Source organism: Leiobunum rupestre, chromosome 8 (genome assembly GCF_980474605.1).
Source record: "Leiobunum rupestre chromosome 8, qqLeiRupe1.1.hap1, whole genome shotgun sequence".
In the NCBI taxonomy this organism is placed as follows: domain Eukaryota; kingdom Metazoa; phylum Arthropoda; class Arachnida; order Opiliones; family Sclerosomatidae; genus Leiobunum; species Leiobunum rupestre.
In genome coordinates this window covers 9,459,696-9,603,874 of record NC_143391.1, presented here as the reverse complement: position 1 = coordinate 9,603,874, position 144,179 = coordinate 9,459,696, and the positions used below count along the sequence as shown (strand labels likewise).

General features: G+C 37.6%; 1 protein-coding gene across 1 annotated transcript; it reads right to left on the bottom strand.

Moving 5' to 3' along the window:
• Positions 1-62,008: 62,008 nt before the first annotated feature.
• LOC149932339 (uncharacterized) lies at positions 62,009-111,407 on the bottom strand. The gene is made up of 7 exons (XM_090155536.1): positions 111,086-111,407; positions 73,114-73,408; positions 69,002-69,216; positions 68,089-68,224; positions 64,210-64,343; positions 63,894-64,125; positions 62,009-62,624 (listed from the first exon to the last, which is right to left on the bottom strand). Exons 2-7 carry the CDS (start codon positions 73,235-73,237, stop codon positions 62,449-62,451), a joined length of 1,017 nt encoding a protein of 338 aa, XP_090011662.1. The 5' UTR covers positions 73,238-73,408; positions 111,086-111,407; the 3' UTR covers positions 62,009-62,448.
• Positions 111,408-144,179: the final 32,772 nt, after the last annotated feature.

The window sequence follows — 144,179 nt, the reverse complement described above, 5'->3', positions numbered from 1 at the left end:
ATTTCCTCTACAATAAACATCCTTAAAAGGAGTAGGATGGGAAATGATAAGATTTTTCAAGAAAATAAATTAGTGCTGCGAAGGAGTTTAAATTACTTTGCGAAATTCGATTACGTTCCTGAGAGAACATGACTTTGATTTTAGATCTAAGAAAGCAAAATAAATAATTAAATAAAAAGTAAAAAATAAAATAATAAAAAATATGAGATTGAGTTTCAAATTTGAAAAAGATAAATTATATCTTAAATTTTAAAAAAGATCGTGACTGCACGTGTAAAGCCGGAAACTTACTCATGATTAATTTAAATTGAGTTGCTATAATTTGATTACAGAAAACCGGCTTGTAAGAAGAGGAGCCCCAAAGGAGGCAAGTAGGTAGAACGATACCGTTGTAATACTAGAAGTTGGTTTTAATAAAATACCTTCGGGGAAACTATATACATTTCCTTTGTAACATCCTTTGGACGAACTGTCTGAAATAAACAAAAAACATACAAAAAAAGTGCGCCCATTTTTTAAACTATTAGTTTAATAGTCTTAAACTATTAAATTATTCGCCAACTTTTAAAAAATGAGATGTTAAGATCCGCTAAGGAAATCTACTGTGATAACGCAAAAATTATAAGCCCAGCGCCGTTGCGGTATTCTTGGGATGGCACGAAACCTGTGCCAATTTTGGGGAATTTCATTTATTGACTAGGCACCATCCGATTTATGAACTATCTTTTATGTTAAGAGCTCGTAATTTTAAAGGATTGGGACTTTTAAAGGCCTGGTTATTTAAATGAATCATACAATAAATCTGCATTAACAATATTCTACCTGTTTTCAAAATGTGATTTAACAATACTTAACGATTGAAACATTTTGAAATAAAATTCTGGTGTCCTTGGCGAAACTACTATATTATATTTTTATTTCTTCTAAAATTTCAGTTTATTAAAATTATTGAAAAAAAAAATGGAGAAGAGAGACTCAAAAATTATTTTCAAAATAACTTATGTCCTGGAATTTGAAATCAAGTTGAAAAAGTCAGAGATTTGAAGCTGGGCAACAATACCGCCAGCTAACTTGATCTAACGAAATGCGAATATCGTGTGCTATATCGTACGTTTTACCAATCATAATTTTAAAAAAGTCAGATAATTTAAAATTATGTTGAAAATATAAAAAAAATATGATCTGTTAAGATTTGCAAATTTTATTCATGAAAAATGAGCACAAAGTCAATGTTCAACTCGATGAGGTAATAATTCCACAGCTGCAAATTTGTTTAGGGTTTAGCTTATTTTATCCTTTTTCATTATGGACTATTCTTCTTATTCGGTGGGGTGGCTGAGTGGTTAGCACTTTCGCCTCGCAGCAAGAGGAGCCGGGTTCGATCCCAACTAGTGGCACTGGGTGAAAATCCGGAACCACTCCTTCCGCGTAGAGTTTGTAAGTTCTCTCCCCACTGGTTAAAGGGGTTTTCCACCGAGATCTTCGGTTTCCCCTTCCCATAAAAACTTGCTGAGGTTAACAGTAAAGGCGGGTTTATAAGCGAGCGAAAAGCCGAAGCTTTTTGTAGAAACTGAAACGTTTGATATTCTCGCGTGTTTTTCTGGGGTCTCGGCTCTCGCTTGAAATCACGTGGTCGTATTTAACCAATAATAATGCAAGCCTTTTTATGACCTTCGTGGATTTCTTGCATTTTTTAATTTAATTAATTAATTTTTTTTAAAATTAGCAATTTTCGTTTTTGAAGCAATAATAAAAAAATTTAATTCAGCACAGCAATATTTCGACTTTTTTTCGTAGCTGCCATTTATTCTAAACAAACCACGTGATCACGTAAAGTTCAGGAACGGGCTCAGTACCACAAGCGCTTTTGTAAACAGTAGCTTACTGCACAGAGGCAGATTCCGAAAGCTTTTTCCGATAGCGTCGATCAGCTTTCAGCTTCATGCACAAGATTCTTTTGATTTTCTCGCTCCTTTATAAACCCGCCTTAATAGTTAGTGTAGGGAGCTGTTGGCTCGCGTGGCATGAAGGGCTTGCCACCACCCTCCTACGTATTGTAACCCGGCCACCTGTTACTTGATCACGCACAAGCAACATTGCTTATGTGGTCGAAGTTGGTGCCTTGGGTATTAGCTCTATATTTAAAAAAAAAAAATATATAACTCTTTGCAATGCAGTCCATAGGTGGTTCCTCTTAACTTTATAACCTACCTATCCTACCACTGAAATAAGAGTTGGGTATGCAGGGTGTCTACTAAAAAACAATCCAGAGCTAATAACTGAAAAGCTATTTGTTCTATGAATTTGATATCGTCAGATCGCATAGCACGCGCAGGGGGTCATTAGATGATGCAAAACACAATGACCTTGAACTATGTTCTGAAGGTCATTCAAAGTCTAACTTGAAAACCGTTGGGCTAAGAGGCTCGATTTCAATTAGAAATATGTGCGCCATCGCATTTTAATTATGTCCAAGTGGCTCTGTACCGACGTAAATTGGTCCATAGGAAGCTAAGAAAATACTTTCTATTGTTTCAACACTAATTTTCTTACCGAACCTTTTTCGACACTGACACGTTCGCCAAGCTCCAAATCGGACTCGCAACTTAACTGACTAGTTTATTATCGTCCTTGGTAGCAGTATATTTGACCTTGGGCATAATTAGACACTACGGGTGCTCTGTGTGGAATTAAACCTTTATTTCGCAATATCTCTAAAATAAGTTAGATGATAATTTTGGCTAATTTATGTTACTTATGGTACTAGTAATTACGGGAAGGAACCTGTATTTGCAGAGAGTGTTTGGTTCACCCGAGTTTTTTTTATAACACCAGGAGGCACTTCATAGACGAAATGTTAGCCGTGTCCTCCTGAAACATTTCATATAAGTCTATGGTGAAGTATCGCCCCAAAATTAGTATAAATATTTCTTTGATAAAGTCTCTTAAAAACAATTAAATAAAAAAATAAAAACATTTCCAGATCCTTTAGTAATAACTGATGATGATACAGTTCTTGTATTACCGGCGGTACCACGCCGTAAATTTAAACCGAAAAAAACCTTTGATTTTTATTTAGAGCGTAAAGTCTTTCCTAAGTTCGTAAATCTGTTTTTGAAAGTATCTTTCGACGGTCGGCCTTTTTTTGGGAGTAAAGTAGCGAACTTTTGGCGCCTCAAAGGAAGGAGTGTCGAGAAATGGAAATACAGAAAAGCTCGCGCGTCTATTGTTGAAGTAAACAACAATGGAATTCGGAACGTTCCGAGGAAGCTTTGTAGCCGGTCCCCGCGTGCAGTCTTCCTAAACGCTTTTCTAAAGAGTTCATTTTTATACGCGTCGCTCGCGAGTCGGCTAAAAGGGGCACTTTTCCTATTCCTGTATGTTTCGGCTATAACTCGGCACCATATTTCTCCATTCTCTCAATTCGGAGTTTCTCTCTTTGGTCGGAGCGCCACGGGTGAGGCTCGAGGCTTTGGCTCCCGCGAAAAGGGAGAAAAAGAGGACACAATGGGAAGGGAATATTATGACAGAGACCCTCGCTCTCCTTCTCTTGATAGATCTGCCGTATGTGACCCCAGAGTCACTCCAGCCGCCCAGCGCGCCCGACAAACCTCCGAACCAGCGCCGCCTCTCTTCCGCCTACTACGCCGGCTATTTTTATTTCTTTGTACCTTTCTCTCTTTTAGTGCCTTCCGAAGAAGAAAGGTAACTATTAATGACCGCATTGAAAGACAAAAACGTATATTTTTATTCCCTTTCTGCCTCACTCTCTCGCTTTGCTTTTTGTCCCTTTGCTCCGGCTGCCCCGTCGTACTCATTCATTCGCCACCCTCGCTATATATTTTACGTCCGTATGGCCATTTGTCCCGCGGAAGAAAGTTTACTTATTCGTAATTTTCTAGTTTGCTTCTCTCTTTGCGGATATCGATTGATTCCCAACGACGGAGGTCAGTTCAACATTTCGTTGGTTTTGAGTTATTCTCACGCTTGAGTTTTATTCCTCGGGTGGACATTTTTATTGTAATTGTCACGAATATTCGTGGCTTCGATGTAGAAACTGAATTATAGCTCATAATAACAATAATCATAATCGTTAAATTTATGACAACCTCATTTTTCTCCTTTATGTATTTGTCCAAAAAACGTCGAGTAATTCGGAAATCTATTTTGTTCTTTAAAGGGATGGTAAAATTCCATATTTATGGTGGATCACCTAATTTTGCATTTCTGCCACCAAGTTTAATAAAAATTAGAGGTAACCCGCGTTAGTTAGTTTGAGGTCGGGGACGGTTAATCATTATCCATGTTTAAATTGAATTTTTTTCGGGGGAAAAATGTAAACAAAGATATTTACTGGTTAATATTTCGGAATATGATTAAAAAACATGTATTATTCGTAAAATTTGAGCTTTTTATCGAAATAAAACGTCGTTTTTCCGATTAATTTTACAAATTTATCAAAAAATTAATCGGATAATACAGAAATATAAATTACTTGATCAAAACGTTTTACGAATAATTTTGAGAGCTTTATCTATTGAATAAAAGTTGACCATCCCCGACCTCTATTAGTTACTTTAAAAATAAAAAGTAGAGACGATTTTTCAATGTAAAACTAAGATTTGGTTCATTTCAATTCCCCTCATGCTAAAAGAGTAGGTTGCATACCCCTAAAAGAATTTATTCAGCCCAGTATCCTGAGTGTTCCATGGCGAATTAAGTCACGCCCCCCCCCTCCAACCCCTCGAGGCGGGGGAAAAGTCGGCCATGATGCCGGCGAATCCTTTGTAAATTATAATTTTTAATAATTTAATGATTTCATTTTTATATTATTCATAATTTATATGTATAAGTTGATCCCTGTAAATTGTCCTGCTCGGAATATTTTATTGGTGCGCGTGGAAAATGGAATTGGTACGGTTAACGAAGAAAATGAAATTTAATCAGATCCATCCGCCTGTGTTTGCGTAATATACCGGTTCGGCGCTTATGAAACTTGGAAGTTAGAGAACGAATTTTGCCCCCGGCTAATTCAACCAGGCTGGTCCCTTTTAATTTCGCCTTTTCGTATAATCAACTCCTTAATTGGAGAAAGGGAAAACTCAAGGCATACGCTATATACGAAACGTGTAAATTTAGCTACAACTTAGAAAATTTAGAGATAGGTAGAGTGTTAAATTTTCTATTCGCACACCGTAAAATAAATGAATAAGCTCAAATTCGCTATTGGCAAATGTAGATGAGGTAACATCGGAAAACCAGACGATTCGTTTATTCCGGAGGGGTTTCTTAGTTTACGCGGGTTCAGTTAGACGACCTCATTAGTAAAAACCGATTCTTTGTTGCTAAATTGTCTTTACTTAAAAAATTAACCCTCATAAATCTAGACACAGTTTCTTGGAAAATGTTTTATCCTTGTACATTCGTACTATGGAACAATGTTTCATCCTAGTACAATCGTATTTTCCACAGTGTTTCATCCTTGAACAACTGTACTAGGGAACAATGTTTCATCCTAGTACAATCGTTCTTTTCAACAGTGTTTCATCTTGCTAAAACCCGTATCTAGGGAATAATATTTTATCCTCGTACAACCGTACTACGGAACAATATTTTATCCTGGTAAAACCATACTACGGAACAATAATATACGAGTATAAAATGTTGTTCGGTATTACGGTTGTACGTGGATGAAATATTGTTCTGTAGTACGGTTGTACCAGGATAAAATATTGTTCCGTAAAACAGTTGAACGAGTAAAAAATATTGTATCGTAGTACGGTTGTACGTGGATAAAATATTGTTCTGTAGTACGGTTGTACCAGGATAAAATATTGTTCCGTAAAACAGTTGAACGAGTAAAAAATATTGTATCGTAGTACGGTTGTACGTGGATAAAATATTGTTCTGTAGTACGGTTGTACCAGGATAAAATATTGTTCCGTAAAACAGTTGAACGAGTAAAAAATATTGTATCGTAGTACGGTTGTACGTGGATAAAATATTGTTCTGTAGTACCGTTGTACCAGGATAAAATATTGTTCCGTAAAACAGTTGAACGAGTAAAAAATATTGTATCGTAGTACGGTTGTACGTGGATAAATTATTGTTCTGTAGTACGGTTGTACCAGGATAAAATATTGTTCCGTAAAACAGTTGAACGAGTAACAAATATTGTATCGTAGTACGGTTGTACGTGGATAAAATATTGTTCTGTAGTACGGTTGTACCAGGATAAAATATTGTTCCGTAAAACAGTTGAACGATGCGACAGCTTTTTATTGGTATTACTTATAAAAGGGGATAAGATATTTAATGCGTTGTCTAGGGAATATTTAATTAATTAGCCTTATAGCTTAGGTTAATGAAACTGTCGACATTAAGAAATATAGAAGGTTTATTTACACAAACATATTAAAACATACTAAAACTTAAAACTAATCTAACACCAACTGTAAGCTAACTTACATCTAATCTTAAAACTAAAACAATAATCTTTAGCTGGTTCCCCATCTTAATTAAAAGTTTATACGGTACCGTATCGTTTATCGTTCGGTGGTTTGACGATGAACTCTTAGAGATCATCTCCCGATCCGTGGCGTAGAGGTCCAGTCATAATGGCGGCTCGTTGGCGTAGAGGTTCAATTTCAGTCCGTTCCGAGGCTAGTCTTTTTCGGGATACCACGTATCACTCAATCACTCATTTTTTTTCTTTCTCGCGCATAAATTTAAACACGAGGTCGCGAGATCATAACTCGACCTTTCAGTCCTCCATCCAAAACTCTACTGCATGAGTCCTGACCCCTTTTTGGTCCTTCCTTTTTGACCTCCTGCTGGGCGCTCGGGGATGACCGCGCGTTCGCCAAATATCTTGGTTTTTCCGAGGATTCTAGGGAGAGCGGAAATTTACTCTCCAGGTGCGGATGCGATGCGTTGACGTTCACTTGTCATAACCAATGTTCGGTTTATATATAAATACGTTTAAAGGGAACCAGCTTTTAGGGGATAACCAGCCATTTAAAGAATAAAAACCGTTACAACGAGTAAAAAATATTGTATCGTAGTACGGTTGTACGTGGATAAATTATTGTTCTGTAGTACGGTTGTACCAGGATAAAATATTGTTCCGTAAAACAGTTGAACGAGTAAAAAATATTGTATCGTAGTACGGTTGTACGTGGATAAATTATTGTTCTGTAGTACGGTTGTACCAGGATAAAATATTGTTCCGTAGTATGGTTGTACGAGTATAGAATATTGTTCCGTAAAACAGTTGAACGAGTAACAAATATTGTATCGTAGTACGGTTGTACGTGGATAAATTATTGTTCTGTAGTACGGTTGTACCAGGATAAAATATTGTTCCGTAAAACAGTTGAACGAGTAAAAAATATTGTATCGTAGTACGGTTGTACGTGGATAAATTATTGTTCTGTAGTACGGTTGTACCAGGATAAAATATTGTTCCGTAGTATGGTTGTACGAGTATAGAATATTGTTCCGTAAAACAGTTGAACGAGTAACAAATATTGTATCGTAGTACGGTTGTACGTGGATAAAATATTGTTCTGTAGTACGGTTGTACCAGGATAAAATATTGTTCCGTAAAACAGTTGAACGAGTAAAAAATATTGTATCGTAGTACGGTTGTACGTGGATAAAATATTGTTCCGTAGTACGGTTGTACGAGTATAGAATATTGTTCCGTAAAACAGTTGAACGAGTAAAAAATATTGTCTCGAAACGGTTGTACGAGTAAAATTCTTAACCCTAAACTGGCCCACAAAAGGTTCAAAATCAAACCAACCCGATAATAAAACTGCCAATCCGAAATCAACCCGATAATAAAACTGTCAATCCGAAACCAACCCGATAATAACACTCTTAACCCGAACCCGACCCAAAAAAAGGTCAAAATCAAACGAACCCGATAATAAAAATCTTAACCTGAAACCAACCAAAAATTAAAACTCTTAACCCTAAACCAACCCGATAATAAAATTCATTACCCGAATCCGATCAGAAAAGGGTCTAACCCGAACCAACCCGATATTAAAACTCTTAACCCTAACCTGACCCAAAAAGGGTCCAAATCAAACAAACCCGATAATAAAACTCTTAACCCAACCCCGACCCGAAAAGGGTCAAAATCAAACCAACCCGATAAGAATACTTTTAGCCCGAAACCATTCCGATAGTAAAACTCTTTACCTGAAACAAAACTCGATAAGAAAACTCTAAACCCTAACCTGGCCCAAACAGGGTCAAAATCAAACCAACACGATAATAATTTAAGTCTTCACTCGAAACCAACCCGATAATAAAACTCTTAACCCTAAACCAACCCGTTAGTAAATTTCTGAACCTTAACCCGATCCGATAGTAAAATTTTTCACCAGAATCCAATCCGAAAAGGGTCTAATTCGAATCAACCCGAAAAGGGTCTAACTCGAACCAACCCGATAATAAAATTCTTAACCCTAACCTGACCCCAAAAGATTAAAAATCAAACCAATCCGATAATAAAACTCTTAACCCGGCCTAAACCAACCCGATATTAAAATTCTGAACCCAAAACCCCACCCGAAATGGGTCTAACTCGAATCCGATCCGATAGTAAAATTCTTCACTCGAATCCGATCCGAGAACGATCTAATTCAAACCAACCCGATAATAAAATTCTTAACCAAAACATGACCCAAAAAGAGTCAAAATCAAACCAACCCGGTAATAAAACTCTTACACCTAATCTGACCCAAAATGGGTCCAAATCAAACCAACCCGATAATATAACTCTTAGCCCGAAACCAACCCGATTATAAAACTCTTAACCCGAAACCAACCCGATAATAAATCTCTTAACCCGAGCCCGACCCAGAAAGGTTCAAAATCAAACCAACCCGACAATAAAACTAGGATTTCAGGTATAAATTGTAAGAATTTCATATGGACTGACCCAAATTCAAATTTATTAGAATAAATAATTTTCATTTAAATATTTTAACTTTAAGTTACGTATGCTCGCTATGACGTAATGGGAAGATAATTATAATAATCAGCTAAGCTAATACCAATGGTAAATCATTAGCCCGAAATTGACCCGATAACACTACGTATTGAAAATCGGTAACCCGAACTAAACCCGATAACACTACCTATTGAAAATCGTTAACCGGAACTCAACTCAATAACACTACGGATTGAAAATCGATAACCCGAACTCGATCCAATAACACAACGGATTGAAAACCATTAACCCGAACTAAACCCGATAACACTACGAATTGAAAATCGTTAATCTGAACTAAACAAGATAACACTACAAATTGAAAATTGGTAAGCCGAACTCAACCCGATAACACTACGGGTTGAAAATCATTAATCTGAAATAAACAAGATAACACTACAAATTGAAAATTGGTAACCCGAACTCGACCCGATGACACTACGAATTTAAAATCTTTAACCGGAACTCGACTCAATAACACTACGGATTGAAAATCGATAACCCGAACTGGATCCAATAACACAACGGATTGAAAACCATTAACCCGAACTAAACCGAACTAAACCCGATAACACTACGAATTGAAAATCGTTAATCTGAACTAAACAAGAATAGATAACACTACAAATTGAAAATTGGTAACCCGAACTCAACCCGATAACACTACGGGTTGAAAATCATTAATCTGAAACAAACAAGATAACACTACAAATTGAAAATTGGTAACCCGAACTCGACCCGATGACACTACGAATTGAAAATCGTTAACCCGAACTCAACCCGATCAAGTGGGAAGCCTACGCCAAATCCCAATGAAGTTTGTTTTAAAACCCAATTAAGAATGGACATAGTTAATTGAGTCGTACATACGGTTTACATGTATATCGGATACCGAGAATCGGGGCTTTAATTGTTTTGTTTTGGCCGTTGTTTTGGTTATATGCGGAGCGAATGCGTTCGAGAGGTGGGCGAACAGCTCTCGAGTCGCGACGTGTGTTGGCAACATCCCCGAAGAGGCTCTTACTACCGTTAATGGTTCGCCGAAAGATTAATTAACGAAAGGCGATGTTTAAGATTAAAAGGGAAAAAAAAAGCCCAAGCGGAAACCACGGCATCTCGGCCCACTTGTTTGTAGTAGGTGGCGCTGAAGGAGGCCTTCTTCATTTAGCAAGTGTCACTCATTAATGGAAGTGCGCCAGCCTTCCTTTCTCACTCCGAGCGCTGTTTATAGGCCGCGACATCCTTCGAGTGTCATTCAGTCTCTCCCGCGCTGCCAGTAGCGCCGCCGGAGTCAACGGACCTAAGGCTTAAACAAAGATGGATTTTTTACATCCTTCCATCTTCTTCCCGCTGTCATCGATGTCTCTTTTCCGGTCCGCTTCTGTCGGTATAAGTAATAATGGCGAAAGGTAGAGTGGCCGCTACGGCCCGCTTCCGTCTCGAATAATGAATTGAACGTATGAGCCAAGCGTATTGATAAGAGCGATTGACTACGACTATTTTATAAAGTAACTAGAGTCAACGTTACCAGTTAGAACGTATTCACACTGCCTATAGCTTTGAATTGTTTTAAGATAGAAATGTCCCGCGCGTGCTGATCCTAAGGACTCTTCGGGTTCTCTGTCAATGTATTACGTAAGTAAACTCCCCTGAAAAGGATGAAAAAAAAATCCGTATGATTGACATTTTGGGAACCACCCTTTTTCAAGCTTAAGAGTATCTCCAAGTTTAGGTCCATTATCTAATTAAGGAGGGAAACTTTACTTCTTTAAATAACTCGATTTTACGGGTAATCCGTCAGGGTTCCGCAAAACTTTTCCATTAAATAAGTTCGTTTCAACTTATTCGCTACAACGTCTAAGCTCTAATAAATTTAAAGACGTTATATTTCCAAATAACGAGCCTTTGGCTTCATTAATTTCATATAATAAACTATAATACCCGTTATACTGGTATTCTCATCATAGCGTCGATCTCCCGTTATACTGGTATCGAATGACGTATTCTCATCATAGCGCGCGTGGTTACTTACAAGGAGACATCCCGAAGTGTAACACACCGATTTTGTTCAAAGACCTTCATGTATCATGAAAAATCCTAAAGGGAATTTATTCAATGGGCAACCGTTTTGCCATGGCAACGAAAAATGTTTTTGACAACATAAAATATTAAATTTTCCCATTGAAAATAACATGGGATTTTGACCTCGAATTGATCAAAAGTTGATCAGTTTTGATGTTTTTTTTTTGTCAATTTATATCTATTTTTTCTATTTTGGTAATTTTCGAAATTTTGAAATTTGTAAAACATTTTCACAGGGGGGTCCTAGGAATCATTCAGAATCCCATGTTATTTTCAATGGGAAATTTAAATTTGTTGTTGTCAAAAACATTTTTCGTTGCCATGGCAAAACGGTTGCCCATTGAATAAATTCCCTTTAGGATTTTTCAAGTTACACGAAGGTCTACCAATCCCCCGAGTTTGAACAAAATCGGTGGGTTACACTTCGGGATGTCTCCTTGTTATGTAAGCACCAAGCTTCTCAACACCAGCCTATGATACGCGTTTGGACGAAGTAACGCCTACGAGAATTCCTAATCTATAGCCGCCTTTCTACAACATTTGTATATCGTCATCGACGTAAAATATTCGTTCTGAGAAGCTAACTTTCCTTATCAACGAAAACGAACCTTTTTCGCAATTCCGGAGAGAAAGCGGTCGCGTTTTCTCCAAAAAAGGTGAGGGGGAGGTGGCGGGTGGCTGGGGAGGTGGCGGGATAGTAGAAGAATGCGCGAGATTTGAGTTAGCCAGATAACGAATAGAGGATCGAGAAGCGGATAGAGAGAGGGAAAGAAAAGAAGCCTAAGCTCTCTTCGCGATTACTGATTGTCAGAAAAAGATCTCTTTAGGTGAAGATGGGGGAGGAGGGAGCGTGACGCGCCACTATCGCTCGTCCCGCTGCGGAATAAGAGTCGTATTTTCCCCGGTTTGGCGAGAAGGATGGCCGGCCTCTCCGGCGGAATCGACCCCGCACGCTGACAGCGTTTAAATGGCGTAAGGGCGAAGGAAGAAGAGTCCAAACACCTGATAAAGTTTGCGCGCTTCCTGATAAGAGCGCGGAATGAAAAGACGACTGCTCCGTCTCTCTTTTTTTTTACTTTTCCCGCTCACTCGAGAGAAAGGGAAACTGCGGATCTCCTCTTTCCCCACCATCACTGACGTACTGTAGCCGAGTAAGGAAGAAACCTCCGCCTCCTACCGTCGAGAGTGTGAGCGGCGGGCCATTTCCAATCTCCCCGGTGGCTAGTTCGCATAATGCTTCCTTTCACTCGTCCACCGAATCGCGGTTTCTTCTCCACTCATTTTCATAACTGGCCAATCCATCTTCTCTATAGCTCCCTCCTTTCGCTAACCGCGTGGTCACACACCCCGCCAGTCATTCCCTATACGCGTTATTTCGCTAGAGAGAGCCCATTTATGGACAGCGATTTACGACTGTTATTTCTATATTTTTCTTCTCCGCTCGTATATACGAATCGGGCTAAGTGGATTTTCCTTAGCGACTACGTAACGAATGCGGTGGTCCTTGTATGGCTACTTATTTCGCTATAGTATATAACACCTCGACTATTTCTGCTCTATTCCATTACGCGCCTCTTATTTTTGACCTTCATACTACTTCTACTTACTTGGAAAAAATAATAGGCTAAAATCAGCTAGTTAAAATGAAAAAGAATGTCGGCGTTGATGTAGGTTTCCGAGGCAATCTATTATTAGACGGGCGAGATTATTCGGCTCTCGTGCGAACTGGGCCCTTTTATTTTTAGGGTTGCTGGAAGTGTTTTTCGTCGGATGACATTTTCTTGTTTGGCGTCTTAAAGGCTCTTTTCGGCCACAATAGGCTGTCGGAATCCATTCGCTGGCTTTAATTTCCGTCAACTGGCCTTTTTTTCCAATTTCCCAGGTTGCCCGTCGAGTCAACTCGCGCTGCCATCGCCGCAACCGCCGCGTCTTGTATTAGACATTCAGGGCTCACCGCTTTTGTACCCATTCAGGCGCCGATTCTCGCCGTGACACATACGAGCCAGTCTATACCCGCAGTCGGTCTGCCCGGGGTTTCCGACGCACCTTCTCAATCTTAGGCGCTGAATGGATATAGAAATTCCAGGGGATTTAGCGCGCCGTGTACTAGGTTGAGCGCGTGTCTGTGTCGTATTCCCGCGCGATGGTGGCTAGGGGGGTGGCCGGGAGCTGGGTGGCGCGTGATCCGGGGGAAAAAGAAAGGCAGCCAGCTCCGTCGTCATATATACTCCACCGTACCTATACCCTCTTCCGTAACTCTCCAGCGATGGTAGCGGTACGTTGTCCGGACTGGTTGGAGAAAGGAGGACCCCGGGGGAGATAACCCACGGTACACGCTATAGAGCCGGAGGATCCCGAAAGGATAACACGAACTTTTTCTGGGATTGCATTTCAGATAAAAGCGAGCGAAAATGCTGAAGGCTCATTCTCCATTCAGATACAAAAGCCTGCCCAAGCAGCTGGGGGGGAGCAGCTTCTTCTTTGGAAATTCCATCTTGGTTCGTTTATGAAAGTTGACCTTCTGTCCGTCTGATTTTATACTAAATTCTACCCGTTTATCTAATGAACTATATTTTCTTCCAAAAAGCATTTCGAAAAATCAGCGGGAGCTCGCGAAGATAAATGTTTTAAGGAAATAACGTAAACAGGATACACTCCTAAAAAAGCGTTTTTAAGGGTATATTAAGGGTCTAAAATGTATTAAAAAATACATCCTCAAGGGTTTTTTGCTTGTCCCAAATTTAACACCTGAAAAGGTGTACAAACGGTGTTATATTACACCGTAAATAGAGTGATTTAACACCCGGTATAGCGGTAGCTTGTATCTCCCTTAAGGCAGTAGTTTAGTACCCTAAAGGAAGTAGTTTAGAACCGTAAAGGGAGTAGTTTAACACTTTTAAGGGATAATTGTAGAACCCTCAAGGCAGTAGTTTAGTACCCTAAAGTGAATAGTTTAACACTTTAATGGGAGTATCGTAGAACCCTTAAGGGAGTTGTATAACACACTGAAGGGAGTCGTTTAGTAACTTAAAAGCAGTAGTCTTGTACCCTGAAGGGAGTAGCTAAGAACCATGAAGGAAGTAGTTTTATACCACAAACGGTGTAATAAAGGAAGCAAAACGGAGGACAAAAGCACCCCAAACAGTGGAAATAAACACCCTAAAAGGAAAAATCCTTTATAAATCTGTTAAGGTGTTCAATATGAGACAAGAAAAAACCCTTAAAGGTTTGAAAATAAATCGTTTTTTAAAGAGTGTATAGGGAGAAAAAAAACTTCTCTATCTATCGTTAGATATATATTATACCATGGTATTAAGTATAACCAGAAGCCTATAATAAGAGAAGCCTCTAACTCGCCCAAAATCGTGAAACGTCTAGTTTTCGAAATAGAGGTATTCGGAGGGATACAAATTTGTTAAGGCGATATGTGGCCAGAAAATATAGTCCTCTCGATATGTTCATACCGAGGGACTTCGGATGTACACTCTGTTAAATAAGTCTTCGGCCGTTGGGATTTTGGCACTTATTTGAGATTATCTCAAAAACTACGAATGATAGCAAGTTGAAACCCATTTTTTTAAAAATATTTTACTAATGTCTTTCATACCTATGTCTTGATTCACGTGTAGGATTTCCATATCCGCCGGAAACGCCAAATATCGTTTTTGACAACTTTTTTTATAATGATGTTACGCCCCTGAAACCTGCATTTTTGGATTCGAAAGGGTCGATTCATATTTAGAAAGTGCCGTTGTTATCCGGCTACGTCGAACGGCTGCTAAGATATGGCCTATCGAAAATTCGGGTCTCATTCGGAAAATTCTAAAATGCTCGAGGCGACCGAGAAATAATATCTTATTTTTGAGGAAAAAACAACTTTCGTCGTTTCATTGCGGGTAACACAATAAGCACATATATATTGATTTAACGAGTTGTTGGAACGCTGTGGTTATATGCCGGATTAATAATATTGATTAATTAGGCATTTTAGAATTTTGGAGTTTCAGGTGGATATGGAAATGCTACACCTGAATCAAGACATAGGTATGAAAGATATAAGTAAAATATTAAAAATAAAATTGGTTTCAACTTGCTATCATTCATAGTTTTTGAGATAATCGCAAATAAGTGCCAAAATCCCAACAGAGTGTACAAATCAGCAGTGAAATAACTAGAAATCCCGTAAATTTAGTAGCTTTAATAACTTTAATCAATTAAATATTGAAATAACTTGAAATCTGAAATCACATGTACAAAATTTCTAACATTGGAATTATTGGATAGCCCCTCGATTCATACACGAGCAGTAGCGGAGAAAACATTTGAAAAATGCAGACAATTCTTTACATTTTAGCTCGTAGAGTTCCCATGGGATTTTGCTGGGGATTTTAAATTTTGAGAGACTCGCCTCGTTTTTATTGAACTTGGTATTTTCTACATTATAAAGGTAATAAATATTAAAACTATTATTTGCTATACTAACTAATGAACAATAATCGCGATATCTCCGTATAATTTTCTCAATACGCTTTGATAAACCTTAAGCCTTGCCCGCCTTTCGCGTTTAAAGTTTTAAACCAAGGATAATCTATACCTTCGTTTCAGGCTTGCCAACCGAAGTTTTGGAGAGCAAACTACTTTTTCGCTACAAAGACTAAATATATCGCTCACTAATTCGCTAGTCCTAGGCCGCGTCAATTTCTTCTTTGCTCCGTGTCGAAAACAACACGTTTCGGAAGTTTTACGTTGGCGGTATAGGGAGTTAGAGGCTCCTCTTAATATAGGCTTCTGATATAACGAACCACTTTAATATACCCATACAATAAGCTTTTAAAGGTTATAAAGACATGATTTACTTATTCATCTCGATACTACTTCCGGGTATTACGTAAATTTAAATTGACTTAACTCTATTATGTATTCGAGGCTACCGGCGAATTAAGACGTGTTTATCTGGATTCCCCCGCGCATTCTCTTCGGAGTAGGTCGTTCCAGATTTATACGCGCCTCTATTGAAACGGAGTTCTTAAGTCTTCGCGGGTGCCGGCGAGCGGAAAATGCTGTATAGAAGAGGCGAGCCAGAAATAGTTTTTTTAATGCGCGTGCCGAAGGACGCTATAATAATGAAAAGTAGCATGGGACGAAGTAGTTAACCGGTGACGAAGGCGAGCCCGGCTCCCCGTTATTTTCTTAAGTGCGATTAAAGCCTCGCGCAATTAGGGAAGGTCAACAGGGTGTGAATAGCTTCTTGCCTGGCTTTATCCTTTCACGGGACTTCCCCCTTCCACCTCGCCCTTCCTACCTTTCTTTAATACCATCTTCTGGAGGATTTTTTGCCGTCCCGAGATTTCAAAGAGAAGCCTTCTAATGAATACCAAGAATTTTAATTAACGCTTTTTTATATTTTAATTAACTCCTCTAATACCTTTTACTTCGGGGATCATCCCCGGCTACAAAAGCTAAGCTAACGAATCGTTTATTGATGGAAAAATTAAAAAGGGGGAAACGTTCTCGGTTAATTCCGGTGATATTCCCTCGCACGGGCACTAAAAGCGTTCATTTTCTAGTCATCCCTACGTGCCCGCGTATTTAAAATGCAACTGACTGGGAGACGACCCGAGGTGGTTCTCACCGATTTTGTTCAAAGTGGGGGGATTGTTAGACCTAGATGTAACGTGATAAAAGCTTAAGGGAAAAGTTACGCTGGGCTTCCGTTTAGCCATGGCAACCAAAAATGGTTCTGACAACTTAAAATTAAAAAAAATTAACGTAAAATAACATTGTAAAATTACAAATTAACACTGTACAAAACTTAAAAAATTAAAAATTTAAATTAAAAAGAAAATTTTGGGGTGATCTCGAGCTAATTTGAATAAATACGTCGTCATTTTAAGTATAATCTATAACTATAAGTCTTAAAGTTTGTCCTTTTATTTATTTATTTATTTGTACGTCATGTTCCTAAAAACTCAATGTTCAGGGCCTGATTTCCAACTAAACGCGCCTAATTCCAAATACCTGACATGGATATTAATCTACTTCGATTTTATTTCTAATATACTCGACTTTGGACTTTCACCTCTCTGCTCCCCTTATCTATTTTCTGGCTAGTCTCTGCTTTCAATTTTTTTGAGCCCCTTATATTTTGATAGAAATATGACGCCATTTTGCAAAATGGCAGATATCAATATCTCATAATGTGATAACTGCCGAAATTATTCGACGATTAATTACAAATTTTCTACTTTACATTATCTATTAAAAATTATAAGTCCTATTAATTTGAATAAAAATTCGAGGCCATTTTGAAAAATGGCGAATTTCAAATGTCTCAGGGTCATATATAGGCCAGTCCAATTAGAGTTTTATAGGTAAAAGCTGGATTTTGGCATATAGATAGAACTTACCATAAAAAAATATACTGAAAGTCCCAAGCTGAAGTAGGCTTGCGTTCCAAGATGGCCGACACGCGATTTACTATATTACTTATAACTTCGGTTCTAATTGTCACAAGGATTCGTACTATATATCAATTAAAAACTACAACCAAGCACTATATTTCATTTCATATAATGTTATTAGCTATCTGTAGCCATTTTTTAAATTCCACGCTTTTTAAATTGACCCACCCACTTTTCGTTTGACAATTTTCAATATTATTCAAAACCCACATACAAATTAAAACATTTGTGTCCATTGACAAATATAATTAAAACATATCTTTCATTCGAGATATTGTGGAAGACAATCCAACTAACAAGAGGAAAGGTATTTGAAATTTAATTTCAAAAACAAGCTGGTCAAGACCAAAATAAATAAAGCTGGTTGATTAATTAATTAACGAGTTAATTCTCCTAGAGATAACAATGACGGAAATAAATGCAAAAATTGATACTCTTATGTTAAGTTTTTAGCATTCCAGTTCGCGTCGTCGCCATTTTCCAATATGGACGCCAATTTACTAAATTTTTGTAATAAATATATTTTGGCAACGAAAGTCGCTTACAATACAATTTCAGCTGCAAAAGAATTTTCTTTTTTTCTGATTTCTACCAGATAAAAAATATCGAAGGATTCTTGCGGCGCCATTTTCCAAAATGCCGGATATTTTTGGAAAATTGATTAAAATGCATTGGTCAATAATGAAAGTTTATTGACATAAAATACTAATTCTATAACATTTGTATGACTTTGAATGTTTTAAATTTTCATAACCAAAATTAGTGCACTATCTAAATTTTTGCATTATCCTCGTCGTCATAAGAAATGAACCCGCATTGTTGCAACTGTTCCAACGACAGTATGCGCACATTGCTGTGCACACAAGTCTACCTTTTTTGCATATGCAATTCGTTTGGCTCGATTTTTGCAACCACAAGTAGGAGGATTAATTCGTTAATTAATTAATCAACCGGCTTTATTTATTTTGGTCTTGACCAGCTTGTTTTTGAAATTTTTCGAAAAATTATATTTCAAATATCTTTCCTCCTGTTAGTTGGATTATCTTCAACAATATCTCGAATGAAAGATATGTTTTAGTTATATTTGTCAATGGACACGAATATTTTATTTCTTATGTGAGTTTTGTATAATATTCAAAATTGTCTAAAGAAAAGTGGGTGGGTCAATTTAAAAAGCGTGGAATTTACAAAATCGCTAAAGATAGGTACTATAATTTATTCTACATCATTTTAAATGTTTATAAATTATATTAATCTTAAATTTAATTAAATATTTATAAATTATATTAATATTAAATTTAATTAAATATTTATAAATTATATTAATCTTAAATTTAATTAAATATTTATAAATTATATTAATCTTAAATTTAATTAAATATTTATAAATTATATTAATCTTAAATTTAATTGAATATTTATAAATTATATTAATCTTAAATTTAATTAAATATTTATAAATTATATTAATCTTATATTTAATTAAATATTTATAAATTATATTAATCTTATATTTAATTAAATATTTATAAATTATATTAATCTCATATTTAATTAAATATTTATAAATTATATTAATCTTATATTTAATTAAATTTTTATAAATTATATTAATCTTATATTTAATTAAATATTTATAAATTATATTAATCTTATATTTAATTAAATATTTATAAATTATATTAATCTTATATTTAATTAAATATTTATAAATTATATTAATCTTATATTTAATTAAATATTTATAAATTATATTAATCTTATATTTAATTAAATATTTATAAATTATATTAATCTTATATTTAATTAAATATTTATAAATTATATTAATCTTATATTTAATTAAATATTTATAAATTATATTAATCTTATATTTAATTAAATATTTATAAATTATATTAATCTTATATTTAATTACATATTTATAAATTATATTAATCTTATATTTAATTAAATATTTATAAATTATATTAATCTTATATTTAATTAAATATTTATAAATTATATTAATCTTATATTTAATTAAATATTTATAAATTATATTAATCTTATATTTAATTAAATATTTATAAATTATATTAATCTTATATTTAATTAATATATTAGTATTAATTGATAAACTTGTACTGTTAAGAGGGTTAAACTCAATTGTACATTGTTTTAGTACGTCTAACTCACTGTTGTAACTACTTAGTTTATAATATTCTGAATAAATTAATTTCGGTTGTTTCGTCTCAATTATTTTTATTATAATTAAATTTTTATACCGGGTGGGATCGAACCAGGATTACGTTTTCAGTAAATAACTCTGAATTGCGGAGATATATCATTAAGGGTCATATCGATAAATTAATACAACTAGGGACAATTCTTCCGAGGAGAGGTATATTTTGGCCTTCCAACTTGTTTCATGTTACAACTATGTCTAACAATCCCCCAACTTTGAACAAAATCGGTGAGAGCCACCTCGGGTCGTCTCCTCATGAGTTCATTATATTTAATGAAATTCCTTTTTATTCTATATACATTTGTTTTTAATTCTATATAAATTAATTTGTAATTCTATATAATTTAATTTTTATTCTATATAAATTACTTATTATTCTATATAAATTACTTATTATTCTATATAAATTAGTTTTATTCTATATAAATTAGTTTTTAATTCTTTATAAATTAGTTTTTAATTCTATATAAATTAGATTTTAATTCTATATAAATTGCGTTTTATTCCATACAAATTACTTTTTATTTCCTATAAATTACTTTTTATAATTCCATATAAATTACTTTTTATTCTATATTAATTAATCTTTATTGTATATTAAATACTTTCAATTGTAAATAATAATTAAATACTTTCAATTGTAAATAATAATTAAATACTTTCAATTGTAAATAATAATTAAATACTTTCAATTGTAAATAATAATTAAATACTTTCAATTGTAAATAATAATTAAATACTTTCAATTGTAAATAATAATTAAATACTTTCAATTGTAAATAATAATTAAATACTTTCAATTGTAAATAATAATTAAATACTTTCAATTGTAAATAATAATTAAATACTTTCAATTGTAAATAATAATTAAATACTTTCAATTGTAAATAATAATTAAATACTTTCAATTGTAAATAATAATTAAATACTTTCAATTGTAAATAATAATTAAATACTTTCAATTGTAAATAATAATTAAATACTTTCAATTGTAAATAATAATTAAATACTTTCAATTGTAAATAATAATTAAATACTTTCAATTGTAAATAATAATTAAATACTTTCAATTGTAAATAATAATTAAATACTTTCAATTGTAAATAATAATTAAATACTTTCAATTGTAAATAATAATTAAATACTTTCAATTGTAAATAATAATTAAATACTTTCAATTGTAAATAATAATTAAATACTTTCAATTGTAAATAATAATTAAATACTTTCAATTGTAAATAATAATTAAATACTTTCAATTGTAAATAATAATTAAATACTTTCAATTGTAAATAATAATTAAATACTTTCAATTGTAAATAATAATTAAATACTTTCAATTGTAAATAATAATTAAATACTTTCAATTGTAAATAATAATTAAATACTTTCAATTGTAAATAATAATTAAATACTTTCAATTGTAAATAATAATTAAATACTTTCAATTGTAAATAATAATTAAATACTTTCAATTGTATATAATAACTAGCTTTAATACCCGGCTTTTAATATCGTAGACAATACGTAACACGCGTAGCAAAAAAATCTCGTAGCAAAAACAAAACACGCGTAGCAAAAAGTGATCGTAGACAATACGTAATACGGGTAGCAAAAAAAACTCGTAGCAAAAACGTAACACGCGTATAAAAAAGTTATCGTAGCAAAAACGTAACACGCGTAGCAAAACTTATCGTAGCAAAAACGTAACACGCATAGCAAAAAGTTCTCGTAGCAAAAACGTAACACGCGTACCAAAAAGTCATCGTAGCAAAAACATAACTCACGTAGCAAAAAAACCTCGTAGCAAAAACGTAACACGCGTAGCAAAAAAACTCGTAGCAAAAACGTAACACGCGTATAAAAAAGTTATCGTAGAAAAAAGTAACACGCGTACCAAAAAGTCATCGAAGCAAAAACGTAACTCGCGTAGCAAAAAAACCTCGTAACAAAAACGTAACACGCGTAGCAAAAAACACGTAGCAAAAACGTAACACGCGTAGTGAAAAGTCCTCGTAGCAAAAAGTCATCGTAGCAAAAACGTAACTCGCGTAGCAAAAAAACCTCGTAACAAAAACGTAACACGCGTAGCAAAAACGTAACACGCGTAGTGAAAAGTCCTCGTAGCAAAAAGTCATCGTAGCAAAAACGTAACTCGCGTAGCAAAAAAACCTCGTAACAAAAACGTAACACGCGTAGCAAAAACACGTAGCAAAAACGTAACACGCGTAGTGAAAAGTCCTCGTAGCAAAAAGTCATCGTAGCAAAAACGTAACTCGCGTAGCAAAAAAACCTCGTAACAAAAACGTAACATGCGTAGCAAAAAACTCGTAGCAAAAACGTAACACGCGTATAAAAACGTTCTCGTAGCAAAAACGTAACACGTGTAGCAAAAGTTATCGTAGAAAAAACGTAACACGCATAGCAAAAAGTTCTCGTAGCAAAAAGTAACACGCGTACCAAAAAGTCATCGTAGCAAAAACGTAACTCGAATACCGAAAAATAATACGGTACGCGAAAACTAAAACTTTCCAAACGTGGTTCCCCCCCCCCCCCCCTTACTTGGGAATAATTAGCGACTGCGGGAGGGCGGAAACGGAGGGGACAACCGGTACGGGTTCAAGAGAGAGCGAACGATCGGTCCACGGAAGCCACAAACACACAAACATTGAGGATTACATATAACATAGTTAGCCTTGTTTCACTAGGGATGGGTAACCTGGTGGGTAACTTCACTCTGAACACCAGTGTGCAACGGTTATAGCACTTCTACAGGCGTTTATAGGTAAATTTTAGATAAATTTCCGCTATATCCTCCATTAGAAAATTTAGTAAGAATATATTTCGATAATGAAAATAAAAATAACTATAAAATTATTTAAATATGGAAATTAATGTACATTAGAAATTAAATTGATGAATATTTGAAGTGCAATGAGTCGGAAATAAAATAAGGACACTGAGAATAAGTTGGTCACTGAAACCATACCCTTTAAATTTACGATCGTTTATTTTTATACCGCGTCACGGGGTATAAACGATTCTGTCACAACTCGACGGTACAAATTTCAGTGAACCCGAGACGAAAGTTTGGTCAAACACGGTAGTTCTCTTTAAAATAACAACATAAGAAAGAGTGGCCGTGTTTCCAAACGCCTTCGGTATAAATATATAGTCGGCTCTTTATATTTGTTCCGTGTCTCGGCAAATTGGTCCAACGAGCCGGCAATCAGTAACGACGGGCCGATTTTAAAGTTTATATTAGACTCACCCTTCTCACCCTCTCTATTCACAGAGGGCGCGGCGTTATCGCCTTACGCGTATTCCCCCAAGAGCCCCCGACCAGGGTGAGAAAGAGAGAACGTCGTTTGTTTCCTTCGTCGCCCGCTCGCGCCGACTTCTGGTTATCATTAAACAATGTTTTCGCTTAATTACGCAGCGCCGACTTCCCGCGAGAGGTCTCCACCGTCCACGTTAGCCGTCCTGGGAGACTCGCGGAAAGAGAGAGAGAGAAGTGGAGATTTATACGTTATTTTTCTAGTCGGCTCCTCCAACTTTGAACGGTCGGTTAAGACCATCTGGTTGCTTTCGCGCTGCAGTCGTGATTTAACTTTGTTAAGATTTAATTGCCTAAATTTCATTCGCGAGTGGAGTTGGGGGGGGGGGGCGGGGGTCGATGCCAGCGTGTGAAGATGCGAGGCCGGCAAAAGAGAAACTTGGATATATCTGTCCCGTTGGCGTCCGTGGAGGGAGTCCTGGTCTGCTCCTTTGAAGCCTAATTATTCGCCAACTATGTCGAGCCTCTCTAACCTAATTACGTAAGAGGTCACCGAAATAGAATTGAGGGAAACATCAAACGTGTTTTTTTTTCTGTACCATATCCACTGGGGGTTTTCAATTGTTTCGGCGGCTTCAGCGCGCCTTGTACCAAACATTTATTCTCTGAAGAGACATTTGGTCGTTATTTCCCGATAGTCTCTCCCACTGAGTTTGCGGTTCATCTTTCAGAAATTTTGTTTCGGGTGAATTGATGACCTACTTTATCCGTATCGTTTCTTAGAAAGCAATAATATAGACGCTATTTACAAATCTGAATATTCCGTGTCGCGAGTCGCGGAGATGTATGTCTTTTTTAAGGTTCTCTTACTTCGAAAGGCGTGTTTATACGGATGGTCACAATCCCATTACATTCGCGACCCGGTTTCGATTTCGCCTTTATCCTTCAAGATAATGGAACTAACTCTCTAGATAGATTTGGACTGGAAAGTGTTTTGTTTCTGGTACAGAGAGGCCCGGGGAATAAGGAGGCTATAGAAGAGAGAAAGTAGTCTTGATGAAACAAAAAGTAGTTTGTATTGAAATCCCTGTCGAGTCCCTCTCGCGTGTCTCTCAAATCAGCTGGCGTGGGCCGCGGCTGACTTCGCTTCGCCCGTTGGAATTTCTTCTCGAAGAGTAAAACGAATCCTTTCTCCCCATTTTCAATGTACGCGGATTTTCCCGCTCGATTCGGTTTTTTTAGTCTTTAGCCTCGAGACGGAAACTATTGATTCTCAATGGCGTTTACGAAGCCCTCGTAACTGTACTTGTCTTTTAAACGCGACATTTACGGTTATTGTTTATTTTTTATTTTGACGATAAACGGTCTTCGATATTGTTATTGTTTTAAGCGGATTGATCCTTATTGGCAATATAATTGTTCAAAATGTTTGCGGGCTGCGAAACGTAACGGTTAAAGTCACGAGCATCTTGTTAATTTGTTCGTCGTTGGAGGGTGTCTTCGAGGCCATTCTCCCGGCTTGAAAGACACCTGCTTGGCGTCCAATATCTTTAAGGAAGTGGGGAAAAGCGCCGCCAGAGGCACCTCAATCTCGGTCGCGTCCTAATCCATCACTCACTCTAAGCTAAGTCGTAAGCCAACTGGCGAAGACACCCCAACCAAACAGCCAGCCAGCAGCAGTCATCCCTTGATAACGCGCCATTGCGGCCTCGGTATAGTCAACTTGGAAAAGCCTCTTTATTTTGTATACTCACACTCTTAACTGGTACCATCGATATATCGTCTACTATCATTGCTAAAAATGAAAATATAAAAATGACAAAAAGCAGTCTCCCATTTTAACTGAGTATACATCGTAAATTTCGACCTTGAATTAAAAATCTTTAACGTTTCTCTTTGAATATTGTAGCTCTTTTTTTGATCATTTTATAGCTTATTAATCGAAGGAACCCTAATTAGCCCGCTAGTTTAATTATTTAAATAACCTTGGAAAGAGCCATTGAAATTTCTTTAGTTTTCAATCAATATTGACGGCAAACGACCGTCAATTCCAAAACACTACGTCCGTATCGCAGAGTGGGTCAAAACAAGTGATGTAAATTTACCGGTAAAAATAAGAACGGTAAATTTACCATTAACTTTTTTATTTAATCAAAATAATGGTTTGATGTCACAATAATTATTAAAATAGTATTTTAATTTTACCATAGCCTTAGGTGACATTAAACTTAGAGAAACCTCCTAGATAACCCCTTAGAAATATATTTAAATGTATGGAACGTAAAATCACAGTGCCGGGAATTCGGAGTCTTTAACAGGAAAATGATTTGGTTTTTTTGGTCCAATGTAAAATGTAATTGTTTCTTCTTTGGGTGTTTTTGGCTTTATGAAAGTAATTGGTAAATTTACCGGTTCACCGCCAAAAAGGGTGGCTATTTTCGCCGTAAACAATCCACTCTGAAATTAGGCTGTTAAAACTGTACATTACATTATCAACATAAAAGTTGAATACTTCTATTTCAGGGCAAAAATGTAAAACTTCAATACGACTCTAAAATTTGATTTATTTAAAAATAATATTATTTCCATTAATGGTATTTAACAATAAACCCTTTATAAAAATATATTTCCATCAATGGTGTTTACAAAAAAACCCTTTTTTAAAATATATTTCCATGAATGGTTTTTAAAAATAAATTCTTTTTAAAAATATATTTTCAACAACGGGTTTACAAAAAACCCCCTTTTAAAAATATATTTCCAACAACGTGTTTACAAAAAACCCCTTTTTAAAAATATATTTCCATGAATGGTGTTTATAAAAAAAACCTTTTTAAAAATATATTTCAATGAATGGTATTTAAAAATAAACCCCTTTTAAAAATATATTTTCATCAATGGTGTTTACAAAAAACCCCTTTTAAAAATATATTTCCATGAATGGTGTTTAAAAAGAAACCCCTTTTTAAAAATAAATTTCCATCAATAGTATTTAGAAATAATTTTAAGTTTCAGGTATGCACTATAAAACTTTGAATTATTGAAGAAGTCGCTTTACAAGTTTCGGCACTGGGTGAGCACGCCACCCGTTCACAAACGCGACTTTTTAAATAATTAATAAAAGTTTTGTACACTTGAAACGTTGAAATTATTTTTAAATGCCATTAACGTATACGATAGTTGGAATTCTAAGAATATAAATATATATATGTATATGTATATCCGGTGTTTTTGCTTCCCAAAAAAAGCACGGGGACCCTCCTCCTTCCGTGTACGTAGCGGAGTTAATTACGCGAAAATATCCACAGATCGATGGCGAGACTAGAGCCTTAATTCCTAATTAAATAATTGGGCCACCGAAGAGCGGCGAGGATGAGGATAGCCTCCCCGTGTTTACCAGTCCGTAATGAAATTTACTCTTCGCACTTCGTGAGGACGACGGGAAACCTTTCCTCGAGCGTGAATGGGGTAAACTAGCGTAGTTTCGACTAAGAGCGGTTGTACCGCCGCTATAGGCAAGCGCCAACTACTGTTAATTCAACAGTTGAAGTAGATGCGCTCGCGGAAAGCGTTTAATTTTCGTTCCCTCGAATTAGACGTACTCGATTAAGCGGAAAGTATTTCGTAGGAAGTCCTTTTCCATGTGGAAAAACTAAATATTTTTCTAGGAAACTTTCCAACGCCTTTTTTCGGATTTTTTTTCACTATATATATATTTTTGCTCCATCTATTTCCTATACATTCTGACCCGAAAACTACTCCTATTCAATTTTCAGCCCTTGTAGCATTGAGGAGTCGCTCTCTTTTTTCTATATATGGGGCGTTCCGATAAATCATTGATGTAACATAGTGCGGAGATTCTTTCCTAGCTGCTAGCAGCTGCTCCTCACACGTATACTGCAGATATTTCCTTCTCTTTTCGCGTGGAGCGGCGGGGAGCGCCGGGACTCAGCGGAGCGTCGAACGCGCGCTCCGGATAATACCGACTCCGGCATACGTGCGTGGATCTCCGAAATGTATAGCTCCGTATACAGCCATCCAGAAAATTTATATCCTTTTTCGAGAAAAGCGGGGGATATAGAGAGATATCTGGAAGGACCAAGATTTCGTTGCTTAAGAGTTGAGAACTGGCTGCCCGGAAAACACGTTCATACCTTGGTCACTTTCAAATTTGTCAGCGTATTATTCATTTGTCATTTTATTCGTTTGTTACAACGGTACCTCGCGAGGTCTAGAAGGCACTAATTCATTTCGCTATAAAAATAGAATTATTTACGTAACTACGACTTTTCCATTTTCTATATTCCGTATTTAAGAACCTAAATTGCTTAGCGATTTTTCGATTGATTTGGCAATAAGGTAAACTCGATTTTAGAATAATAAATGATTTCGATCGTCAACTTCGATCGCGACCAACGCGTATTTGGCGCGTAACTTATATACGTATACGATTTGAGAAGGACCTGTCTCTGCAAATTGTTGTTAGAGAAGATTTCCTTCATCTTTTCAATACCTCAAAACGCGTCCTTATCCTTATTTACAGATATTCTCGCTCCGTCCCTCCGAATCCCCATCTTCGAAACAAGATTTTTCCCCCATCTCTGGCCGCCGCATCCGTTGGAAATGGATTCTCTCATTGAATGGCCGATCTCCGTCCGCAGCCAGCAGCCTTTCTCGTTTATCGGAAGCTTAACGTTATAAATATATTTATTTACTCGGTAAACTAACGTAACGTTGTTTTTCTTTTCTATTTCGTTTCGATCTTTCAGGGATTCGTTGTCCTTCGAATAATATTTCCTTTTCCCGTTATTTACCGAAAGCGCATTAGGATCATTAGACGAAAAATACGTATACCCCTTTCGAAGCACGCTCCGTCGATCCTTCTTGTACTCGCTGTAGAAGGCTCTTCTTGTTGACTGTTTATCGTAAACGACCAACCAATTGGCTTAGGTTTCATCGCGCTTAATGGGCGAGGAAGACCCGTAGAAGTTTTGTAGTTCGGAATTAAATGGGCCGAGCTCGTTCCAGCTCACCTCGATCGAATTCCGGATGTGACCCATTTTGGCGGATAGCCTTCGTTCCCCGAACTGTTCCTTCTAATATTACACGCTGCGTTATATATATACATCCGTTGGCCTAATAAACTTATTCTCTCGTACTTGTTGATAAAGGCTGCCGCGATACTGAAGATTTTTATTTTAATACTAACTTAAACATTTCGCTTATAATTGGAGATTGTTTTTATGTTCGGATAATTATCCACTATTCGTCACCACTATAAGTGGGGTGGCGGAGTGGTTATAGCGCTTTCGCCTCGCAGAAAGATGAGCCGGGTTCGGTCTCAGCTTGTGGCACTGGTTGAACAATCGAAACTACTCCTTCCGCGTTGAGTTTGCAAGTTCTCTCCCCACTGGTTTAAGGGGTTTTCCCCCGAGTTCTTTGGTTTTCCCATTCCATAAAAAATTGTAGAGGTTAACGGTAATAGTGAGTGTATACGCATTGTAGCCCGGCCACCTGTTTAAAGGCATTATAAGTCGCTAGATGACTTGGGTCTAAGGTGGTGCCTTGGGTATTAGCCTATCTGATTATTATTATTATAAGTAACTCTGTGATAATTAGTTTGACTAGCCGATATCCACGATGCATCACTCGTACGCTCTAAGTTATGGCTAAACTACATTGATAATTAACTTAAATAATGAAAATAAACTAAAGTTTAAAGTAATTTTTTTTCTATCTTTATATTACGTTTCCATAACTCTGCTATAAGACGTTTCAAATTTAAACGACAAAATATTCGGCAAAACAATTTTAGTCTTTATAAGGGTTATTTTACTCAAAATAAAATTTTTCGTAACCGGAGACTGTAGTTTTTTTTCCAACAGTGACGTTGGTGGGACTTCATCTATTCGAGAATTTCCTGTTTGTCCCGAAGCCAAGAAGCAAATTGGACACCGGCGCTTATGAAAATGCGAAAACATGGCCACTTTTTTATTAACGTCCCCACAAGGGGGAAGGGAAAGTTAATTGATAAATTCTTGGAGAGGACTCGCTCAACGTGGCTCTTTGTTTGAACCGTAATAAGCTAATTTCGAAAGGCAACCGGCCAACATTCTACGTTATTCTCCTTTTTACGGCGCGCGCTTTAATAAGAGATTGTTTCGTACGTGACGCCAGTGGCTGCATTCTTCCGGACTGGGGCCTCGGGCGCGTCAGCCTTACGGGTGTTTTTTCGGGTCTTTTCATAACGGCTCTAAAAATGTGTGTACGCCGGGATAAATTTACTGTTGGTGGAAGGCCCCATCGGCCGTCATATTTTCACATTCCAGGGATTCCTGTATTTGGAAAGCCACCGCCGCCGCCGCCGCCGCCAACTCACATTTTTATCCCTTTGCTTTTATACCAACTCTTCGGATGATAAAAATATAATATTAGGTCACGTATACAGTCTTTCCGAGAGATGCCTCCGAGAGATAGATAAGGCTGTCACAAGGCGCCCCTTATAGTCTATACAACGTGGCCTCTGCGTTTACTATTTCTCAAGATTTTAAATCGTATTAGAGCGTTCCATAAAATCGGTGTGGTGTGCTTTCCCCCTTTTGATTTCGGAGGAGGTGAAGGCTTGCCCGCTTTTTCGTGTGAGAGAAAAATATTTATCTGGCAAATCTGTAAGAAATTGAGACAGGGTTGCCACACGTCAGGGAAAACAGGGAAATCAGTGAAAAGTCAGGGAATTCAATTTTATTTGGGCACTTTTTGAAGGTAATTTAACTCTAGATGTATGACAAATTCCACGATTATCATTTATTTCCTTGAAAGTGTGGCTAATTTTTTCAACATTGCAATAACCTTTTTACTGAAATATAAGTCCATCTAAATTTATTAACTTCTGATAAAAGTAAAATATAAAAGAAAAATTTTGGCCTTAATAAGTCAGGGAAAATCTCTTAAAATGGTCAGGGAAAACAGGGAATAGTCAGGGAATTTGAATCTGAAAATTTTGTGGCAACCCTGTGAGAGTAGTCGACTTTTAGGAGTAGCGTAGCTGCTAGCCTAGGCTTAAATAATTTTCGGCTTTCCACGCCGTTTTTCTTATTTTAAATGATTTTTGTAATAAATGTATGATGGCAAATACGCAAAATATAGTCCCAAATCCAAGGGTTTAAGAAGAAACTTAGATCATGAAAATATTCTTAACCCCAAACATACTTCAACACCTAGGGTCCCTCCTACAACTCCTAAAAAATTCATATAAAGACAGGACATAAGCCAAATTCTCTTAAACCAAAGAATAACAAACGTTGTTAGTCCTGATGAACTAGCTCTATAGTCTGTATGAAACGTTTGGCTGGTTTTGGGCCGATTTTATAGAACGCTCTATTCGCCTGCACTGTAGGACATAGGGTCGCGTTACGTGAATTTACTCAAGTTACCCTCCTGTTTATATTAGTTGTTATGAAATATCTTTGTATTGAAGTAAAATAATAATTTTCGGCTACTTGAGTATAAAAGTAAGTGAATATAAGATATTCAACTTTACTTACTTTTATTGCGTAAATAAAGTTGACGTTCTTATATTAACTTAAGTGAAATAATATTCGTTATTCAAATTTTGGAATTGTCCCTTTGATCTTGTGTATTTATTTATTTGTGAATATATGTGTGTATATATTAAACTTACGCTTAGAACGAGTTTTGTTTTAATAGTATAATAATATTATATAAATCCACGCTATAATTTTATTCTATAGACGCATTAAATTCCCTTTGTTTTCCCCTACTAGCTCTAAGGTGCTTCAGATTTAAATTAGATTAGCTAGCGTAGTCTCGCGGCAAATGTTTGTAATACTACATATATACAACTAGCAACGGATGTTGCTGAGGTTTTATGTCAAGATTAGGCCTACTTTTTGTTGGAAATAACCGATTACCTTATTAAACTTTCCGAAGAATATGTTTTTTTTAGTGTTGTTAATTTTCCGGAAAAATAAAATGCGGAAAATTTTCCAGAAAAGTTTATCGAAAAAAAAAATTTGAAACATAAATTACCTTTTAAGGGTTTTTAATGTTTTTAACTTTTTATCGATATAAAATGTCTAATATCGGTAAACATACTACAAAACATTAATAGTGTTACATTGTTAATCATTTTAAACTAGTCTAGAGGTTTAGTTTTACTTTCAGATTCAAAAAATGAGGCGAAAATACCGCTTTATTTCAATTTGAAAACAATATATTAGACTAATCATGGAATTAAAACTTTTTTGTATTTTTTTCGGGAAAATTACGGAAAATTTTCCGACTTACAACACTATTTTTTTAAGGATAGCCATTTTTAATACACTTATTAATGCTATTAGCTGTTCCGGAAAACTATAGTTACTCATATATTAACTTTAAAAATAGCAAATGAAATCGGCACTGAGCTTGACAAATCAAATGTAGGATCGTCAAGGCCCCCCTGGTAGCGTTTAGACTTTCCAACTGTAAACGTATATAATTTCTTGGTTTTTCCATTGATAAGTTTGGCTTCCATAATTTAATCTATAATCAAGTTTGAGTTTTCATGGTTATCGTATCAAACATTTTCGAAGAATATTAAATTTCTTTCAATGTACCGTTCTTACGGTTAGTGGATGGCGTTATTCGAGCTATTCCGACCTTTTTATTTAGATTCAAAGTTAATTTATATCCATTGGCGCTTTTTATGTCCCGACGGTCTAATCCATAAAAGTGTGTTTTATGTTCGCCAATGTGAGCTACGTAGGTGAAAGTGAGCCAACCCACGAAATTTTATATATTTTTTTCTTCCCTCTCTTATCCCCTCAAGTAATTTGGAAAGGCAATAAATGACTTAATTTAGGGCCGACAAAAAAAAGCTAGTAAAATATGTTGGATGGTGGTGCGGGGTAAGGAGGCCATCGTCGAGTTAGATCATCTGCCGTGCCACCCGCTTCCCACCTATCGCTTCAATTCCTTCGAGGTACATCTCTCTTCCACGAGCGCGTAAACCTACAACCCTAATTCATTTCCTATGTAATGCTAGCCCCTTTTTCGAAATAAAAAAATAAAGAGGGCTGGGAGGAATTAAAATTGAGAAAACAAGATTGTCAAGCCCATACGCTCAAAGCTTCAGTAGAGACAGTAGCGGCGCTAAGGTTTTTTCACAGGTGGGCTAAATTTTGTGGCCCCTAAGAATTTTGTGGCCTTTAGTGGGAACTTTGGATTGCCATATTTCGCCAAAGAGGTGGAATCGAAAAAACCGAAAATTATCCAGGAAGCGAGAAGAGCAAGGTCGTTTTATTGTTGCGGCTCTCGCTGCGTTTACTGAACCTCCTACTGATCTTGTATCCATTTTCCCTAAATTAAACTTTCTCTCAATTTCTGCTCCCTTCCGCCCGAATCTATCTGTTTATGGTCTACTATCTTCTTGAGTAAACGAATTGATTTTGAAACGTTTCCTGGCAGTAAAACAAATTTCTAGGGATAAAGAAAATTCATAAATTCAAATCTGTGACCTCTTAACTGTAAATATGTGGCCACTCTCAGAAATGCAGGGGGGGGGGGCTAAATTCCACTACAGCCCATCATTAGTGCCACTACTGAGTAGATATGTTAACCAGAACGCTCTAGAAATTTTAACAACAACGTCGGTAGTTATCCGCCTTCAGTTCGCCAGCTAACGCAATCACGAACGTTTGCAATAGAATTTTTTCAAATTGCACAACTTTCGCAAGAATTTAAAACGTCGTTTGAACAATACTAAAACAATAATTGTTTTTACGTGTGCCCGGGTGTACAGCAAATTTAAATCTGTCTATAGCCTTAATTGTACAAGGCCTCAGCGTATTTCAATTTAAACAAGTATTTACGATTTTTAAAAAGTACGCTGCTATTAGATAAATAAGAAGTTGTCATAACTCGGCCTCAATTTGTTGAGTTGGAAAATGATAATTATCACTTAGTATTAAAACACTATAAATATATGACCACATGCCACGTAAGCTCCACAGAAATATGGCGTCGTCTTGAAATTGCTAAACATTCGACTCCGAAGTACAAACGGGAAAAGTAAAACATTTAAAATCTTCACGTGATTTCCGACGTTGTTGTTCAAACTTCTAGAGTGCTCTACTTAACCCCTGTAAAAAATTTGAAATGCTAAAAATAGAAAATATAAATAGAAAAATAATGAAACAGTTCGAAATTGAGATTTTTTTTTAAAATTGATCAGATTCCCATATTATATTCAATGAGAAAATTTCATTTTTTGGGTTGTCAAAAACATTTTTGGTTGCCATGGCAAAACGGTTGCCTATGGAAACATTTCCCTTAAGGGTTTTTCAGGTTACATGAAGGTCTACCAAACCCCCGCTGCGTTACACCTCGGGTCGTCTCCGTGTCAGTAGCGCTTACCTTAGATAACATATCTCCTCGAAACTGGTATTCGAAACAAATTAGTTCTTACTCGGACCATTATTCAATTCCTTTGACATGTTTTCGTTTAGCCATAATTATTATTAAGGAAAATTTACAACGTTACGAAAAATACTCCTTGACGCTAAAAGTTTTGTTGTCCTAATTAGTAAGGACGTGTTGTTACCGCCTCTATATCTACTTCATCCAATATGTTTATATCGATTTAGTGTACGGTGAAATAAGGACAGTCTTGTATTCATTGTATTCCGTATCTGACTGTCACCGACGCCAGCGTCGAAACGATCGTTACAATTTTTTAAAAAAGCTAAATTTTATCGTACAAAAATGGATTTTACCCTTATTACTTATATTCAAGGTTTTCCCCCTTGTGTTTTGAATTCTGGAGACGTGTGTCAGGAACACAATGCGTTATGATTTCTCCAATGCCACCGTATATCAACTTTGTCTTCTCCCTAAGCCTGGTTGGTCGGTGGGAGAGTTAACATAAACCCCCTAGCTTTATCTACGCCACTGACCTCATTAACTTAGCTTCTTTATTATTACAATATTTGCGTGTGAGAATGCGAATGTAATTATCTTGGCTCGGTAATATAATGCATACCACAGTTATGATAGTTCATTACAGAGCCTAAATACGTTAGCTTCATTGGTAGTGGCTATGGGGACGCTGGTGACGGAAAAGTGACCGTTTCCCAACTACCAAATGGTCGTTTAAATTTCTATTTCACCAACTCAACTAAAATTGGCCAACTCTGATGTACGCTTAGAATACGTTTCCCCTGGTTCCTCCTCTGTGGCTTCGCCCTTGGCGTGAAGATCGTATCAGTATGGGACTCGTTAAACCCTAGAACACTCGTGTCCTTGGTTAGTTCATATACATTGTATACACTCCGACCAGATCGTTTTCATAATATCGCCCAGATTCTAATTTAGATTAGTCGCCTATTAAAAGCTTTTTGTTGTTTCGGGCCTCGCGGAAATCGTACCGTATTGTCGCGTGAATAAACTACCGAAATCACTTTTTTTTTGCTTTTTCCTAATGCCCGCTGCTCGCTCTAAGGAATATAATTCATTTCGTGCAGTAAAGGGGAACGGTCAAGCTTTAACCAGTTAGATAGCCCTATAGCCCATTAAAAACTAAAATTTATGGCGAAAACCGCATCAAAAAATATTGAGTGGTTAATTTTTAATAAAATAAAGAAATTTCGGGAAATTGAAAAGCGCGCGTCCGCCGCGACACCTGGTGAGAAGTCGGCGAGAGAGAAAAACAACGTAATGCGCGCGCTGCTGAAGACACAAAAAATTTGTTTTGCACGCGCGGCGCGTTCTAGTTATAAGAGACTTAAGCCTAAATTGCGTGATTTTAAAAGTTAGGATAGTTCGCAAATCGCTCATACGGGGTTAGGGGCGCTGGTGGCAGCCCCTAAGATGGCGGCGAAAATTCAAACCCAAACACCTGGCGTTATTTTTCGTTTCAACTTTTTGGGCCAAAAGTTTTTTTTTCAAGACAAAAAAAGGTACGTGTTAGTATATTGAACGTCTTGTTAATCTTTTGATATGGAAATAAGGCCATATTTGGAAAAGCTTGGCCGTTCCCCTTTAACATTTTATCTTCTGCCCCCTATAAACTTTGTATGATATAATTTTTCATTTAGAGATAAAAGGTATACTTAGATCTTTATTTTAAAATTCTTTTGTTTTTATACTTCCAGGACGAGATAAAAATTGTGCTCTGGTTTTTTCGGTGATTCCCCTATTCGAATAATTCAACTGTGGTTAATCTCGGGAAATTTTGAAGAAAAGCAAAGGTGTTAGCGGGTGGCCTGTAAGAATGCTAAATCTGTTTTTGTTAACTCAATTATTATGAACGTCACGGTGGGGGGTAAGGGGTAGAGAATGGCGTATTAACAAATTCCTAATAACAATAACAATAACCATAATGGAGTGAGGGGGGCGGGGGTGGTCGAAAGAAGAGCCCGTTGATTAGTTTCTTTTCAAAGTTTTTAGACCGTAAAAGTCTACCGTGGCCAAATCAATAAAACTAATTTAGTAAAACGTCTCCGCTGAAAGAAGGCGTATTCGACGCACGTACCGTGTTGCTTTGCTCAACACACACTCACAATGAGAACGGAGAAGCGCCCGACTTCACGCCACGGCCGCCACTCCACACGACAAGTACGTCACTGGGACGACATAATATGATTCTCCCAGAAGATACTATACCTAACCACCTTTTTTTAATTTTATTACCTGCTGATTTCGTCATCTTTTCTATGGAAATCGCCAATTTATGGCTAGGCCTAGTTTTTTGTGCTGTTTTGATTAATTTAGTCTAGATAAGGTTAAGTGATGATTGATTAAGGTTAGGTAAAGTTAGGTTAAAGCTAAGGTTAGTTTAGGTTAAATCTAAGGTTGGGTGAGGTTAATTTTAAGGTTAGGTGATGTTAGGTTAAGGCTTAGGTTAAATTAGGTCACTATATGAATACTAAGGTCCTTTGGTTTAAAATTTTATTTCGTTTCTACAGGAGTTTTGACCAATGGAAATTGGGAATGGTTGCAGAGGTTAGTCACACGTACAATCCCTACCTAACTCACCGAGTTCTAGCTAAGCCGCGTCTTGCAGGATAAAATATTGAAATCCCACATACGTCAGGGTACGACAGTGTGTATTGTAAAAGGACCTTAAGTACGGAGCTGTTGGTCCTAAACGCTCGTCTCAGTATGAGCGCCGCTTGACTGTGACAGTCGGAGCGACCGGAGGAGGTTGTTCTCTTTCGGTTGGCTGACTATTTACGGCGCTTAATAATGAAATAAAAATATAGTTGCGGTTGATTGTCAGTTTATTTACTGTCACTCTCTACGGAAGAAAGCTGATGAATCGCGGGCCGGCCCATTTCTGAGTCCTAATGGCTCCCGCGGTGTCCGTTCCCCGTCGAGCTGGCCGAATACGGACGCGTCCATAAATACATAAAAGGAATTGGCCTCGTTATGTTTGCCAAGTAAATTCCCTTTTAACGCAAACAAACGGGCTTTTATCGATTTATCGTACGCCAGAAGGCTGTGTCGCTTTTTACGGCACTGCGAAATATTTTAGAAGTCGTTTACCGAGGTTACGCGAAAATGGCAGGGAAAAGACGCGCGCTTAAATGCCAGTTAGTGTCGAAAAATGAGCGTTATTGTTTATATATACGACTATTAAGAACGATTTTTGTAGATTCGTCACACGTCGATTGGCGTACGTTGTTAATGTCGAAGGTGACACGACTTGTCGCGTTACCTGGAACTGGATTCCCCCCACTTTTTATACCCTAATTTGTTACCGTATAAGTACTACTGGTATTATACCATGGCGTTGAGTATAACGGAATTACGGGTTCTAGGCTAATTTAATTTACAGTTAATTCCAGACAGTGCTCTTCTAATGGTAATAATCCATTCGTGTATACTTGCCATTTTATTTTTTAAATTTGATCTCGCTGTAAGGTTAATATTTAATATTTATTGCTGAATAATACAAAGGACGTAGATGATTATTCTTTCGTGGAAATACGTAGTGGTTTTGAATCGAAACTACCTACGATTCCCTTTGGGTCGTACGGCGATGGAAATCCGCGACTTAAGCTCTCAACTTGACATTTTCGCTTTCGCAATATTCGCTATTAGACGGCCATGGCAATTTCTGGACTTTATTCTTTTTCGCCAATATAGGCATACTTTGGATTCGCGATTTTCGAATTCTATTCCCTCCACTCTCCGGCTCCCTCTGGCGGGACGACTTTTCGAATTTATACGTTTCCATTAACATTCAAATCTCGCAGGAACTACGGACAAAACGGGACTGCGTATTGGCCGGGCCTATTTTCGTTTGTATCCGTGCCCCGTCGAGGAGGCTTTCTCGGCGCGACCGTCTGTCCGAAACTAACCCCTTCCTCGCGATTTCCATCGAAATGGGCTAAAGCAGTTGCGCCATAAATAAAGGAAAAAATCCTTTTGGCGTTTCGCGTCTCACCCTTCGCCGCCGCCGCCGCCTCAGTTAGAGGATCTCGCTTATAAATCTTCGCGCCTTGTATATATACGAAAAAATATATTTTAAATTTATATATTTTGTTTATAACATTATACTTTATTCCTACTATGCCTATAGTTTTTCCAAATCGAAAACCTTTCTCATATTGGAGAAATTTTATTACGTAATTTAGAAGTGAGGAAATGTTTGAGAGGGGGAGCGGGATGTTGTAAATTTTACAAAAATCATTAATTTTAGTTTTGTTTTAAATGAAAATACTTGGAATTCTTTAGCACTTAGTTTACTGTTTTTTTAATTTTTAAATTAAAATAGCATACACTTTTTAGGATCATTACGTATGGCGATTTTTCTGCTTGTTTAATCTAGCAAGTAAATTTTAGGGTATTTCTCTTTAAGTCGATTTTATATTTTGTTTAAGTTAGCAAATACGTTTTAGGATACTTACGACGATTTTGAAATTTGTTTAAATTGGCAAATAAATTTAACGAAATTTACGGGCGATTTTACTTTTACGAGGCGACAGCGAAGTAAATTTTCCTAAGTGAACAACAAGTTTGACATATCCCACTCCTTAAGAGACAGTTTAATTATATTGTCGGTCCACGCCTCGGGACTTAATCTTAGGGCTTTTAGGAAAATTTATCTTCCTTAATGAAAGCAAAAGCGTTACAATCAAAATCGAGGTACGTTATACCTCGTTTCGCTGTTGCAATGACTAAGAAAATATCATCTCGGCGCGGGCCGTTCATTCGGGCCCGGTAGATCCCGATAATCGGGCTCTGGCGTGACCTCTGACCAATTCTGGAGGGCGGCTTCGGATCAGACATTGTCTAACATCGTCGTACGGCTGGGCGGAGAAGGCTACCATCCGGGCTTAGGAAGGACAGCGACAGCGACAGCTAGGCGAGTAATTCGTAATTTGAACCGCAAACCCCGAACGCGCCGGCGATCAATTAAATGGACGAAGGCTCCCGATTCTCCGCTCGTATATATCCGTACGTACACTGTCCATACGCGCCAAGTACTTTCCCTATTCCAATGGCGTCACTCTAATATAAGCGAGACCTAGCTGGCAGCCATTGTAAACATTTATTCGGGTTGGCTGTCAAAATACGATTGGAAGGAATATAGAATTGGGCCGCTTTGGCTTCCAGCGAGAGAGGGCGCTTCAACCGATATCCATTCTCATCCGTTCGATCCCGGCCAAAGGGTTGCGCCCGCTTTGTCGAAATTGGTTTTCTGTCAGGAGGCGCGCTCGCCCAATCGATATGGAAATGTTATTTTCATATTTAAAGTCGCTCTTTCCCGCTGTACCCTTTCTTTCGCCAAAACCTCCGTCTGACTATTCTTTTCGGATATTGAGTGCGAGTGTCAACCGGAGAGCGAGAGAGAAGTTTTTTGGCCGGTACCCTTCGATGAAAAAAAAATAGTCGAAACGTTTTTGTCCCGAAAAGAAATTCTATAGTCATAGACAGTTACCCACATATACCGTTAGTCTCTCTTGTCGGAAAGTTCCTTTTCTCGACTCTCCGCTGTACTACGTCATATTTCCGAGCGGTTATAGAAGTTCCAAAGGTCAGCTCGCTACGGTTTTAGCAACGTGTTTGAACGGCAAGATTTCCTAATAGTTCAATCCGAGGCGGTGAAAGGGTACAGTGGATCCGTCCTTCCGAGTTTGACCTATCCGCGCTGAGGGTGGACATCGATTGCCAGTCCCGCTGGGTGCGCGTGATGGTCCTACTAATTCTGGGACTCGAATGATATATTTATTTTTTCTCTCGGAGGGCCGTCTTCCGACCACGCCAGGATACTAAAAAAACTATATTTTCTCTTCTGATTTCCTCCGCAAAGATCGTAAACTTCGGTGCGCCAACGGAAAATCCTTTAAATCCAGCTTCAACTCAGCTGCTACGAGCCTCCCTACACACCACCATCTAGATAGCCTCTAAATAATTCAGTACATAATGTTTTCGATCACTATCCTTTTTACACACTGTCTATGAAGCTTTTAATTCTGGTGATATAGTACGGGATTAAAAGGAAGAATATTTCAAGTGTGTTTTTCAAAATTTCAATGAAGTTTTTCGAAAATACATTTCAAAATAACTTTTATTCGCGGAAGGGGGGGCTAAATAGGGTTCATCTTGAAGACGCCCCAAACATTAAATCTTCAAGTTAGTTTGTGATGCGTGGGGTAGTTTACTTTGATGAAAAATAGTCGAAATTTATAAGGGGCCCATAGTTGATTAAAGTATTAGTCTGTATCTTAAATGTTCAAACAAGAGTTTTAGAAAAGAAAATATATTGATGATTTAGGCCGTGCCCATAGGCCATAAAAGGGTTTACTTCCTCGCTTCTCTCCGACGCGCAGTCCTGATCAAACTGCCTATTAAATTTCGCCGAAAGTTGACACTTGACAATTAGTTTTTAGTTTTTAGTCAATTTTTCGAAATTGTTAGTGAAGCTCGCGTGTGCCGCGGGGAACCCTCAATAATAAATATTAGTTGTCGTTTCCGAGGACTATTCGCGAGAATTAATAGCCAAAAATGTAAGTCATTAAATTGGGCGGCATGCATCGTTTAGAAGCTACCGAGCGGAAGAGATCGGAACTATGTGTTCCGAAGGATGAGAATCCGGGCCTCCGAGAAGGACCATCGCCTATTACGGCAAATTACTTTCTCTTAATTAATGACCATTTTTACCGGCTTTCTCCTTGCTTAAAAATTTAAATTGCCAGCCCTCTTTAGAATAAACAGGTATCCTAGAGCGAGGATAAAGCTCACTCCGGCCAGTTTCAACCCTCTCTTTTTTATCTTTTAAAATTGTCGCTTGCAGGATTGACGCTTTCTTCATGAATATTTCATGAGCTTAGAGATTTTTTCTTGGATTTTAGGTGGTATACGGTAATGGCCAAGATTGTTAGTTTTACGGATGATTCTTTCGGATATATAAAAACCTATTATTAGCCAGACGGCCGCGTTACTCTTTTACCGTTGAAGCTGTACATTGTAACATACTTTTTCATTTATAAATTTCTTCACTTATCATTGTTCTTATTGAACCTTTTCGAGATATCTCTATAAGTAAATTAGTAAATTTCCGTGAAAATATACTTTGTTTATCTAGACAATGGGATTAGAATTGTTTGATTCCGTAATTTATTTGCATTTATTAGTCGACATAAACTGCCCCGAAGAAACATTGTCGTTCGCGCTAATGTACGCGATCGTTACAAATCCGATTATAGCCCTAATTCCTCTACATAATGGAATTGGCTCAGCCTATCAGTTAAGAAAAAAATAGTCTAATTCGGCATTGGTTCTCAATAATTCAAGGGATTATTATATAAGCTATAGGAGAGCGCATTACGCGTTAAAGGTGTTTATGGAACATTTCATCAATTTAGGGGCGGCGATCGAGTGATATAGCAGCGAGATATATTGGGCCGCTAATGTTTTGATCTCGCCGCGCCAAGGAGGTATATATAACCAAGTTGTTAATCCCTCGATTTCCCCCTTTTGCCTAATCTAGCGTGTTTCTCTTGTAGGCTCGCGGGTTTGTTTTGTCTCGCATCTCGAAGGCTAGTTCGTTCTACCCGTTTTCCGCTCCCTATAAATCCTCAAGCTTTCTCCGGATCCCGTTAATAATCTTCTTGTAATAATTCCACCGTATCGAAATCGATCGGCGATGGCTGGCGAAAACTGGCCATCTCTACGTTGGTCTCTTTCCTCCGCCAGCGCGTGTAGTGTATAATGTCATTCTCGGGCGAGCGACGGAGAGAGGAGCGTGAGTTGGAATACGTTTGATGACCTTTCGGGGGCGGTGAGCCTCGTATAATATTCCTTGTCATCTTCCTCTCTTCCCCCATCCGCGATCGCGTTAGTCCTATCGCTGTTTTCTCTCGCAACCCACCTTCGAACTCCTCGCCGTCTTTGGAAACTCTTAATCGCTAGTTACCGACGTTTCGTTTGGGCTTTCCACCTGGCTGATCGTAATTGCACCCGCTTAATACGATCTAGCGACGAACGGTACGCGTTGTTGAGCTATTTCCTCAACCTCGCTTGCCTACTTTTTCCGACGTACTTACGAGTTATAGTCGACGTACGCGGGGTTTCGTATATCGGCTATAAGGGCAATGGTTAAAGCGCCTATCCGTATAAACGCGATAGTTCATCGAGTTAGGTGAAATCTGCTTAAGGATTGATACGGGTTTTTAGGCTAGTTGTAAAATTTATTGATGGATTAATTATAGCACCTTAGACCGGATCAAGTTTACGTAAACCCGTTAGCAGGCTACACAGAAAAAAAAGGTGTTTAGATACTAAACACTTTCTTAAACACCAAAATGCAACAGAATATTTATCATGTTTAAAAACGATCATGTTCAGGCGATAGTGGTGTTCAGCTTTGCAACATCATGCGTTTAGAAATTAAACGTGTTATTTCCTTATCAGATTTATCGTTAAAACGTGTTTAGATAGAATACGTTCAGAGATTAAACATATTGAATGATTTTCGCGCTTACAATGAAAACCCGTCTTAAGATTTTTAAGATTAGTTTCTAAACGTGTTCAAAGGTTCGGGTGTTGTGGTTTAAGACATGTGTTAATTTGCCGTATACGCCACTCTTTGAGTAGCCCTATATTTGAGTGTTTTAATTACGATCTACAATAACATTAATATTAATTGGCTACGAAATAATGAAACCTACTGCCTATACTGTCGATTTCATTTCTTTAACTGCCTGATTATATTTTAGCGCTATTAATTTAAATTATATTTGTGTTAATACGACCTTAAATCACATCAAAAGTAGTGTTATTTTATTAATTTTTAGTAGTTCATTTTCAATTATTGATTAGTGTTATTTAATTAGTCTTAATAACCAATAACTTAAAATTATGAGATTATATAGGAACCCGGTCCATATTGTCGTTAACTCTATTAATATATCGGTGATTAAAGAATAATTTTTTTAGAAAAATAGAAAACAAAATTAAACGAAATATATAGACAACGCGAAATATACATTAAACTCGTAACGCAATATACACTTAGTAAACATCAGTGTTTAGCATTATGTTTAAAAACCACGAAGTTAAATTTCTAAACATGACCTCTTACCAGCTGTTCCGGTTTGGAACACTACCGGAAAGATCTTGGAAGATTGTTTTATTTAAACAGATGTGTTTAAGGAAAGAACACCAACTCTTAACCATGTTTAGCTTTCAAACATGTTTAGATGTTAAAAACCTAAACACCTTTTTTTCTGTGTATACGAATGAGTGGGGTGGCGGAGTGGTTAGCACTTTCACCTCGCAGCAAGAGGAGCCGGGTTCGATCCCAGCGTGTGGCACTGGGTGAAAACTCGGAACAACTCCTTCCGCGTTGAGTTTGCAAGTTCTCTCCCCACTGGTTTAAGGGGTTTCCCCCGAGCTCTTTGGTTTCCCCTCCCATAAAAACTTGTTGAGGGTAACGGTAATAGTTAGTGTAGGGAGCTGTTGGCTCGCGTGGCATGAAGGGCTTGCCACCACCCTTCTACGCGTTGTAACCCGGCCACCTGGATTAATGGCTTTAAAAGTCGCTTGATGACTTAGGCCTAATCTGGTGCCTCGGGTATTAGCCTAGCTGATTATATATAAGTCCATAGGATTGTGGAAAGTAGAGCTATTAGGTCAATAGGTTCTATCAGGTGGATGGAAACGGATCAAAGACACGTACGCCCGAACGCTACTGCTGAAAATGAGATGAAACGATTACCGACCAAAAGAGCCAAAGTTATGATTTTGCAAACTAGCGAAGTTTGTGACGTTTTGAACTAGCGTGGCGTTGCTAACGAGGTTGCCTTTGATTGATGGATGGTCGCCAAGGACTCATTTAAATCTATTACCGTCTTAGATAATAAGCGAACCCCCCGCCCCCATCGCTAGTTTTAAATTAAAGGAGTCGAATACGAGAAATTCAATCGGGACAAATAGCCAGGGAATATGGGCAATCTCTCCAGGGAGGGGAAGGGTACCTATGACCAATCACGGCGACGTCGAGAATCAAAGCGAGCGCCGGACGTCTTTCATCGGTAATCTATCTCCTTCAAATAATGGGGTATGTCGTTTAATAAACACGCTGTAACGTACACTCTAGCGGGCCAATGTAATTAGCCGATGAATAGCGGTAGGACTAGGACGGAGCTAGGAAGCCGCTAGTAGAGCAAATCCCACCCGGACGGGAATAAAAACCACCCTCTGACAAATCGAATCCCGAGCTTGGATATTTGCCCGTCTAAGGTATATATATAGGTATATATATATATAGAATGGCGGGCTACCTTCGCGTAGCGGCTACAATAGGTTCGCATATATACATTCGCTCGATATATTTAAGTATTCAAAGTGAAATTGATTAGTCGAGGCACCCTGTTATCCTAAGCTAATATCGTTAGCGATTCAATTGGGACTGGAACCGCTCCGCATCTCGACGATCGGTCTCCGTCTCTTTAAAACGGATATCTCGGCCTAGGCCGGGCCCGAGTGACCTGGCAGTTCGGGTTACGGGCTTAAAAGCGCCGCTTCTCCTCGTTGTCCGTTAATCTTCGGCTATAGCTTCCGTTTCTACGTAGATACGGGAATGGCGAGGTCGTCGAATTCACCGAATAGAGAGCCCCCGTATAAGCCTTTTAGGTCTTAAGTCCTGCCTATCGCGATCGGAACAGCCTTAACTTATTGCCTAATTCATTTCCTCGCCCGAATCTTCGCTATAAAGCCGCCCTTTTTCGTTCTCATCCTCCTCCCAAAGAGGATTTTATTTCTTCTCAACCATCTTCATCTTCTTTATTTTTTATTACTTTTATCTCCGTTTATTCTTACTTTAAACTGGAAAAACCGCCTTTCGAACTCGGGTCGCGATTGTCTGCGGAAGTTTCTTCATCGTGGTTTCTTTTTTCCGAGACAGCCGTACGGTATGGCGTTGCTAAAGTATAAAAAGACTCGGTTTGAGATCCTTTATGTAAATTGAGTGGATGGAGAAGTGGGGGCAGGGAGACTTCAAAGACTCATCGTCGATAAATAAAGAGACAATTTGGTAGAAAGAAAAGGATCTAAAAACTAAGAAAGGTTAATCTGGGGCGAAGAGAGAGACCCATTATTTTTATTTCTTCGCCCATCTTTATGCTTTCGCGCCCACACCCCCTTTTATTTGCGGAGAGGGTCGGGCCGGATGGTGGTCTTCCTACTCATGTCAGTAATTACCAGTGATGAAACAAGAGCGAGGAATGGATTGGAGGAATAAGGGCCAGATTAGCGGGACCCACTTATCGTACCCCAGAACTGATCGCCCCGATTTTTTTTACTTTGTGTTTTATCCCACTGTCCGATAGGGCACGTGATCGTAGAAGAAAAAAAAGATTGTCCGCTGCCTGACGCCATCTACGCGCGGCGTTGGACTAATAAACGGAGTTGGACTAATAAACGGAGTTGAACAGGGATTTTTTAATACGCTGTCATAAAATTAGCTACTGTCAGTGTACCCTTTCACCATCGGTGGTACATTTGAGACTTTTCTCCCACGTTTTTAAATAGATCCTTTTAGGTTACTCTTAAGGGTCCTTCTCAATCTATACCGCGATTTTAAACTTTATATTCGCGGTGCTCTTAGTGACACTGCGTTTTGGGGATCAAAAAATGGCTAGCTTGTGCCGTTATGCTATTGAAGAGGGTGTCATGGCATAAAGCAATTTTTTTATTTATTTCACCTCTTTTTATGTAGAATTATATTTTATTTTTCGAAGTTGGGTCTAGAAAGGTTGTGAATACGTATATCAAAAGAAAAAATTTCAGCCAGAGAATCCTATAGTAGAGCGGTTTCGCTCTATCGGGGTTGATCAGCGCAGTGTAGGAACTCTGGCTTTACTCGGAAATCTGCCAATGTCATTTAAAATAATATACATACAGGGTGCCCTATATGTGAGCAGTCCATTGCAATTTATAATGAAATTCTTCACCAATTATTGCATGGCGGTCCCTAAACAGCAGACATCTTTTACGTTCGGGCGTCCGTTGAAATCCCACGTTAAGATAATTATATCAAAAGTAAAAATTTCAGACCAGTATCGCGAAAAAGAATTTCACTATAAATTGCAATGGACTGCTCAAATATAGGGCACCCTTTAGGTATAATTGTGAATACGTTCTAGTAATTATTTCATCTTTGATAAATAATTTTAAGTCGTGTTGGAGCGTTAAGTAAGGATTAGCCATTAGGGTATACGAGTAAACCGCGTAGTTTGAAATTGTCAAATATGAAATTCGAAAATAGTTTTTAATGTTTATTTTGGTTTTAATCGTACACAATTTCAAATCAGTTTGGACACGGAGAAACATGGGCATGCATGGTTTGCTCGTTAACCCCTTCGCAAATTTGACATATAGTTTGACCCCCATTTTAACCCCGTGAATAAAATTTTCGGTACGCCACTGCGTAAAAACTTGTCGAGGTTAACGGTAATAGCTAGTGTATGGAGCTGTTGGCTCGCGTTGCATGAAGGGCTTGCCACCACCCTCCTACGCAATGTAACCTGGATTAATGGCTTTAAAAGTCGCTTTATGACTTAGGCCTATGGTGGGTATAAGCCTAGCTGATCAGGTAATTTCTTTCGGCGTCACCTTTTGTACGTCACCGATGTGTTCTACTAGTAAGGCACGTAATTGGAAATTGTTGAATAATTTATTTTAAAATTTCTCATTGAATTGTTATAGTCGTACATTTATAATTAATCCTATTTTAAGCGCCGGACTATAATTTGCCTTTTGACGAGTTTCTTGTATTGGGTTGCGAGTGGAGTTATTTGTAAGAAAGCGGCGTCTTAAAGGCTTTTCATTCCTGCTAACTAGGCTTCTTCCTTCCTTCTTCCATTCGCGGCGAGGTATGTCGAGAAAAGGCAGAAACCGCTGGCCAGGGTCGGTCGCGTGGCATGTGGCTGCAGGCCTGTTAACGCGATAATTAGTATTCGGTGGGCGCGAGTGCCTGGAATCGAGATAAAACGGACTTCCTGGGAAAGTTTTAAGACATCCGACCAAGAAAACCAGCGCTACACGATCGTTCCGAATCAGAAAATCGTTAGAAGGACGAGAAAACTAGCTAGTGGAGGCGTTTACGCGAGAATATAGCCATTCCTAGTGACACCCGCACGTCAAGGTCACAAATTACCATTTTTTCTTTGAAAATTGTGAAATGGGTAAATTTTAAATTATTATTATAAGTGCACATTAACGATTTAATTCTTAACGACTTCTTAGTTGTAATTAGGCGTAATTTATTTAAAATTGATCCAACAAAAGGAATTAATTGAGGTTAATTAGAATAAATAGAAATGTTTAGTCATCTTACATATTCCAGTGGAGATACTGTTTTTCCCATAAAAACGGCTGCTTAAGACATCAAGTGGTCGTTTATCAGCAAATTTTCAATTTATAGATTTAAGTGTAAAATGCAAAGAATGTTGCTCAAACTATAATTATTCGATAAAATAGATTTTTGTTATTCATTTTCGGAGAAGGTCGAGTAAATATTATTGTCAAATCTGGCTCACCTACAGCTACGAATAAATGAAATCCCAAAAGGGATCCTATTTTTGACGGTAAGAAAACTTTAATCATATTTATCCGATACAATGTTCATTGGCGTCGTACCGCCCGGGGCCATCTTCCCAAAAGCGCCGCCAACTTCCAATTTGAGAGCTTTTACGCTAATGGGTATGAGGAAACTTCCTACGGGGAAATGACCTTATTATCGAATCCATTTCCAGCGCGTATTCACGACGACCGAAAACTTTTAAAATTTGCCGTATAACTATCCTAGACCCCGACGCCGCAAAATGTTGAGCGGCGGCGGCGATTCTGTGATTTTCCATCGGTGGTGCGATTGGCGTGCGCCAACTTTTTTGTCGGCGGAGGCGTAGAAAATAAATTGAACGGGTGCTTAAGCGTGGCGCGGCATATATATGAAATTTCGTAGAAACTGAACTCATTTATTTGCATTACCAAGGGTGGTGGCGCACTGGGATATGTTAGCTCTGATCAAATGGTCCTATCTCCACCTCCGACTTCAGGCACGTTTGGGCTGGAAACTGAGTCTCGGCTCAGGCTAACGGAGAGGGTCCGTGGAAACTGGCCGCCTCGGAGGATAGGGTAGCCTGATCTCCGGTGCCAGCTGTGCCGCTGGACCACTGTGGACCACTGTGTGCCCGTCGTTCCCCTTTAGGAGCTCTTTTTGAAGGGTATGACTCTTTACCTACGTAGGTAGGGTGTCGGCTGGAGTTGCTATAGCATCCACTCTTAATGCAACTGCTGTGTGCGAAGTGGGGATTGGTCGTCCCATTGCTGCACCTTCTGCTGGGTTGAGTGGCTTGCGTCGAAGGTGCGACTATCAGTAGTAGGGTACTAGTACCCATGCTGGATTTGTCAAATGTCCGGGCTTATGGACGCTGGTGTAGGGCGCTATGATGATAGACCTCCGGTGGTATGGTCTTTGTTACTAGGTACACCGGGCTATAAATTCTGACAAACTGCATTACCAAAGAAATAATTGAAATGTGATAAAGAAAGAACTACATTTTTGTTAAAGCTGCAAAAATACTGATATCCACGGAAAATCTGGTAGCCCTGTTAAAAAAATATTACAAACCGTTAGCGGCGCACCGGCACCTAAATCGGCGGCGTCGGGTTCTGAACTATCCATCCTATATAGCGTATTTTTAAAAAATGTAAAGGCAACGTTTTCGTCTATGCGGAAACTTTCCTTCGACGAGAAATACCTCCGATGTTTGTTCTCCTTGAAATACGCTCTCGGTGAAAACAAGAGAACTTTTAAAATTGATAGAGGCGGAGAAAGGTAGAGCCGAGTTTGGATTATCCGAAAGAAGCTCCAATGAAATATTCTATCCTCCGTTAGAAAGGGAGGAAACGTAAAATGATGTATAATTTCTACCCTTTCATCCTCTTTTCCGCGTGTGTACCATCTTGAATGGGTTGACTGGAGTCCTTTTATAGCAGCGGGGTCTTCTTCCTCGAGGCTATTAAAAGACTCGCTTCAGGGTTATTTAAATGATATAGGCGAAACTAGCCGCTTAATTTACTCTATTAAAGAAGACCCAGGGCTTCCATACCGAATATTCCATCTCTCCTTCTCGCCCCGCTCGCGACTTCGCAACGCGTACGCTTCTTTCATTCGTCGGCTGTTCGCTAGTCGAAGGACGGGATTCGCGACGAACGTCAATCTCTCGATCTTTCGGAAACTTGCCTTGGCGTTTTCTCTTTCTATCTGAACGCGTGGCCGCGGCGTAATCCATAAACGCCTTTTATAAGGATAGTTCTGGCGGTTGTCGCGAGAGGGAGTGCGGCTAGTGATTTACCTTTTAAACTGGACCTCCGAGATAATGCCCCTAGCCTCGTCGACTTCGTCTTAAAAATAATGGAATTTTCAAAGCCCGCCTGCCCGAAAACTTAACGACTAGGCCGTGATAAGAGCCGCCTTCCGTTGTCTTCCGACACTTTCAGCGGCCTCTACAGACTACGCTTTTCTTCGCTGATTTTTTCTTCGTCACTTTTAAAGCTTTAAGGATTCGCCTGAAACTTAAGTTAAAAATATATTTATTTTTTCAGTGGGTTGGAGGGAGCTGTCTTCCGCGAAGGAATGAAATTAAAGCTTTAAGATTATACGAATAGCTTTTATAGTGAATTTCCTCTGTCCTTATTAAAATTGGTATATTTATTCGGAGCTTGAAAGTGGTTTAAATCAAGGTTAGGTTAAGAGTTGGGGTTTGATATATATTTTCGAAAATATTTGGAGTGCCTACTTTCGAAATGTGAGATTTAATAAATTTCTAAAGGATTAGGCTTGCATTATTTCAACCGTTGAAGAGTTTGGTTTAAAATATAAAGCTTTTTCTAAAAACGATGGCCCTGTAAGTAAACTGTTTATTTCGTCCAAAAAACATCTTGTAATATCTTAGCTCCTATCTTTCAAATATTAAGCTAAATTAATTTAATTAAAATAAAGTTAAATATTGTTAATCTTTTTGTCATATAACTTGATCCAAGAACGGGTCAAAGCAACTGAGAACAAACAAACTTGGATTTGGTGTGTGGTGCTGTGGTTTTCTACTTCGTTCTTACGCTCCGCCCACTAAACATTTCGTTGTGCCATCTGTTGTCTTTTTCCAATGTTGTGTTTAAATTTAATATATTATATCAACAAAATTAATTTTAAATATCTAATATAAATAATAACAATTAGTTATACTAATAAGAAATATTTATACGAAACCTTATAGTTAAATATTTAGATTTACATGTTAATCATATACTTTGGCTAAATGAATAATTCATTAAGCAACGCATATTTAGGATGAAATCTATTTATACCAAGTCGTTTTTTAAACCTATATAGCCGTGTAATTTAAATTTAATTTATCTGATGAATTAAAAATAAATCAAATAAATAATATTACTATTATATCTATTAATTTTAAATATTTTAATCAAATTAAATTGTATTGGAAAATTATAAAATTAAACTAATTTCCTCTACACATTACGACTGTGACATATTGCTTAGTTAAGCTCCGCCCCACAAAATTCAAAAAATATTGCATCATGGAAACGAACCTGTTTGTTAGTTCTCAGCTGCTTTGTATATGTTCTTTCTCCATTCAAAAATTTTCAAATAAGAGTTATATTTTAACATACCTAACAAATATCAAAAATACATTTTAATAAAACTTTTCGAGTTGATTTGAATTACTGTATTTCAAGCGTAAATCGTACATTGAAAAGTATTAAAATATGACAATTTTTTATGGGCTCTTCCGTGATCGTACGCATAAAATAAAATACAATGATTCTTTTATCATTATCAATATTTTTACTTTTGTGTTCGTTATTATCTGAGCGGAAACTTGATATCCAGTTTTTGCCCTTTGGGCAAAGATAAGTCTATTTTGGGAGCGATCGCCTTGTGGGCAGACGAACCCTGTTTAAAACAAGTTTCTAATGAAAACGACCGCGGCGCTATCTTTTCGTTTGACATACAATAAGCGGCTCCTTCGCTATTTGACCCGCATGTAGTCCTTTACTTGACAAAGCAGCCACATTTTTTAAAACATATACACGCTAGGTCTCTTATCATTCGTTGAGGGGTTGGAGGGGCAGCCCAATTTAATTAAACAGCGTACTACAATCTGCAGGCGAGACGGCCCCAATTTCCTATACTTTTAAAATTTGCTTTATTTTCAATTTAAAGTCTAGCTTCGGTTTAACAATAAATTAATTCAAAATAGCGAAGAATTATCAGCGTAGACTAAATTTTTGGTTGCTTCTTAATTAGGTCACAAAGTAAAGTTTTTTAATTGTATAAAATTGGTGACTTTTAACGAAATTAGGGTGAGGAAAATTAATTAAAAGCTATTAAAATTATAAATAAAAAAGATTTTGTCAGAATCCATTTAAAAAGTAGGGCGATAAACAATAAACGAGGCTTAGAAATTGGTGTACCATCCGCTTAAATTGAAACGGGGGTCAACTTAGTTATGTTAGCTCGAAAAGGCCGTCTTAATTAATATTCTTCCAGGCTGAAGCTGGTTTCCGCCGTTTCGCCTTTAAACACGGAAACCTCCCCGAAACAAAGAGTTTCGAAAACAAGCTCCTTTATTCATATTTTATACGTGTATATTATCGCGTACAGCTCCTCTCGCTTTCCTTGGGCCTAACTGGTATTTTTTTTTGAGAGGGCCAAACTTTCCAACAAGAGTCCAAACAAGAGCTAAGCCGCCGTGTCGTTTTAATAAAGCTTTAGGTTAAGGTATAGAACCGGGGAAACGAGCGAGCAAGAAAGGCCTAAATTTTGATATCAGACTGCAGCCGCTGGGCAGAATAGCTTAATATCGTACTAGCCTCCGGTACACGGTCACTCGCGGAATATCCATCCGCTCCAGATATTAATATCCTGCAAAAGTAGAACTGCATCTTGCTTCTCCATTCTCCCTCAGCGGAGGAAGAATTCATTTCTATAGAGAAAGAGAGAGAGAGAGAGAGAGAGAGAGAGAGAGAGAGAGAGAGAGAGAGAAAGAGAGAGAGAGAGAGAGAGAGAGAGAGAGAGAGAGAGAGAGAGAGCAAGTACTTGATTTTTATTATTTTTTTCTTCTTGGCTGGCTCGTACGCTAGCTCCCTCCGCTTCCATTAATATGAATGATTAATTACGGCGGCCGATGTTTCCGCTTTTAAACGGTACTCGCTTCTCTCGCTCTATATCGCCTCTACTCTAGCGAGCCGACTCTTTTCCTTTGGGCCGAGGCCCGGAATATAATTAAAAATATAAAACTTGATCCCCTCTATATGTTGCTTTGCTGTGTTCTATTTTTCTTCAACTTCTACTTAGAAAAGGGCTCTGACTTTACAATATAAAATTATGATCTTTGAAATTTATAATTTTTTTAAAATATAGACAAGTAACAAGAGTCACGGACATTTGAGTACAAACAACTCTCCGGATGTATTGAGTACATCTGGCATATTAATGTTAAATTTAAAAACAATTTACAATATCCCTGCATACTTATTTAAAGGGAATATAACCCGCAAAGCGATCTTTATGGAAGACCCCTTCAATTTTTCAAATTACCCTGTACAGTAGCGCCAAACATTTCTAAAGCCAAAGGCAAGAGCGGCCAGAGCTGCAAACGTTTGTGTTCCACACCAAATACCTGAGGTTATATTCCCCTTAATAAGCGCATTAAAGCAACCTAACGACACGGCAGCATCGGCTACACTGTACGTGAAACCAGTACACACAAATCCTTAGGGATTGTGTGTAAAAAGCATTATGTAGCCCCGTATACTTGGAAACGTAGGCTTCTCTCTGAACACCAGTGCACGATGTGTGGAACACTTCTACAGGCGTTTTACCTATTTTTTATCTACTGTAACAAATCTCCGATTAGGTTAGATTTATTGAAAAATTTCCTTTACAGACGATTTGGGAAATTATTTTTACGAATCATATTTTTAAACGGTGAAGAAATTTAATTTTTTTTTCGTTTATTCTGTTTATCAAGTGCAAGAAACAGCCTTCAGAGGGCAAACCTTTCCGGACCTATTTGAGATGAGTCTTAAGCATTATTTTAGATTTACATTCCCCCTCCCTGCGCAAAAAATATTGAAAACACATCTTGGGTGGAATATAGAATGTTTCCTTTTTTCAACGTGATAGCGCCGCTATTTGGACAGCATTAGTAGCGTAGGAAAAAAGGAAGCCCAAACACATTGGAGTCCGGTTATACGTCAGGGAAAAAGTCTCGGGTTTTCTTCTGGGTAAACAGTTAAAGGTCTTTTCTCCTTTATAACAGAATAGAAGTCCACTGTAGCGACGAAAAAAAGGGTAAGGAAAACACTAATCTCAAATACTTAGATAAAATATTTAGTTATGCTTTGGCAAATACGTTTCTTACGAAAATCAGCCGGTGTATCACGGTTAATTTAGGAAACAAAAGGATACTTTAAGATATTGAATCATCTTGAATATTTAGAACTATAAACAACGTTTACTTTACTTACGTTATAAATACAGTAACGGAATTTACTACAAAAAAAACTTCTGAGTTTTTATTTAACCGTAAGTAAATTTTCCACTCTCCGTGAACGAAACGTGTTAGATCGAAAGATAAAAAACAATAATGAAAAAGCTTTTTAAAAGAAATGGTTCGCGTTTAGCTGAGTTTATACGAAAAGCGATGGAATTGAAATTTCCCTAACGCCACCGCGAGATTTCAAAGGATTCGTAATACCGGGTTACTGTATTTAAAGGGGCTTTTTACGTAGTCCGTTTTATAGTGGCGGTCTTAAAGTTTCGTCCATCGGCCCGTTATAGCCAAGTGAACTTGGGTTTTTTCTCCGCAGCATTTCATAGGCGTACAGCCCGGTCCTGATTCGGAATATGAATAATTCAAAAGGGGAGAAAATTAGTATTTTTTTCTCTCTCGCGTTGTGTGGCGCTGGTGGCAGTGCCTCTGCTAACTGACCTTTGCTTCATTGAATACAAAGCAGCTGACGCCTTCTTGGGAAACAAAAAAAAGAAGCCTAGAAAAAGGAACGGGGTCCGAGGAGGCGAGAAATGAATGCGCCACCAAAAATACCAGTATAAGCCCTCTTTTCTTTTGGTCCTTTTTTTTTCAGACGCGCCAAAAGTATCGAGGTTTCCCGGTTTTCCCAAAATGTGGAAGTTGCAGCGGAGATGTAGAGGCGTCTCAGAAAACTCTTCTTAGTTTACATATAGGAAGAAGAAAACGGGATGGGTATAATAATTCCCCCGGGAGACTTCCGCCCCCCCCGTTCCTTCCTTATATGGTATACGTAGGAGCTCGTCGCAACTTCCCAACTTCTATCTTTGGTCTTTTCGCAACGCGGAAGAGCTCTTAACTTAGTTGGTGTAACCAAGACGTTACGGAGTCGCCGGTAGATTCGGGAGGGTAGAGTCTAGTGACGGGGTGGGTGTTAGGGGCGGACAATGGCTCTTCTGCCGGTGAAAAGGAGTCGATTTCTGCCGGGTTCAGTGGTCCAGAGGAAGAGACTCCTATGGCGGACGGAAATGAGTTCTCCGCGCTTGGTTGATCGCGATTACACCCGTGAAGGAATTGCTTAAAGGTTGGAGAAAAACGCTAGTGGAAAGAAAAAGTTATTTTATTCTCCCCCGTCGTTTCCAAAAACCCTTCCCGCAACCTCCAGCTCGCCCCCCGCCCCCCACTATTCTCTTTCTTCCGCGGCTTCATCCTCCCATTCGTCTGTATAAGAATATAAGTCCCAGATATCTCCCCTTTTCTCTTAGCCTTCCTCTTCTTCTTCCTTATTTCTTTTGGCTGCGAACGGTATAAAGTAAAAATGAAACGGCCGAGTGTTATCCCTTAAAAGCGTTTTCATAGCGAGGCCAAATATGTATTAAGAAGTATAATCTTTTTGTCCGTCCGAAAAAAGAACGCTTTTCTCGCGCTGCAACGACGCCAAATTATTATTTTTTTAACTCTCTGGTGGGACCCTTAAAGAAAGGAGAAAAGCCGATGTATATTTACAGCTATAGATGCTACTTCTAAAAAAAAAATAAGTTACGCTTTTCAATATGTCTTTCGAAAAGGCGGAATTGTTTATTTTTAATCGAAATTGCCGTGGAATATAATTAGTTGTGGAAAATGAACGCGCTTTTCCAATTTATACGCGCAGTTGGATAGTTTACGAGTTTGATGCTCACATTGGCACCCTTACGAAAACGACTTAAATTCTGATCGAACTGGACACATTCAATTTTTTGGATATTGTCATTTGATGAAATCGTAAAAAAAGTCGAATTTCATAATTGTATCGAATTTGTATTATACGTTTAAAAATTAGAAAATTAATTCGACCTTTACACAATAAAATCTGTTCAATTTTGGATTTAATTTGGTAATCAAATTTGACCCATAATTTTCGCAATGGAAACCTAGTTTAAAGTAGTTTTCATGGCCAGTTTTTTAAATAACATTTGGAAAAACTCGGCGTGGAACCTAGTTTTGCGTGTGAACGTGGCTATAATATGATAGCTTATCTTAAATTTCTTAGAAAGAAATCTCAACTAGGCAATCTACTGAAATATCAATGACAGGATACGGATGCGAGTACAATGAATAAAGGTCGACAAAAATATCCTAACAATAAAATGGCGCGGTTCTTTCTAGAAATTAATTTTTTTCAATATTTTCCCCTTCTCTTTCCACGAACGTTGCTTGGTCTTTCGTCATTATTTCAAGATGATTAATTCGCCAAGAGCGGAGAGCCGTGAAGGTCGGCGAAAGGGGATACGATACGAGTGGTTTCCTTTTAAAGTTGGAAATTGCTGACACGCAAAGAAAATTAATTGGAGAAAAACTGGTTGTATTAAGTTTTTTTTCTCTCTCTTCCTCAGATTCCCCCTCCCCTCGGTTTCCCCGAAAAAAACGGAATTCGCCCAGTTTGAGAGAGGCTAATAAGGCCGTAGATGCTTTGAGCTCATTACAGTTCGGTATTGGGATTAAGGGTCGAGCGGCCAACCCCGCGCAACCTCCGTCTGCCCTTTTTTTGGCAAAAATGTCTTCCATCTCCGAGGAAAGGAGGTTCTACGGACCGGCTTGGCTTGCCAGAAGAAGAAACCTAGAAATGGCGGAAAAAAATGTCCACGCTAGCTTTACCAGCTGCTCGACGTACAAATATTGATCTCGGAAACGTCTTTGCGGGGGTAAAGACTTCCGACGAAAAAGGCGAAAAACTACGCTGCAGTCTTTTTCCCGAACTCTTTCGCTCTATGTTCTCCGTAAGCGGCGAAAGAGAAGTCTTAGAAAAGAAACTGTAATCTTATTTTCCCTCCGTTTCTTTTCCACAGCGCGGTGTACGCATTGTCTACGTCGCTATCTTTTTTTTTCTTTCCAAAAACGTATACGTATCGAAGTGTTATAGACGAAATGTAAATATACAAGGTTATAAGATTGTCCATTTTATCGAGAGTTTTAAGTTATACTGGGCTAGCTTGAAATACGTCATTTTACGTATTTAAAAAAAAACTAAAATGTATTTCCTACTTGGTTGTGGCATATGTAACATAATCACTCATAAGTATGCCATAAAAGCATTTTCGTTAATGAAACCTTGTTCACGGGATATGACGTAAATTACGTCACTTACAACTCCGTGACGAAATACGCGTCATCAACTTTACTGATGGGAAACGGAAGTTAGTGAGAATTCCTCGCGCGTTTCTGGCTTTGCCCATGTCAAGTTTAGTTCGTGCCTCGCGATCACATGATTTCATTTCCATGGTAACCATTTCAATAGCGCAAGGATTATAAGCATTTTTGCATTTTTGGGTCCGCTCAATGTATGTTCCGCGTGAAACAAGGTCGCATGGATTTTTTTTCAATTTAAATATTATACAGAGTCATACTTATGAAAAATTATGTTACATATGGTTGTGGTCATTAAAACGATTACGAAATTGTCCTCACTGATTGCGTAACGTAGCGTCGTATAAAGTTTACAATTCGTCGTGAAATTTAAATAAATAACTAAACTCGTAAAGGAACTCTAGCTGTGAAATGCTTGGACGAGAAGAAATGGTCGTGACGTCTATAGTACCAAGTTATTTTATCGGAAAATAGCCGATCTATATATTGAGATTAGAGCGAAGAAGAATAAAATGGTTATTGATTTTGGCCAATGGCAAATAGCGAAGCGCGGATTCCTTTATCTTTGGCTGGTCGGCGCCGTTCTAAATGAAACGAAACGCAAGCCATAAGCGTCATTCGGAATGACATCCATCGATTTCATCCGCACTCGCTATCGTGATATTGAAGCCTGGTTGGGCTTAATCCGAAGCCCTTTCCAAGCTCCGTATAGGTTAATTTAATTTTCTCTACTTTCGAAGCTCCGCATTCAACGTAAGAGAGGAATTTATATATGGGCCGGGGTGCGTGTTTGCGAAATACTGTCACGCGGCGTTAAGTAAATCACTATCGTTTCGACCTCAGCGGCGGCTGCAGCGCGGTGGCCCACCTCCGCGAAATAGCCTTCCAACTCCGTCGCGAATACGTATATACGAGTTTCTAAATATTGTTTTAAGGGCTCGGCGGCGCAGTTGGAACGGGAATCGTTCAAAGTCGCGGCGTCAATTATCAAATTCAACTCAAAGGGATCATAGCGAAGCGGGTGTAGGGCAAACGCGCTCCTTGTCTATCTAAAGCTAGCCTATTTCATCGTTCTAAATTACCTTTCTCGATCTAGAAGGGGAAGCCTCCTATATATATCCGCGGCCTGTTTATCCTGCCATTTCGGAGGCGTTTTCCATTTGTTCCGCTCCGAAAGCGAATGGCAGGCCAGGCAAACACCCTCCCTGACGGAGATGAGCGGCCCTATATTATTATCCACGGAACGCCAAAGTACAAAGTTCGAACGCCGACGAAACGCGAAGCTATTCCCCGAAATTAATTTATAGCGCCGGACTTAGAGGAATCCAAACAAGGTATAAATCATTTTTGCTTTTGAAATACGCGCAATTAGCGGGTTTCGCCCATCGGCCTCCTCGCTTCCTTTTCGTCTCCCGCGAGCGCCACCGAACTTATAATCAAGAGTCCCGCTCCCGAAGCGCGGGAGGCCTTTATGAGGGATGACGCCGAAGAGAGCGACTGCCGGATAGATTCGAGACGCGATATAGGCCGAGATTAGTATTAAGCCCGAGTTCTAATCGGTAGTCACTTGACACTACGGTTCCGTACGCCGTTAACTCTCTTACCGCCTTTGGCTCTTCCGTCCGGTGAACGTCGGCGGCGTAGGGTCGTCGAGGGAGCTGGCTGCCCCGTTGGCCCTCTCCGCGCGCGCTTCCTCCCTCGTCTTAAAACGGAGGCTCTTTTGGGCTCGATAATTAGAAAATCCCGACTTTAAGACCTCGAGCGTTTATTTATCTAGCTGAAGCCCCGACTTTCGACGTTGGTCCTCTCGATCCGCGCGTTTGGCTCGCTAGATTCTCTCAATCTCGTCGCCGCGCATTTTTCTCGCCTCTAGGCAGCTCTGGGCGCCGTCAGATCGCCGTTTGCCACCGAAGAGAGAGCGAGAGAGTATTTCAACGATGTAGCGGCGCTTTCGGTCGTGGAGACAGCGAGAAAGCGTATACGGAATACGAAATAAGAGCCTTTAGGGCTGTTGACATTCGGAACGCTTTATTGGAAACACTCGAAGGTATCCCGCGTATAACCATTCCAAAGTTACCGCTTTTGCAACTCCACGATGAAAAGGATGACCCGACATCGCTTCATCGCGCTCTCTCGCGTCCCCCCTCTCCCCTTCGCTCACTTTCTCTTCCTCTTTTCACTTCGCTTTCGATGTTACATTCCTGACTTCCCGTTTCATTCAGTATCGTTTCTTTCGGTCGCTGCTTACTTCACTTACATTTTACACTTTGCGTTTTACGCTAAAGTTGAACAAAACAATCACCACGACTCCCGAAACCATATGATTTAACTTCAAGGTGATTTTAAAGAGCTAACTAAACTGAAGGGAATTTTCAGAGCGTAGAATAGATCGAGCTTTTACGATATTTTCAACGTTTAATAGCTCGCAAAGAATAGCGCGTGCATCATTTCGGTTAAGTATATCCTTCGGGAAACATAAATACAAAAACTTAATTAGTTTTTGGAGAAGAAGATATTTAATACTCTCCTCGCTTTGGGCAATGCATTTATGATATTTTAAAGTCTTTCTTTTGGCAATTTTTGGAAGCGAGCTGAAACCATTATTCTCGTATGTAACTGTAATTAGGTTTTGACGATCTTTTCGCTGAAGAACGGATATTAACTCTCGATATATGAAAGACGTTTACGTTTCCGTACGTTAGCTCGTAAACAGTTTATTTTCTCGGAGTCATAAGACAAAATTCCAATTACTTTGATCGGAATTTAGCGTACGCAGCTGCTTCCACTCTCACCGCCTGATGCTATCTAATCTTCTCAGTCTGTACCCGCGAGGTATTATTCTTTCGAGTATTACGCTAAAATATACGAGAGTTTAGTAGCTAAGGGCCGAATTGGGAAACCAGTTTGACGACGTGCTCCATCCTTTGATGTAAATATTTCGGTTAATATTGCCGTTAAATATTTACCCATATTGAATTTGACCTTTTAGGAAAAACGCTTTTTTTTAATTGTAAATAGTGAAGAATTAAATTTTCAGTGAATACCCACTCGCGAAACTTTCTCCAGTGATTAAAATTTCAATCAAATTCACGCTTGGTTTAAGTCGAGCCCGCGTATCTTGTTTCCAAAAATGCGATTGAGATGCGATTCCAAAAGAAGCGGTGTCAGATTTGAACTTTTCTCGCCATCGACCAACTCAACCATTCACGGATAGACTTCCTAATAGCATCCTCGAATTTTAATTAAAGGTAGTTTTTTCGGTTCCGTTTCCCAGTATGCTTGGAGTATGCTAAAAAGGCGCCGCTTTTAATTCAACCCTATTTTTCATCAGCGACTTCGTCTCGGATAACGCGAGGTACGAAGTCCTTTCCTTTTAAAAGTGAAATCCTTTTTCATTTTTTTGAAATCGCGAAATCAGAGAAACGTTTTTGATTAATTAAACTTGAAACTTTTTCTTCTCTCATTATTTTTCGCGAGCTCCGATTAGATTTAAATTAATTCGATGTAAAGGACTTAATAAAGCGGTCCGTTTTAAAGGACCGTGTTCTGGAGAAATTGCCGACATTCGCGGGGCAAATTCTTGAAGGGCAGATGCTCCCGATTTGAATGCGGAGATTCACGCGCCGCTAAAACATGAAATAGCATTGAGGTAATAACGCGCGTGTCTCTTGAGGCTACGTTCGCGAACCAAATAAAGCCAAGGAATTTTCTAGTGAGCTGTTTAATCTTTCCCCCTCCTTCCAGTAAACAATGTTAATGCCGCCAAAGATTCGCGCGGCCCCTATGTCCTCCCGCACTTGTACGTCGAGATTCGAGCGCTCCGAATTCGGGGTTGGTTCCTCCTTGGCACGTGGAAATTCGACCATCAAACATACTAAGAGATAATACTCGTCATATCTGGGTTCTGATTAGAGACGATTTCCATTAAATATTGAAGCTTCTATATTCGGGCCATAATTTTCTGGAAGATACGACGCCCGCTATTCTATCGCTAATATTTGATTAAGAACTTGGATTATGATTTTATATATTCGACCAGTTTTATCTCGTACTAGTTCGTACGCGCAATAGTTCGCCAAATTATACATAATAGATTAAGGGTTTATTCTCCATTAGAGGGGTTAAGCAAAGTTTTAACGAGAACTCTAGAATGCATTGCCATTTTATCTTGGTGAAACCAGAAGTCTCTACGAATCCCGTTCGAAGATCCCAAATCTGCCGTGTTTACAATCGTAGACAATCATGATTAGTGGGGACGTCAGTGCTCCGGGGTGGTAAATACCACCTAACATTTATTGTGGTAAATAGTGGCAAAAAGTGTCATGGCAAATTATGATGTTTAGTGGCAAATTGACCAATAGTGGCAAATATTAGAAAATGTAAAAATATAATACATTTTTCAAAAGAAATACGATAAAAACAATTTTTGGCTATTTCTGTAATTATCCCAAGCAGGGTTGCCAATAATTGGGCTCTTTATTATATTTTTTTCGTAAATATATGAAATTAATGGCTATTTTTTTTGCACTTTGGTCAGATGATTAAAAGTTTGAAACAATTTGTAAAACAAATAAATATTTTCGTTTTATATTCATGGCTAAAAGTTATAGCTATTACCATGTAATACAGATACAAAAATAAAATATTTTTCCTATGTCAAATTTCCATTATTTTTCATTATTTACCACTGACATGACCTTTATTCCAAAAAAAGTTACATTTTATGAACGCTGGTAATTATTAACTAATGTAGTGTCGTTGCGAAGGATCTGCTTTGCAACGCAACACAGTCACAAAAATAAAGAACAAAATAATAATAGGTGTTTCTATAAAATAAAACAATAAAAATTAGAAGTATAAAATGTTTTTATCCGCGTCACGGGCGCCAGTTATTTAAGTGCTTTACTTGTACGCGCGTGCTCTCTACCTTCAACAGCCACAGCTAAGTGACGTAGACAAAATATTGTCACATGACCTCCCATATTTTATAGAAACACCTATTAAAAATTGGTATTCATAGCGAAATAATTTTAAAAAAATTATAAATTTTCAGGCCGGTTAAATATCGATGGATTCAGTTCCAATTCGCAAAGCGCACCAACTACAGGTTTGTTCCTTTAGTTCGGTTGCCGGCTTTATTTCGAAAAGGTATACTACATTTACGGTATATAAGCCCACGGCAATTCAACTCGTAAATCTCCAATGGTAAATAGGAAAGCCACAGCTTTCCCCAAATGTCGGTTTATTTGTGTTTTAAAATTTTAAGGAGACCTTAGGGTCTGATTGCTTCCCGCTATCGGTAAACAAGCCTGTAGCTTGGACTGTACTGAAGTGATTACATAACTGATTACAGATTTATTATTAGCAAAGATTGTACTAACTTTCACCTACCTGCGATCGGTGTAAAGATGTTTAAGAAGTGGTTTTACCTTGGAAGATCTTAATTAAAAACACTAACAGCTACGAAATAACTTGAAGCACCCAAAACAGGTTTTATTTTATATTTTCAGAAAGTGGTCATTTGGAAACAATAGCTTAAAATTTTCTTCCGTACAACTTATCAACGTCTGTTTTTGAATGTTAGTAGGTAAAGTTTGGCGGTTCCCCTTTTATAAAAAAAAGCAATTTTAAGAAGAATAATTATTTTATTCATCTCTTTCTTACTAACATTGTTACAATAGAAGATTACTTTCAGACTGAAACCAAAAAATGTGAAACCAAAATAAGAATGCGATATTTTTTTTCCTTTGGAATTTATTTTCCAGATAATTCACTTTTTTTTATGGGGGAAGGGTGGGGAGATTTTAGACTTATAGTCTTCGTATAAACAACGCCGACACAACGAGTTTTTTACTTTATTTTTAAATTTTGTTTTATTTTTGTTTGCGATGAGATCCAGTTTCCCCCTCGTTTAAAAGCGCGTCAATGTTTTTATATTCTTTACTTTTTTTCTCTCTCTCCCATTTTTAACGATCGACACTCGAAAGAAAAATAGGCACGTGGAGTTTATTTCCGAAATTGATGGTCGATATCACAGTTAAGCCTGGTTCATTATTTCCTCTCTCTCTTTTAGCTGTCTTCCTTCTTTTGAGACATATTCAAAGCTCGTGTAAAATATGAGAAAACGTCCAATCGTCGCGTTATTCGGATCAAGCGCGGAGAGGAAGCGCGTTCAGTTCCGTTTTCTTTTCTCGACCTCATTTGTCTCGGACCTTTTGGAATGCGGAAGCTCGTCTAGCGTCATTTTGTAAATCAGCACCGCGGCAGCCTCTCGTCGCCGACATCGACCACAAGATGGTCGCCAGCAACAGCAGTAACTGCAAGGTCATAGGACACGGAACCACACGCGAGCTCGAACTCGAGCTATCTCTCACTGAAAAACGACACAAAAAATCCAAATATAATTAAATTTGAATATGTTATACAGTTTTACTACATCCTCGCGTAAGCCAAAGCATCTATACAATAATATATAATTCTGTAATCTGAAGTATCTCAAGCATAAGTGGTCATATAGTCCTTTACTCTAAAGTATCTCAATCATAGAGTATTATATAGTCCTTTACTCTAAAGTATCTCAATCATAGAGTATTATATAGTCTGGTAATCTAAAGTATATCAATATCATACAGTGATATATAGTTCTCTGATCTAAAGTATATCAATCATACAGTAATATATAGTTTTGTATTATAAAGCATCTCAATCATACAGTAATATATAGGTTTTGTAATCTAAAGTATCTCAATCATACAGTAATATATAGTTCTGTAATCTAAAGTATATCAATCATACAGTAATATATAGTTTTGTAATATAAAGTATCTCAATCATACAGTAATATATAGGTTTTGTAATCTAAAGTATATCAATCATACAGTAATATATAGTTCTGTTATCTAAAGTATCTCGATCATACAGTGATATATAGTTCTGTGATCTAAAGTATATCAATCATACAGTAATATATAGTTTTGTATTATAAAGCATCTCAATCATACAGTAATATATAGGTTTTGTAATCTAAAGTATCTCAATAATTTAGTGATATTTCGTTTTGTAATCTAAAGTATCTCAATCATAGAGTATTATATAGTCAGGTAATCTAAAGTATATCAATCATACAGTAATATATAGTTTTGTAATATAAAATATCTCAATCATACAGTAATATATAGTTCTGTAATCTAAAGTATCTCGATCATACAGTGATATATAGTTCTGTAATCTAAAGTATATCAATCATACAGTAATATATAGTGTTGTATTATAAAGCATCTCAATCATACAGTAATATATAGTTTTATAATCTAAAGTATCTCAATCATACAGTGATATATAGTTCTGTGATCTAAAGTATATCAATAATACAGTAATATATAGTTTTGTATTACAAAGCATTTCAATCATACAGTAATATATATTTCTGTGATCTAAAGTATCTAAATCGTACAATGATAAATAGTTTTGTTTAAAGCATCTCAATCATAGAGTGTCATATAGTCCTGTAAGCTAAAGTATAGTATAATATCTTATTTTCAATTTAATTTAAAATGAAATTCCGATCAAAGAGTCAAGTGAAATTCCGATCGGAGAGTCAAGTGACTTTCTTCGATGAGTGTCAAATAGATAAAAATCTCACCTTCTTTGGGATAGGTTTCAATGTGAAAACCGGAGTTCTGTTGCCTGCCATCGAACACGAGCTCTTCGTTGCTCATGGTGTACAGTCTGGATATGTTAGCGGTGCATTTGAGCCTCATGTTGCCTTCGCGAAACTGTCTCGCCGTTGCCACGAACCTCAAGGTGACCGTGGACGACTCCAATCCGTCAGCGTACAGCGTCGTCGAGTACTCCTTTTCGTACTCGGGACCAGCCTGCGGTTGAACATCAATAATCAAAATTAATCCTTTAAAAGTCAGATACGTGGTTGGAAAATAACCGCGAAACAATAGACAAACCTCAACGTCATTGATGTACCATTTCAAGGTGGCGGCCGGCTTGGATTTGACCGAAGAGCAGTTGACCACCACCGTGTCCCCTACTTGATACTTGGGTCTTCCTCCGGTGATTTTGGGTCCTTCAGACGGCACCACTGCGAGGGAAAGACAATGAAGCGAACGCGTTGAGAAGACTTTAATTAGCCGTCCTTTTACGATCCGCGAATCGTAAATCTCGTACTTGACTCGTCAACTCATTAATCCGACAAAAGTGCCATTCTTTAACCCTCTGCCTTCGAAGTGTTCCCGCGATTATACCTTTAAGCGGCTTAAGCGCGTTCCTCAATGTCCTTCTCTTTTACGCGCGTAACGGGCGCTACAATGGAGAATAATGGATAATAGGAAGAGAATGGGAAGCCCGCGTTTCCTCATAATGTCGCGTGTGTGGTGGCTTTACTAAGGTATACCGATACGGTAGCGCGAAAATTGCCAAGGTATATATATATATAAAGGTGTTTGGCTGATGGTCCGTCGCGGTTCGGAGCTGTTTTACGTAACGGTCGTCGTTACTTTCCTCCGCCAAAATGCTTTTCTTCGGAAGCGGTTCCCGGAGCGAACCGCGGTCCACGAGAGGAGAGGGCCATAAGACCGGGGGTGGGGAGATCGACAGGGACGTGACACAACACCTAATTATGGTCTGGCAAGTTTTAATGACCCGGCTCGGGCGCAGCTCTGGCTCGTAAAATCGGGCCATCTCGGCCCATCAACTTGGAAATCCCTCTTAAAAGTTGACGCTCTCTTTCTCCGGCGCGCTTATTACGGAAATAAAGGCCTCCACGCTGGGCCAAGGACGCTGTCTTCGCGCGGTGCTCTATTCCAACTACGAACAAGGACAGCCGCGATGAAACTTCCACCTTGAGCAGACCGCGAGAAAGTAACAGAAAAGGAGAGAGGGACGGGCTATTCCGGAACTTCCGAACGTAAAAAAGAAACGATCCAGGCTGGCTTTAGACGCTGCCGGTGTACGCAATTATTTCTCGACCATATCCGAAATCTGTGGAATCTTGGTTTTACGTACTCGATTCACGTATTCCGCTACGTTCCGTAAATGCTAATCTCCTCTCGTAAATACCCGTGTATTTGGCCGCAGCCACTTACGAGATTGTGTGTGGCTGCCGCGATAAGCGTCTTCTTCGTAGCGCCACGATCCTTTTGTTGTTTTCGCGCTTGTGTATTAAAATTTCAAGCTTTTCTTCTTCTCCGCGAAACATCGATTACCGTTGATATCGATCGGTCAGCTGGGCGGCCCAACCCCGCCATTTTCTCGTGGATATATTACCTAATAATAGGGTCCCTTCTTTTTTCCCCATAGCTTTCCGATGTTGGGAAACCGCGGTATACGTGGCTGGACCCCATTATGGAAAGGCATCGCTGGTACTAAGGGTTTGGCGATGTGGCTAGCGAGAAGGGGTATATATAGGGGTAACGTTCGCGCCCCTGTCGAATATATTTCTGGGGTAGCGCGGGGCGTGGGTGTGCGAAGGGGAGAAGCGCATCTGTTAGGCGTCCGTTAATGGAAAGGGATAGGGTGTCAATCACCCCATGTATTACCGTCACCACCTAGCTTTTAAACGCCACTCACGCGAAAAAGAGGAAGAATAACGGTGGAAGGAACGCCTAACCGAGTTTATAATGTCGGTAGATGGCGTTTATTCACCCTGGCTAGGCTTCGCTTCCTCTATTTGGCAGACACCAAAAAAAAAGGTTTCCGTAAATACCGAACTTATAGTTGGGAGAGTTAGCCCTGATCTTCTCTCTATTTGGATTTTAGCGTCGCGGCTGTTCGACTGCCAAACTATAAGAAATCTTCGCTTCGACGCAACTCGAGGATGGAGATAGAGTTCTGGGAAAATATCCAGGTTTTTCGCTCCTTCTCTAATCTCTTCGGCAAATGGCAAAGATATAACTACTAAAACAAACACGGCAGTGACGTCCTTTCATTTGCTTAAAGGGAACGGCAAAGTGCCACTCTGACATTTGGCTACAATAAACATTTCCCAAAATGAATTGTACGGATTATCGCCCTGTAACTACTAAACATACTTCTTCTTTATAATCTTTGATAAAACGATAGTCGGATACCTATTGACAATTTATGAATTTTATTGGAGGTTTAGTAGGACACTCAGTTGGCGAAATGTTGGTAGGTTTGGTATCAATTTTGCGATAAGAATTAAATTTTATACATAAGTGATACCTTTGGTCGTGATGGCACCCGAATTTTAATATTTGACCTGTGACCTTACAACCATTAATGTTTGTTAAATCAAAGACAGTTTGAACAAACCACAAAAAATTACAAACTTGACATTCGGAGCCAAATTAACGATTTTTCTAATCATCCAAATTTTGGAATGAAGACGTTAGAATTTAAAGTGCCGAAGTTTATCTTAATTATGTGCTCTAGATATTTGACGTTTGTATGTCAAATTCGAGTATATTATTTTTGTATTTTGTACAAAGCTAGCTTTACCATTAAACAATTTTTTCATGGAAATTTAACCATCTTCTAAAATGGATGGGTTTGAAATCTGTTTAAACAGGATTTGAAATCTGGTTAAACAGTGTTTGAAATCTAGTTAAACAGAGTTTGAAATCTGGTTAAACAGGATTTTAAATCTTAATTATGTTCTCTAGATATTTGACGTTTGTATGTCAAGTTCGAGTATAATATTTTGGTATTCTATACAAAGCTAGCTTGATCATTAAATAATTTTTTATGGAACTTTAAACAGGGTTTTAAATTTGGTTAAACAGGGTTTTAAATCTGGTTAAACAGGGTTTTAAATTTGGTTAAACAGGGTTTTAAATCTGGTTAAACAGGGTTTTAAATCTGGTTAAACAGGGTTTTAAATCTGGTTAAACAGGGTTTTAAATCTGGTTAAACAGGGTTTTAAATCTGGTTAAACAGGGTTTTAAATCTGGTTAAACAGGGTTTTAAATCTGGTTAAACAGGGTTTTAAATCTGGTTAAACAGGGTTTTAAATCTGGTTAAACAGGGTTTTAAATCTGGTTAAACAGGGTTTTAAATCTGGTTAAACAGGGTTTTAAATCTGGTTAAACAGGGTTTTAAATCTAGTTAAACAGGGTTTTAAATCTGGTTAAACAGGGTTTTAAATCTGGTTAAACAGGGTTTTAAATCTGGTTAAACAGGGTTTTAAATCTGGTTAAAGAGGGTTTTAAATCTAGTTAAACAGGGTTTTAAATCTGGTTAAACAGGGCTTTAAATCTGGTTAAACAGGGTTTTAAATCTGGTTAAACAGGGTTTTAAATCTGGTTAAACAGGGTTTTAAATCTGGTTAAACAGGGATTTAAATCTGGTTAAACAGGGTTTAGTAAACCAAAGTTATTTTAAAACCGGGGATTGTAACTAGTAATACCCTTTTCATACTAGGCCAATTAAAACCGGGTTGAATAAAACAAATTTTCCAATATACTCGTAGAAAGTTAACTGTGGTTTAGTAAACGGAGTCTAAACATGGTTTAATAGGCACAGAATAAACTAAAATGGGCTTATTTTATGATCGTCTAAAAAGGGTACTACAGAGATACGTTCTCTCTAGTAAAACGTTTCTTCGCATTGACCTCTGGTGGCCAAAATCATTTTAAACCGGGAGTTTCGAGTTTTAAAGTTTCAAGAGACTTAAAAAGGAAAGATTAAGAGTCGGGTTAAACTCTCGCGGCCTTGTTCGAAACAAAAACTCCAACTGAAAAGTAAGAGAACTATTCCTGGTTGTTTAATCAGTCTCGTGGTGCAGTAGAATCCCGACAAGCCACATATTTCGTACTTTATTTGTAAGCAATTATGTATAATTTAGTTTGAGAGATAAATTTATTTACCATAAACATCCATTTTCTTTCTAGCGTTGACTGTACGGAATGAAGGAGCCTCGGCGGATACTTCGCATCGATAAATTCCCGAGCTATTGATGTCCACATGTTGAAGGTAGACTGATGTCTTGCCAGACTTCTTTAGCTGTGGTATATTCAAGTACAGAAATATGTAGTATACACTAGCTAGAATAAAGAGCTGGAACATATAAAACTATCTCGAATAAGACTGGATTAGTGAGCTTAAATTTTGAAAGATTTAATTTTCAATTTGAATTCTATATATATACTACATTTCTGGCTACAATAGGAATTTATCGGCTGTTAGGTGCCTGAGGCTTAAATAATTTCCGGCAACCATTTTTGCGTTTCAATAGATTTAAGATGGTCAAAGTTGAAGAATATGTTATCAGTTACGAAAAGGTACACTGCAAAACTAATATACCTAAAAAATGGTAATCCACACGAAAATTGACCGCTTAGAATTTAAAGAAAACATCTGGACACTGACTTAGCTAGCCGAGGCTTAGGGGAGTGATAGGAATTTATCGCACACGATCCAAAAACCCAAAATTGTGTTATTATGAGACAGTCTGTTGACTCCCTTGGGGTTTGGGTATGGAGTTAATAATCAGCTAGGCTAATACCCAAGGCACCACCTTAGGCCTAAGTCATCAAGCGACTTTTGAAGCCATTAATTCAGGTGGCCGGGTTACAATGCGTAGGAGGGTGTTTTCCATTTCAGCCCAATTTGTTTTAACAACGCCATTGAATCCTCCAGAATTTAATTGGCCCGCGTGATTGAAATTTGTCGCTTTGTTATTAACGCGTACACTTTTGCGAAAATCTGACTAATTTCAAATTTGACAATGCGAACGGGACAATAACGAGGTAGTTTAAAAAGAGCTCGAATAAGACTTACGTCAATGTTGACTCCTGGTATGGGCATATATTGTCCCGGAGGCCAGTCGTTGGGCACGTATCGATAGAACTCAATGTCGTTCTTGTACCATTTGATGGAGTAGAGCGTGTCGTTCTCCATGTCGAAGCTGCAGGTCAACTCCACCGACTCCCCCAAAACGGCTGGACTCGGTACGTCCATGAGAATCATTCGCACCGCCAACGCTTTCGAGATCACTGACGGGTGTATTCGGAATGGGCAGAGGGAAAAGAGAGAACGTGTCTCTTTATGGTTAGTCGCTCTTAGGCGTATGGTCGCTCTCTTTAACGGCGGCGCGGCTACTCTTTATATTTGGGAACATCGCCTTCCACTTAGAACTAATGAATATATAGCGATAGGGAATTCGGGACCCCGAGAATACGCGCGCCGACGCCGCGCTATTAACGCCTCAATTACGCCATAAGCCGTTTTAAGGGTTTTAGTTTTATCCGACTATAACCCGCTTTAACGGCCCTATTCACACACGCGCCGTCCTCTTTCCCCAACAACTATTATAGCGTATATCGCGATGTTACCCGCGCGGAGCTCTTCCACGCCGAGCTCCTCAAACATTTTGAGGCTCGATGAAGGAGACGACGTAAAACGGTATAAGGCAGATGCGGACTATTTTCTTCTCGAAACTTGCCTCGATGAATCTTCTCGTCGCCTTTCGAAAGTAATGGTTGAGTTAAAAGCCTTTATTAAGAGCCAGTCGGGAAAGAACGCCAAAGCTATTTAAACCCTATTAAAGTAATCGAGCAAAAAACGACCCCAAACTCGATTTCAAATGAATACCGAACGTCTGACGTTGCCGCCGCGTTATTTTAGCCCATTCCGCTTCGTTAGAGGTCACATTGAGAGGAAAGCCAGACTTAAAGGGGCTTCTCTTCGCGCCTATTCTACTGTCTTTTTTTCTTTTAGTTCTAAGAATTCATGGAAAAATTACCGAGTATAAATAAAGAACCTATTAACGTGCTATACAATTTGGTTATCAGTAAATATATTTAAATAAAATAAATAATCAAGGAACCACACAGACCTATATCAATTATCGGTGGACGGGTTTAATTGCGTACACCTCCCTACACTTACTATTACCGTTAACATCAATTATTAGTTAATTGGTTAATTATTAAAATTAATTGTATATTAAACTGAAACGATATATTTCTCAAAAATATCTTATCTACCATTTGAGTAATACTCGTAGGTCACCATACCAATATTCAAAAAGTGCACCTTCTGTCTGGCGATTTAGAAAATACTAAAAAAAAGCTATTTTTTTAGGCTGGGTGAGCGTGATATAATCTACTTGATGGGTTTGGTCTGTTATCTTGGAATTTATAGTTGGGTTCAGTTCGTATTTGGTCCAAACATTGGCCTGATATTTCACGGTCGTATTGCTAGTAAATGCGAACGGCACCGTGTTGGATTAGAAACGAGCCGTTTTAAAACGTGTCGTTATAATTGCAATTTAATGTAATCGGAGGCAGGGATCTCAATTATTCCACTTTGTTTTTCGAATTGATTATGATATATTAGAGCAAGCCGTTACGCGAACGTATATAACCAGCAATTAAGTTAGTAGAGGATCGCAAACTTACTCCGCGGTGACTAGCGTTTGGTAGAGTACGCGGAGGCGGATCGGCGGCGAGCTTAATTATATATACCTAAATTTAACAACTACGAAACGGCACGCTGCAAAGGAGGCTATCGATTGAAGTTAATGGGCGTTTAGGTGTTGGACTCGTTTTTGGAAAATATTTAATCGACAAGAATGCAGCCCACTGGAAAGCGGGAGGAAATGGTTTAAACGGAATTAAGAAAAAAGGATTATTATGGCGCGCCTTCTCATTTCATGATTATTATTATATAATCGAATGAGAGAGAGAGAGAGAGAGAGAGAGAGAGAGAGAGAGAGAGAGAGAGAGAGAGAGAGAGAGAGAGAGAGAGAGAGAGAGAGAGAGAGAGAGAGAGAGAAGGTGGCTTTGCCTAATGAGGCGCTGGGGATGCCAGAGCCCCAGCGTGTTTCAAAAAATCAATCGCTTAGTCGAAATTATACGGATCAAGAGCTGATTACCTCTCAAATCCACCACGATCTCGCAGCTGCTGGCTGTGTCGTGTTCTTCTCGTAGCATGTGTGTAGTCGTATACACAAATGACCTTTCGGGCCATATAACTTCCTTCGCGAGCCCCGCTCCCCTTAAGTTCTCCTCCTCGCCTCTTAGTCTTCCAAGGGTCCTCGCGCGCCGGTTGTTACTACCATTAAGTAGAGGAGCCGGCTGCCCTTCGTTCGAGTCACGCTCAATCCCCCCTCCGCTATAAATTATAAGTGGAACAAATCTTTCCTTCCCTCCGTCCCGGTTATTCTGCCAAAATAAAAGTAGCGGGACAGAAATTTATAACGGGGACGATTTAATCAGAATCGAAGTCCCAAAATCGCTGGGAATATTCCATTCGGAGGGCAGTCCTCCGTACGTTCCGCTTTTCATATAGATGTATGTCTATCGGGTCGCGGGTAAGACGAACGATCGAGGCACGCCGGCCGCATCTTCTGGTTCGGTGTAGATCGTGCGGGCTCCGGACTTTCCTAGAGTGACTATTTAGTGAAACGAACAGATTGTTCGGATTTGGCCGGACCTAAATTACCCCGGCTTCTGATCGATCCGAAAGGAAGCCTCTCGCTATTCGGAGCTCGTATTCAGTCTTTTCCTCTCCCTCCTTTACCTTCAACTACATACTAGCGAGCGAAACGTGATTGTTTTATTAATGCTTCTCCCCCCCCCCCCGTATTCCTCCGAATTGGATAAAGTCAACATTTATCCCCTCTTTTCCTTTCATTCGGTACATAGTCAGCCATGCCCCTCAAAAGGGACTCGTACTTACTTCTTCGTTTCCCGTGATTCAATGTCGGCCAATAATGAAACCATTACGCGATTTTCTTTCTATGACGTAATTACTGTATAGCACCCTTAGCTCTCACTAGGGCGCGCCCTATTTAGTTTAATAGGCTCTTCTCCCGAAATTCGTTTGTCTTTTTGTAGAGTTGGCGCAAAATGTAAACTAGTTAGAACCCGAGAGAAGCCGGTGATATATTCCTCAGGGGTAGAAAGCGCCGTCCAGTAAACGACTTTGACACAACCTTCGTTATCTTCGTCGCTTCATCGATCGGAATTTAAATTAAAGGGGGGATTGTCCTAATCAGCGAAGGTAGGGACTCCCCTCAACCCAGCCCGCCGCTGGAAGGGGTATTTATTCTCGAAACTGTTCTTTTCGTTTTGTCCGAATTACCGGCGCAAAGTATTATCCAAATCTAGGCCTAATCGATCGCGGTGCAAAGGGCGGGGAGGGGACGAGAGAACGCGCGGAAGGGGGGGGCGCTGGAAGTATGTTAGTTTCGAAGGCCGGAACATTAGTCTCGCGGTGTTGAAATTATGGGTTGCTGGACGGCTCTTTATAATGGGCGAATTTCGAGCTGGCTGGTCTCTTAGGCGTCCCTCGAGGGTCACTTATCTTCCCTTATTTATTCGCTCTCGCTCGTTGTAAAGTCGAGAGAATGGACGGCATTTTGCCGTAGATCAAAGACGAGCTTTCTCCTATACGGGATGTTCTCCTTCGGGACCTCTCGAAGCCCAACTACGATTATGCTTAATTTACGGAACGACCTATAATATTATCGTCTGGTTTAACTCGTAAACCTTTAATATTAGAAACGGATTTTCTTTTTTGGTTTAAATGGATTTAAAACGCTATACACTCTCGTTATTCTTAGTAATTTTATCACTTTGTTATCATAGTTTGATCTTTCCACATTGAAAAAATATTGAAAATGTTTCAATTAAGGGAACGCTTCGTTGGTTTTTCAAAAAGAGGAACATGGTTTTCCTTTCAAAGAGAGCCCTTGGTAGGCGTCTTCGCATTAAGCTCCCGGTGCGTGGCGGTTAAAACATTTTTACAGAGGTGGTCTATTTTTTATTATCATTACTATCGCGTGTTAGACTAGTTGATAAAATAGATATTTAGTGTTTAGACTGTAGCCGTTTGATAGTCTGGGGAGCCTTGACCATGCGCGGGGTTTTAATAGCGGCGCTTACCTTCGAAGATGAGCAAGAAGAAAATGTTCTCAATGACGATCGACGTTTCTCGGGTGTAAGATCTCGGGGTCCCTCTCACGGATGGCGATTTTCTGCACGCGAGCCCCGAAGTGGGCCGCGTCATTCTACGCTGTCCTCCTCCTTCCGCAGCTGATGGCCGTCCTTTTTTGGTGGCCGGTCACAGCACCCTCCCGCTCCCCCGAGAAAATGTTCTTCTAGCCCGCAGGAACAGCAACCTCTACCGAGATTCGCTCATTCCGGAAAGAACCACCATTGATTACATTTTGCGGAGCACCTGTAGAGAGAGGGATAATACTAGTGAGTTGTCGTTGTTGTAGTACCTGGTAAAGCGATAATAGCATTTTCTCGTTCAGTCTCGATGGAACGTAACTAATGTTACGCTCAAAAAATTATAAATAAAATATGCAATTTGTTTGCCCTTTAAAATCTGTAGATTCAGTCTCGCTACTAGCGTGTAAAAACCGAGGTGTACAAATAGTAGGTATAATCACGGAAAATCGCTAAAGAAAATCACCGAAAATCACCGATATATTATGATACATCAGTGGAAGTCACCGATATGTTATAATACATCAGTGAAAATCACCGATATATTATGATACATCAGTGGAAGTCACCGATATGTTATGATACATCAGTGAAAATCACCGATATATTATGATACATCAGTGGAAATCACCGATATATTATGATACATCAGTGAAAATCACCGATATATTATGATACATCAGTGGAAATCACCGATATATTAATAATCAATAATCAGCTAGGCTAATACGATATATTATGATACATCAGTGGAAATCACCGATATATTAATAATCAATAATCAGCTAGGCTAATACGATATATTATGATACATCAGTGGAATAACCGATATATTATGATACATCAGTGGAAATCACCGATATATTATGATACATCAGTGGAATAACCGATATATTATGATACATCAGTGGAAATCACCGATATATTATGATACAACAGTGGAATTCGCCGATATATTATGATACAACAGTGGAAGTCGCCGATATATTATGATACAACAGTGGAAGTCGCCGATATATTATGATACATCAGTGGAAATCACAGCGAAATTAGTGGAAATCACCGATTTTTTTTTCAAAAATCAGTAATCAGGTGTACAAAAATTTTACGGGTGACTACCCCCTCGGTAAAAACCTCACAAGCCACTTCAGCATTACCTGTAATAGCTGACAGTTTAAAATTTTGCTGGTTCTACCAAAATATATGTTTGAAACAATGTAAATAATTGCGAAGGAAACAAATGTTTTTTTACGCGCATCTAAAGCGAGTGGTTTTTGTATTGGAAATTGAAACGTTTTAGATAGTTTGCCCGTCTCCGTAACAACCATTTATATTCTAAAGAAACGAGTTTCAAAGTTTTTTTTCGCTGACTTTTTACATTGACGAACGAGCTTTGTAACTACGCCAATTTCGCATATATTAAGCGAAGAGAATTTACAGGGAGCGCAGCCGGTATCCAATTTGTAAAGAAGGTAGTTTTCCGAAAGAGAATAAAAAAGGGGAAAAGGCCTATCAGTCATTCTGATCGCTGAATCGGATGTTTAGTCCCAGCATCCAGTTTACTTTGAGGTCTGACGCGTATATCTTTCGAAGGAGATCGATCAAAATCGTTGTTCTTAATATTGAAAAGCCGAGTTAGCTTCTCCTTGTTTTTAATCAAGATTTTGGGATAACTTTTTTCATTGGCGAAGTAGGAGAAGGGTGGCCTCGGAGGCGGTTGTAATTGAATTTTATTAACATTTTATAGGACGACGGGTTTTCAGCTGACTTTCATTATTTTTCTATCGTCACCGTTCGAATTTTGCCTCTAAAGTTTCCTCCTTAACAGAAAGGTTTCTATATATATCCTCGTGTTTCTTGACGCGATGGGTGGGTCGAAGCGGCCACGAGAACAGGGTACGGGTATCGAATTCGACCCTGGAACCTTCATTATCTTAATTAGTTGTAGAAAGTCGATGTAACGAAACTTTTACATTATGTATGCTGAAGCGAGAAAGGGATTTATTTTTAATGAAGGATTGAGAACTCGCGGACATTCTTTATTTAGTTCTTACTCGGTACTACCCTCTGTTGGTCGATGTAGTAGCGGTAAAACACGGGGGATCGCCGGTTCGACACCCCTTCGTTTTCCCAGCACGATATCACGAAGGTCATCTATCTGATTCAACGTACGGTACTGAACTTAAAACAATAAGGGCAGGGCCGATTTTTACGTGTTGTCAAATGAAGTTGACTTTGAACGTGGCGTAGTGTATTTGGAGTCAATTTTACTTGACAGCACATTTAAATAAAGTTCCTAATATGATTCAAGTCGTTCAACGATAAAGAATTTAGAAATGTAAAATTGATTTCCATTTTGCTCACCCAGCTAATATGGTTTTTAAATAATTTAGTCTACCTACACTACAACCTTCGATCAAATCGAATAAAACAGGTGAGGTTAAAGAAAATGATTCCCGAATTATAAAAACCAATTTACAGTCTCAAGCGACACACCACCTCAAGGGGAAAATTTGCAGTGAACCGGTAGGGCGCGGCGTTCGGACATGGACAGTAAATTAAGAGGACAGGTTTTCGATACCCTTCCACAGTGCATTTTATTTTTCCCCGCGTATCAATCAGCTCGAGAGACTCCGAGTCTTGCAAGGTCGTTTGTACCACGTGATCTTAAAATTTCAAAATGGCAATCTAATGCGGTTGATATTGTTACGTAATTTTTTGCGCTTTATATTTTAGTAATTTTTAATTTTGGTTTTTTAATTCAATAAAAACTATCAACTGATATTTAGTATATCATATTTAATCTATAAAAACGTGAAAAAATACCTTTTGGCGTAAAAATGTACTTCGTGTTTATCTTTTTTCTTTTTTCGAACAGTATCGTCCACTTTTAGCGATACTAGTTTTTTCAAATAACCTTGGACGACTCCCTTAGTGTGATTGGTTTACGGGGGCTAAAAACCAGGCTTTTTACCGATCCTCTAAAATCTACTATTATCCATTGTTCGGATAAGAAATTTTCCGTTCATTTCTTTTATATCCATATCCGAAAATTATCCAAATAAAAACTTGTTAGTTGCATATAATATCCAATATCCATAAATAAACAGTTAATCCAATTTTTATGGTTAATTGAAATTTTGGCGGTTAATTTATCCGTTTCCCCGAGCTCTAACAAGGAGACGACCCGAGGTGATAATCACCGATTTTGTTCAAAGTCGGGTATAATGTACACCTCCATGTCACTAGAAAAACCTGCAAGGGAAAAGTTGCGACAGGCTTTCGTTTTGCCATTGCAACCGAAAACGTTTTTGACAACATGATTTGGATTTTTTACCTCTCCGAGGGGACAAAGTTCCCTAGGAGGGGTTATACAATCACCGTGTCTGTCTGTCTGCCCTACGAACGCGTTCGCATTTTCCGTGCAAAGGTTAATCCATGTACGCAATGTCTCGAAATCTCTGCGTTCGCAGTTTTTCGTAGTAATGGCACAACCACCGTGTGACGGTGAGCGTTAACGGATTATTTTGCGGATGGGTTTGGTTTGGATGGTGTTTTTTCTATAACTATCACCGTCGTGACGGTTTTAACTCAGCTTGATTGGGTATTTAGTTATTGTAATGTTGAGTTCGTGATATGACGGTTGTAGGTGTTGAATTCGTGTTATGACGGTTGTGGGTGTGGAGTTTGTTGAGTTTGTGTTATGATGGTGGTGGATGTTGCGTTCGTGTTATGACGGTTGTGGTTGTTGAGTTTGTTTCGTTTGTGTTAGATTGGTTGTGGATGTTGAGTCTGTTGTGTAAGGGCCTCTCCAACTTCTTCTTAATGACTTTGGGACGGACCGAGTGCTGAGTGTTATGCAACCTCTCAACGTCCAATGGCAGGGTTTCCACCAATTGTACACGGTATTCGTCTTAGTATCAATTTGCGATTTATTGGCGCCGGCCGCGAATCGAACCCGGGTCTGCCTCGTGCAAGAGATTTACTCTAACCACTCAGCCACCAACGCTTGTTAAATTACGGTGTTTTTCTAAAAAACAGCTTTGGCGAATGTTAGGTACTATAATTTATTCTACATCATTTTAAATATTAATAAATTATATTAATCTTATATTTAATGAAATATTTATAAATTATATTAATCTTATATTTAATTAAATATTTATAAATTATATTTATCTTGTATTTAATGAAATATTTATAAATTATATTAATCTTATATTTAATTAAATATTTATAAATTATATTAATTTTATATTTAATTAAATATTTATAGATTATATTAATCTTATATTTAATTAAATATTTTAGTATTCTAATTTGATCGTGATCAGGAAATGAACTCGGGTCGCATTGTAACAATGCGGATAGCTCATCGCCGAGCCATTGACTTCCTCAGGGAAAATATTAATACCATTATAATAAGGCGGGTTTTCTTACTAAACGGATTAATACAATATCTGTATATATTGTTTATTGAACTTTGTTTGTTTATTCTTTGGTACGGTTTTTTGTTTTGTTAAATTCTTAACAAAATTTCGTTAAAACACAAAAAGTAGTTCATTGTTACCTTTTAATAACGCTTAGAAAAAGGATAATTATTCAAAACTCCCGCGGAAATAAAATCAAAGTAATAATAGAGCGCCACCGTGTGGAGAACTATCAATCAAACCGGGTAAAAAATATAATCTCTTCAATTTTTCGAACTTTAGTCAAATCTCGACGGGTAAAAAACAAACACAAAATAAAAGTATATAAGGCCGTTGCCGTCAATATAGAAGATCTATTCTCTCTTAGTTCTTGGCTTACAAACGAACTAATACAGGACGGGGTCCTGGTGTCGGTCAAAAGTTATGACGAACTTTGCGGTTGTAATTAGTATGTTCGGTCTTCGGTCAAGAAAAGAGTTAAATTGTGTTTCGCGTTTGGAAAGTGAGTGAATGGACATAGGTTTATGAACAGTGCGTGTTTAAGACTGAAAGTGTTAAAGTAATTGAGAACTAACTCAAGTCAGATGTAAGATAAAATTGATTGTTATTATTTTTTGAATTGGAATAACCTAATTATACCCTTGAAATTATCAACTAAACCTGTGAGGCTTATTAAGTAGATTGGAAGTAATTAGTAGCGAACATATGTCAGCTGTTAATTAAGACAGAGTTTAAAATTACTCAGTATAATTTATGATAATTACTTTTAGTAAGTGTGTTTTGGTTTATGTTTCAATCACGATGAACTAAGACAAATCTAATCTAGTCTTAGACACTTGAGTACCAGTTCTGTATAATTACGTAGAAGGGATATATATTGTTGGATTATTGATGAAAGTTAAATCTAGAACGTTCCAGAGACTGTTCTGAATAAAAATAAACATTTATAATGTTACATAATTCAGGTTGCAATTTTATTTTCTAATCACTCGCCCACGACATTACAGTTCTGGCAATCCCGAACCAAATAAATTTTCGATATAACGGCGACGGGAAATTAATCTCGTAAATTTATCGCGCGGCCCTAGGGAATATTCTTTTAGCAAAATTTCGATAATCTATCGTTTAATTAAAATCGGCCTTATTCCGTTAAAATTAGAAACCAAAAAGCGAACGGTCGTTATAATACCCTCTGTAGATATTTCTTTCATTAAAATTTGCTTCGTATTATATTCAACTGATAAACTTGTACTGTAAACAGGGTGTAATTCAATTGTGCATTGTTATAGTACGTCTAACTCACTGCTGTAACTACTTAACTTATGATATTCTGAATAAATTAAAATTGGTCGTTTCGTCTCAATTATTTTAATTATAATTTAAATTTTATACCGGGCGGGATAGAACTGGGATAGCATTTTTAACAAATAACTCTAAATTGCGGACATATATCTTTAAGGGTTATCTCGAGAAATTAATACCACTAGGGACAATTCTTCCGAGGAGAGGTATATTTTGGCTTGCCAACTTGTTTCCATTGAAAATAACATGGGAATCTGAAGGATTTTAACCTTTTAAAAAAATTTCAAAAACGTTAAAAATACATATAAATTGATTAAAAAAATTTAATTTAATCAAGTTTAAATGCAATTTGGTCAATTGGGGGACCCTTAAAATCCTTCAGATTCCCATGCTATTTTCAATGGAAATAATTCCAAATCATGGTGTAAAAAACGTTTTCGGTTGCCATGGCAAAACAAAAGCCCGTCGCAACTTTTCCTTTGCAGGTTTTTCAAGTTACATAGTGGTGTACATTATACCCGACTTTGAACCGAATCGGTGATTATCACCTCGGGTCGTCTCCTTGTAAGTGAACGCGCACGTTGTCAAATCAAGTTATTATTATTATTAGAATTTGTGCATTAAAAATTACCATTTCTATCAAAATATTTTTTCAATCCATTCTCTAACCAAATTTGGGGGAAAAAATCCGATTCTATCCATTCCCGCATAAATCCCACGGTTACCGTGGAAAATGGTAAACAAAAGCCGTTTCGACATCTCTCTACACCGAATCAAAACACTTAAGCCCCTGTGAACGATGTACAGCTGTACTGAATGACCTCGCGTGCAAATACTTCAATACTGTGTTACCGTTTATTTGCGCGAAATAAACTAATATTATTACTTTTTTTAAAAAAAAGGGGGAGGGGGAAAATGGTTTGATTTCAACCATTTTCTTGCGCACTTTTAAACATCGTTGTATTCCCCCCTTTTTTTAACAAGTAATTTTGTGCAAGTCGCTAATAAAAACAACTAAATATGATTATTATTAATATTATTATTTTTCTATTTTACTTATCTCCTTGGGTGATGTCACTGGAGCGAACATGTCTTGGCTCCTCGATAAATAAATCTGGCAGTGCTTAGCGTTCTTTCGGAGCTATAAATTAATTTAGCAAATAGCAAATATTTTATCGATATAGGCCAACTTGATTGAAACCCACTCGCTTCTTAAATAGATGAAAGCTTCGTTAACGTTCCATTTAAATAATGATCCTCTTAAGGAGAAAGTACGACTTTCTCGGCGTGGGATTGCCGCGAAGAAAAACGAAAAAAGGCTTTCATTCTTCGAAATTGCGAGTTGTTGTTTACTTTCTTATCGAAACTCTTTACACGTTCCAACCTTTTTATATTATTGGTCGAAATTTCAAAACCTTCCGAAGAGGGAGGAAGTAATATCGGTAGCAGTTCCTCCACTCCTTTATGGGCTCTTCGCGCCTCGAAACTAAAATAGTTGGACCTTTTGTTCTATTCGAGACGCACGTGGCCGGTATATACAGAAAAGGTGTCATTCTTTGGTCAGTCTTATAGCTTAGCCGTACGGAGAAAGGAACATTGGCTTTAAAACCCTCTATACAATTTAGTTAACGGTTATCGGTCTTTCTTTATGGTCGAAAACGGCTACGTGTTTTCTGTCCAAGTGGTCAGTGGCTTCTTTGTCTCTATTTTTTCTATTCGTATTCTCCGCCTACAGGAGTCGAGCGCGGATAAACCGCCTCCGTTTTATTGGAAGCGGAAATCGTGCCGACGCATTTTCTTCCTTCGAATGCAAATTGCCACGCTATACTCGCTCTAGGTTTATACAATCACGTAATGCCGTTTCGTCCTTTGTACGCCGATATTTTCTTCCTCGCAATCGTAAGTATTTGCCTATTCGCGAACGACAAATTAGTTCCCCTCGTAAAGCTTATTTGACGAATCGGGTCGCCGCTAAACGAGGGGGCGGTGGCGCGTCTTTAAAGGGTTTGCCTCTTTCATGGCCATTTTACCCGCGAAGGCCTCTTTTCTCCATTATGTAGCGGTTGTTTATAATTAAGAGACAGAAGCGGACGTACACGCCGCTCTTGTTTACGTAATTTAACCATCCAGTTCACTCCGCCGAGATCCGAGCTTTTAGCTAGAGATCGGACTATTTATTGACGGCTGGTGTTTGGGTGAAGTCTGCTACTGGACGACGTCGGGTCTTTCGAGTTTAATTCGGAACGTGGGCTTCTCCTTATAGATGATTGGGGCTGTTTCGAAGGGCTACGGACAAATGGCTCCATTCCCTGGCCTCCTCTTTATTCGGAGAGCCGGTCTTTTAAATAAGGTGTTCGGTTTCCCTTTCAAGAATATATAACCCTTCCTATTCACTAACAATAATGTCAGGAAGTGTTCTCGTATAGGTGAAGTTTTGGGGGGTTTATGTTTCTGGCGGTCGCTACAATTTGGACGCCGGTGGTCGCGATTGTTGGTAGAGAGCGTTGTTGGGTGAAGGCCACCTTTCACTCTCGCTATTTCTCGAATGAAATTAAGGGGGACCGTATTCGAGACGCGCGTCGAAAGCGGGTCATTTGAGAAGGGGATAAATGGACTGGGACGCTCCGGGCTCGTGATTGCGATGCCTGGCCCGTAAAACAATGGCTCGGCCGCGAATGGAAAGATTGAAAGACGCGGCCGCTCGAAGGGATCCGGAAAGGGAACCTCGCGCAACCGCCAGTTTCGAGCGGTTTACGGCGACGATGAGGTGACATCTCAGCCGAGTCTGTCAACTCGAAGATTGCGCCTATCTAGCTTCCACTAACGCACTCCGACTCTTCCACCACCGCCGTCGAATTAACTCGATAGTTGCCTTATTTCACGGCACGCTGCTCTCTTAACGTCGTTACCCGGGATCTCTAGCTTCGGAGAGAGTGCTAGCTCCAGCCCCCCCCCCCCCACCCTACCCCGGGTTTTAGAAGGGGCTAACCTCGCCGCGGAAGAAGATGAATTACATCGGCGACACCTTGAAATAATAGGTAAGACGAAGCAGGGACGAAATCGTTTGAAGCCGGAGAATGGGAAATCCTCAAACTGAGATCCTCTCAGCGGTATATATGGCCGGGGAGCGTATCAACTAGAATAGTTTCAGATAGCCTCTTCTCTACGTACATCATACGCGCCAGTCGTCTACAATTGGTGGTGTCTCTTATGTCTCGAGTGAAAATGGGAAGGGGGGAGGCATCGGCGACGACTATATAGTGTATCTCGGTGGAATTAAACCTCTCTAAGTCGTCTCTCTAGATACACTCTCGTTCATTGCTATTAAGGCAGCGAAGGTGCCTTGATTGCGACAAGCTCCGTCGGCTTCCCGCGCGATAATGACAATTAAATCGGCCCGATGAACGAGCCAATCTATCCTTCGCTCGTTACATTCTACATGTACGATTTCGTTTTCTAATTATAGCCTTTCGGCTTGTCGCTTTCCCCACTAAATCAGAAATTACCGCGATTTCGCCGTATCTCGCACCTCTCTCTCGCCTTTCATCTCGGCCGGGCCTCCAATTTTGAGTTCGTTATTGAATACGGAGGTAGTACACACGTCGTGAACTACGAATTTAATTTATAAGCGTCTGTGTTCGAAAGAGTTGGCTAAAATTGACCACTATCGTTTGCGTCCCCGTTTTCTTCAGATAGCGTTCTATCGTGACGCGGTTTTCAAATAAGAATTCCGCGCGTGGTACATTTGATAAATTGGGAGTTAATACGGGCAATTAATTTGGACGATATCTCAATTATAGACGTATAAATATATATAATTGGGGTACGCTGGCGATGAATAAATAAATATTTTGTTCGTATGAGAGGGAGCCTCCACCTCGAGAGCGGCGTATTATATAAACAAGCGATAATTAAAATGCTTTTCTCGTATATATGAGTTCGCGGAAACTGAGGAGAAGGTCTTTATGAATGCGTACGTGGATTGCTTTTAGATTTAGGTAAACACGACGAGCCAAAGCAAATAGAAGACGGAAAGAAAGAAAGAAAGGCTGCCTTACTTCCAACAATAGACCTTTACCGCGCTTTTTCGCGAAAGAAAAATAAAGTGCGGAAGAATAAAATTCCATTACTCTTAAAATACGAAGCAGACTTCACGTATTGTAGTGACACCGCGCCGGAAATACAGACATTATATACGTAATGGCCAAACCATTCGTAATTTTAAATTGACTATTAACTTCTTTTTTTCTCATTATATAAAAATTCACTCTTTCTTAGTGTGATTCATTAATTTAAGGAATTTTATATTATCGAATTTTTTTGCTAGTTATTATTAACATTATTAGTGGGATACTCTATTGGTTCTGGGCGTCCGCAAGCATCCCATTAAAAACAAATCTCCCTCAAATATTCTAAAGAGATCCAAATCTCTTTAAGAGGTCCTACCTAATTTTGTTGTAACTAAAATATTCTATGGATATCCAAAAAACGCATCTTACCTTGCATATTTTTAAGATATCTAAAGGACATCGAAAAATTTAAAATTAATCTTCCGAAATGTTCCTGCTAGGTAATATCCTAGCCTTCCCTCGGATATCGAATAAATCCCAAATATCCTTTGCTGATAATATCTAAGTATTCATCATTGCTTTGCGAGATATATCCTAAACCTCTTTTTATCACGATGTCAGAGAGATATCCATACTACATCCAAATTATTTATTTTTCAAAGTGGATTAATCAATATAGAAAAACAGATAAAAAGGGATATTTTGAACATCACTTGAACATCTCTTGGTTTAGGAAGATTAATTTAACTTTTTTGGACATCCTTTAGATATCTTAAAGATTGGGTCCAGCAAACACAAAATATACCCATGGATTTCCATGAAATATCAGGTTAGGATATTCGAATATTCATAAGATGACCAAAAAAAACGCAAACTGTGACCTATTAGTTCGGGTTTTTTGGTCATCTAAGGGATATCTGAATATCTTTACCTGATATTTCTCGGATATCCATGGGAATATTTTGTGTTTGCTGGAATTATTCTAACGGGGGGTTTCATTCGTTTAAAAGTGTATTCTTGTTTTTGGACATATGCCTACTTAGCCATCCTTTCTCCAGGAGCAAATATTAATTATAAGAAGGAATTCCGTTTCAAAGGTTGGAAGGGGTGGAAAAAGATCGGGTTTTCCATGGTTAAAGCAGTTGGCAATTGCTAGATCAAACTAGAAGCAAAACTTTATTTGTACAGTGTCTTTCCACTTTGATTGGCTTTGATCAAAACAAACTCTAAATATTGACTAACCGAGGTGAACTTCGTTGAATAAATTAAAATCTACAATCGAAATCCGATGTACTGTTAATTAGTCTATCCAATTTCCATACTTGCTGGAAGCTAGGAGCAACTTACACAAGGAGAACGCAGCTAGCCTTTAAACACGCTAACGAAGGGTTGTGTATGAATTTCATTGGACGAGCGTCGCGAGCCTTTACGCTGAACGTTTTACGGGCGGGGGGGGAGACAATTTCCGAATTTTCCCCTTCCGACGGCAGCAGGCGCTAAAGCGTCTAGCCAATGAAAAATGTACACAAGAAAATCCACGACTTTTGACGGGTTGCGTTCTCCTTGTGTGGGGTGTTGTGTTTGTTACTCCTAGCTGGAAGGAGGTCTAAATTTAGTTTTCATCCTGTAGTTAGAAATAACGTAAAATATTTAGCTAACTCAGCCTCAAGAGTAGAAATGTTATTTTGGTCATTGTTTTATGGTAAACTATAAAATAGATTTTACGGCTATGATTACCGTAGTTCGTTTTATTTTATTACAGCCTAAACATCATAGAACCGCAATTTAAATTTTCATTACGGAAATATTTTTTCTAGAAAAAACTTTTTAGCCATCTCTGTTTCCAGACAAAAAAAAGTAAGAAAGAATTCTAGGAGGAATTGATGCTAAAAACATCAGCAAAAAGTCATAAAGTTGTTTTTCACATTATCCCATTTTTAGTTTTCCATATTTTAAAACCTTAGCCCTATACATGCTTCCCATTATTTAAAGAACTTTATACTGCCAAAATCGGGGGAACTTGTATATTATGTTTCATTCTAGTTTTTTTGTTATTGAATGGCGTGTTTATAGTTAGTTTACTTTATAATATCATTTAAATAACGTTATTTAAATTATAACAAACTACAGTACTATAGTTTTTATGTATTTCTATCTGGAATTGGGTTAAAGAAATGTATTTACATATTTTAAGTGTCGTTATAATTTCAAAAGAAAAACGGCTACCCTAAATAGGAAAGCGCGCGCAATTGGGTTGCCTTTGGCTTTTGGCGGTACTTGATGTGAGGTATTGAGTTGAGGGAACGCGTCTAGCGTGATAATTTTGCCTAGGTACACTTCCCCATTCTTGATTAATGGCTGAAGTCGTGAAGTGCCTGTATAAAATGGACCCCGTTACTTCTCTCTCTCTCTCTCTCACTCTTCACACCGCTTCCCGGCTCACCTCTCTTTTGTTCTTTATCCGCCTGGAATAATGAAACTCTTTTTGTTTGGATTACAATTATCGCACCCCCTTTGTGCCCTTTCAGCCCTTGAAGGGGGGGGGGGTGATAGTCTAGCCAAAGCGTATCCCCCACCTTCACCCCCCCCTCACTTTATTAATAACTGCTGCAAAATACTATCTTTCCTGTTATACAGGGTGTTTCTGTAGTTTTGCCACAAACTCGAGAATCTAAAGCCATAGCCGTGCAGGGATATTTGAGGGCCCGAAGCAAACGTCCTGATTGCGGGCCCTTCTGATTGGAATCTCGCGAAGTACCTCGTTGGGCGTCCTTTTGGCGCGTGCGCTCGAGCCCTTTTAGAGGCAGTCCCCCCCTCCCCCAACGAGAATGTTCCCCTCTCCGCTACCTTTACACGACACTGTTCACTGTTAAAGTTCTATTGACACTGTGGGCGTGGTTTCAAATCAGAAGCGTAACTGCTCTAAATTATTAGTCTTAAGCTCATAGAATAATTCACTTTTACGTTTTGTCTGTAATTAGGTCTCAAAGTGGGTCCGAAATTCACTGGAATATGTGCTTTTCATTGTGATTCTTGATCCTTGCCGAGACATGAACCGACGGAAACTATCTCCAAAATTTACAAATAATTTGGTATTTTATATAATTTATGTATGTTTCTAAGTTAAAAATAATTCTTTATTTACAGGTCAAGTTGCAGTTTTATTTATTGTATCATATGTAACATAATTATGTTACATATGGTTGTATGCATGTTGGTGTTTTTTTCCCTGGCTCATATCTTTGAGGCGCCACACTGTAGAACGTAATATGTTCTATTTTGAGCCAAAGAAGAACATATCCCTGAATTTTTTCGTAGCGTGTAAAAACCACCCGGTATATTCGAAAATGTTAAAAAAAAAACAACTTGGTCTTTTTAGCGGGACGAGGGGCAATCGCGCTGGCTTATTTCACTGCTACGAGAACAAGCTTTTAGTAAAATTAAATTGGACTCAATTTGACCGGTTAATTCGTTCCAGTGTTTTTTTTAATAGTACGAACCTATTTATTTTTATTTTCGGTACGCTTTGCTCGAGAATTTATTCCACCGTCGTTTTATTTTAATGATTAAAGAAGTAAATAAGCGAAATAAAAATGTCAAGCGCTGCCGCCTTTGAAATGAAGTATACGTTATTTAATTTTAAATTGCCCGATTCCCAATCGGTGAGAAGAATCCCCGCGGCTCTAGCCTTTGATTCAGGATATATAGAGACTGCTTCCGCTTGTTAATTAATCGCTTTCTATTGTTATCAGAGACAAAGAGGCCTCGCATTATTAGCTTGCTTACAAAAATGTAATTCGATTTACTAAATATATTTGAGCAGGAAAATACATCTCTATGAGGCCTATTTTTGACATACTGACGCTTGTACACGTGTTCCACAAGCAGCGCAACAGTGTTCTGAGCTAAGCCGACTACCAGGGTGACTTCAAATAATTTTTTTTAAATGTAAATATGTTATGATAATAATAATTAACAAAACTAACATTTTTTACTATAAAGTGAAAAGTTATAAAACTTCTAAAAAAAAACTGGTATGACCTCCGAGTGACCAGAAATGACAATTACATAAATAGTTTATTCAAAGTGACCTACAAATAACGATATTATGTTATTGATTATTGGATCTTGTTACTTGTAACTGAATGATTACTTATGGCTTAAATTTACAATAATAATTTCAACGATAAATATGCCCTATAGGGCAGGGAAAAGAGCCAGATATTAATTAAAAATGCTTTTATCAAAGCAGTTTAAAGGTAATTTATGGGGGGATGGGGGGGGGGGGGGTGGTTGAGTTGGTACCTAGAAAGGTACAGATATTTCTTTAGATTTTAAGAGATATTTTTTGCAATTACTTTCAAAAGCCAAATATATTTTATTACATTTCATCAATTTGCCTCTCCTTTTCACAAATTGATATTCATATTTATCTGATGGAAATGTATATAGTTTAAAACCCTTTCCTTAAATTTGAGCCTTGAAACTGTAACAGGAAACTGATAAAATATTAAATTACAAAGGATTACACGTAAGTTGACCATTTAATTTGTTGCAACTCACCAAAGAAAATACACTATTAAATCAGTATAAATGTTTACCTAATCAAGAATATTATCAACAACATAGCCCCTAATTTGATGATTAATTTAGTATTGATCTCCACCCATTGAGATGTGAGAGAGACTGCAACTATACAAGGGGAGTGTTATGTTTTCCAGTAATATCCAGCGAAAGATAAGAACTGATCAGGATTTTTATTCCAAAAATAATAAAAATAATAATCAGCTAAGCTAATACCCAAGTCACAAACCACAGGCTAACATTTTGTTAGTCATGATTCAAACTCTAATATAATGTGAAAATATTATAAATTTAATATATATAGTTTTCAGTATAATAGTAAACTGGAGTTAATTTATTAGGCAGCATAGTACAACAAGTTTTAAGCAATATCAAGCCCTAAAAATAACAATAAAAACCAAGTGCCACTTCATTTTAAAATATTATAAAATGCAAACTAACAGACAGAATTTATAAATTCAATGAAAGTAAAACTCGCTTACATATTAATTAAATACAAATAAAAAAGCATGATAATTACTTTATAATAACTATGTACTTATTTATTTATTCAAACTAGTGACGACACCGTAGCAGACGACTGTTTTAAAACAAAGGGCCAGATATAAGGTTATTAAAGTAAAAATCTGCTTCTTATGAGTTTGAAGGTTTCGTTATTTGGAATACGTGTACTTTGCTGTGTTTCTTTTCGCTATTTTCATATGCAAAAAGCTCAAACTTCTTAAAAGTGAGTGATTTCCAATATAGTTCCCCCAGAATAGAAAACCCCGACGTACACGCGTACTCCTTTGCATTTTAATATTTTATCAGTTTCCTGTTACAGTTTCAAGGCTCAAATTTAAGAAAAGGGTTTTAAAATATATACATTTCCATCTGATAAATATGAATATCACTTTGTGAAAAGGAGAGGAAAATTGATGAAATGTAATAAAATATATTTGACTTTTGAAAGTAATTGCAAAAAATATCTCTTAAAATCTAAAGAAATATCTGTACCTTTCTAGGTACCAACTCACCCCCCCCCATAAATTACCTTTAAACTGCTTTGATAAAAGCATTTTTAATTAATATTATTATTGCTCTCTTTATTTGAATAATTGATACTGAATATTTGAGTTTAATTAGATTATACATTAAATAAAAATTTAAAAACTCGCCTTGTTTCATAGCTGTCCACAATTGCAAGATACTCTAATACCCTTTACAGACGAGATATACTAAGCCGGATTGTAGACGATTTTCGAAGCCGAGGTTTGGATCTAATTCCATAAAGTTCCTTGGGTTTAATAAAACGATGTTACGTAAGAGGTTTAATATATAATAATATTATTATTTTACGCAAATATGGTTAGCAAAAGTGTTACCAGAGGCAGAAAAAACTGAGATTTAATTTCTAGAGTTGACGGAGTTTTTTCCGGTTTTTCCCACTCATTATAAATGAATGTAACGTTTTTGCTATAGCTTACAAAAATCTAGATATACTAAACTTCAGTTCTACAGGCCTTTCTTTAGAAATATTATTGTAGGGATGGGAGGTGGTGGGAGGTCGAGACAGTAATCTAGTGTGTAGATTTATCTGTAAAGAAAAATCTTTGGTCAATTCTAAGCGAGGCGAGCGAGGGATCAATGTAAATCATTAATCTCCAAAACTCGTATATTCTCAGCGTCGCTTCTTTTCTCTCTCCGCGAATATCTGGCCGAAGAGAGTCGTTCCTCACACTGCAGCGCCACCATTTTATAGACATACATACACGTGTAGGAGAGAGAGAGAATTCCTAGAAGCCCCGAGAAGACATTTATTATTTCTGTGTAGGAAACTTCCGAGTGCGGTTGCGTGTTATTTGTCCGATAGGGCTCCCGGGCCCCTTCCTTCGCTCTCCGAGTTAACCTTTCCACCCCACCCGCCACCCCTCCCCCGCGAAGAGGAAAAAGTATAACCCTGTGGCTAACTTTACACTCGGTTCGGTGGTGGTGGAGCCCCGTACCCTGGTGCGCGCCCGGGCTGCCCAGTTTCTAATTGTCGCGTTCGCTTTCCAAATTGGAGAGTCTCATTCGGCTTGGATATATCGATCCGCGGCCATCGTCCCCCGCAGCGCCAGTGGCCTTCCTCGTGGCGATATATTGGTCAGCCTTCCCTTATTTACTTTGGCCTATCGCGGCCTGGCCGTCAATATAAAGGAAACGCTGGTCGAAGATGAAAACAAAGGAACTCGCTTTCATTGTGCCGCATCGAGTCCCTGGTGGATATACCTCGGCGAGGTGTTTGCCTCAAATGCCCCCCTTTTTTTAGTTATCCTTTCGGCGATACCGCGGGAAGAGAGAAACCCGGCTGTAAATCAAGCATTGTTCTCATCCGCCTTCGGCTCCTTTTGCACTTCGCCGCGATATACGCCCACCTAACTCTCTCTTTCTCTCTCTTGGAATCCCATTTTTGTACGTCGGGAATTAATGGTAACACGACCTAATAGGTTATTACTCTTTATGAATGAAAAGTAATAGGGTGAGGGTGTGCGGGGTCGTCGGCTTTAACCCCAAAATAGCGATATTCATCCTTTCTCTTCCGGATATCTCGTTTCGAGAAGCGCTCGCTTTAAGATCAAATTCTGATTTTTGTTTTTTTCCCGGATAAAGCGGCACTTTTTAAAGAGACCTCAATTTAATGGAGTTAGCTTATCAATAAATGTTTTATCGCAATTTTTTTCAACGTAATGTAAAATTTATTTTTAATTGAAAGGTACAAACCTTAACTTATTATTTGAACTGTTTTGTTTTAGCTAAATTGTTAACTACAACAAAGCGGAATTTAAATATTTTAAGCTACAGCTATAGTTTATGCCCAAAACCAATTAAACCGACTTTACTTTGACTTTTTCCAAATTCATTTAATTTATATATTTAAAATTTTGAAATATACGGCGTAGTAATATTTTCTTATAACCTTTCTCAGTTTTGATCTGGTTTTGAATTTAGGTAAATTTATCTCGGATGACCGTCCAGATACATATCACCGAAACCTAGTAACTCCAGTTTTTTAAATTTAAAATAATTAATTTCTTGAATTTTGATTTATTTTACTTACGGTAATGTAACTGTTATTTACTATATCATCGAAGATTTTTTGGTGGTTGGATTTTTTCACAGTAGGACACAATTGGCATTTATACTGGGTTTTGCCGTGATACAGCCGTGATGTGTTAGATATTTCGCTATTTTCAAAATCAATGATTTAAAAGTCACGAAAAAAATAAAGATAAATTTCTTTAATCATGGCGACTCGGGGAGTTTATACCGTGAAGGATTTTTTTCAACCGTCGTTTAGTTTTGAACGTAATTAAAAGTCCGCTAATCGTTTCGGAATGGCGCGATGTTCGGCGAAATTTACGCTTTCAAATTACGCGTCGGTATAGGGACGCCTAAGAGGAATATTAATTAGATCGTCTAATGTAGGATTAAAATTCTAGTTAACTAGCTTGTCAAAATATCGGGAAGTGACGGGGAGGATAGGTGGGTGGCCCGCGCGCGAATGACTGGGCGCGTGGTTGCGCTCGATGGGTGGCGTATTCATAAATAAGAACCGGATGGCTCTCCCCATTCTACGCGTAAAACGGAAAATTGAGACGATCTTTCAGCAGTTTAACGTTGCTCAAATAATTGCAAATATAATATTTTCGGGCTCTCGCTGTCTCTTCGCTGCCACCCGGGATACACGCGAGGGTAATTGGAAGGAAAATCCATACATTCGCGTGTTAGTTTAGTTCGGCGTTGGTTCGCGAACGATAATAAATTTCCATTATTAAACGAAGGGAAAGCGAGTTTTATTTACGAGCAAACATCGGAGAAGCGCTTGCTCCCAGCCGCTGCCGTCAATTGAACCGCGCACTTTGTTCTCGCCGCGAAACCCGCAAAGTCATTCCGCTATTTTTGAGGTAGCGGCGTTTCGCGGTGCCGCCCTTTTACACCGGGACAGTCTAAATCGCGTCCTATATACGATACCCCGAGATAGGAGGAGGTGGAAAGAGAGCCACCACTAAGTTACCTTTTCCATTTGTGTCGGAGTATACTGCCGCGGAGACCTGGAACGATGCTTTTAGTCGCATCGCGTAAATATCTCGTAAGCGACGTCGCTAAACCATTACTGACGGTCTCCGGGGACGTCTAGGAAAAGACCCCGCCACTCTTTCCCATTCATCGGCCATCCTCTCTTCCCCCGACTGCCCCCCGACTGCCCGAATCCTAACTTTTACCTATTCTTTATACAAAGGGAACGGAGGAGATCCCCCTTCTATGACGAGGTGGGCTGAAAGGAGGGGTAGAGTGGATTGGTCACATCCGCGCTTATCACGGGTCGGCGACAGTGGCTGGACATCTCCTGCCGGGAGGTCTCGGAAAGGGACCTAATTCGCGGGATAGGGACAATTTACGTTTTCCGAATTGATCCGCTCTGACGCCATCTTCATCCTCTCTCTCGCTCTTCTAGCTCCCACCTCCCGGATTTTTTCTCCTCTTCCGTCGAATATCGCTTTTGGGACTACTCCGTTCCTTCTCTCTCGGCAGTGATGGGAGCGAACGTATATAGAGGAGCTGAATCGATTGGGCAGTTCTTATATCGTGTCTCGGGAACCGCGTATCCTCCTATTCCATTATAACAACCCGTAGTTACGCTCTATATTTCTTCTTTGCCTGTCAACTTTAATTATAGGCGATGGAAGACCGCTTTTTTTACCGGCGTGTTTGTCCGTCTGTCTTTGCGCGTATCTTAATCTTTACTCAAAACTCTTAAAAATTGACCGATTCAGGACCGCGCTGTGGAATTAGATCGATTTCTAGTCGCGTAGCTATGACTGATTAATTTTGCGTTTGTTTCTGCACAAGCGCGCCTTCTTCGAGATAGTTTGTAATATATCTAAATACATTTGTATTTCGCGCTAGTCTCCTAATTTAGTAACGAAACCGCTAGGGGTGCGCGTAAGCGAGCATATCGCGTCAGTTACGGGATCGGTCGTCAAGGCAGCAACTTGACAGTAGAAACAATGTATTAAAACCCCAACTTTTGTAATTTTAAATATAGTTATTAAATGATTTAATATAGTAAAACTAGCTGTTCAATAACTCAACCCTTGACTCAACATAGTTGTTAAATTTGTTATACATAATTGAGATCCTATATATTTTACTGTTTAAATTTGGGGTGGTTACAGTTAGCTGGTTGAATAATTTTGTAATGGCAGAAATGATAGACTCTCTGATTGGTTTACGCTTTTACGAAATGTCGTGTATTCACGCGAAGCGGGGCCCAGCGTGTTTACTTTAGTTAAAAATTCCACGCACGGAATCCCTAAAAAGAACGTAATTTTCGATCGCGTGCTCGATGCACGCTGACTATCGTATTTATAAGCTAAATGTAAAATATCCCGAAACATCGTTGCTTTCCGTGGGCGCTATCTCTCCTATTTTGTCGAATTTCCTTCTCTCTCTTAGCGCGATAGTGGCGAGCTCCAATTTGCTTTTCCTTCCTCCGACTACGCGAGAGAGTTCAAATAAGGATAAAAGGAAGAAGACTAAGGAGCAGCCTGCAGAATCGGATTTTTTTGAATACAATTTCCTCGAGAAATCTAATAAACGTTTGGCGTTCTTTTCATCTCTGGAGGGATTCGCTTCCTTCGGGGCAAATAGTTATTGGTAGACGAGTAACGGATAGTCAGTTCCGCAGCTCCCTTTTATAGGCAACGCGCGCTTTTGAATAAAATCGCCGCTCTCTTCTTCTTGGCTGCTCTACGAAAACATTTGGAAAATCCCAGTTTATATTAGAGCCTTTTTGCAGATGCCTTTCCCCTTCGGAAGAAAATTTATAAAAGCACTATCTATGAAATCGGTTTCTCATCTACGTGAGGTAGAACTTTCTTATCATATTTCGCGTATCAGAGTGGATTATCCATAACTCAAACTGCCTGTATGGGCGAAACATTTTGAAATCTCACTTTCTCGTAACGTAGATGTACGAAGCTGGCGGGTTTCTGGTGTTGAACGGGACGTCAACGCAGCTGGATCTCTAAGGCTAAGAAATACGACGCCGTTCCGAAAATTCCGAATTGGTTTTATTATTGGAGCAGTTCCCGGAAGAAAAGATTTTGCCCGGGCTCAAAGATTGTAAAATAATATTTGCCGTTCGTGCTCGGAATAATTTATATCGGAGATGTTTCAATTTGGCTACGGCACCCTAAATGTCTCTAGAAATTACGAAATTACTCCCATCGATATTGATCGAGCTTTCATTCAACTGTTACGGCAATTTCGATCGTTTTCTTTCCACGTACGTAACGAACTAAAACAGCCGACCGCTGTTTCCATACGGACGCGCCTACACGAAGCGAATCATGAAAAAAAGGAGCTTCACTCGTCTTTGAAATTGGAGGACAAATTCTTGAAATATTTTTAAACGGAAAGAAAAAAGGTCTCCGCAGTGAGCGAGTTTAGCTGATCCCTCAACAGGCATTTTTCAAGCGAATGTCGCGAGAAGGATGACATTGTAGTACCTCGTATACGGCGCGGTGACACTCGTTGGATGCGAGTACGCGTGGTGGATTCCGCCACCTCGATTCCTCCCGCATTTTATATAAATAAAAGATATATAGGGGGCCGGTCCGTCGCGAAGGCGGTGACCTCGATAAACTCCTACATTCCATCAATTTTTAATGGGGGGAATTTTTGGCTCGACCGTAGTCCGGGCGAACTGTATATCCGGTCTACTCCTATAGCTCCGTTTTGACTCGCTCGAGCGGCCGGCAACTCCGTAACTTATCGTATCCGTTTACCTCCACGCCTCTTCGCCTTCTATTAGACGCCAAACGATCGGCTTACGTTACTGAGATGCAGTCATCGGAAACTAGCTTTTATAAGTCAAGTCTCAGTTCGATCTATTAAAGCGGGAGCTGAAGGACGGACGAGTTTTCACCCTGCGAAAACGAAAGTTAAAAGGGGGTCAAGAAAGACTGCGAAACGAGTCTCCTCCGAAATTTAAAGCGACGCCGCTGAGGAGGAGCGAGAGGAAGATGACGCGGATGGAAGAATCGGAAAAGAGAGAGATTGAAAAAGGGTTGGCCGTATAAGAAAGGGAGGGGGGCAAGGGCGAGACGATGTTTTTGCGCCGAGGTTAATTACTAAGTGACAGTTTCAATTACGCGGGAAGTCCGGAGGAGAGAAAATCTGGGGAATCAATCTCTTCGTCCCGTTTATATCCCGCTCGACGTCGTCGGATCCGCTCCAAAGCGTCGATATGAGCTCTAGCTAAACTGCGGGGCCTTAGATAAACGTCCCCCGCTCATTTGGCCTTAACGCTATCCGGCAGGGTACCCCTCTCTCGCTCTTTTATACCCCTTTGAACTATTATATAGGCTGATTTATTAAGGATTCTCGCTGGTTTCTCGGGCCGTTTTACTCATTTCGAGGCGCTCGCAGTTTGGTACACAGCGCGCGCTCTCCTATCTACAAACTCCGTCTTAGAAACGCTTCTTTTCGCCACCTTTATTGGCGATCAATCTTGGCGAGCGCTGCAACGGGGGCCTTAAACCCTTGGAAAGGAAGAAGGGTTGAGATATATATGAAAAAGGGGAAGGGCGGATGGGGCCAAAAAGGGCCAACTAGAAACTTTAATCGATGAAAATTGTCGACTCGGGAGATATTGGTCATTTATTCTAGACGGTTAGTTTCCGCCTACCGTACGGCTCTCCTATTACCGCTCCACTCCTTCCTCTCTATATCTTCCTCCGCCACGATCCTCTCCTTTTAAAGTGAATAACGAACTATAATAAAGAAGAATTTAAGCCGCGAAATCTTCCGCGTACGAGCGCTCGACCCGACCTTTCACCCCTCTTCGAACCGCCTCCTCTGCCAAATTAAGAGAATCATTCGTTTTCTTTCATTGCTCTGGAAATGAACGGCTTTCGAAGCGACGGGAATCTCTCGTTTCCTAATGGAAAACCCTCCCGCGGTCGCCGCGCCTCCGTAACCTTACCCGGCCGCCCTTTGACCTCTTCTCCTTTTCCGCCACTAACTTTTAATGACGCGCTCTACGTTCCGTAGTTTCAATTTCCCTCGAAAGAAACTTTTCGCTATAATTTTCAATTTTTAGCTTTCAAATTTTACTCTCTCGGAATTGCGCCAGGAGGCCGATGGAATTTAACTAAAGATCTTTTATATTAGGAGCGCTGACGGGGCACCGCGAGTGAACGGACCCGGTTGTATACCATCTCAATTTCAACCGTTCATTGACTTTTTGTCCTTTCCACTCTGCGGAGCAAATTGAATTTTATCTCGTTAATTCAAGTCTTGTTCCAAATTCTTCTTCTTCTCCTTCGTTTTATATACGTCTCATTCGTCAATCTATATATAAGTATCGTCCGCTTCAGCCTCGGCCGGATGCCGAAATATACAAGTGCCGAGACCGGTTGATATATATACGTGTTTTTTTTAACCATTCCCCGAAAGTCGCGTAAAAATCAAAATTCCGAATAATAAATGATTCCGTTTCTGCTTCGTTTAAACCCGATTTTTCCTTTCTTTGGGCATTTTTTTTCTCTATATACATTTTTTATTATTATTCCGGCGTTTTTTCACGAGAAAAGCTCCTCTATTCTTCTTTCCAGCCAGAAAATAACAGAGAGCGCCGAAACTGAAATGGACGTTTCGGAGCAAAAGTTTTTCTCCCCGTTATCCATTATTTTCATAGCTATTGAAGTGTATAATTGAGTCTTTTTTTTATACCAGACCATTTTTTTTTAAAGAAAGATATTTTTTTCACGTGTAGCCTTCGGGGAGAAAAAGGATAATCCTACCGATTTCTCTCTTTTCTTTTTTTGCCAGTTTCTTTCGCGTTTGGAAAAAATGGGAGCTTCCTCTTATATATATATATATAAATATTGTCTAAATACGTGTAAGGAACGTCGGAGTATGGGGGTATTTCTAAGCCCTGGTCCTTCCTCGGGCGACGAGTGGCCACAGGCCTCCGTACGAGACTTTGGAAGCTGGCTTCGGAAAAGGAGAGGTGACGATATAGGGGCAAACGTGTGTGAAAAACGAGCCCTAGCGGGTTGCATAAGGAGAGAAGCGTCGCTCTATAAATCATGATCCAACGGCGTCTAAAGAAAGTTCCAGCCAACGTAGCCTGGCCGCCGAAACAGCGAAACACTCGTGTCCACAGTCCACTTTAACTCTGCACTCTTCCCGGGATTTTTGCTCAGCCTTCCCGAGGTATTTTCTCTTTTTCCACCTATAAATACTCATCAGCCGCTATCCTGGGACGCCAACGAACGTCATAGGTTTTAGTAAGCCCGTCGTGTTTGACTCTCGTGTATACGCAACTACTTAAATATGAAGAGTATCCACCGTCCTTCTAGCTCTTATAATTTTCTGCTCTTCAAAATTTATTTAGTTTTTTTTCGAGGCTAGGCGACAAAACTTATTTCGTTATTCATTTTTTGGAGTAACGTATAGAATATTGGATTTGAAATTATAGGCCAAAAATAGGTCGAAACGTTCCTAGAATTAGTTTACGGGCATTATCCCCGTATATTGTGACGAATAACATTTTGGGATATATATGAAACTTAAATACCTCTTACTGAAAGCTAGGAGCATCAAACACAAGGAGAACGCAGCTAGCCTTTAAACACGCTAACGCCGTGCTGTGTACAAATTTCATTGGACGAACCTTTACGCTGAGTATTTTACGGAAAGGGGGAAGACAATTTCCGAATTTTCCCCTTCCGACGGCAGCAGGAGCTAAGGTGTCTAACCAATGAAAACTGTACGCGAGAAAATGCTGTGTTTGTTGATCCTATAGCTGAAAGTAATTTAAAATTCACCAAATCTTTACCCGAATATATTAATGTTAAAAAATAATTAAATTATAATATATCATGAATTACCACAAATTCGTAAATAGTTATACAGGGTGTTACGGATAAAAGTACCGAAACTTTCTATATGCATTCTATGGGTCTCTATGAGTAAAAAATGTCTAATAAAAATGAATCCTTAAGTGCTTCGTTTCAGAGATATGGGCTCTCAAAAAACTACCTCAAAAACCAGGCACAGCCCTTAATCTGGCAAACAATATTCTTCCTTGAACCAAATTGTTTTCATTAAACTATCAATTGTTTTTTATCCGTGAGGCGAGAAACTTTAATAACAAGTGGCAAAAGTTCATTTATGTCCTTTTAGAAGAAAAATGAGTTTCAAGACAAATACAAGCCATTTTAATTTATTGTTACGATTTTAATTATTAAATTTTAAGATACAAATTTCTTGTATTTCTCTTAGCCGTCTATCTACAGACTCAAACGCCAGTCGATCTGACACCAGTCTTTTAGGAATCTACTGCTGGTTGAATCTTTGAGCTTCTAACCCATTTTTCTTGAGCCCGTCCGTGCAATAAGCGTTCCTGGACCAATGTGCCATATTAGCTACAATATTAGACAATTTTAAAACCATTCCTTTAGAATTTTTATGACATTTGTATCTTTAGATTAAATAATTAAAATCGTATCACTAAATTAAAATGGCTTTGTCTTCAAACTCATTTTACTTCTAAAAGGACATTAATGAACTTTTGCCACTTGTTATTAAAGTTTCTCGCCTCACGGATAAAAAACCATTGATAGTTTAATGAAAACAATTTGGTTCAAGGAAGAATATTGTTTGCCAGATTTAAGGCTGTGTCCGGTATTTTGGGAGCCCATATCTCTGAAACGAAGCACTTTAGGACCCCTGCTTATTGGACATTTTTTACTCATAGAGACCCATAGTATGCATATAGAAAGTTTCGGTCCTCTTATCCGTAATACCCTGTATATTAAGGCGAAATACATTTTGAGTTTTATTTTCAACTATTGAAGAATTCAGTGATTCTAAATATTAGATTTTCCTGTAAGATCTGTAATATTTACACGATTCTCCGATAACGGAATTGAATCCGTAAACGTGGGAATACTCAAAGCCCTCGCTATAAGCTTGATATATTTATCGTTCTCTTTCTATGTATTCGATTGCACTCATTTTTACATTTGAAGAAACGTGTCTTTTTGAAAGTGAAGACTTTCAATTTCGGAATATACATACAGATTTATCATCTTCCTTTTTCCACTCACCGAGTGCAAACATTTTCACGCGTGACGAAATTGCGAAACTCTTATATAGTATAGTCATTACGGGCCTTACAAATCTCGCCCGTATATAGACGACTAGACCCGAAGGCCAGGATGTTTGCGTAAAATAGATTGGAAAGTAAATCGTATAGCTATCTCTCTGTCCTTTTTCCGCGGCTCATCATTGACGAAACACGCGCTCTCATATAGCCGTTCATCCTTATATCTTGGCGGGATAGTTTTTCGAGCACGTAGACGCGCGTCTTGACATCCGATAAAATGGCGTGAGGCCGGACGACTTAGAGCGGGTGGAGGTAACGCGAGACGAGGGTGAGACATTTGGGCGTCTTTAGGCGTACCATCCTAGACACGACCGGAGGAACTCGAGAGTCCCTGGGACGGAAAAAAGGACGGAACCGCGGCGTGGAGACGGGAGTCTGTACTGGGGACGTTTTCCTTTTCGGCCGTACGTAGACGGTAAGAAAAAGATAAAGGAAATAGCGCGTGTACCGGCGCGTGTTCCGCTCGGCCGGAGTCGTGACGAGACCGCGCGTTCGTTTTTGCCCCCTTTCAGCCCAGGAATTTGCTCCCGGAGAGATAAATAACTCTTTCGGTCGTGGCTTGGCGGCGCACTCTCTCGAATTTCGCGCTAGAAACGCGAAGTATATCGTATAGCTGGCGTGTCTTCTCCTAATGGCGCGCTTTTGGTCTGCCGCGGCTGTTTTCGGATGAGAGCTTCCGACAATGGCAAATTCTTTGACAGGGGGTTCGCCTCGTAATAACCGGGAACGCGCTTTTTCTCTCGCCGACCAAAGGGTCCCGATTTTTAGGGAAGAGAAAATTGCTCCCGCTCCGTAAGCCGGATATACCCTGGCGCTAGTTCTCAGTCTCACTCTGTTTCTGTCTCTCACAGTTCTCCTTTTTTCCCCGTCGGCCGAGGATTACAAATGACTATTGACCCATTTGTCCAACCCCCCTGCCGTCGTGGTTTTGGAAGGCTTATTTTGTCATTGCTTAATTGAATTAGTGCTTGCCATATTTGTTCTATATATCATCCTTTCCACTTCTCTTTTTTTATACTCTATTCCCGCCCGAGGTGTAATTCCACCCTACATACCTCGATATATCTACCATTCGTAACCCGTCGTTTTTTTTTCTAGATCCAAACCGCTATTATAGTTAAATCGCGTGTTGAAATATTTCCGAAGCCCTTTCGCGGCGATCCCTCGAATTCCGAAACTTATCAAAATTTCCAATCGCATTTTCTATTGGATTCGAGAATGGAATTTCTCTACTCCGGATATTAATACGGTTCTGGCCCGGGGGAGAGGAAGGAGGGGAAATAAATAGATATTTTTATTTATACGTTGTTTATATACATTCGTTTAATCTAACTTATACATCGCGTACGAGAAGGAGATAAAATCAGATGGGGAAAAAATAATATAAAAATAGATCTCGGAAATTACACGCTACGAGTATATTTTGGAAGGATCTTTACGAAAATGGAAACGATATTTTTTCTGCCTCTCGTAACCCTAAAAACGATAAAGTAATTTAATCAAAGTAGTGTTGTTCCATTAGGGAATAGTATTTTCGGCAACCGTTATGTAAAGAAGGAAATATGAAAATCATAAAAAAAGAGTGAAAAACAAAAAAAAACTCGGATGGTTTGTTGATTAATATAAAACGTTTCGGAGGCGGAGAGGGGAGGGGTTTACTCCGAAAATATTGTTTCAAACCCTCATCCAACTCTCCATCCCTACCCCTCCTACCGTCCGAGTAAAGTTCCCAAAAATTATTTCTACCGCGTAATCTTTCACAAGAGTTTTATCGAATTTAACGATCAATGGCGCGTCTCTCCAGCGCAGCTACGAGCAATCCTTTCGCTTTATCCTTATGATAAATTCTACTTCGCGAAAGCGATGGCTGCCCGGAGTGGGATTCGTCGGCTGGACGGTTCGCTTTTACGTACTTTGGTTATTTTAAAAGCCTTCTTCTCCCTTATGCGCGCGCGTTACGTAGAGGGTACTCGAGATGAGAGAAGTGGCCGAATAGCTACCCCACATTTCGCTCCATTTCAACTTTATATATATCATATATATATATATTCGTAGGAAACGCGTTGTTTTGCCGGCTGAATGTAATAACGTCAGATCGCCTCGTGTTTAGAAAACCACCTATCTCCGAGAGCGGATTACCCGACTCTGTACTGGAAGGCGTGGAACGGACGTTTTGGCTTCGAGTGGAGAGTGTATGGTAATCCGGGTTATATTTAGACTCGCTGGAGATCTAGTTTTCTCTCTTTTTCTTCTCTGGTATACTTTGTTTCTCCGCGGCGCTCGCCGAGTCCTTTTCTCATTTTCGAAATAGTTTCGCGTTTCTAGATGTTTCGGTGGCCCGGCGTACGGAATATATATATATATATATATATATATATATATATATATATATATATATATATATATATATATATATATATATATATATATATATATATATATATCTAGAGGGCCCCAAAATACACACGCGCTGGCCAAGAACAGCGGCTCTCTCGTTTCTCTCTTATGTAAATATAGCTCCGGCGAGCTCTGTCCAATATTTTCCCAAACGACGACGCTGCCTCCGTCAATCGTGTCAGATAAACAAAAAGTTTCCTATTATTAGGACGGCACCACCTCGCGAACTCCTTCCACGCCATTAGAGTGTTTTGGCAGGGCTGTGGCCGGCTATAGATGTACTGATTGAATTAGTCTTTGATGTTTTTTTATTCCGACCGCGTACGGCATCGCGGATGGACTAGAGGGCGAATAACCGGAAGCGTTGTTTACTCTGTCGGAAATAGAGCCGCAGTTGGTCATCGGTTGATTGTAAATTGTACTGGATGAGAGGGGGAGGAGCTGGATCGGTGGTGAGACGCGGTATTCGGAATTAATCGCTAATTAGTAAAGCTTGTCGCTCCCGAATTAATCACCATCCGCGCCCTCCTCGTTGGGCGTCCGCCCAGCCTGAACTCGCCAAGCCCCTCCTATCCAAATATAAACTCGAGCCCGAGTTTCCGCTCGGCGTATTTGGCCGCCGGTTGTTGAAAGGTCAAACGTCTTGCCGATTAAACGGACCGAACGCTACACACCTCTCCAAATCTATCTATCTCTCAGATCCCCGCTGAAATTATGGATCATCTAGTTAGATCAAGGGCGAATTGCCGCCAGATCCCCCTCACACGGCCCCCCTCCTCGTCTACGGGCTTCTCCAAAATTTGGGTTTGGCTTAACACGGAAATGGCTAATTCACAAATAGGAGCCTGTCCGTTTTATCTTTCGGAAAAAAATCAACACGGCAGTGATGTACTCGCGTTTCGAAACTGAACGGTTTATTCGCGCAAATGCTTACGGACAGCGAAGAGAGAGCCTTCCAGGTAAAAGCTACGAGCTCGTCAAATTTAGATTTCTCACGGATAATACGACGGGACCTTCGCTTGAAATCTCCGGCCGGCCAAAGACGATTATCGAAAGGGTTTCACGCTTCGATACCGAAGCTTTGCCGTTTGCATTTATACCCGTTTACGCTATCGTCGAAGGGCCATTGTTATCGTTTCCAATCATGTCACGGGCCCTTTAAGACCGGAGTTCGACGCGACTCCTTAACCTTCTCGTTTTACGTTTCGGCCTCTACATCCCACATCCGTTTCGATCGTATAGCTTTCACGAGCAAAAGAGGCGTTTACGTTGACCGAAATATTTTTGTACGATTCACACTTCGATACTTTCTTAGACGCCTAATATATTGGTGGATTTCGTTTCCGCGCGATTGGGAAGGCGTTTAGGAATATTAGAGCTATCGAATAAATGTAATGAAAACTTGGGAACTTTATAAGTAGTTTCTCGGGGGTGACACGACCCGTTATTTTCTATCTTCCCTTTCGGCGTGTTGGTAGGCGGGATCGCTGGACGGAGTGTGGACTACAAAGCCCCGTTTTTCTCTGAAATATCCGATGCCATTCTTTCTTTCGCTTTTCGCGCTGCGCACTTTTTCGGTTCACGCGAATCCCTTGTCACGCTGCTCTCCCTATTGATTGCCGAATTCTCCACCCTCTACTCGCCACTCTCTTACGTTTTCTCTCCGTCACACGCAGACACTCGATCCGTGCCTAAAAAAATTCATCAAAAACTTAAGATCGACGTATACCGAAAATGACATTCGTATAACTCTTACCGTTGGATCGAAATATCTTTAAAATGCCATTTATTAAGGGATATGAATGCGACATTCACTACAAATAAAGGTCACCATTTTGAAACCTTCCAGGTTTAAATTTCGAAATCTGATATGCATTTAATCAGAGTTGTTAGTCGGAAAATTTTCCGTGCAAAATTTCCCGGAAAATTACCGACGCCTTTTTTCCGGAAACTTTTCCATATTTTTCCGAAAAAAAGAAAAAAAAAGGATTTTATTCCATGATTAGCCTAATATTGTTCGCAAATTTCAAAATTTGTCGAATCCAAAAGCAAAATTAAACCTCTAGACTAGTCTAAAATAAAGAAGCTTAAAAAGTAATATATGGTTCATTTTTTTAATTTACCGATTGGCAGAATGTTTTCCGCAATTCGTAAAATTTTCCGGAATTTTTTCTGCATTTAATTTTTCCGAAAATTTCTACGTGATTTAATTAATGAATCTTAACCTAATTGTACCTCTCTTCAAAGGAGCCCTACCAAAATAAACTTTTAAATTTTGCTATGAATTTGCTATATGATAAATTAGTGTTAGTGTTCTAAATTTGACGTTTTATTTTGATAAATGATTGGAAAGCTATATCACCATAGCTATATTTTATTCCGAATGATAAAATCCAATATTCCCTAACCGTTGATTAAATAATAATTTTATTGTTTTTGTGATTGTCAATTATTTTAATCGACATTATTATTTTCAATATCTAATTAGGTTTCCCTACCATTTCTCCAATACATGACTTGTAGCTCACTCTAGCCCTTAAACATTTAATTTTAAATTTGAATTAAACTACAAGAAAGAGGAAATGTGGCATAATTACGTAAATGAGTTAATTTGCATACGTTTTCGATTTGGTTTCACTTTTTCGTTTTCCAAATAGAATCGATTCGCGAGAGATCATTGACACACGCGTGTATAGCTTTTCTCCCCGTTATTTAGATTCCCAAAATTAACCATTAAAAAGTTAATTTATCTCGTTAATTTTTAAACATTTACGATACGGGGGAAATAAAAATAAGCGTAGTATATTTATCTATTAATTCCGTAATAAATCCGGAGATGAGGTCTATAAGCGAAATCATCTACTGAATATATAGTTAGTTTCGTTTTCTGTTATTTTCGTCCGTCGACGGCGACGTCGAGGAACTTTTCCGATTTAATGGAGTAGAAAATATCGCGACTCTCTGCATATTTAATGCGCTCCAAAATCATGTATAAAAGATCATCCACTTCGGCCCCGCATTTGGTATTCGTCATTATTAGTCTGACATTCCTAGGCGCGTACGTGTCCCGTATCGCTATAGAATGCTTTACCTGTCATTCTCTTTCTTAGGGCGTGTACATTGTTCAAACCCGACGAGTAAGCTATTATTTAGTATAGGCGATGGCCTGTAATTCGCGATATTTTTAAAAGAGAAGCCTGTGTGGTCAAAATATGCTATAAACAGTTTTCAATTTGTAAAAGGAAACGATTTTTCCAGAAAATTGCTACCTTGGTCAAGAAGGACACCTACGTATAAGTACGCGCTGATCATTCGCGCATTTGGAAAAATGGGACTTTACTCCATATCGAAGAAGAAAATGGAAAAATAACGGGTTACTCCTAAATCTATTTATATATATAATAGGGGCACCTTACTACACGCTACGAAGAAAATTACCCTAACCTACTTTGGGAGTTTTTAGAATATTAATATCTTACTGAGGACTGTATTTTCTCTTCGGCTGGCTTACGTCGCGCGCACCTCATTTATGTTAATATTATTCCACCCTTTTATCCTCTTTCTTTTCAAATTTTGGTCCTAGTTTATAACATTTTTCACAATTACAGTCTTTTATCTGTAATGATAATTGGTAAGTTGGAAATGAAATTAACCGAAATTTACGAATGAAAACGCTTTTCATTTTCGAAATGTTTTTGATTTATCGAGTTTTATATTTTACCGTGGATGGTAATCAGTTCTAAATTATTGTAATTCGTATTCTGCAAAAAGAGAGGGTAAGATAAGTTAGGTTAATAACTGTGATATTGTATTAAAAATTTAAAATTTTTGAATCCAAAAACATTTGTAAATTTTATATATATATTTTGTAAACTTTTGAAAAAACAATCGTTCACTTAAATATTTAGGTATATCTTTGTAAAATGTAAAACTTTTCATGGAAAATAATTGTTAATTTTCGGTATACCTATCAACTATTATGTTAATGGATTTTTAACGATTTTTTATTTTGTTTATTGAGTTTTACCATGAAGTTTACATCTTAAATTTTGATTTTAGTTATTGTGTTTTACCATGAAGAATCCGCCATAAACATTTATTTTATTTATTTAGTTTTACCATGTCTTTAAATATTTATTTTATTTACCTACGAGGAGTGTACCCGAGGTGTAAATCACCGATTTTGATGAAACTCGGGGGGTATGAATTTAGGATTTTAGTTGAAATTTAAGTTTTTTTATTATGTTTGAGTTTTCAAAATTTTTACAGGGTACCCCCCTGTGAAACCGAGAAAATCCCATACTTTTTTAAATGTAAATATTTTCATTTTAAGTTGTCAAAAACATTTTCGGTTGCCATAGCAAAACGGAAGCCAAGCGTAACTTTTCCCTTGGTGAAAATTCATGTTACCCCAAGGTCTACATACCAACCGATTTTCTCAAAATCGGTGATTTACACCTCGGGTACACTCCTCGTTAGTTTTACCATGAAGGAATAGTAAGGAAGGGAAATGATTGGTCCGAACTGGCAGTGTAATTGCTCTTCCCTGTGGGGGCCGTTAAAATAAAGGGGGATCTCGTGGTAGACTTTTAACACGTGACACGGTAAACTGAACTCACAAGGAGAGTACCCGAGGTGTTTATTGCCGATTTAGTTCAAAGTCGGCCGTAATGTGGACAGGCCCGTACACAGCCGCCAAAACTCGGGGGCGCTCAAATTCTTTTTGGGGGTGCCAATACCTTGAGTAATTTTTATCTGCCCACCTATGAAATTAGTAAATATACTAATCCGGTTGTAGCCCTTAAATATCCGTCAATTTGATAAGCTGGTTCAATATTTCTACAATTGAAAAGTTTTTCTGGTGCAGTGAGAGGCGCGAAAGCAATTTTCAAAAACTTTAGTAAAGGGGTTTCAAATATTTACTGATACTAGCTCTCTAGTAAAAGTAATTTTCCTTTTTGATTAATATACAAATATTTTATTTCGGTAATTGAGCAATCGATTTTTTTTGGGTCAGTCGGATTGGGGATGCTCAAGTACTCATTTGGGGGCGCTGAGCATCCCCTGCCCCCCCCCCCCCCGTGTACGGGCCTGAATAAGGACCTATATGAGATATGAAATTTCCCAAAAGGAGACGTTGCACTACCCATTCGATTTGCCATGGCAACCAAAAATGTTTTTGACCACTTACAACCAAAATAAGATTTTTCCCTTATTTTACCCAAAATTTGTTACAAATTTACCCTAAAAATGTTTCAATTTACCTAAACTTGATGAAATTTACCTAAATGTGGTCCAAATGACACCTTTCGTGATTTTCAAAACCGAGAAAATCCCATGCTTTTTTAAATGGAGATTTTATCGTTTTAAGTGATCAAAAACATTTGCGGTTGCCATGTCAAAACGAATGGGTAGTGCAACGTCTCCTTTTGGGAAATTTCATATCTCATATAGGTCTACATTACGCCCGACTTTGAACAAAATCGGCAATAAACACCTCGGGTACTCTCCTTGTCAGTGTAGCCATCTATCGGACGGTGTTTATTGTGATTCTGAAAACAAGAAAAACGCGGGAGAGCCAGGTGAAAATTAAGACAAGGCTTGTGTATAAATATGAAATACAAGAAAACGCGAAAAGTAAACAAAGTATAAATAATTTATTTCTAGAAATATGTAAATTGTTTTAGCGCCTTAACAAGTGGTTTTTGAATAACAAAAATCTGAAATGGGAAGGTACCTTTATCTTTCTTTTTCCGTTGGGCCTTAGTTATTTTCTTAACTTTTATTTTACAATAAGTGTGATTAGAGATACGAATCGGTAATTTACCCTGGTAATTTACGCGGTAAATTACCCTGGTAACAGTAATTTACAATTTTCTCAGGTAAATTACGAAAATGGTAATTACCCTGGTAATTTACTGTGGTAAATTACCATGGTAATTTTACCATCGTATTCGTGTTTCACTGATTCTCAATTTTCTTTGATCTTTCGGGCTAAAATGTACCTAAAATACGTCGCGCAAGATTACAACACTCAAAACCTAACGTTATTCGCGTTTTAGTGTATTTTTGCATCGTTTAATAATGTAATTTCACTCCAGCAAACACTAGGTCATAGGCGTAACGCACTAACTCGAAGAGCTAGGCACCGCTGCGCCACCTAGATTCGTTTTGGTTGCGAATTTCCAAGAAGTCGAAGGCCGTGTTAGAATAGTTTGATACGTTTAATAGGAAGAATACTTATGTCCAGCCCTGTTTAAGAAAAATCACATTCATGATTCATCTGTCGTCTGCTAAAATGTTAGTTTTATTATCACTTGGTTATTCCACGGCCAACTTTGATCTCTCGCGCTACAGCGGCCATCTCATTCGTTGACGTTTCTGTGTTAACCTATGAGCAAAAGATGTGTATGACGTGAACGCCCCTAGCGGATTATTATTTTTAGAATAGTTTTTACATTGAAGTCAATATAAAAACCGAGCGTGGCGCTGAACTCCTACACATTAAAGTACAGTTTATAGGGGGAAAATCCTTGCTCGCGGAATTTAGACGAATGTGTGGGCCGCTGTAGCGTGATCAAAGTTGGCCGTGGTTATTCTGAGCATCTGCGTTGGTTTAGCGTTACTTCGAAGTAGTCTAGCGAAAGAATATAGTATTCTTTCTATAATTTCATATCATTTAAATAAGTAAATTTGGTAAAATGAGTAAAAAAAAGAAAGTAGACCTAGTTATTCAGAAATATTTTGAGCAACAAACGGTTTCTTCTTTGTATTCCTTATTTTAATTGTAAAAAAAAACCTTTTTAAGAAAAAAAATAAAATTACGGTAATTTACCGCAACATGGTAAATTACGCGGTAAATAACCGCGTAATTTACTGATTTCTTAAATTACCGTAATTTAAGAACTCTAAGTGTGATCCATTACCATGAAAGATTCCAACTTCCCACGTTATTTCAACGGTTTTAAATGTATATTCTTATTAATAAAGTTCGCGATCTACCGATCGAGTGGAAAAAAAGTCGACCACGACCATCCCCCTTTTCTTAAATGCCCCCCCCCCCCGGCAGCGGCGAGTTGTCACTACGGTGTTAGATTTCACCCCGCCTCGGAATTCTCCTCCATGCTTTTAAATATTTATTTTATTTATTTAATGATTTCTATCATGAAGTTTTCGTCGTAAATTCTTATTTTATTTATTGAGTTTTATCTTGAAGTATCCGTCATAAATTTTTATTTTATTTATTGAGTAATAAAAGTTCTGTAGTTTTCAAAACTAACTAACAATACTGAATAATATAAATCAGTATCCCATTTTAAGTTAGGTGTTGTGGCGTAATCTAAGAAAGTGCAAAGTGATTATTGAATGGCAAAGTCGGAGGATGTATCTATACGGTCTCCGTTTGGATCATTGGCCCATTTCTTGCAGCTCGTTTTCCGGGATTGGGACTCGCCGACGCCAGAGTTTCGCGGATGGAAAGCACCGAAAGAAAATGGAGAAAAAATCCCTTAAAATAAAAAATGTAAGAAATACTCGGGCTCTCTACATGTATACATGATCGCGCGTGGAAATAGAAAGAAAATAAATGTATATATATATATATATATATATATATGTTGGAGCTGAAATGGCCTAATGTAGAGTCGTGCAATAAAAAGAACGGCTCTTCCCAGTGCGGTCGTGAACGGAATATCACTCTGGCGCAATCTTCTTCCCTTTATACTACGCTACTGTATTCGGGTATCAGCCGTTCGGTGCCGTTCCGTAACGTCAAATCCACTTTCATCAAAACCGGGCCGAGACTCGAATTTAAGTTAAGGAGTTTGCGTACTTCGTCTACTTTAACTCGCGGGTCTCACTCGCTGCCGACTTTCCAGGCTTGGAATGTATCGATCCTGGTCCAAATTCTACGAATTTTCCAAACATTTCTGCCCGCAAATTGATTTATAAATACCGCATCAGTGATGTTACGCCCCGCTTTTACGCGCCATTCAATGGGAAATGTCCCCAGAAAAGTTCAATTTGCTAGATCCGCGGTTGACTGAATATCGGTCAGGATGCTTCTAAACTCGATTTCAAATTACGCGATCTATATAGAAATTTATTCTATTTCTTCGTACGCGAAAGTTGCGAGAGAAATTCGTGGAAGATGTCCGAATGGCGGTAACTCTGTAGAGATAGATATGATTCTATTTCTAAAATACGGTTCAAGATATTCTCAATATATGCCCCGGTGTAGCGCTTCTAGAATATAAGAACCATGTATGTACAGGGTGGAAGCCTCAGACGTGGTCCAGCCTCGGTACTTCTCCTAGTACACCAGAGTACCGCGGGTGGAACACTTCTACAGGCGCTGGTAGGCCAAAAATAGACGAATGGGAGAATTGGAAGCCTCAGCCGTGGTCCAGCCTCGGTACTTTTCCTTGTCTAAAAATAGACCAATGGGATAATCTTCCAAATGCTTTTTCGGGCGATTGGATAAAGATGCGCTTCTAATTATCCCATTGGTCTAGTTTGGTAATACCAGCGCCTGTATAAGTGATCGACCCGCAGCACTCTGGTGTACTAGGAGAAGTACCGAGGCTGGACCACGGCTGAGGCTTCCACCCTGTATTTGTGTATATATGTTTAATTTCTTAATTTTTAGTGTTTTATAATATGTCTACATTAACTCTGTGTGTAAATGTTTCTGAAATTTTATTTCTGTATTAACTCCTGAGAATCCATATTTAAATGGTTTCCCCCCTGTTCCAAAATGGGTTTGTAAAATCAAATAAAAATAAATATGTATGTATGTATGTATGTTGTTTTTCTTCATCTAAATTTCAGTTTGTAAGGATCTTTTGTACATTTTAACTAGAGTAAATTTAACTTTATCCATCTCTTCTTAAACGTTTTGTAGATACTTGAATCTGACAAATATTTATCTTTCGGTTCAATTCCCCGTATTTAAAAGGGATTTTTAAATATTTTAGTATATTTGTGAAATTTCAACTGAAAATAAAGTAAAGTTTTCTGTCGAGTATTTCGGATAGTGTAATAAATATATTAACATAAATAAACTGAAGTTAATTAAATTATTATTGTTATTATTTAAATGAATTCCGATTCATTTATATTCGTAAAACTAGCTTAACTCAAATGAGCGAAGCGAAGTTAAAAAAAAAACCCCCACAGTTTCCAATGTATTATTATCGTCTTTGAGTGTTCGTAGACCTGATTAAAGGGCTAAAAGGGTACAACGTTGTTGTTAAATAGCTTTATGATCGAGATTTAATTGGCGTGTTATTGTGAACGTTAACAGGTGTGCAGTATTCTGGCTTTAACAGCCACTGGTGTGTTTTTTGTTGTTATTGAACGCTGTAGCTCGGACAAATCTCCGTCTGTCTAGATATGATACTTTGTTGCGTAAGTATGGACTTATATTATATCGTAGTTGAGCGTTGTATATAGGGTAATCAAGTAATGAACGCGCCTACATTTAATAGCTATGATTAAGTGCTTTTCAGTTTGATGATCTCCACAAACATAGTTTATAAAATCATTTAGTTATCTTTAAGCCGTAATTTCTTTTACCCTAATGTTTCTAAAAAGTACTCTTAAAGGGAACTGAATAATATGGTTTTATTCCCACAGTTTAATAGATATATCGTATATAAAGAGAGTGAATTCAATTTGGTTATGTTAATTTTTTATAATGAAGTTCGAAATATTCATATTCCGATATTTTCGTTTATTAAACCAATTTAGATTTTTAAAAAACATTTATATCAGAAATTCAGAAAATAAACAATACCATTAATTAATATACCGTGAATACTGATACTATATTTATCAGAAAGAGATAATAACCGTACTGTTTATTTAACAAATAACAATTTATCAATGAAATAAAAATGGACTTTTCCGTAACTTACCTCAACAGTTGAAACAAATCATTTTCACTATTTATTTTCGGAAATCACCGACGTGGAAAGTTAAGTTCAGCCTCGCGGGGAAACTTCCCTCCTTATTTGGCGAATAGTTGAAAGTTTTGAGAGTGATAATCCCGCGAATTGGGATAATCGTTACGATGTAAATGTTGAAAAATCAGAGACGATAGGATCACCGTCCAAACTTGTCGGTCGAGATTTTTCTTTATCGTTTGTTGGAGCGGTGGAACGCGGAGAGAGAGAGAGAAAAGGGTCCGGTGCGAGAAGATTTGTTTCTGGGACAGAACTCAGTGGCTCCTTTCTCGGCTGGAACTCTTGCCTCTTTGGCGCGTGTTCTGGAACGGAGCGCGTTTCGTCGGGCCGCCGCTGCTCGCCGCTGCCTCTTCGTTGATCGATTGGGGAGAGCGACCTATATAAGGCGGAAGGGAGGGTGGCGGAACTTCAAAGAGGTAGCCCCCGAGACACCTACCAGCGAGAGAGAAGAGGCCACGCCGCTGGAACGGGTCTCTTTTTTATCCCTCCTTCTTGGCCTGATCTTCGGCCTCACTCTCTTGGCCCGTCTTTAAGCCCGAAGAAGACGTACAAAAAAGGACGAGATCTAGAAGGACCTCAATTAGAAACCTTTAAGGGAACGATTAAACACTTTTTTTGTCTATCCAATGGCCCACTTCTAGTTGATAGACTATCCGCTTGATGCTTCCGATAAACTCTGCCTTTTCTCTGAGTGATAGACCAAAAGTGGGTCTTTATGGAAAGGTAGAATCTTGCAAAACGTTTCTATATAAAAGATACTGCAGGCAGGGGTTAAAGATATTTAAAGGTCAGAACCTTTTTACTATTTTACAGTTTAGTATTTTATAAAAGGCTTAACCCTTACGATAATACAGACTGTTGCGAATTTCGTTAAAATATATTTATCTATGTGGAAATATTGGAAAGCTAATATATAAAATTCAGTTGTAAAACATTGTAAAAGAATTACGATATTTTTTATCTGTAATGAATAATTTTATACATGTATCGCCTGCTAATATCTTTTGTATCGTTTATTTTTGATTAGAAATGTATTTGAAAATTGCTCGAGTTTGCGCGTGAAACGTTTCATTCCACGCTCAAAATAGGGTTTTTAAAAGGTTTCATCAGCTGAGTCCTTCCACGTCAAATCAACACACTGATTCAGACGCGTGTCTTTTGATTTTGATGAAAGTTGGTATACTAAGGGAAGTTACGTAGCTATGAATAAAATTAATAACAAAAATTTTTATTTTTATTTTTTTTAAATATTAATTATTTTAATTATAATGAAAAATGGTGTAATCTTGATTGAACTGCCCTTTTTCTCTAGAACCGGTTGAGATTGATGGATGCGCAATACCTCATTTTAAAGCTCTTTTAATGGGCTTTTATATGAGGTATAACTAATTTTTTCAAAAAAAATATTTATTTTTCAAAACTAGGCTTAAGTTTAAATGTTAATTTTTCAAAAACCCACAATTTAAAATTTTTTAAAAAAATATCAGGTTTACTCTGTACTATTTGTATACATTTCCCAGAGTTTGGTGTTGGGATCATAATGGTATCAAAAGTTAGAGATAATACAAGTTAGACACGTTCATAGAACTTTGAGAATTTGTTTTCGAAGAAGTGAGACGGTCGATCAAATTGAGTTTATTTAATGTATTGAGAGTGAAATTTTAAAGTTCATTAGACGAGATTAAACTGAGTTATAGTGAAAAGTGTCATTTATCAAATGAAAATTAGGAAATGCTGTTTTTTCAGTCGGCCGCGATTCACAAATATAAAAAGACTCTTCCAAACAGCGAACCACAGCGGTTGTTACGATTTCGTATACGTAACACAGACTTCAATTACTATAGACAAAAGTATAGAATATATATCTTACGAGATAAGTAAAATACTATTCACGGGAAACCAAGTAGAGATAGAAAAAATAGTTTTGGGCTAATTACAAATTTCTAAAACTGTAGCAAGAAAATTCAAACATGGTCTGTGATTTTTATGATTCACATTGTTCCAAGGAATAATACAGGTTGTAAAGTTTCGACCGAGATGAGGTATGTACATCCACGTTTTCGGGGTAAATTAACTCCCACTAAAAAGCGCCTCGCGCCTGCGAAGTTACACATCTTTCATTTTAATATAATTTAATATAATATTTAACAAAATATCATTTAATATTTTTTTGGAAGTATATTTGAATTTATACATTTAAAAACAAGGAAATATTAATTCCCGATAATATATATAATACTCGTTTTGTCTCTGACAAAAACTTGATTGTTGATAAAATGTTAAAAACTATAGGTCAAAAAATTGCCGCGTACTTAAGGCCTAAGCTATACAACACTCTAAACCCTAGATGTACGAACTTAAATATTTTTAAGAAAAAATATGTAAATTTCTAATAGACCATGAACATTAACAATTTTAAATTTTTGTTCAATTTTTGTTATATATAATAAAATTACGTATAGCTACCGTTTTTTTTTCAAAGGTAAAAATGTTCATTTAATAGAAGCCCCCACCACGATCAAGCGCTTGCTTAAGTGGATCGGCGTAGATGAATCAATAAAAGTATACACTAATGACATCAATAAATTAATAAAATAAATTAATAAACAAAAATCATCCAGAAATGTTCCGGAACTATTTGTCAACTAGAAGGATTTAATTCTTTTGGTATCTGTGCTATGTAATCTTTGGGTTCGAGTCCTTCTATTTTGCAAACTAGGTTGCGTGTGTTGGAGGGGGGAGCTCGGGGGGGGGTCAAACGCCAACAACGTTAAACGTGTAATTGATTCCCGCGCGGCGGAAAAGCGAGAAAAGATCCGTCGCCCGCAAAATGGAAATTAGTCAATCGATAGTAGACGGGAAATAATTACGTATACGTTAACGGGAGAACCTTTAGATTGGTGTTTTCCTTATTGGGCTTTTTGTCCGTTGGGAGGTCATCCTCACGGCTCACTCCCGCGTTTCAATATATTTCCGTCAAATGTTTTTGCGAGGGAAAATTAGACGACGTTGAGCGGAATTGGTGGCCATGGATTTTTCTTCCTAATGTTCCCCCATTCCCTCGTAATGGCGCTCGTCAGTATTCGTCCCACTACCAAAAGCGGAAAATCGAGGTCGTTTTTGAGCCAACTAAGATATTTTTTACGCCGTCAACTCTCTTCTCCTTTTTTTGAAGTGTGATTTTTTATTATTATTCTTCTCTTCTTCGTTCTTATAAAAAAAAAAATCGGAGTTTCTTTATAAAAGCGATCCCGACATACGGAAAAGAGAATTTATTCTTATACTAGCCGCGTACTCTTTTTCTTTGTGAGCTGTGTGTGAATTACTTCTTTCAACCTTACAGATTCTGAATTGATATGTCGGCTATCTTACAGGCTACGTGTTCCGTAAGTTGTGTGTCTGTCTAAAAAGGGCTGTTCACCTTCGGTTCAAAATCAAATCCATATCTATTTATTTCATAAATATTGTGCGTAAACTTTTGTCCGGGTTTGTGATTTGTTTAAAATGTTTCAAACAATTTTATGTAGTTTTAAACCCGTTTTTATTCTAAGATAATGCTTTTTGTAAGAATTTTTATATTTTATTTTATATTAGGCCGCAAGAACGGTTTCAAACTACGTTTTCATGATGTATTTGTTTTCGGTTTTTTTAATTTTATGGGCAAAGTGTATTTGAGGAATATATTATAGGTGGATCAGTTGGTGAATATAATTAACTGATTGATGTTGTTTAATTTAAAATAACGTTAAAATTTTCATATTAAATTTCTTATTAATATGTTAATATTATATTTCTTATTAAAATGTTAATATTATACTTCTTATTAAAATGTTAATTTAAATATTATACTTCTTATTAAAATGTTAATTTAAATATTATACTTCCTATTAAAATGTTAATTTAAATATTATACTTCTTATTAAAATGTTAATTTAAATATTACACTTCTTATTAAAATGTTAATTTAAATATTATACTCTTTATTAAAATGTTAATTTAAATATTATACTTCTTATTAAAATTTTAATTTTAATATTATACTTCTTATTAAAATTTTAATTTTAATATTATACTTCTTATTAAAATTTTTATTTATAAAGAAGAACTTAGAACATTTTTTTAACTAGGTATTTTTCTTTTAGTTTGAAACAAACAATTTCAAACAAAATGGTTTTACCAAAAACTATGTTTCTGTTTTGTTTTGAAAAAAAAACGTGGTTTTTGCTTATCCAAATAAAATAATTTGGTTATTTTTCTTTATAGTACGAAACTTATTTATCATGAGCTCACCGCAACATTTCATTCGTGTAGTTTTAATTTTTATTAAATGGTTAAGGTTTGAGTTTGTAAATAGCGAACAAACTTCTAAATTTAAACTTAGAGAAACTATATTGCCGAATTTACAAATATTTGCTCCTAAATCATCCATTTTTGATTATATTTTCCGACACTCGCGTTAAAAATTTATTTTTGATCTACTCTAAAGTATAAGTTGTATTTTCCCTCTAAGCCGAGTGTTTCTGTTTATGTAAATATGATGGTATATACTTAAAATTAATGAGACACCTTCCGCAAAGCTTTCCCCGAGTCCAGTGGATGTTTTAATTGGATTTTACAAACTTCATTTTGGTCAGTACGTATCGCGTAAACTGTTTACATTACGTATTTCACTAACAACCCTAAGTGCGCAAATATCGGCAAGCAAACTAATATTTATAAACTAGAAATTTGATGTTATATAGTAAAGTGGTTTATTACGCGTAAAACCCCGAAGGTTAAGCTTAATTTACTTCAAATTCACAAAGAAATTTTCTAAATTAAACTTAAGGAATATGACTGAAATTAATTCGTAACGTTTTAACAGCGAAAAGTTAAATTAAAATTTTAATTAATCATCTAGCGACTTTTAATGGTTTTAAATCAAGTGGATGGTTGCAACGCGTAGGCGGGTGGTTGAAAGTCCTTCGTTCCACGCGAGCCAACAACTCCCTACACCAACAAGTTTTTATAGAAAAGGGAAACTGAAGAACTCGAGGGAAAACCCCTATAACTAGTGGGGGGACAATTAGGTTTCAATCAATACTAGAAAAGTATAGGTGGAATAGGCCTTTCCATAAAATAAGCTACGCTTGCTGAACTTGTTTTTATGTAGCTCATTCGACACGAAATACGTAGAAGTTCAGTTCAGTTTATATTTAAAAACAGGGTGCCTCCTAGAATATACCCTTATGTCCAGGGCTTTTCGTGGTAATACGTCATCGATACGTCACCCGTGACGCAGTAGCAACATCAAACAAGAAGGGCAGTGTTACTTTATAAAAAGGCCTATTGGTAGGAGTGTAGATTGTACCGAAAAAAAGCTACGTTTACAAGTTCCCCCGTTCACGTTCGTCAGGAGTGGCTTAACCTCGGGCTCAACCCGTCTATGGCTGTTGTTATACCGTTAACGTAAATTAAATAGCACTCGTCACTTTGAAATAATAAATGATGATTTTTTCTCAGCGAAAGCGAAGAATTTTAAGTACGGCGATGAAAAATGGACCCTGAATTAAAAGAATAGATTTGAAAGCCGGCTGTTTTTCATTCGGTGACGGGGTCTTTCCTTAATTATCTTGTCGAGAAGGCAATCCATTTGGAGCAAACGGACCTCGATTGGCATTCGCTCTTTCCTCAATTAAGTCTACGCGGGCCAACTGGTGCGTTTCTAATTGTTTATATTCCGCCGAGCGGGGGCCACACGCGTACGTCGTCGCTCTCTTCAACCTACTTTTTCTAATATTCTCGAAGAAAATCGATGGTCGAGGTACGTCCCTTTTTGTAGCTACGAACGTACAACTTCACTCCTCTCGTCCTAAATAGCGTGCTGATTTCCCATAAAAGTTTGAGTAGCTCTGGAATATCATATCAGACTTGGCAACGAAACTAGAAATGAAGATCTATCCTATTGTCTTCCTCGGAAGTTTCTGTAGAATACGTGGCAAGTTGGCCGGCTTATGTATATTCCGAAAATTGTCTGTTGCGCGAGAACAAAACGAAAGGTCATGCTAAATATCTAAATTTACGTAAATTTTTATCGCTTACCTTATTTGACTTGAAATTAGCGCTAGGTATCCCGTATACCTATACCAAATTAATAATACTAATTTGCAATTTGGAATAACTTAACACTATATTCGTCGAATAAAGATTCTGGCCCGGGGAACCGCGTCACTTTCTCCAGTGGGGTGAGCGATTTAATTATTAAGGTTGACTAGGGCAGCGTTTCCCAATTTTTTTTGCTATGGAACCCTAAATTATCCACCTAATTCTGGGGGAACACCAACTTATTTTTTTACTTATCCTAAAAGACTCTTGACACAGACAAAGGTGGCCGCGCTGCGAATTCTCGGAACCCCTGTGACCCTTCCAACGAACCCCAGGGTTCCGCGGAACACCTTTTGGGAACCGCAGGGCTAGGGGATTTATTGATGATAAATTAAGGTCAGTTCTGGTGTCTAGGGGTAAGCTTAAAATAGAAATTACAACTGTTTGAGATTTGTCATGTAAATAAAACATTTCATAATCACACTAAAACTGTTAAAAAAATAAATGCGTTGAAATATATACAAACTAAATTACTACAGACATTGAATTTGAATATAAGAGTAGTCGACTAACTACGTCAGACGGATAAAGGAAAGCTCCCATTTACGGGTAACTTAAGATCTTACTACATTGTCCAACTGATGCCGTGTATCGCCGGTGACAACGATCCGGTGACTCGTTTCTGCTGGCGATGGTTTCGCATTAGCAATGTTTGTTGACCGGGTCCGATATGAGGTCACACAGTACGCGTTAAAACTGGTGTAGTGAAGTCCCCGATCTCACAAACACATTTTCCGACCATGGTTCTAAGTTCACCGTTTTATTTAATATTTGTCGATTCGGCACTGTGCCCCTCGGAGTAAATTTTTTATCTCTCCTCGAAAAATATTCGAAGTTACGGTTATAAGGTCGGAGGTCACGTGGTACTTTTTGAACGTCATTCGTTCGGACCAATCGTGACCGCTGTCAGGAATCCCGCGCTTGGAACTGCTTCCAATGACACACCGTGGGATCGTCCACGGTGTCGCGCACCATCAAAGGGTGCACATCACTCCAAAAATATTTATGACGAGAAATGGTACCAGAGTAGCAGCCCTCATAAATTAACGAAAGTTCAGCAGAAGTAACATTATCAAACAAAATTAGTTGACAGGGTGATACCAATTATATTTTCGCCCTGCCGAATTAAATGGCTAGTGGAATTTCCACGAAACCTCATAAAATATAATACATGGCAAAAGTAATGTATTGACAACAATAGAGGCCAGTGTCCAGGTAGGTAGATGAGTTCGCGGAAGATAATTCGTAAACAGAGCCATAAATTTAAGAATGTGAGAAAAGGTAAAAAAATCATCTGACTATGTGAAATAGAATACTTAGGCTTAGTAATTTTTAGCGCTACAGTTGTATTTCAACTAAAAAAAAACGGAGACTTATCTTTGATCTATTAAGACTTGTAGAATGAATTTAACTTCCGGTTGTAGGTTTCAGCGCGTTTTCCTATGGCTAAAATTAATACAGCCAAGCGCAGGAGAATCAATAGTCCGGTCGCTAAAAAAATTTAAGACTTTATTTTAAGCAATTTTCATGCCCAAGATTCAGTATTGTGGATGCCTAGCCGAATTATTCTTACTGTCAACAATTATGGTCTCCAGTAATACAATTAATATTAATGTAACAGCGTTGGTGTATAGTACAGAGATACCCATACGGATTTGTTGCTACTGTCAACTTCAGCGAGAAACGTTTTAGAATCCCGTTATTTAACGAAAGTTAGTCGACTGTAGATAAGAAGCTTCGTACTGTTATGAGTTAGTGTACCATTTTTGACATGGAAGGCCAACTGATCAGCTCGTAGCCAGTTTCCCGGAAAAATGCAAAAATAAAATTTTGTCCGTCTTCGAGCTAACGTTGATTTTCGCACTTTACTCAAGAAATAATAAACCATTTCGTATGGGAACTTTATTTAAATCTCATTATTTATACGTAATTAAGTATTTTTTAAGTAACAATTATCATTTTCGTAATTCATTTAATTGCAATTTAATAGTGGTTAACATTTAACCGTTAAGGGAAAATTAGCCTGTAGAACCCGATCATACATTCTAGGTTAAAACTAACGTATTTAGTAGTACCAGAAATAATTTTGTTTGAAGTTAATTTTGTTTTATCTCTTATATAAGTTTTTTTTACCCAGCTAATTTTTTCAGAGTTGAAAAAAAATAATCATTGAATTTTGATTTAGGTGTAACCATTTAGCATTGTGAAAATAATTTTGAGAATTTTAATTACAGTAATGAAGTCTGGTAAATATTTGAATAATTTTTCATAACAATAAACGTTTTCGGCATTCAAACTTAATCCTCTATGTAAAGGCGTCTTAATTATTCAAAAGCCTAAAGAGAAATTATTGTTATTTGAGGATCAGTAGTGTACGAGCCATACCGTTGTAAGGTAGTACAGCCAGAACAGGACTGGAGACCCACCATTCAAGTACTGTTGATAAATGTGCTTACTTACACTAAGCGCGTTAGAATTTTTTTTAGATTTTTAATATAATATATATTCATATTAATTGCCTTTGTGGATATTTTCATTTACAATGTCTGTGTACCCCATTCTATTATAATATAAATTACACATGGTTGGTTTTTTATTTGAAAGCTCGGCAGAGTTGGAAAACTCTTGATACATGATTGAGATAAAAGTAAACGATTAGAACCTCTTCACAAATCACGCTATGCTACACATAAACACTATCTCATCAAAGGTCTGTTTTTGATTGAAAGTTTTACTAAAATTAGCATATTTCACTTGCTTACTAGAACCAGTTATACACCTATTATCTTGTTATCTAAGTCTTAATGGCAAATTAAACCTAAATTTGACATAACCAATTATCATCTTTATTTCCCAATGTTAAGTAAAATATTTAAAATAATATTCAATATATTAAATTACATTCAATAATATTAAAATATCTGTACAAAATATTTTTTAAAATAAAACCTATTTATTTTCTAACTTATGGATTTTATTTTCAATTATATATTATAAATTTTAGTCAAAATTTGCCCTGTGATGCAGAGCAAAGGGACAGCTATTAAATAAAAAATGCTTTTATCAAAGCAGTTGGAAGGTTGATTTAAGGGGTAGTTCGGATCTATGAAGGCACAGATATTGGAAATGTTTTAGATTAAAGAGTTATTTTTTGGAATTATTTTAAAAAGCAAAATATATTTCTAAAATAATTTCCATAAATTTTCCCTCACCTTTTATATATTTTAAAACCATTTCCTTAAATTTGAGCCTTGAAACTGTAACAGTAAACTGAGAAAATTTTAAATTGTAAAGGATTACGTGAAAAATTACAGCATTTAAATTGCTGAAACTCATTATAGAAACTAAACTAGTAAAGAAGTCATCAATAAGAGATTTGCAATCAATTTAATCAAGAAAGTTATTAAAGTTAACATGCCGTACATTGTAAACCCAAAGTTACGACTGAATGACTTATTTCAATTTGACTAAGTCTTCGTTGAAAGTCCCTTTAACAATTCAAACAGGCTACTGCAGTGTAACTGCACACATTTCATCAGGCCTTTTTAGAAAGAAATGTGGTCATTTTACTCTAACTCTATTGCCAATTTTTTTTACTACTACTTGACTTGGATCTTCAATTTTTCATGATGTATGCCAAATTTAAATACTGTTGCATAGTTCTACTTTAAACCAGAAGTTTAAAATAATAAGTGCAGACTTGGATAGATAGAATTTAATACATGTCTGTTTTAGAAATTCATTATGAGAATTAGCTTACATAGAAAGTTGCAAACTCCTTTAACCGTTTAATTTCTTATGTATTTAAACAAAATTTTTATATAACATATAAAACAGCATATTAATTAAGGTTATAATATTTTGCGAGTAGTCGTTTAGTTGGAAACACAAAACTGCAGAATCCAATTACGACAGCATAGCAGACGTCTATACAGGGCTTCCACATTTGATATCTAAAATTTTCCTCTTGCGATAGTTTCATTTTCGCGTTTTCGACCTAGTAATTCCCATTTTTTATCCCTCGCTTTTAATACTAATTTATATAGATATTCAGATTAATTCTTAAAATTATTGAAAATTTAAGGTTTTATTTATTACAAAATTACTTACATTTTAATAATTTTGCAAAAACATATCCTCAAAAGTTGCTTTGGATATTTAGATTGTGACTTTCATTACTTTTATAATGACCCTTTATTAAATTTCCATCGCTTTTCCCGTTTTCCCTTTTAAATTGCATTTTTCCCTTTCAGCGTTTTTAAAGGTTGAAAAATTCTGGTAAAAGGAAAAATTCCCCACATATGGAAGCACTGCGTCTATAGCATTGAAAATCAATGCCAGAAATAAGCGTTTCAAAAATATTTTGCCTTATCAAGCAAAATAACTCAGCTCATAGAATGTCTTTTCTTTCGAATTTTATATCCCACAGCCTTATTTTATATCCATGGCGGCCGATTTTAAAATTAATTTTAAATATTTCCATTAGAATATACATAATTCTGAACTAAACACGCGTACTCCTTTACAATTTAAAATTTTCTCAGTTTACTGTTACAGTTTCAAGGATCAAATTTAAGGAAATGGTTTTAAAATATATAAAAGGTGAGGGAAAATTTATGGAAATTATTTTAGAAATATATTTTGCTTTTTAAAATAATTCCAAAAAATAACTCAATAATCTAAAACATTTCCAATATCTGTGCCTTCATAGATCCGAACTACCCCTTAAATCAACCTTCCAACTGCTTTGATAAAAGCATTTTTTATTTAATACTTGTTTGCGTCACACTGGTGGGTAGCTCGCTTGATCCGGTCTTCTAATTCGAAATTTAAATTATATTTCTTCTCGCTGCGTGATCAAAAAAATCATATTAATGAATGCAGTTCCTTTTAGGAATTGAGTGATTTTATCTTTACCACTTTGCAGAGAAACGAGTTCGTGAAATAAAAATGAAGATAAAATGTACAGTGTAAATAATAGAAGTCTCGAGGGACCCGAATGCGACGTCTTGTTGGTTCATTTTAACATATTTAATCCATGATTATACGCGTGTACGGAGTCGTTTAAACGAAATTTGGAACTGGAATGATACACTCTGGGAAATGCGGGAGACTTTTGCCCATTCGTTTTCATTTAGTTTTTCCTGGAATGGGAAGTGGGAGGAAATTGTTTCGCGTGTCTGTATTTTCCTCGACTTTCAAAATTCCTTTAAGAGAAATGAAAAACGAAGAAAGCGAGATAGAGAATTATCAGGACTCCAGACGAGACTATAATAGGAGCGCGCGAAAGAGTGGAAAAAATTTAAAATAAAACAGCAAAGAAGAGAGAGTATTTTAAGTCGTCTTACGGCGAAATCTTGCGCTATCAAATTGGAAGAAAGCTTTCTTTAAATCAGCTCCTCACCCTTTCCAGCCGCTGTCTTTTGCAACGAGACTCATCTTCGTTTCCCTTCTTCTTATTTAATCTTTCGTCCAACTCCGCTCTTTCCATCCTCCATCCTAAAGAAGGAAGTTGTAAGAATCCAGCTTCTCCTGAGCCGTCTAACATTGTTTCCCTTTCCAACGCGACTGGATTCTGAGAAGGTTTGTTTTAATCCCGAAGTATTTCCCATTACGACGGTCTTATATGACAAAGAGAATTGTAAGGGCTCTTCGATACAAGTTCCACGCTATAAGAACTAAGTCGATATTCTAGAGAAAAATACGTAATGGTTAATTCGAGTTTGTTATTCTGGCGGTCCACTATAAAACGATTCAGGGCTAATAAGTCAAAATGTGTTAATGCTACAAAATTGAAATTTTCAGATCAATTTTCTTAGAAATTGTTTAGTGGACATTGAAATTTCGGATGACCTTGAATCGTGTCTTCAAGGTCATTAAAAATTTATCAACCATTTTTAGTATTATGGCTTCAAACTGCTCTTCCATGGAGTTCGGCAGGAATCCATACCTCTACGTGGGATGCTTATTCTGCCGTATCGCGTATGGTAAGATCACTCAAACGCCTTTGATCCCACCTATGAGATAAAAAATCCCCTTGACGCGCGCTCCCCTCTCACGTAGTTGTTTGTTAAGTTAACATAGTGACGTAAAATGAAAATCTGCCGCGATAAGCATTCCAAGTAGAGGTATGGATTCCTGAGTTCGGTTATTAAGTCAAAAGCGTGGAAAAATAGCTTAAAATTATGACTTTTTGGAAAAATTCAGTAAAATCCGGCAAACAAAAGAGATTGTTACGTTACTCTCACTGCTTTAAATTAAATCGTGCTACATTAATATTACTTAACCAGCGGTGATTAACGGTAAAGAGACGTACTACTGTCTACCTGAAAGTCAAATCGTAACTCAATTGTATTACTTAACGAAGGTTATTTGGCCGTAGAGGAAAAGCAAGGAAAGAGTTTATAGTGCCAACGTTGTTGACAGCAATTATTATTGACTGCTATTGTTAACGTGATTTTTTATTTTATTTTATTTTTTAAATCACGCGCTTATTTTTTACCGTCTCATGACTTATAATTTTATTTTGGAACAAACAGTTTTTTTACCATATCGTGACTTATCAAAAAGTCTTTTAAAATCTTTTCATTGATACAACACCTCAGAAATAGGTAGATGTAGATAAATTAAACGTCCCTACAAATAATTAACTTATTATCTATGTGTAAAAATTCTTCTGATCCTTTTCGATCGTACAAAAATAATTCTTCATAAAGTGTAATAGCTAAAAGATATTTTGTAAGAATTATCTTTAATCTAGTTGACAGTTCAAAAACATTCTAGAGCTTAACAGTGTATTGGTTGGTCAATTTCCAACTCGACGACACAACGAAATGGAGCTAATTTACAGCCAATTCGCTGATATTAGGTCAATTAAAGTCGGCAGTGACAGATAACATTCGATAGAGTCGCCTTTCAAATCTCATCTGACATATTATAATTTGAGACCCAAGTTTATTAAAATTTAAACGGCTTTTAAAATGACGCTAGTGCTTACAGGGGCGTAGCGAAGCACATAGGTTGGGGATGGGGGGGGGTTGAGAAGATCAATTTTTGCCAACTCAAAGCCTAAAAATTTCGAACTTCATGGAAAATATTGTTTACTATCAACTGTCTAATTAAATTCTTAGTAAATGGATTTGATTTAGTAATTTCACTAAATATAAATAAAATAATGAATTTCTGGAAATATTTGGTGTAAACCCAGTTTTAACGCCTATGGTTAAAAAAGCTACACGACGAGTGTTGGGCAGCTCGGTTTGGCGCATTGAGTTGGGAATAATAATAATAATAATAATAATAATCAGCTAGGCTAATACCCATGGCACCACCTTAGGCCTAAGTCATCATGCGACTTTTGAAGCCCTTAATTCAGGTGGCCGGGTTACAATGCGTAGGAGGGTGGTGGCAAGCCCTGCATGCCGCGAGATCGAGCCAACAGCTCCCTACAATAACTATTGCCGTTAACCTAGACAAGTTTTTTTTAAGAATACTGCCGTCTGCTCCCAAGTGACGAGAAAACTTTATCATTCTACCCGTGGCGCCGTCTATCTCTCAATGGTTCGTTCAAATAAGACGCGTTTTCCGGCAATAAGATTTTTTTTTCAAAAATAATGGATGGCGCCACGGGTCATATGATAACGTTTTCTCGTCATTTTAGAGGAGATGGCACATTCGTAATTTTCAAAAACTTGTTTCGCGGGGAGCAGATTTGATTGGATCTCTAGATTAATATTCCCAACTCAATGGTTTGGCGAGTAGTTATGAACGTCCGATGGATGGAATATTATCTAGGTATTTTTGTGCTAAACCGGGGTACACGAAGAAATGAAAAGTGCTTAGACGAAGCTAAAACAATTATCATAAAAAGCTCAAGGGACTGCAGTACGTGATTTCTATTTCGTCGTCATGTACCCTATTGTAGTACAAATACTAGCCCTCCACCTAGGATAACATTAGGCTCGTGCGACTACTTTCAATTAAGAAATATTTCTATTGTTTTAATACTATCTAGTACAGGTAACAAGGGGAGCTTAATAGTAAAAATAATAAATCAGTTGTCTAAGGGAAAATAAAATTTAATTAGATAGCTTACGACGTTATAGTGTCTTCATTGGAAATAAGTAAAATGAATACGAGTTGCTCGCGGCAGGAAGATATTTAGATTAAGAACCAAAAAATACACTTAAATTTACACATGTTTTATTTAAAATCAATTTTTTAATTGATTTTAAATAAAATATGTATAAATTTAACAGTGTCTTTTTTGACTCTTAATCTATCCTCGACACATGGGACTACAAAAACAAAAATATAAGTTAGGAAGATATATAATGTTCCCTAACAAATTATTCATCGTAACAAACCTAACACACTGATAATCTAACTTAAAACTAATTACAAATGAGCATTTTGTGGTGGCTGGTTCTCTACCTAGAGTTGGATACTGAAAGTTTTATACGAGATTAATTTGACGAAACACATTTTCTGTCGGTGACATCAACATTGGTGCTAGCGCCGAAGACTGCGTTTTGGATGATTCTTGATCGGTCAGGGTCCCGAACGTCGTTATACTCTAGGAGTTAGCCTGCATTCGTCTCGGCACTTCGCGTACTGTTTTTCGAACACTCGCGACTCACACTCTGTTTCAAAAAAGAGTCGGCCTCAAAGGGCACAAGAAAGGGAAGAAGTCGGCCAGAAGCGATTCTCGTCTCTCAAGAGCTGAGAAAAATTATCTCGTCTGTTGGCGGGAATTACAGAAAAATACTCTTCTTGGGAAAAACCCATGAAAACGTTTTGGAATGTCCTGTTGTGGATTTTGACACCACAGGAAACTTTTGTCAACCAGCGTATTTAGAGGAAACCAGCAAATTTGCGTTTTAAAAGTTACCACACTAACAACTTAGCAAAATATAAAATTACCTTAGAAAATATATACAGGGTGTCCATTGAAAAATTAACCAGGGCGAATATCTCAAAATCTGTTTTAGGTACGATTTTGAAATTTTCAAGTCGTATACAAGATGTAGGGGGAAACTTAATGCGAAAATTTCGATGACCTTGAACCATGTCTTCAAGGTCATCCAAAAACTAACTCGAGAACCGTAAGTTTTAGAAAGTTGGTGCCAATTAGAAAAGTGTTCCACGTCACATTGTAGGAATAACTAGCTTTGATTTGATTGAATTTGACCAATAGGAAGTCGAGGAATTGTTTTTCAAAATCATAAAGGTGGTTAAAATGAAAATTGAAAGAAAACGCACATAACTCGAAACCAATTCGTGTTACATCGAAATATGCTAGACAAACTCATTATGGTGGGAGTTCTTCAAGTTTGTAAAATTGGATGACCTTGAAGACGTGGTTTAAGCTGATTCAGTTTCAAGTTATTTCTCAAGGTCATTTTTGAATGTCTTTGAAGACATGGTTCAAAACTACTTTGACAAGAAAGCGGTGATTAGAAAATTTCCTATTGAAACCTAGTTTCTAAACCCAATGGATCGCGAGATAACGTTTTCACACCTTAAACCACGTCTTCAAGGTCATCAGTAGGAAAGTTTTGGAGTTGCATTTTAAAAATTTTCATGGGGTTTTCTCTCCTATTGGGAAGTTGATAGGCATATATATCTTATGGAAATTTTAAATTTAAAAACTTTTTATTATCTTTGCGTTTACGTAGAATATGATATTAAGACTCTGAATTCGAACAACGATTGATTACTATTAATAAATAAAATGCGTGTTGTAATGAAGGATAGGAAATTTCATATGTTGTAAGATGATATTAATTTTAAATTTTACTAAAGTTTTATAATAATTTGGCTCGTTTGATTTACAAACGTTTTAATTGGATTATTTCAGTTTGAATTTTAGTATAATGACTGCAACCACTCCATATTATTGAACAATATTCGATTTTTGAACTGATTAGACCGACATATAGTTTTACAATCGCGTACAGTTTAGAGGTGCATTGGGCTTCAAGATTACTTACATGAGCATTAAAATGTGCGTTTAATTATTTTATGTTTTCTAGTAAAAGATATTAGAGTGGTTTTAGCGCTGTTAAGAGGAATACATCTTTTAACACTCCAGTTTTTGACTTTTTCAGGGCCAGGCAGTCGTTAAGGTTATTTATTTGTCGGTAAAGTTTGTTATCGTCAGCGAACCCTTTACGGCTGGTGGTATTAATGGTATTATTATTATTGTCAAGATCCCAAAAGACGTCGTTAGAGAAGAGGATATAGAGTAATGGTCCCAAGCCAGATACCATGCGGAACGCCCCCGCTCGATATATAATTAGTGTTGCTTAAGGCTCCGTTCACTTTTAAGATATTAGTCTTGTTAGCGAGATAACTCTTAATCCACGATCAAATACTCCCTCCAAGACCATACGCTTCAAGTTTCACCAGTAGTATTTCGCGTTTCATTCGGTAGAAGGCTTTGCCGAAGTCAAGATAAAGAACGTCGATTTGTTTCTGGCACTCCACTTTAGGGACGATTTCGTTCATGAAGGACATCAGGTTAATTAGGGTAGAGAGTAGAGGCTTGAGCCACGTGCTTCATTATTTTTCAAATATGATTTCAAAGATTTTGCCGAATATCGATAGGAGGGAGATTGGTCGGTAATTGGTTTTGTTAGTTTTAAATGTGGGTTTGACTATGGCATTTTTCTAGAGGTCGGGAAATACTCCAGTTGTTAGCGACCGGTTATAGATGAAACTCAGAACGCGATGAACGTATCGGCGCATATTTGACGATGGTAGCTGACACATTATCGATACCGAAGGATTTCTTAAATTTTAGTTTAGTTAAGTTTAATTTTAGTTTATCGATACTGAATGATTTCTTAGGTTTTAGTTTAGTTTAGTTTAATTTTAGTTTATCGATACCGAATGATTTCTTAGGTTTTAGTTTAGTTTAGTTTAATTTTAGTTTATCGATACCGAATGATTTCTTAGGTTTTAGTTTAGTTTAGTTTAATTTTAGTTTATCGATACCGAATGATTTCTTAGGTTTTAGTTTAGTTTAGTTTAATTTTAGTTTATCGATACCGAATGATTTCTTAGTTTTTAGTTTAGTTTAGTTTAATTTTAGTTTAGCTGATCTCGAAGTTACAAAACGGGTTAGTATTTTTACTTTGGGAATTTTGAACGGCCCGGGAGTTTTGACTATGGCCCAGGCTGGTGAAAAGTGATTTGAAGATACGGGAGAGTGAGTCTACATCTGAAACCATATTGTCATTTTCCATTAGTACGATGTTAGAGTTATTGGGCTTTAGACGGCTGTTATAGTGTTCCCAGACTTATTGCGGATTATTCTATATTTTGGTTTTTAGGGTTTCGGCTTGTTTATTACGGTTGGTTTTAGGCACAATCCGCCGCCGCCGGTATTTCCAAAACCAGGTAACTCGAAAAATTCGTTTTGTCTAAAAATTGATCTAAATTACCGTATTCGCGTTTCGCTACCTTATTTCCAAAACAGGTAACTCGGAAAATTCAGTTTGTTTAAAAATGTATGTAAATTAAAGTGTTCGCGTTTCGCTACCTTATTTCCAAAACCAAGTAACTCAAAAAATTCGATTTGTCTAAAAATTAAAATAAATTAACGTGTTCACGCTTCGCTACCTTATATTTCCAAAACCAGGTAACTCGGAAAATTCAGTTTGTCTAAAAATTGATCTAAATTAACGTGTTTGCGTTTCGCTACCTTATTTCCAAAACCAGGTAACTTGAAAAATTCATTTTCGATCAAATTTCTCTTGGGTATATTAAGTACAAGATAATTGAAAATTGGTTCAAATTTCAAAAATAAATGTCAGTAATATCTTGTTAATAGTTGTTGGCATTCTTTGCGGAAGGTTTTAAGTTTCTCTAGGTCTTCGGAATTGTAGAATTTTCTGTATTTTCAGCGGTAATAGGTTTTGCGACTTAGCTACTTTCGGAGCTCCCGAGAAAACAAGACGGGAAATTTAGTATTTTTAGAATTATTGATTTTGGAATATAATTATTGAGCGCTCTGGATGTTGCCTCTTCGAGATTTTGGACTTCTTGGTTGACGTCAGTGATGTCTCCCAAAGGTGCCCAATTGTAGCTTTTTAAATAGGTATATAGGTTTATTTTTCCTTTCTCAACTTTAGTATTCATTTACGTCGATATCAGATGTTAAAAAAAATTTTCAAACAAGTAATTTACTAAAGGTTCAAGGAACCCGCATCTACGCTTTCCATTTTCAATTATTTAACTATTATTTAAATCCAAATATTTAACATATAATATAATATACAAAAATATAATAAATTATTTAATTTAAATAGAATCTATATAAATAAAAGATAATGTTTGTATGAATTTGTGTTTGTTTGTTTGTTTGTTTGTTTGGATACTCTTTATACGTTCTTACAGTTTCTTCCCGCTTCAACCTACTGCTCAGAGACCCGTGTCGCATAGCATTCTTGTGGCACAACGTTCGACACTTCACGCTTTTTACATACAATTCCGAAAGCATTTGTGTGTATTAGGCCCACGTACAGTGTAGCCGATGCCGCCGTATTCCACATAACTCTCCAAGAATTAGGCTTAGAAGGGCCAAGGATGTCTCAATCGAAAGGAAATATCATGCCCTCGGTATCCCATTATAAATTTTGGAGATCAGATCATTCGGATGCCCACAAGTTGGTAATTTGCCCATTTTAGTGATATATGGTGATTCGAGTTTAAATCTACATACTATTTTTAATTTAAGACCGACTTGGTTGAAAATTATATTTTTAGTTAGTACTGATTGTTTCTGAACTACTTATTTGGTTGCATTAAGAAATTTTAATTTTAAGTGAGATTTCGGCCAATTCGCGGCACCTCATAGACTACTGTGATTTTTGAATTTCGCACCAATTGATACAGGTGCCATTTAACTCGTTCTCGTTTCATTACCTTATTTCCAAAACCAAGTAACTCGAAAAATTCAGTTTTTCTAAAAATTAATGTAAATTAACGTTTTCGTGTTTCGCTACCTTATTTCCAAAAACCAGGAAACTTGGAAATTCATTTTCGATAAAATTTCTTTTGGGTTTATTAAGTTAATGCACAAGATGGCCGGGAGTAGTGGCTCACTCCTGTAATCCCAGGCGTCCGGGAGGCAGAGTTTGTGGATGGTCGTGTGAGGACGACTACCAATTCCCCAACGGGTGGTCGGAATACTTCCGCCACGGGTGTCCCCACCCCTGTCCCCACGTGTACCCTTACGAAAAATATCTTAAGAAATCTTAAGAACATTTGTAACGAAAATGTTTGGGAATTTCTTACGAGTTCCCCTTGGGAAACATTGGGAAGTTTGGCACCTTTTTCCCATGACCGCTCTTAAGAATTTCTTAAGAACATTTGAAAAGGAGTTCGTTACATTTCCCAAAGAAATTCCCTTCGCTTCCCATGGATATTACCTTCGCTTCTTAAGAATTGTCCCTTGCCCTCCCAAGGATTTTCTCTTAGTTTCCCACGGATTTTCCCTTCGCTTCCCAAGGACCCAGGTAGCAAATTCTCGTTGATAAACCGTTTGTGAATCGTTGAAACTATGTTGAGAGGTAAACGTTATGAAATGGTGGACGATGTCACCAAAATAGACGGTTTATGAAACGGTTGATAATAAGTCTTAATACTAACAGAAAGCCAAGTATGAACGATATATGATTAACGTTTATTTAAAGTATATATTAAACGAAAACCGAACTATTAAATTAGGTAAAATTCACCAAGTAAGAACATTTTAGAACTAACGTCGATTAAGCGTTGGTATTAAACAATTATACCCAGGAACATACGCCGGTTACGGAAAAAAGCCAATTATTTCCCTTAGAACAATACTCATTACAAATTATTGCAAGTAATTACCAAATATAAAGTATTAGTGTCAACACGAAAGTACAACGCTGCCATAACTCTCTCCACGCATGGCACCGTACCCTATATAACCAACTGATTTATGCCAATTTAAAACAATTATACGTTGATTACACAATAATGTCCTTTTTAGCATAGGGCCTAGTGTCTATAGAAGAAGGCTTTTAAAAATATTACAATTCTTTAAGCGTTTTTCGTGTGTAGGACCAAAGAATAAAGAAACTCGGTCTTTTGGCTAAAACCAAAGTGTAGTATCTTGTGTATAGCGGATATACCTAATTATAAAATTAGTCCAATTAATTAAAGATGTTTTGCCGACCATAACCGTTGAAAACCACAGTCAGGGTACCAAATGTGGTCGACAGCTCCAAGGGATAAAAATACCTTTTTAAAATTATTATAGTACTAGATGGAAATTAATATGTTAATCTTATATAACAAAAAATGGAATTATTCGATTAAGCTAAAAGTCATTTCCTTGTCGTAAAACGAATGTTTAAAAATATTAAAATAAAACTTAAGCAGTTTTTTATTTTTTCTAACTTAATATCTATACCAGCTACGTAAAACACAATCTTTTTATTTTATAAAAGCGGTTAATTTCGTAGGAATTCTTATTATTTACACAAATGCTTACTTGTTCCAAGGTGCTTGGATATTCCTATAACTTAAGAATTTTTAATACCAAAATTACTTATTTTCCTCCAAGACGGATATTCCCAAAACGTCCCTTTAATTTCCTTAAGAATTATTACTACCAAAATTAATTATTTTCCCAAGACGGTTAATCTCAAAACTTCCCTTGAATTTCCTTAAGAACTCTTGGGAAATTTTTTCCCAACGTTCAAACTCCCAAAAGCTCCTTCAAACCCCCTTGAAATTTCTTAAGATTTCTTAAGACTTTTTTTCTAAGGGGTGGCCGGTTTAAGAGAAAATATGAAACTGGACACAGTCATATGAGATTACAACAGCGAAAATAAACAAAGCCAGAGATAAAACAAGATGTCATAGACATTTAAGAACACACAATTTCCCCGATGTATGCACTATATTTTAAATATTAAACTTAATTTTGACTAAATTTTCCATCATCTTGTACATTTTTTTTATTCAAGGAAGAAAGGGCTGATTGAGTCTGAGAAGACCGCGAGCCCGGCGAAACACAATCTGATTAATCAGGGCGAGATATGTGTAACGGCTACGCCAACGGGGGGATACCCTTAGAAAAAAAGTCTTAAGAAATCTTAAGAAATTTCAAGGGGGTTTGAAGGAGCTTTTCGGAGTTTGAACTTTGGGAAAAAATTTCCCAAGAGTTCTTAAGGAAATTCAAATGAAGTTTTGAGATTAACCGTCTTGGGAAAATAATTAATTTTGGTAGTAAGAATTCTTAAGGAAATTAAAGGGACGTTTTGAGAATATCCGTCTTGGAGGAAAATAAGTAATTTTGGTATTAAAAATTCTTAAGTTATAGGAATATCCAAGCACCTTGGAACAAGTAAGCATTTGTGTAAATAATAAGAAACCTACGAAACTAACCGCTTTTATAAAATAAAAAGATTGTGTTTTACGTAGCTGGTATAGATATTAAGTTAGAAAAAATAAAAAAACTGCTTAAGTTTTATTTTAATATTTTTAAACATTCGTTTTACGACAAGGAAATGACTTTTACCTTAATCGAATAATTCAATTTTTTGTTAAATAAGATTAACATATTAATTTCCATCTAGTACTATAATAATTTTAAAAAGGTATTGTTATCCCTTGGAGCTGTCGACCACATTTGGTACCCTGACTGTGGTTTTCAACGGTTATGGTCGGAAAAACATCTTTAATTAATTGGACTAATTTAATAATTAGGTATATCTGCTATACACAAGATACTACACTTTGGTTTTAGCCAAAAGACCGAGTTTCTTTATTCTTTGGCCCTACACACGAAAAACGCTTAAAGAATTGTAATATTTTTAAAAGCCTTCTTCTATAGACACTAGGCCCTATGCTAAAAAGGACATTATTGTGTAATCAACGTATAATTGTTTTAAATTGGCATAAATCAGTTGGTTATATAGGGTACGGTGCCATGCGTGGAGAGAGTTATGGCAGCGTTGTACTTTCGTGTTGGCACTAATACTTTATATTTGGTAATTACTTGCAATAATTTGTAATGGGTAATGTTCTAATGGAAATAATTGGCTTTTTTCCGTAACCGGCGTATGTTCCTGGGTATAATTGTTTTATACCAACGCTTATTCGACGTCAGTTCTAAAACGTTCATACTTGGTGAATTTTACCTAATTTAATAGTTGGGTTTTCGTTTAATATATACTTTAAATAAACGTTAATCATATATCGTTCATACTTGGCTTTCTGTTAGTATTAAGACTTAATATCAACCGTTTCATAAACCGTCTATTTTGGTGACATCGTCCACCATTTCATAACGTTTACCTCTCAACATAGTTTCAACGATTCACAAACGGTTTATCAACGAGATTTTGCTACCTGGGTCCTTGGGAAGCGAAGGGAAAATCCTTGGGAGGGCAAGGGACAATTCTTAAGAAGCGAAGGTAATATCCATGGGAAGCGAAGGGAATTTCTTTGGGAAATGTAACGAATTCCTTTTCAAATGTTCTTAAGAAATTCTTAAGAGCGGTCATGGGAAAAAGGTGCCAAACTTCCCAATGTTTACCCAAGGGGAACTCGTAAGAAATTCCCAAACATTTTCGTTACAAATGTTCTTAAGATTTCTTAAGATATTTTTCGTAAGGGACAAACAAAAATCCTTCATTTGATATTTAATTTTATTTGTACCGTTCTTAACCAAAATTAAAACGCCTAGCTGAAAGCCAGCCGGAGTTCAACATGCAAGTTTTAACGAATACAAATGTATTAAAATATTTTAAAATATTAACACTGTTACGGAAGTGAAAACACCTAGCTGAATGCCCAAATTTATTTAGCCTGTTACCGGCTTAGAACGGCACAAACCTGGCTTATCAGATAGTATCACAATATTTAAACATTTATAAAAATTACAAAAAAACTGGGTTATAAATATACATTTTGACACTTTAAGCTTTAAATTATCTTGGTATTTACAGGATAAAATATCAATTCGGTCATTAAAATTAGTTTTTCACTCGAAAATCTATTTGGTCCGAGTTTCGCGTCTTTTTGTTTGCTCGAAGACCTATCGGTTCGAGCTTTTAGTAAGTTTTTAAATTTCTTCAAATTTGTTTAGGGTTTAGCTTTATTATCCCTTTTTCATAATGGACTAATCTTCTTATTCGCTTATTATATAATCCATTAAAATTGTAACACGCCATTTGAAATCTCGTTAAAGGAGATGAAATGTGATTCTAGGAAAATGTTAACTTTTTGGGTATGCAAAATTTGAGAGATTAAGTAAGATCGGAATATCAGAAGTTCATAATAATGCAATTAGGGGAAAGTATTCCATTTCTCATTGAACCCATGTTCTTTTGATGATACATTTCAAAAATCGCGGGCGCTTTCCAATGGTTCTTAGTATTATGACGTTTTTTGAAGAAAAAAAGTAGTACCAGAAGTAGTCACAGGGCGGCTTTGGGTCTTTAAAAATTAAGTGGGGTCCTTAGACCGAGCTGGAGGCAACAATTATGAATTGATTTACTGTTTTTTCTTATAAATTAAATTAACATTGTAATTTTATGCAATTTTTACGTTAAATATTGTTTAACTAATTCAGTTAAACAATAAATATGAATCGATGACAGGGATCTTGTCAGAAAAGAAGCTTGAGCCTGCAGTCTGGAGGATAAATTATGTAATTTTTTAGCTTTGGCTTTCTAAAAGGCAGCCTACAGTGGCGTAAATAGCGCCCCCGCGCCGAGAACTAGGGGGTCCCCAAACGTTTATGATTAAAATCGGTGCTATTTAAAAGGGCCCCCGAGTCGTTTTTCGCGGGGGGGGGGTGGAGTTCCTAGTTACGCCACTGGCAGCTTGCATGTATTATATTATTAATTTTATCTAGTTTTCATTAAAGAATGCAATAAGTTTATTATCTAGGAAACAAATGTTATTGTTGAAGACTGTTTCGAAAAATTACCATCTGAATCAATTGAAGGAAAATAAATTAACAATATTGCGCTACCTGAGATAAAGTCTTAAAAACTCTTATGGAAACAACCAGACCTGGGGTACGTCAAGTTGATAAGATTTCTTGCAAGAAATGTAAGATTTCTTGTAATCTCGCGAACTTGACGGTTTTTAAAACCGGAAGTAAGAGCGATTGACGTCAGAGATCTTGCAAGATTAGTAAGATCGCATTCGAGGTAGTTTTAAATCAGAATTCAAGATGGCCGTGAATTATTTAACATAGACTTCGAATACGATGATACGGGAATAATTTATATATTTAAAGTTCCAGCCGGGGAATTTCAGCGAATTTTGAACCGTAAATAAATCTTTATTGTTCTTCGAGGCTTTTATAATATTAAAGCAACATTTCGGCGTACTATTTAGGAAATAGCATTTGATGACAAGGCTTAAAGGCTTAGTATTTCTTCTGCCTGTTTTCCTTTAAGTTTTCTTCCCGCCGCACAAATATCCTGGTGGTAGGCCAACCGCAGAACACGTTGGCCTACCACCAGGATATTTGCGCAGCGGGTAGTAAACTTAAAGGAAAACAGGCAGAAGAAATACTAGGCCTTTAATGATATATATTTACACTTTCTGTAGATCCAGATTATCAGAGGCGATACTTGGAAGAAAAGGAATATTATGCGTAATAATTAATCGGTATTGAACTGTGTTGAATAAGACAATAATGAGTTTGAGCCAGAAATGAACTGTGGTTCAGAAAGAAACACAAACGAACTTGAGTCAGGTGCAACTGAAGGAAGTGAAGCAATAAATAGTAACAACTAATTCCAGAACATTATTAAAAGCTATATCTTTAACAATTTAATGTTTATTTGGTTTTTAGGCAACTGGTGTTACGCAGAGCTCTGTCCAACTTTTGATTTCCCTTTCTAAGTAAAATAAAGATAAATTCGACTGCACTACTAACAAAAAGAATTTGGTTTGGAAATCAATAGCGGAAAAAATAAACAATCATGGATATAACTTTACGGGGGTGATAGTTCAAAAGAAATTGCACAATTTTCAAGCATCGTACAAACGAGAGAAGAACTGGTGGTAGGAGAAAAATGTGGTCTCATTTTGATCAAATGGATGGAATTTATGCCGAAGATCCAATATGATCACTCTAATGCTGCAGCTGCTGGTGTATCTAATTTGATTCCAAAAAATTCCAACTTAATCCCAGTTGACAATAACAGTGATAAAGATCCCAAAAACCCACTTTCAAGTTCAACTTCTTCGAGGGAAAATATATCTCCTGAGCCATCAAAGCAGTGTAAGAAAGAGAGAAGAAATGAGGCACCTGAATGGATTTCAAACGTAGTGGTAATTTACAAAACTGATTGTGAAGAGAATCGTGAACTTTTGAAGAAGGGAATAGAAGTAGAGGGTAGAAGAAATGATCTTCTCAAGCAATTTTTTTGATTATTTGAAGGATAAAGTTACAAATAAGCCAACATGAACTCTCATTTCATGAGACCCTCTAGTAAATTTAAAATACGTCATTCGGTAGCCACTCGTGAAGCCAAAGCTACGACCCAATGACGTATTTCAATTACCACTTTATACGGCAGTGGAAAAAAATATTTTAAAACATTGTAAAGTTCATAACAATATTATTTATATATTAAAGAATATATTTCAAGTTCCTAACATATATATTAAAAAATGTTTCAAGTTCCTAGCGTTGTTAATCCCAAATCTTAATAATTAAATTATTGGTTTTGATTTTCTTCCCATAAATGGTTGTTTAATTCCTTTTCCTTTCTCCCAACACTTTCTGCAAAAATTTGAAATCTCCTTCCTCTTCAACTAAATCATTGTCATTAGCTGCAACATTTGGGTTTATCTCTCGACAAAATGCACAATTATCCAGATCATCGCAAACCTCTTCCTCATAATCATCTCTACCTTACAAAATCACTTTAAATTCATAAAACTTACTTCAATTGCAGTTCGTGTCATTCTGAAATGCGACTTGAAAACACTGTCATTATATTTCAAAGTAACTTCCATATAATTACATATATATGGTGGTTCTCTAGTGTCATTAGAATTACTATTCCTTGGCTTATTTTGAGCTGTAATATGCATTACCACATTAAAAACACTCTTGTTTCATTTAATTATTTTACGAATAAGTTCGTTAAAAATTTCGATACTATTGTCTGCGATTTATTCGGTTAAGTGTCTTTCAACGAAAGAGTCAAACAACACTTTACGTTTTCCTTGATTTGCATTATCTGACACAGCCGCCATTTTGTTTGGGACTTTTCAACTTGACGCCAAAATCGCGAAATTTCATAATAAGAGTTTTTCTTGCTAGACCATTTCTTATAATAAGGAACATATCGTCTCCACTTGACGTACCCCTGTTTCTGTTCTCTATCCAGTATAATGACAATAATAATTTAATATTGGATATATATCAAAAATGATTAATTCAAATAATATAAAAATTAGTTATTGACTTCATGTAATGTACAAACACTGAAGTATTCTTAAATATTTTCCAAAAGTCACGTATCTCGACTTCCATTCTGGTAGCGATTATTTATTGTTGGACAAATGTTGAGCATATAAATGGTAAGCTAACTGTATAACATTGTGAAAGCTTTAATGAATTTTTTCTATAAAATATTATATTAAAATATAATCGGGACAGAGCTGTTTTTTGAAGGTTATGAAAATTTTAGGCATTACGGATGCAACGTTTAAAGAAAAGAAATAAATACTATTATGCTCATGCTGAAGCTCAAGCAAATAATTTTCTCAGCTGCATTTTCCGTTTATTCCCATTCGACCGAAAGAATTTTAAAATGTAGCCCAATTGGCGGGGTGATTTGGAATTTATTTATAAGGTATGTACTATCGAAGATCCATGTTTAGGTTAGGTTAGGTTAGGTTAGGTTAGGTTAGGTTTGGTTAGAGTTGGTTAAGTTTACTATTTCAGTTTTGGTTCAGTTACTTTTCTTGACTAGGTGATGATAAAAATATAATTCATGCTCATTCCAAAAGCCAATTTATATAGCAGCGTTCGGTCGAATGGGACACATAAAAGCGTTCGGTGAATGGGACACAAAAACCGCACGTTTCGGCGGAATTCGGTCGAATGGGACACCTCAAAAACCGCCTTCGGTCGAATGGGATTTCGGTCGAATGGGACTAAAGCGCATTTTCAATCCTGGCTGTTACGTATTCACATTTTAAATTTTGAATTATCTACCTTGACCATTCTTTCATTTACTTATAATTCTTTGTAGTATACATTTAAATTGTATTTCGATGATCGATGTAAGTTTTTAGAAATTTGTAAGATTAATTTTAAGAGTGTTTATAAAACATCGCAATAATTTCCCCGCCATGTTTTGAAATACATTTTCACACGCTTTCCTATTTTAAAAGATATTAAATATTTAATTTACCAAAATTTTTTAACTTATTAAAAAGGGTACGATTCATAATTTTATCGGCAATGTTAAACGTCATCACAGCCAAGACGTGTTATTTAAAAGATTTTTAAGTACGCCGACAGCAGACGACGGTTGGCGAACGCGGGTCTCGTGTAGGATCAGGGCCGGCGCTAGGATTTTCGGGCCCCAGGTATTTTTTACTCCAAAATTTGTTTTTTTTTGGAAATAGTCAGAAAACTTTAGTTAGGCACCCGTTCCGGCGGGCCCCTTTCGGAGGCCCGGGCCCGGGGTACTTTTGCCCCGCTTACTCCCCCCCCCTAACGCCGGCCCTGTGTAGGATTATCACCATCCGCGAGTATGAAGTAATTGTATTCCGCCGCGTTTAAGTAGATCCCTTGAAGTGCCGCGGAATGATGTATCAGGAATAAACCGAAGTGGAATACTTCCCCAGAAAGGTTTATTACGAACTTCTGATTACATTAATATTAATTTTTAAAACGGCCAAAAAAATTATCAACTAAGGGCCACGAACTTAAAAGTAGACTGGACAAGGGCCAATAATAATTAGTAAATAACGCCACGTTATCTGTCCTTGCTTAATTAACACATTATAAAATACAGCTTAGCGAATAGTACTGGAATATTATTAACAATAAAAAAGCAATTAGTTCCTGGAGGCAGAACGTACTTTGCCGGATTAAATGCAATAATGCAATAATCAGATAAGGTCAAAAAATTTATAGTAAAAAACAATTACCTTCATTGAAACATATATATGAATTTAGGTACTTATTAGATGGTTCTTATTAGGGGAGTGTGAAAGTGGCAATATTGGACTTTTCTATTTTCGCTCGACACTAATCCTTCTTTAATTTCGCGCCGTCAGCTTTTGTCCCCCCCCCTTCCTTTCATTAATCTCCATCTTCTAAGCCGATTTGCACAAGTAAAAGAAGAAATCTACTATTTCTTTTCCTTCTCGCAGTTTTAAGCCGTTTTTCATTTGCCCCCCCCCTCGACTGCCTTCGTTGCTCTCTCCCCGTTCTTGTCTTTTTGTTTGGGCCCCGCGCGAGAAAAGTACACCTTCTTTTGTACTGGCAGAAATTTACATGTTGGGTAATGAATAGGGCATTCACTCCCTACCCCCCCGACAACTCCCCCTCGTCCTATAATGACTTAAATTTGTTTTGCTCTTCTTCTATAGGCTCTCTCTCTCTCCCTCTCTTCGTCCCCGGTAAACCAAAAAAAAAACCCCCAAACAGCCGAGTCTTAACCGCCGGCTTATTTAATTAACGCTAGAGGGTGCTAGGAAGCCATCGAGGGACCTTAAATATATTTAACTTTCCTAGCTCGTTCCTTTTAAAGGTTTTGTTTTTTCTCCGTAAGAAAAACCTCCTTTCTTGGTTTTATTTAAATTTATTTTGACCGCTCCACCCGCGTTTCTTTTGTTAGTTTAGGGCTTAAATGGCAGGATTACGTGCGAGGAAGGTGCTTCTTTTAAAATTTAGTCTTTAATTTTAATTACGCTTAATCAATGTTCTTTTTTGTTTTGACTTGTTTTTATCGGTATTATTAATTTCTAAAAGGAATTTCGACCTATTGACCTACGATATTTTTTTTAAAAAGACTCTCAAGAAGTTGGACCGATAATTTATCTACCCATATCCGACTGATTAAATAATACGTAATTACTAAGCCAATTGCAATGATTTTTACTAAATACAGGGTGTTTCAAAAAGGGTGGAAGACTTACGGGTTCTATACAATACTTTAAGACGAAAATGTTCTATGACATTTTTTCGATTCGGGCCGCCGTTTAGAAGTTTCGAAACACTTGATGTATGGAAGTTTTGAAGTAGAATGAAAAATTCACGCGCTTCGAAAACTGTTTTGAGCAGCGCGAGCCCACGCGTGAATTTTTCATTCGTCTTCAAAACTTTACGTTTGCGCGCTACTCACAGTGAAATATTATTTATTTACGTTGATTATTTTATTAAAACTAGCGTTAAAATTAGGGGTCATCCATACATCAAGTGTCTCGTAACTTCTAAACGGCGGCCCAAATCGAAAAAATGTCATAATACATTTTCGTCTTAAAATAATCTGTAGAACCCGTAGGTCTTCGCTCATACCACCCTTTTTGAAACACCCCGTATAAATATTTGTTTTTTTTTAAATAAGATAAATTAATTAAATTTTAGATATTAACTCTAAAATAGAGCGTTGTATTTGAAGCAGAAATGATATTAAAATTCCATTTCCATTCAAATATATTTATCCCGTCCATTTCCGGCACGTAATTTTCCAATACCAATCATTCCCATTTCCAACCATTACCTAAGTTAAAGCGTTTGAATTCTTAGTTCTAGTTGACTCGTTATTTATGATAGCTATTGTGGACACGTATCTCAGCCATTCTAAAATATCGTAAATTTTCTAGTTTTGAAGGTAAAAATCCTTTTTCAAACATAAAATGGGAGGGTAGAGATTAAAATTCAAAAGCTATTGATGTTCTTTAACGATGGAAGAAATCTACCACAGCAGACCTTTTTTTTGGGTTGTTACTGTAGTGCGTAAAATTTCTATTGGAAAAGTGCAATCTGTTATCGTTTCTCATATCAGATGATAATCAGACAGAAAAATAGTTATATCTGGTTAGCTGCCATTTAGCTTATCTGAAGTGCTATTATCTTGATCTGAGCTGCTTCGGATTGCGTGATCATGTAAAGTGGGGTGGCGGAGTGGTTAGCATTTTCGCCTCGCAGCAAGAGGAGCCGGGTTCGATCCCCGCTTGTGGCACTGGGTGAAAACTCGGAACAACTCCTTCTGCGTTGAGTTTGCAAGTTCTCTTCCCACTGGTTTAAGGGGTTTTCCCCCGAGATCTTCGGTTTCCCATTCCATAAAAACTTGTTGGGGTTAACGGTAATAGTAAGTGTAGGGAGCTGTTGGCTGGAACGCGTGGCATGCAGGGCTTGTCACCACCCTCAGGGCCGTGCGTAGGTGGTGGAGAGCCGGGCGGTCGCCCAGGGCCGCTAAAATTTTACCATAGGGATGTATATACCGGAGGGCCGCTACACTCACGTCGTCAGTTTTGCCCATGCATTTCGGCCGGGGCCGCGAGACCTCTAAGCACGGCACTGACCACCCTCCTACGCATTGTAACCCGGCCACCTGAATTGATGGCTTCAAAAGTCGCTCGATGACTTAGGCCTAAGGTGGTGCCTTGGGTATTAGCCTAGCTGATTATTATTAAAGAAAGCAGATATTAAGTAACCTATTGTTTTTGCACCATTCTTTATTTGGTGCCATTGAATTTACAATGTTATAGGCCTGATTACATTTTAGCGATTCCACCAGTTTTTTAAACAAACAATCGATGTGATTGTCATCGTACAGAGCGAACCACGCTTAGGAGTCTGTTCCTTGGGAGAGTTGTCGTTCAGAAGCCACCGAAGATCCAGAAACTTCGAGGTAGTCACGGGCCTTGCATGATACTATCTTATAGTCATCTTAATTTCTTGCAACTGTTTTAAAATTAAAAAAAACGTAAGTTAGACCAACCCAAACACTGGTTGACGGTGCATATTTTTCGTCACCTTGCACCTGTTTTAAAATAAAAAAAAAGTAAGTTAGACCAACCCAAACACTGGTTGACGGTGCATATTTTTCGTCACCTTGCACCTGTTTTAAAATAAAAAAACCTAAGTTAGACCAACCCAAACACTGGTTGACGGTGCATATTTTTCGTCACTTGCACCACTGCAATATGTGTGTGCGTGGTGGTAATGCCGCATCTTTCAAATAGCGCAATAGTTCAGACGCTTTGGCTTTGTTACTTCGTTTAGTCCTCTTTGGATAGAGCGCCGAAATATCTACTCACTCATAACTGTCGCGACAACTTGACCGCGTGTAGTCCACCCAGGCCATGGTCTCGTTACTTACATCTTCATAGTAAGATATAAATACTGACATAATAGTTTCTTTATATTCTTTGGCAGAACTTTGCCTTATGGTGTTCTTTGAGCCATTCGAGTTTGAGTGTTTTGTTCATTGCTAAAAATAAGTATCCATTATTTTGGAAAATGTCTTTGATAACGATCTGGAGTGATACAAATTTTACGAAAAGAGACCAAAAAATGATCCAACTCAGGATACATATCCCCTTCAAAGCCATCTCCCTGAAAAACGCCAGCTGGCCTGACCGGCGAAATACACAAATGTTGTCCATAAAACTAACTGATTCATTTTATCGATGAAATTGTCTTAACTGTTCATTTCTTCCTTTTTGTAAATAACTTTTTTAGTCGGTAATCCATTTAGGTTACAAAAATTCACGACATGTTGAAGGGCAATTGTATTCCGCGGACGATAGAATGTACCGTTAGTTTTCAATTAATTAGAAATAAATGTCCAAGAAAGTTAATTTGAGGAAAGATGTCGATATTGGAAAACGGTCAAGATTAAGTTAATCGAACTGATAAATAAATTTGTCGGATATAAAAATATATGTAAGATTTTTTAAAACATTTAGAAAAGGGGGCCTAGATATAGTTAACCCAGGACGTTAACATGTTCAAAAACAATTCAATTTAAGCTAAATTTCATTACACAGTTTGTTTCAAAAGGTTATTAAAAAAATATAAGTAGTTGTAGGGGGTGAGTTGAGAAGTATGCCTGTTTTTCCCCATTTTCCTACGATGAATTAAAAGAGCGCCAGAGAGCTTCAAAGTATGACCTACTAGCCCCTGGACGTAGGCTGCGACAAGCGCAAAACCAAGCAGCAGGGACTTTAAATACTGTTTAAGTTTACTTTTTTTACGCGGGTTACCTCGATTTGTTTACAAAGTCCTTTTTTACCTATCCCACGAACCCAAACCTTAATGTTCGCATTTCCCTGCTGCTTGGTTTTGCGCTTGTTGCAGCCTACTTCCAGGGGCTACTAGGCCACACTTTAATCAGCTCGTTGCGTCTTATAGGCGTACGTCGTAGCTAAGCCCCGCCTTAAAACGGCCGCCATGACATTATTGACAGATCACGAGGCAAAATGCCATACGATTCTACGATATAATCAGCAGTTGACCACCATGGGCGTCGTAGTGTAATGGCCGAACTATTCACGTTACTATGGAAACGAACAATGGCCACACCCTCGAGCAAGCTACAACTACTGCTTCCCATTTTTGGCCGACCAAAAAATGTTTGCCCGGCAGCTCTGTTTTTCCACTCTGACAATAACTGATGTTTGCTCAGCCAAAAATGTATCATGGGCTGATAGGTAGATTTTTCGCCTGTTACTCTGCATATTTTATTTATAAATTTCATTCATTTCTACTGAAAAGTATTGAAAAATCCTCTAAGAGTGGACTTATGGATAAACAACAGTAAAAAACTAAAAATGACAGATACAACGACAAAGTATTCAAAAGTATAAATACGAAAATCAAACAAGTAAAACGCAAATACAATATAAAAATATG

What these genes read in the sequence shown, in the direction of transcription:
- LOC149932339 (XM_090155536.1), bottom strand. Translation starts at nt 73,237, where the DNA reads ATGACGCGGCCCACTTCGGGGCTCGCGTGCAGAAAATCGCCATCCGTG. An exon ending in GGTACATCAATGACGTTGAG is followed by an intron (nt 64,126 to 64,209) that starts GTTTGTCTATTG and finishes GTTCAACCGCAG; the next exon opens with GCTGGTCCCGAGTACGAAAA. An exon ending in TGAAACCTATCCCAAAGAAG is followed by an intron (nt 62,625 to 63,893) that starts GTGAGATTTTTA and finishes GTCGTTTTTCAG; the next exon opens with TGAGAGATAGCTCGAGTTCG.